The sequence below is a fragment of the Curcuma longa genome, chromosome 21 (genome assembly GCF_044706935.1).
Source record: "Curcuma longa cultivar G26 ecotype Majalengka, Jawa Barat chromosome 21, ITB_CL_G26_1.1, whole genome shotgun sequence".
Classification (NCBI taxonomy): Eukaryota; Viridiplantae; Streptophyta; class Magnoliopsida; order Zingiberales; family Zingiberaceae; genus Curcuma; species Curcuma longa.
This window is the reverse complement of record NC_133881.1, coordinates 4,359,906-4,492,783: the sequence shown is the minus strand read 5'-3', so window position 1 is coordinate 4,492,783 and position 132,878 is coordinate 4,359,906. Positions and strand designations below refer to the sequence as shown.

Below are 132,878 nucleotides of genomic sequence, written 5' to 3'. Positions count from 1 at the left end.
CATGAACAAAAAGAATCAAAGACATCCAAGGATCAACAAAAGCAAAGGAACCATAAAGGTAAATAGTGCCTTGATTAAGTTAGTGTTTAACCAAAGCATGCACTATCAATTAAGCTAAGCTTAAGGTTAAGCTTGAACCTATGTCGTAATGGCATTTAGGACACAAGAGAGTAATCATACAGCTCACCATATCCACAAACTCTTGCCTCTAGATTTGGACAGAAAACTTTCCTTCTTATTTCCAAAGTGGAATAACTACTCATCTTTTTTTCTCACTGCACAATAGTAGTACAATGTACACTCTACAAAAGATATACATACTTGTCCTCAAAAAAACATAACAATGCACAAGACAAACAACAATGTTAGGGATTTTCAAGGTAACTCATTGCTACCCTTTAATTTTCAAAGTTGTCCAAGTTGTCAATTTTATATGTTGTTATATTTTAGAAATAATTGGATATTTTAAAAAGATTGTAGAAAATCCAAATAGGTTTTTATTGAATCATTATTTCATTGAGAATAAGTCTAATTATCAATCTAAAAGGGTAGGATCCCATATATTAAATATTTTTTAGATTAATATAATCCCTTTTATTCTCTTAGTGAGAATTTGTTCCTTTGGGTGAGTTCTTTGTATTCAACCACTACACTATGTCATGCTAGCATTGGACAACCATACCATGAAGATCGGCTCCCATTGTAAGCCATCAACAACCAATGCCACTCTTTCGCCTCAAATTGAGCCAAACCCTCTTTAGATGCCTTTTGTGCGCAACCCTACCTCAACTACCAATTTACACCAGCACCTATACAACAACCACCATTCTACACGCCGGCGCCAATGCTCGCACAACCTCCCTTTTGTGCTAGAGCCAATGCCAGTGAACCCACTCTTTTGTGCCTACGTTGATGTAGGACAACTGCCCTTCTACTCCAGCGTCTACGCCAGCACAACCTTCCTTCTGTGTTAGCATCAATGCTAGTAAAACCAATGTGTCGAAGCTAACAACACCATCAAGAACCCCACTAGCACTGAACACCAACTTCAAGCACCTCATGATACTCCTATATAAACGCCAACATCATCACTTGACATGACCTACTCTAAACTCCAAGTCCGTCCACTTGACCACCAACTACCCTACCCACTACCTTGATCAACTGATAGTGCTCATACACTTTGTTGCTTCATCCAACCAACGTCTCTTGCCCTTCTATGCTAAGATAGGTTTTGAGTTTCATTAAAACCTAATTTTAGATATTTTTCATTTTAGTCTAGAATTTGTACATTTTAGCTTCTTAAAAAAAATAAGACTGCTGTTATTGTAGCAACAATAGAAAAAAAAAATATTTTCATTAGATTTCGTTAGGGATCCAATTTGACACGATAGAGACTTGGATGTACAAGAATTTATTAGCACAAATTTTATAGAAGAGGGGCATTACCCCATTAATATTATTGAATTTCACTCCGTTGGCACACCACGAGACTTGGACTATGCAGTGCAAATTCCACCATAAAGGCTCACATAAAGGTAATATTGTCCTCTCTTGAAAATGATTGTTGCTTATTAATAGGTTAATTTATTATGTTACCTATTTTCTCTATTCTTGCTTGTTTTATCACTATTATTTATTAATCTTTGACTGTTTATTGCTTATTTTATCATTATTCTATGATTTTTATTTGTTTTCTTAAATTTACTATGTTACTTTATAATTCTTATTACTTATGGAACCTCCAAATTGGTCATTAAAACAACCCACTATCTCTTACTATCATATGACTAGTTCATGGTAATACCAATCAACTAATATACACTGGAAGTCACAAAAGTTAGCCAGATCCATAGTAGAAGAACATCAAGTTTATAATTGAATCAGTGGAAATCCAGTCGACCGAAGGAGTTTCCAAGCAATCAGAAAAATATCGATCAAGCTCTATAAAAGGGAGTCAAGATAGTTGCTTCCATCAATCAATTGCAATCAACATCTCTTGTTCTCGTGCTCAAAACTGCTCAAAATCTGCTCGTGTGATCGAGAAATATCGCAAGGAGTGTCACTGCACTCAGGGCTTCAAATCATATCAACACGATTGGTTTGCTTGCTTTTGTTTTAAGTTCTTATTATTGTGATTTTGCATTGCTGAACCTTATAAGAGGCTTTTCCGCCTCCAGAAAGTGCCCGAAAAGGAGAAAGAAATAATAGACTCACGCTAAGTCAGAGCCTTGGAGTAGCATCCTAGGAGGTGTGAACCAAGTAAATCCTTTATGTGTTTTATTATTCTTATAGTTGTTTTTATTAATCCGCTACGCAAACTAACTCTGATAGATAGAGATAAAAAATGAAAAGAAGCTTGCGTTATTCACTCCCCCCCCCCCCCCCCCCTCTAGCGTAGAGATGGTCCTATAAATTGGTATTAGAGCAAGGCTGCTTTTCAATGGACTAATCGCCTAGTACATTTTTTGCATTTTTGTATTTTTTTATTATTTCAAGTGTAGAAAAAATATAGAGTACAAAGAAAAACCCGATCAATGCATCTACAACCCACCATTGTACGAGATGGAGAATTTCAAATTTTAAAGGCCGACAATAGAGAACTTCGTGCTAATGGGACACTTCGACAGCTGGGTTGCCCTAAAAGAACCTTTTGCTCAAAATACAAAACCAAACCAAGAGGTAACACAATTAATTTTACACATTTTGCTTAATGAAATTGTGTAGGTTAGGCAGAGTTGAAAATGCTAACGACCTTTGGACCCAATTGATCAAGCTTCACAAGGACATCTCAAAGCTAGAAGATCAAGATGAGCTAGAGTTCGAGTTGTCAAGGGTCAAGAGGAAGAATCCTAATGAGCATTCAAAAAGTAAGTGTTCTAATTTAAATTTTAAGTTTTATATAGCATGTTTTAAGTGCAAAGAAATAGGGTACTATAAAAATAAATGTCATACTAATAAGCTCAATCTGCACAACCGACAACGAAGAAGAAACTGATGTCAACAATCCAAAAAAGGAAGGAGCATGTAGTCTACTTCAAGTGCAAGCAGATTGAACATTACAAGAATATTTAAAGGAGTCTTTTAAGATTAGCAATTTTAATTTTTATTGAAATCTGCTTTTCAAATTTGATGATAATATGCATGATTTAAATTATTCTAGTTCAAACTTTGATAGAAAATTAAATATGCATGATAACCTTAGTTTAATTAATTCAAACATACTTAACAAAAATATTTTAATTAATCAAAATTCAATTAATTCAAATTTAATTAATAATAATATGTTTAATAAAAACCTTAATCAAATTCATATATTTAATCTAGACTTTGATCAAGTCTATAAGACTTTGATCATGTCAATACTTCAGCAAAGTGGAATCCGCCATCCCAGCGGCCTATGACCATCTGTGAGGAGGTAAATCGAGAAGCTGCAGTTGGTCGTGACAGAGAACATTGTCTCGACTTCGTCGAGATTTTGATCATGTCAATACAAACTTTGATCATATGTTCAATTAAAATCTTGATTAGAACAATCAAAATAATAATTTATTCAATCAAAACCTTCAATCAATTACAGTAATGATCTATCTATCAAGATATTAATTAGATCAATCAAAACATTGAACAAATTAATTCAATTAACTCGAATGTAATTAATAATTCAATTATCAAGATAATTCAAAATTAATTAATTCAAATATGATTAATAAATTTAAATTTAAATAATTTGAAATTAATTAATAATAATTTAATTTAATTAAAAATAAACAAATTAATCAGAATTTTTCAAAGTTAGAAAAATAGTTTCCAAAATCCAAAATTTTGATAAATCAAAACGTAATTTTGTAAAATTCAGAAAATAAGTTTTCAAATTTTAAAAATCTTAATTTGAATTTTAAAATAAGAAAAATCTTAATTTGAATTTTAAAAATCAGAAAAATTCGATTTTGAAGTTTAAAAATTATAAAAATCAGTTTTCAAAAAGCATAAATTCAAAAAATCAATTTTTAAATTTTAAAAATGTGAAAGATAAGTTTTTAAAATTTTTAAAGTTTAAAAATTCAAAATTCAAAATTAAGAAGTTTGAAAAATAAAGATAACATTTTGAAAAATAAAATTTACAAATTAAAAAATTATTAATAATCTATCTAAAACTAAAAATATTGGATTACAAGTCTACGTCTAATACAAGTCAAGAACTTAAAATTCATAAATCAATGAATAATCAATAAAACTTTAATTATGAGACTAATTAATTAATCATACTCGAAAAAAACATCAAATTTAATAAAAATTAAAATGTGTCAAAATGGATTGGCACATTTTTGGATTAACACCAAATGTATCAAATTGTGTATTTGATACATTATTAGAAATCAATATTTTAATTATGATTTGTTTTACTTGATATAATTTGCTTGACTTATTGTATGTCATACACGTTTAATTTGCCATACTCATGCATACTTTCAATTAATTGTTACATGTCATGTTCCACATGTCATGCATTCTATCCATGTATTAAATATTTAATTTAGAATGGATGGACAAAACAAAAGTGATTTAATTTTGACTCACGATATTGGATAGGATTGAGATGATAGTAGATTAAGAAAGTTCGTCAATGTATGTCTAGACTAAATGATGAATATTACATCTAGTGCAATTAACTCTGCCTATCTAGCTAAAGTTATCTCAATCCAATCTGGGCTAATTAGATCAAGACTTGGTATTAAATCCCTTGGGTGGGTTGTTTTAGAAAAACTTTGTCTAAGGCACATGACTACTTGATATCCCCTGTGACTCATCACAACCTGAAAGTTTGTTCTATAAATACTTGCTTAGCGAACCCAAAACTAAGTTGGAATCTAACATAAGATCAAACTTTCTCAAACAAATCAATTTCAAATTAATTAAAATTGGCAAAACTCGTCTCACAAAACTTATAAACTTACCATGTATTGTGTATACTAAGACACGTTGAACAGATTAGATGTTAGATGGGGAAAAAATTTGAAAAGGTTTTTAAAAAAATACATAGAGTTATTTTCATAAAAAATATTTTCAAAATAGTCATTCGCTTCAGTAAAAGGTGGCATCCGCTACCCCAGCAGCCCCACACGATCGGTCTCACGACCATCTGTGAGGAGGTAAATCGAGAAGCTGCAATTGGCCATAACAAGGAAAGGCATTATCTCGGCTTCGCCAAAATTCTACCCTTGTCCACTTCAACAAGTCTACCCCGTCGCAACTAATTCAACTATGCCCGAGGGCTCAAAATAGTCATCACATAATAATGTTGAATGAATTTCATATTTGATTGGTGTAATTATATATTTTTTTTTAATTTATACACCTTTGAAAATGAAAATTGCTGACTAACACCTAGCTTATAGCATCTTTAGGTCAACCATAATTTCATAAACCCTTAAGACACATAGATATGTCTTCCTTATGATTAATAAGGATCTCCTAAGGGTGTCAAGTTAAAGAGGAGGCCCTATTGAAAGATCAAGTTTTAAAAATAAAAGTTTTTCACAATTTTAGAAAATTTGGTTGAAAAATCTTATTTTCAAAAGATTTTGAAAAGATATTTTCAACATAATTTTTCTTTCTTTTCAAAATTTTTACAAGATATTTTCATGTTCCAAAACTGCTTTCTTTTTGAAAATATTCTTCCAAATCATGCCTTAGAAAATATTTTGAAAATATATTTTGAGAAAACTAACTTTGAAAATGAACTTGAAAATAGTTTTGGAAGTTATGTTTCCAAAGGGTTTTTCAAAATGACTTTTAAAAGGATTTTAAAAAAGCTTAACACATTTTATTTTGAAAATGCTTTCAAGGAAGCAAAAGTGATTTCGCTCACCCCAAACGGTCCAGTATCGCCAGCCCCACAGCAAGATACAAACAGGTAAATCAGATACCTAACAGGCCCCTAGGAGAGAGGACATTCAACCCCGCAAATCAAACCCGTGCCCAAGGAAGCAAATTTGCATCCTAGGAACTAACTGTGTTACGCCTTAGGGGCTTTAAAAAACCTTAAATATGTGGCCTTTCAAGAAGGAAAAGGGAATAATTTTTTATTAAGAATTATCCAATACCTAAGGAAAACCTTAGTAGTCAAATCTTTTTTGATGTGTGCCAAAAGAGAAGAAAAAGAGTTTAAATTAGAAACCCCAATTCTCTAACTTAAATATATTGTCAAATATTAAAAAGGAAGATATTATTAGTGCAATCGACCTCAGGATTTTAATGATTTGTTTAAGCAATATATTAAGGGAGTTTGATCACAAGTGCCCAAGAAACTTAATCAAGGTTTATTAAGTTAATTGTAGAATTCAAGTAAGTCAAAATTAACTAAATGCTTGGAAGTGAATGAGAAGTTCAAGTGAGATCAGATATTTGGCAATTGGTTAGAAGTCCTAGTGGGACTAGGCAATGTAAATCCTAGTGAGACTCAGCAATATAAGTCTTAGTGAAACTAGACAACGGAAAAACCTAGTTGGGAACGAGACAATGGAAGACCTAGTTGACAACTAAATAAATCTAGTTGGGAATTAGGTAGAAATCCAAGAGGATCAGTTGAGAATTAAGGTCTTAACAATGGTAGACCTAATTGGGAACTAGATGGTGAAAGTCCAAGGTGGCCAGCTGAGATCTGAATACTTGATAGTGAAAATCCCGGTGGATCAGCTAGGAATTAAAACATTTGACAAAGTGAACCTAGTAGGTTAAATAGACCAAGTACTAGGTTTTTCATATTATTTGCGTGTTTGTATTGCAAGAAGCCCCAACAAGAAGAAGGTTTGGAAGATCGGATTAGTGTGTCTGAAGGTGGAATCAGTTAGGAACTAGTCTGAGCAACCGAACCCATGGTCTGATCGACTAGAACAAGTTTGGTCAATCGTAAAACCCAAATCTAATCGGATTCTAGTGATTCGGTCTTCGAATGAGAGTTGATTGATATTCAAATGACCAGAAGAATTCCAAGCGATCGAAAATCGCAAAAGTTAGCCATCTGTAGCCGAAGAAGATTGAGTTTCTTCCAAGTCAACAGAGATCCAATCGACCGGATAAGCTTCTAGGCGACCGAAAGAATGTCTATCGAGCTCTATAAAAGGGAGTCGAGACTGTTGCTTCCATTAATCAATCGCAATCAACATTTCTTGTTCTCATGCTCAAAAGTACTCAAATTCTACACGTGTGGTCCGGCAAGCACCAGCAGGAGTTTTTGATGTGCGACTACCACAAGTGCACGATCGTCGTCAAATACTAAAAATATCGTATTCTAGGACTGTGTTATTGAGATGTAGAAAGAAAGTTATTTAGACATATCAAAATTGAAAGAATTGTTATGAAAGAAAGAAAATTAAGAAAAAGCATAATGAAAGAGTTGTGAGAAAATCAGCTTAAAAGGCAATTCTAGGATTTTAATTTCACCACGATGTATCGTTGGCAATCTAAATGCAAATCTCTCTGTTATCTCAATGTTAGATCACTCTTGAAGACAGTCTATCCTAAGATAACCGATGTTCTCTCTCGAAACGCACCGATATATCTATCCTAACACGGTTCCAACTTTCATAGTAACTGAGTCAGAATAGACCCTTTATGCTCTGTGATAGTCAATGGTATCTTCAAAAAGATTTGAATTACTTTCATAGACAAATCGTTCTATAGGTCCAAAAATATAGTTCACCTCTGAGTCCGTCTCCTAATCCCTAATAATTACACGTAAGTTTATGCGCTAGATCCTAGGTTAAGATTTACCTCCGATCTATCCCAAAGAAATTCATCCCTTAAACCCTAATCATGCAAATGCAAGACAAACCCTAATTGGAGGTTAGATAAGAAGTCCTGGTCAGTAAGACTAGGAAGAAGTATTGACAGATCAAGGACACCAAGTGGGAAATCTAAGCGGGTCAGTGGACTGGACGTTTATTAGATCGATAGGTCAGCAAGGATCAGACATCAAAAGGAAGTCTTAGGGATCAAATGATCTGATACAGAGCAAAAAGTTCAAACAGATCTAAAGGACCAGATGTTTGGCAAAAGGCAACTCTCTCTCTTGAGAGGAGTAGGTGAGAACACATTCCCTTGAAGGAAACAGCAGACGTCAATCTGACTTAAGGTTTCATTGGAAATCCAAAAGTCAATATCAGACAGTTGTAAAATTGTCAAAACTTAATTTCCTATAGTATTTTTGTATTGTGCTAACTTTGTGATGTAGGAAAATAAAAATCTAGAACTTCATATTCCAGACGCTTCTATTGGATCCGGGGCCCGGACAGTCCAGACGCCCCTATCAAATCCGAGTGCCCGGATGTCGATTCTTCAGACCAACGAGGTGGATGAGATAACAAGTTCCGATTAGTTGGAATACCTCGACTTCTAAGCACTCGAAAGGGATCTAGACGCCCGGAGAAGGATAAAACGTAACAGAGTCAAAGCTGATCCGGCAATCGCCACATCAGCATTCCAAACACCCGGAAGGGATCCAAGCGTCCAGAGATGCTAGGTCAGCAGTTACAACAGATCAGAAAGCCCACGTGGGAGCACCTGGATTACTCAATATAAGCAGTCGCAAACAAAGCATTTAGTACAACAATTACGACCATTCTATAACCACTGTTCACGTGCTCTACGCTCTCGAGACGCTGCTGTAACGCCAATACGCTACACCGACATCACGCTTAACTTCTCCTTTATAGTTGGTAACAAGTAGCGTATTTTTGATTCTGTCTTTTGTAGTTCATTTTCTAGGAATGGTAAACTTATTACCGTTCCTCTTATTATAAAAGACGAGACTCTTTCTCGCTATGAGAAAGAGTCTTTTAGTGCATTATCCATTGGAAGGAGTCAATGACTACAGGCCTTAGAGTAACAGTCAAAGGCTGTGAACCAAGTAAAAACAAACATATGTTACTTTCTGTTTTAATTGTTATTTTCTGTTGCGTACTCTAAAATCTTTAAAACGAATTTTCGAAAACAAATGAAAAAGTGAATCGTGTTATTCACTCTCCCCCTCTAGCGTTCTTTTCGATCATACAATTAGTATCAGAGCGGAGGCGCTATAAATTAGTGAAACTACTATTCGAGCAATTTTTCTTTGTTTTCTTTGCTAAGTGATCAAGTAGTCTAAATTGATACAATCACCTTTTCGGACAACTTGGTCAATTTTTTTCAGAATTGCTCGAATTTGGAGCAAACATCACTCAAGTTGTGTTTGTTAATTGTGCTTCTTTATTCCCGTACTATTAATCCAAGACCAAGTCTTGATACATCTCTTTTAATTTTTCTGTGCAAGAGATACGTTTTAATGGTCCATCAAAAAGGCTACAGCACAACCCATCCAGGCCTCTTCTCCGAAGAAGATTTCGGCTACTGAAAGAGTCGGATGGAATACCACCTAAAGACACAGGTGGAGATGTGGATAATCATCCATACTGGTTACACTGACCCTACCAACGAAGGAATCCCCCTAGCTTGCGATAAGTGAGACCAACAAACCAAAAGGAAAATTAAAGCCGACGCAAAAGCTACATAGACCCTCCAGTACGACCTAACAAAGGAGGAACTCAACCGGATAGAACCCTTCAGCAGCACGAGGACTTGTGGGATAAATTAATCGAGTTGCACGAAGAAACCTCCAATACAAAAGTAAACAGGACCTGATTTTAAATAAATTGTACAATATCAAAATGTAAGGAGAATTCGCAAGCCAACTCCACGCCTGAATCCAAGACCTCAATAGCCTCCACACGATTGGACAACCAATTGAAATCGAAATGTGATAAGGTATGCACTGAACACGTTTCCGAGAACTACCTTATGGGCATCAATGATCGATGATTACAAGGTCTCCTCAGACATTTCAAAAATCAAATTAAACAAACTTTTTACTAGATTTGAGTTACATGAACAAACTAATACTACTCCGATCAAGAGAGGTATTACCCTAATTGCAGGACAACACAAGGAGAAAAGGTCTAAATCTCGAGTGGAGCTCGAATCTGAAGACGAGTCGAATTCAAAAGACGACAGAGAACTCAATACCGAACTAGTCAACCTAGTTCAGAAACTATTCAAGAGGAAGAAAGGACTCATAAAGCACAAGATTAAGAAAATGACCTAAACAATGAACAAGCCGAAGACCGAAATAACTTGCTACGGCTACAGCAAAAAGAGTCACTACAAATCAGAATGTCCAAACAATGACAAAAATCAATAAAGAAGAAAAGTACTAAAAGTCACGTGGGACAAGTCATCTTCAGAAGATTTCTTCAAGATTCCAATGAAGAAGAGTAAGCTCAAGCAAACTTTCTAGCACTACTGGTGCAAGATCAAGTGGCCAAAATCGGGTTCGAGCCTAAAACCGAGACCGAGCTAGAGTCCGGATTCAAATCCGAAGTCGAGTCCAAGAAAAACTATGAATCTGTATCCATTTCAGATGGTTCCAATGACGAGGTAAAATCTCCCCTTGTTAAGAAATTGCATTCCTTAATTTATGATTTGACTCGTGAGCTAGCCAAATCAAATATCCAAGTCAAGTCTCTTCAAAAGAAGATCAAAGCCCTTAAGGAGAAGACTGACCTAAGGATTTCAACTGAGCAAGTTCAAATTAGAACTTCAACTCAAGTCCAACAACTTGAGGAAGAAAATTATAATTTGAAAACTCAAGTTGAAAACCTTAAAGAATTATTGGAATGATTCACCTCAATTTCTAAGTACCTCAATATGATACTTGGACTCAAAAGGTTGTATACAATCGATCCGGACTCAGATATAAGGCTAAAATACAATTCAAATCGTATTTATCCTTGGTAAATCGAACCAATAGACAACGAATCCAAACATGAGTTCTCAAGTCCAGCTTAACTAATCAAGTCGGACTAAACCAACATTGGATCCCCAAGGATTAGATTCACTATCTGATTAGATCTTATAAGGGTCATAATCTAGGGAGAATCAATAGAAAAAACATCCTAGCTAGATAGACTGAGTGTTATATTTTTTTTATTTTATTTTTCTTTATTTTTTGAACTTAAACTGAACCTAAGCTAGATAAGGACAAAGGCTTGACTGACACTTGGCTAACCTAGTACCAGAGTGGGCAAGATATAATACGTTGGAAAAACTTAATCTAGGAGTAACCCACTTGGTCTGCTTAGCTAAGTAAAACTAATTGAAGCTAACTCGCCAAACCCTAAACTAGTTAGACCAAAGTTTTTCATTAGATTAACTAAGTATATAATTTCAAGAATTAATTTTGTCTTAGAAAGTGATCGTTGCTCCGATATCCAAGAAGGTCTTTGTGTCTCGCCACGGCTTGAAATCTAAAACTTGAAATGTATACTTAATTGATCAACGATTAAACTTGAATCTAACTCAAGGTCAATCAAGTCTTAGAATTCCAAATTAAAATAATCAAGAATAAAATTGAACAATCATCTCACACAATCTATAAAATTAACTGATTGAAAATCTAAAAATGAGAGATGGATTTAACACGCAATTAACTAAACTCAAACCTACAAAAATTCATCTAAGTTATTCAATTAATTCAACTTAATTAATTAACATTAAAACAAATTAATTTGCCTTATTCCCATCAATATCCTGAACCAAGTACACAATTTCATAAGCAATAAGAAGAAGAGGGATTGCATATCAGCTAATTTTTCAGAATCTCCTGATAAACCATTGAATATTTCAATTTGGAAGTAGTCAATTCAAAACTTGCGTCGAAACCTCGTAAAAATTGCAAATGGAGCATCCAAAGAAAAGAAAACTCGGATCGAGAATACACAGGATCCTACTTTCAGGAAACTAATCAGTTCAAAACTCATATGAAAACCTTGTATAATAGAAACTGAAGCACCATAAAAAAACAAAGAAAACGTATGTATATATATATATATAGAGAGAGAGAGAGAGAGAGAGAGAACAGTACACACAAAATCCTACCTTTACAAAAGCAAACACTTCAGGAACACATAAGATTTTACCTTCACGGTGAAGTCGTGGACGCTCTTCTCCGTGACAGCGGCGGCATAAGCGACGCCAGGAGTCCTCCTCAGTTTCGTCAAAAAACCGGGGGTTCTGGGAGCGGAATTTAGGATTCCCACAGAGGGCATGTTCAATCCCGACACGAAACCGGCAGAGAGATGGCGGAACGCCGCCGCCGACGGCGCCGGCGTCCTCCTTCCCTGCGAGGCGCCGTGGAGGGACGGGTTGGCATAGCAGAAAGTGGAGGCAGCGGCTCGGAAGGCCATAGGAATCGAAGTCGATCGCCCTCCCAAAATCGATAAGATTCGCGGAGTCCGAATTTGGGGTTTCGATCCAAAATAAAGGGATACGGTTCGGCAGTAACGACTGGAGACACGAATTAGGCAGCTTCGTCCGTGTCGCCCAGTCCCAGACTCCCAACGATCCCCACCCAGGGACCACCAGCTTCTCGTTCCAGAAGGCGTGACTTGTTCGGTGTTCCAGTGGGTGGAAGCTCGCGAGTCCACGTCACTCACGTTGCCCTTCGCCCTCCGCCAGGAGTTCGGCGCGAATATCAACCGAATGCACAGGTGGCAGTTCAGGATTGACGGAGTACGAAACTGCGTTGGGACCCACCACGTGCCTCATCCGATAACGACCCACAATCACCACCGGGTCATTTTTTACACCCACGCAAACCGGTCCGGTCCAACCATAAGAACCGCCTCAAATGAGCAAAATTAAATCGAATTTTTAGTCATAATTAAACAAATAAATTCATTTCTATAATCCTTTTTTTTCCTATGAGAGAGATGAATCGACGGACGAATAGGATCCACGCAATTGGGAGGATCGGATCCTAATCCAATTCCGAGCCAGTTTCATTTGTTCATCGACACGTGTCCGCTCAGTCGTATATTTGTTTGTCAAGAAATTTAAATAGATAATCCATTTATCATCGCAATTATTTTTTTCCAATTAATTGCGGCTATGAAATGTATTAACAAATTCCGACGACATTATCCATAAAATTTTAAATCCTCAGTTTTATGGGCCTAGATTCTCGCACAAAATAATTTATTGATTTTAAAATTAAATATACAAAATCTGATTTCCTACTTCATTTGGATATTAGTGGTCTTCACCATATTATTTTAATTTATCATTCTCTTTGACAAAAGATAAAATCTATCGTCTATATATATGATTTCATACGATTAGTCTTACAATCATAAATGATGAAGTAAATTGAGAAGTTATAGTTGACTACTACAAGGGACCTCATTACTTCGGCTTCATGAGATTCAACCCTTGTCCACTTCAATAAGTCTGGTCCTGTACTAATCAACTCTCCGAAGGTCATGTCCGGGGGCTAATTTATCATTCTCGCATGAATGGAAGGAGATGCCGATTCAATTGTCCAATCTTTCATTTGCTTGGAATGAAAATAAAAAGAGGAAATTGTATATTTATGGATAAAGTACTTAGACAAACATACGTAATAAAGGATCTGAATTTTAATTTTAGTAAAAATAAATATTCTGAAGGTAATCTATATAAATTGTATTTTAAATTTATATGATAAATGAATCATAAAAAAATATTTACTTTCAAGATTAATCAAGTGAAATTTAAATATCTAACTTATCAAAAAAGAAAATTACATAAATTATCAAAAACTTGAAAGGTCAATATACAATAAAATTTTAAAAGCTAAATGAGCCAAGTCAATCATACAACACAATATTAAATTGTTGCTCATGTTATATATGTTCACCACTAACACGATAATTTAGGCCCAAGAGAGCCTTTACACAAACTAAAAAGGAAAATTATATTATTCTCTTTACTTTGTTATATTCCTTCTTTAGTCGTTAAAGGAATTGTTCACTGTTTTGACAAGTCTTTAAAATTTAGAGACCGGTAAAATGATAATTTTAAAAGTGGCGGAGGTTTGTTTAAAAAATAATGAATTAAAAAACAAAATAATTGTGCGGTAAAAATTTAAAAGGAACTCTTTTTTTTATTATGTCAAAAGGATTATCCTATTTATAAAAAGAGTTATCATATTTTTTATTATTTAAAAATGATATCTTTATTTCATTATTGTTGTTATAGTGTAAATTACTCTAATTTACTCCCATAGGTGTGATGTAACTAAAGGAGTAATAAGAAGATGAATATTTTAAAGATTGACTTATCTTATTGGATAGACAAATTAGGAGAGAAGAATGTCTAAAAGTCTTACACTTAGAGAATCAAAAATAAATAAAGAATTTATTCTAATATGATCAAAATTATTATAATAAAATATTATTATATTAAAAATGTCTTTGTCAACTTTAATAAAATTATTCAAATTTAACTAAAATTATTTTTACTTAGTGAAAGCTATTTTCAATATTATCATAATAATTATAATCTATACCATAGTTGTCATATGAATAAAGGCATTTTTTTATGATGTGCAACTTTTTTATAATTATATAATATTCTTTTAATTTTTATCCAAATTAAATATTTTTAAAATTATTTAGACGAACATTTTCAATAATTCTAAACTTACCGGGGTTTTAGTGCATAAGTTTCAAAACTGCTGGCTTTTCAGTTCCTAATTATCGTGGATTATTCTAGAGAAACCCAGAAAGGGTAATCATGGCGCGGCGCCTTCTGTTACCGTAGACGGCGACGTACCTTCCCGCCGCAGTAACAGCTGCAAAGCGAGAGGAGAAATACCGAGTCGAGATCCAAATCTCTCCGAGGGTTTCCTCCTTTGTTCGATTGATTTTTTGTGATTTGAGAGTTCTGGTGGTCGTCAGGTCGTGGTTCGAATTGGTGTGGTGATTTGTAGCGGATGGAGATGGAGATGGCTGGGTTCTCTTCGAGGAAGGCGAAGAGGAAAGAGCTGGAAGAGTTTTACTACGAAGAGATGGGCCTCCCGCTGTCATGTCCTGCTACGAAGATTAGGAGACTGGTAAAACGGTCTTCTGATTCGGCTCTTTAGTTGGAAGTTTGTCTTGCTTGTTTTTTTTTTTCTAGGTTCTGATTATGTTATTCAGTTAATTTTTGCATAAACAATTTTGAGGGAGAAACAAACTATCTTATTTCTTTAAAAAGAAATATCTTATTTCTTTCACCATCAGGCGAATGCATGCTTTTGATGTCTAGTTGAATAGCTTTATGGATTATCTGAGAAGTATCTTACTATGTAATGTGGATAAAATACCTAGTGCTTCGACTATTAGATCCAAGACGGTAGAGACAAGCATGTGTAATAGAGATTGATATGAGGGATCACAACAGAGCCAGTTTAGAAGTGACACAGGTTAAGAGGAAAAGAGATAGTGTAGCAGAAAATCGTTGAATTTACTAATGGCTGAACAAATTATGGCAAGAAGGCATTAGAAGGGCATGCACTTTTAGACTCTAAAAGGGAAGAGACTCTGGGGAATTAATTCAATTTGTGTTGAATGTGCTTTGATTGTTCTTATCATAATAAAGTTATCAAATACAAATTTTTAAGTGCAACTTCATAGCACAAGTATTAGTAGGGTTCAAAAATATGTTGGTTAAGAAACATTTGAATTCACTTTGATATTCAAGGTTATCAAGTATCAACATCCTATAGGTTTAGTTTCTTGTCTGCGGTATGTTTCGATGACCTTAAATAACCAAAGTAGATGTTCTCTTTCTTCCATAAAACATACATAGGTGAGCATTCATTTTGCTTGAGATGAGTTGGCCTTTAGTCATTAGGTGCCAAAGGGATTTTAGAAAATAATTTGTAAGGGACACTGCTTGGTACATTCTCTTGATCCTTATTTGAAGATCTTCTCTGACATGTTGAGGACAATTGAAAACCATGGCCTCATCATATTCTTCCCTTCTTTTATCCAATTACTTCAGGTCCATTTCAACCTGAATGAATAAATTTATAGGACAATCAGTTTGCATATTTTTATTATTATCATTGTGAGGCTTTTTCCTTTCAAACTTTTGAGGTTGGGTTCATGAATCTTATCTCTCCATTCATCATTACACTTGATGCTAGGCCATATATCACTAGTGATATCCAGGCCTCTTAAATCATGTTTTATAAATTAAATCTTCTTTGGTCTTTTCTACATCTTAAATCTTCAACTCTGGTTGATTTAACTAGCGTAACTTTATAACTATAGTATTTTATTTTAATCTTTATTAAAGTATTAGTTGCAGAACTGCTACTGGCAATTCAGTCAGGTATAAGTGAAATATGCCTGCATCATACAATCATGCATGTTCCTGCACTATAACCCTGTGATTCTCTGAGATTTGCCAATCTGTGTGTCCTGATCCTAATGAAGTGCATATTGATCTAAATATTATTATTAGTTGAACTATTGTTTAGAAATGATACACATTCCTTTGATAGCTTTTCTCTTTGTTTAGTGTAGTACTTCATCAACTATTACTGTGTTTCTTATGTTTTCTCCCTTCCAATATTGTAATGTTTACAATTTGTTTTTCTAGGATGCCGACATGCTCTCTGCGATGGAAAAGAATGATACAATCACTGTGCCCACACTTAGCAATCTGCTGCCAAAGGAACAATTGCAAGACATGGAAATTGTTCCGACAACATATCATCCTAACGAGGAGAGATCTTTAGTTATATATAACACTCCTGAAACCTCACCAGTATTACCTGCTGATAAGCCAATGGTTTCTTTTAGAATGAGCTCAAATCTGATTCATGAAATCAAAAGTAAGTTCTCACGGTCCAAATTATGAATAGACAGTAATGAATTCCCTAATCCTTTATCAGGTACAATAATTGGAATATTTTTTCCATTGATCCAATATTCTTCAGCTGATTTATTTTGATGTCAATGTGCATCATCTCACGGAAACTTGTTTCTTGGTGTTAAGTGAGTATTCGATCATAGGGTTATCAGATTAGTTTCACAAAAAGATTGGATATCAGACAGTAGGTTCAACTATCTAGTATCATTGGATGTTATATGGGTCCAAGTGCTATCTCTCAGTTAGCATGGCCAAAACATATTGTTTTGGACAGTGGGCATGGATAAATTGCTTAATTTCAATGGTATCAGTTGGCATAGGTCTTGTCTCAACTCATATTGGTTGAGACATGAAGATTTTTTTCCTAACTCAATTGGCGTAGGTCTTGTATCAATTGGCATGTGCTTCATTTTCCAGTCACATGGTGTGGATGAAACAAGAGGGAAGGGGAAACATCAATTAGAACACCATCAACTAAGTGACCATGAAGTAGGAGAGATTGAAATGCATCTATTTTCTATGATGATCTATAAAAAAAAAATAGCAGTCTGGTGTATCAAGCTCCCACCAATGCATGGTTCCGGTGGAGGGTTGGACCATATTAGGTCTATTGTATGCAACCTTGCGCTACATTACAAGAGGATGCTTTCGCGATTCGAACTCATGACCATTGGGTCACATGACAACAATTGTTGCGCCAAGGCTCCCCTTCATCTATTTTCTATGATTATATCTTTTCAAATTTCAATTGTTCCCGGTTCAAGCCCAACTCCTATTAGTTAACTTAGATATACTTATAGACATGTGAAAAAATAATTTCAATACCAAATGTCTTTTTAACTTGGATATTGGAAATTTATTGGATTGTTCTCATTATGAGACTACAAATCTAAGGTATTCATTTGCACAACAGTGATTTTGCTATTATTAAGATATTAATCATTAGTTGAATATTTGTAGTATTTCTATAACTTGTTACTCTAAGGTGTAATCTGATTAACTTTCTAATTATTATTGAATATATTATATGATTAAAAGTATTTGAATTGTGTTTTCACCTCATTTTGAAGTGTGCCAAAACTTGCAAAGTATTAGCACGACATGATACTTCTTAGTATGAAAATCCAGCATCGAAAGATACTTGCACCTTGTTTTTTTTATAAGTCTATTCACTAATGATACGAATAAACTCTTATTAAGTAGATTCAAAACTAAATATGCAGTTGTAATCGAACAAATTCTCTGCATCTATCATTAGCATCATCTTTGACCATGCTTCACTTTGCTGCAGACAAATTGTTCAAGATTCAGGATCAAACTATCTTCAACATGGACGACAAGGTAGCTGCATCCAATGACTCCCTAGCATTGGTTCCTTGGGTTCCACAGCAGGAATCTCTCAATTCTTACGAGTTCACTGCCACTCAATTCAGTGATCCACAACATGACCCAATGGAATCTGAACAAGCTGAGGCAGTTCTCATGGAAGTCGAAGAAAACAAAGAGCAATCAGGGACTAATGAATTGGAAGCAAATGCGCTCCAGCAATGGCAGCAACATTGTATGACTTCTAAGCACTTGCCTAATACACCAAATCCTATAATATGGTAACCTTGAAGAGGAACAGAGGTACTGATCATTTTTTCTTATAGTTGAATTCTGAAGGTGTTCATATCTCTTTATAGTGCTAATAAATTCATTAGTGAATTGCTTGATCAAAATCGATGAAATAGTAATTGTCTCGTGAAATCAGTAATAAATTACCAGTATATTCTTGCTAATCTTTGTTGATGAAACTCATTAGGCGATCATCTTTGTAGCTTCTCATGGAAGTTGAGGAAAGCAAAGAGCAAGCAGGAGTCACTGGATTGGAAGTGGAAGGGCTCCAGCAATGGCAGCAACATGGCATGGCTCCTCAGTACTTAGTTAAAAAAAAACATACCTAACCCGATAAGATGGTAATACACTGATGAATGGAGGTATCCATTAGTTTTCCTTCTGGTTGGATTCTAACATGTTTCAATCCCCTTCTGAGTGCTAGCTATATAGATTTGCTATAGCAAAGGAAGTGAAATAGTAGTCCAGTGAAGTCAGACGTGTCTATTCTTGCTAATCTTCTTTTACTAAACTTTACGAATACTATCATCTTTTGTGGTTTGAGTTTGATGGATTTGCAGGCTTCATCGAGATCTTGTAATCGAACCTGAATTTACAAATATAAATTGATTAGTATCTGACACGTGTATTTTTTATTTTTATTTTTAAAGTGTGTTTCTAGTGGGCAATAAAAAAAAGAAAATAAAGCGAGAGAAAAAATCAACGCATAGCGTTTCTTATCTTTTGTTGTTAAAAATATCAAAAACATGTATTTTCGTTTAAATTTCATTTTATAAATATTTTTGTTCCAACTTTAGCTACAACATGTAGTTGAAATTGTTTTCAGCTGAAGAACTTATCAAAATTATCTGCAAGGAGTCCAAGACATTCAAGTTCGTGATGAATAATGGTATAAATATAATGGTCGGAAGGGATTTGGAGATCACTTTTAATTAATTTAATTTAATTTAAAAGAAAAGAGTATGAAAGGGAGAGGAAAGAGAGAATGCATGCCACCGAGATAAGACAACGACTCCAGCTGCAAATAAATAGAAGACACGTGAATATGATAACACTGAGAGGACACGTGTGCTCTAATCTTATCACAAATAAGTTTGAAACAATTTATAGGGAATAAAATAAATTAAATAGGTTGATCATCATGATTTATCACTTTTTTAAAAAAATACTATAGGATTGATATTGATATTGAAGGGCACAATGTTTTTTTACCTTTTTATCATAAATAGTTGAGTGGAAGAGTGCCATTAGTAAAAGATCTCTTTCATCGCCATTAATGTTGGCAGAGTTTTAGCCGTTTGTTCATCCGCCTCAACTCAGCGGGAGTGATTGGCGATGCAAACTAAGCTAAGCAAAATATCCATAAGTTCTCACTCACACTTTTGTATCATCTAAGCCGGTCTTATTCAGTCAAAATCAATAACATAAATCATGCACCTAGCACCTGTTGGCACCACCTGTTCACATGCAAATTATTATTGGATGTGGGATTAAGAATATGTTTCACACTCTTAGCTTGAGATTCCTTGGGCTAGATACAAACACATTTAGCAAGTTGCATGTTTGTATTATATTGCAAACACATTGGTTTAATGGGTATTGCATTGCGTGGTTTAATAACAACAATATTAATCTTTGTTACATTGTCTATTTTTCTTCCACAAGGGACTAAATAAAATAACAAATAATAAAATAATAAAAGAACTAGAAAGACTTGTGCTTACAAATGTTTCATTACTTAATAGTGCTTCTGGAAACTCAACAGTTATCTTAGGGAAGGGAAGGTATTTTGGTGAGTATTTTTAAGATGCTTTATTCAAAACATGGGGAGTGATTCTAGAATTGTTATACATTTTGGAGGTAAGTGAAATTACCTCTTCTATATGTGTGGACGGATCTGACCTGAGAGTTCTGTTCCGGTCACTCGCTTGCCTTCCCCAGAGACTAGTGCCGCCTCTGGATCCCCCTTCTGCTCCGATCCCCAGCATCGGAGACGCGAGGCGATCTCCGACGGTCTTCTTCCATCGATCTGACAGGTTGAAACGCGAGGTCACGGCAGTGAACGCGGTGGAGGCGGTGGGGGAGAGAACCGCAGTGGCGTCTCGTCCTCTGCTGGACATTGACCACTGCGTGAACTCGTAGCCCTAGATTTTGCTAGGGTGGCCTGATACGATCCATCTTCGGCCCAACAATGTGGAGGCTCAAGATCGCGGAGGGTGGCAGCCCCTGGCTGCGGACCACCAACAATCATGTCGGAAGGCAGGTGTGGGAGTTCGACCCGAGCCTCGGCACGGCCGAGGAAATCGAGGAGGTGGAGAGGGTACGCGAGGCTTTCCGGGAAAGCCGGTTTGAGAAGAAGCACAGCTCCGATCTGCTTATGCGGTTGCAGGTACGAGGTATAGGTCAGAAATATAAAAGGTCCTAAATCAGATGGATTTGTTATTAATCCAAATAGTGGGGCATCAACATTCAGGGATAGGTTTTATAATTTCCACAATATATTTACATCCAATTTTTTGAAATAGGAATTTGGAAACCGTCTACAGTGTACTAGACAATTATAGAAGTTTCGGAACTTATTTTCTCATTCTTGAAATGCGAAGGTGAGATTTTTTTTTCATAGGACGTCATAGTAGGTTTGTGTACGATTGTAGAAGATTAAGAACTGGAAACATTTACATAGAAAGCCAAAGGAACTAAAAAAGGAATAATAGTTTATTTCATTGCATAACAAAAAAGAAATGAAAAGGAAAGACAACCTGGTATCCGTTATGTTTATTATACGCTGCAGCAAAAGGTGGAATTTGCACGGTAGGTTCCACGACTATATGTGAGAAGGTAAATCGAGAAGTTGTAGTTGATCACTACAGGAAAGGCATTGCCTCGGCTTCCCCGAAATTCGACCCTTCCCATTGCAGTAAGTCTGTCCCACAGTAACCAACTCAATCATGTCCCAGGAGCATTATGTTTATTATACGTGATTATATAGCAAAAGGACCTGATTAATGCTTATTTTACTCTATTTGGCTAGAGCCTAGAGGAATTGGTTTATTGGGTATAATCTAATATTTGAACTCAACTTTCAGCAAGTATATATATATATATTTTGGGTGAAAAGCAACTTTTTAAAGATGTTATCCTCTCTGAAAACAAAATAAATGACACCTTAATTTGAGTACTTTATTTGGTATAACCCAAACTTCGACTCCACCATTCAGTTAATCATTTTTACTTTTTTTTTAAATATGTCCATAGGTCTTTCACGGCTTGAAAGTAATGGCGCTGTTATTTTATTAAGCTGCTGAAGTGCTAATTCTCAGACAAACTTATTTTTCTTTTATGGAGACAATTTGTAGTTATCATTTTCTTTGCTTTAGTGCAGTTTGCAAAGGAGAATCCACTTGAAACGGACTATTCTATCATCAGGATTCAAGATGACGAAAATGTCACAGAAGCAACTCTGGAGACTGTCTTAAGAAAGGCCATTAGCCGTATTTCTACTCTCCAAGCACATGATGGACATTGGCCTGGGGATTATGGTGGTCCAATGTTTCTTATGCCAGGATTGGTATTTTTTTGAATCTTTTGATAAGAAAAATTATAAGAGCTTAACCCTTCTTTCTAGTTTATGCTTCTGCAAAAAATTTTCCTTGATTGTTTTTATGTGAATGCTTTACTTTTTTATGAAAACTCAACTTATTAGTCTTTTGGAATGCCAGTGCAAGCTTGAATTTTGGCAATGATGTGAGTTTTATCAGACAAGATACACAATCTGAATATCTCATATCAGGCGATTGCTAACTTTATGTGCTTTGATTTGTTACCTGCAGATAATAGCTTTACATGTTACCGGAGCTCTAAATACTGTTCTGACACTTGAACACCAGAAGGAGATATGTCGTTATCTGTACAATCATCAGGAATCATATTCTTTCCATTTTTTTTGATAAAATTGATCTAGAATTTCTTTGCTTAGTTGTGATTGAGCTGGTTTCTTTTCTTTTCTTTTTTAATGTATTGCAGAACAGAGATGGAGGGTGGGGCTTGCATATTGAGGGTGAGAGTACTATGTTTGGTTCAGTGTTGACTTATGTTATTCTAAGGTTGCTTGGCCAAGAACCTGATGATGGAGATGGGGCAATGGAAAAAGGGAGACAATGGATCTTAGACCATGGCACTGCAACTTGCATAACATCATGGGGAAAGATGTGGCTATCGGTAGGTAATAGTGTCTTTCTTGTATTAATTTTTTATTAATTAAAACTTGACATCCATGTATTCCATAAGTCAAAGACAGTTGTCTCAGTAAACAACTCAGTATTTCTGGGTTGATTCACTAGTCACATGCTTTGCTTCCATCAAGGTTCTTGTCACAGAAACATATGGTAATACTTAACCTGATATCTCCCTTCCATCAAGGTTCTTGCCATAGAAACATATGGTAATGCTTAACCTGATATCTCCATTGGTAGGATGGACAAGGAGTTTTTTTCACTGCTTTTACTCTATTTGTTAGTTATGTCGCATATACATTAGAAGAGCCTTGATTCTTGTGCACTGAATTTCATATAGGTTCTTGGAGTGTTTGACTGGTCTGGTAACAATCCTTTGCCACCAGAAATGTGGTTACTGCCATACTTTCTACCTGTTCATCCAGGTATATATTTTTTATACTACAATATGAGTAGGATATCTAATTTAAATCAAGAAAAGGATTTAAAAGCAAAAAAAAATTGTCTTACAGAAAGCTGAATTGTAATTGGTAGTTTTTTTTTGTATTGTGGAGCATGTTGGGCACTCACCTACTGCCTAGTGCTACAGTAGTAAATAAGAACACATATGATTACTTTTGTCCATGGAAATTGAACTTCAGTTATGACTGATTTCCGAACACAAGCAAAGTGATACTAAGATCATTTCAATTGTTAGAACTGATTTTGTAACTCTTCATACATTCACAAGAATATATAATTTATCACAGGCAATGCACTTCCTATATAGTTTTGTTTGCAGGCCATGACCCTATTAGGTAGAAGTAACTTCTTTGTGACTTGAAATTTGAAGTGCGAATTTTCTACATGGAAATCCTAACTATGTTCAAGTTACATGTAGCTAAATACATGTAACAGTAACTATGTCCCCAACTTATCACATGAAAATTGCATTACTATGTAACAGTAAATTTATGCATAGTTAATTCTTTTAACTATTTTTATCAGAACTCCATTATCTCTGAATTTGGGTTCCTTACCTTTTTATGAATTTCAATAAACTTTCTGTATGCTTTTTATACCTTTGCCTAAACTTTAGCAGTATTACACATCATCACAGATATTTGTTCATGCAACTGGTAGTGATGAAATTGAAATTCTTGCCAAAGAAAACAAACAGAACACAACACCCATTCTATTTTGAGATCGAGCATCCATTTGACTTTTCTGTTTGGAGCACTGGACCTTCTCTACTATGTTTATGCCTTCTGGTATTTTCATCAATGTTTTCTATTCATAGAGACTGATGACATGGAAATAATGATAGAACACAATGCCAATTCAACTTTGAGATTGACCATCCATTTGATTTTTTTCTGCTTGGAGCACTGGATCTTCTCTACTATTTCTATGCCTGCTGGTAATTCATCAAGGTTTTCTATTCATAGCTACTGATGACATGGATATCCATAAACATTTATCATTGTGATCATTAAGTTGTGTAAGTCCCAACTATTTGAGGGCTGACTACAATGATGTTATTCCTCTGTTTGGTTTGGGTAGGGATAACTAGATTCATCAGGTAGTTTGAGTAGGATGCAGCAAATAAATATCTTTCAAACAAGTGAAAACAAGAAATAGCATTAACAGAAGGCATCATCCAAACTCTAGTCATGGCCATTTGTTTTGTCTTTTTTTTTTTTTTTTTTGCATTTATGTATAGGTTTCGTTTATATCAGCAATTTTCATTTCCAAACTAGATTGACTATGTGTTCAAAGGCAAACTTCAACATGTATTCTTGTTTACAGGACGAATGTGGTGCCATTGCCGGATGGTTTACTTGCCCATGTCATATATATATGGGAAGAGGTTTACTGGCCCAATTACACCCATAGTCTTATCATTAAGAAAGGAACTATTCAATTGCCCGTATGACCAGATAGATTGGAATCAGGCTCGTAATGCGTGTGCAAAGGTTTGCAATGCTTCTACTATCATGCTGTCCTAAGTCCTCTCTAATTGGATATACTTTCATTATGCATGTTTTTGCATCATGCTTCTACTGCTGTATTTGCCTGAGTACTGACTAAGCGGACCTGCTGTTATCGTGCATGTCTTTGCATCTTTATCCTTATATTATAGTGGTGATACAATATGTAAATGTGTTATGTGTCACAGAAGAACCTATAATTCAGAGGTTGTGTGATCCTCACAATGGATTACTTCGTTCTGTCCAAATATATGTTGAAGACACAAAGTGAGTCCGATAACTCATTACAAATGAAGTGCAAGAGTGTGTATTAGCAATTGATAGCAAAGGTTAACTTCTCAAATGGTTCCTTGTGGCAATTGGCTATTAGCATAGTGAGTCATACTGATCACAGATCTGGCCTCTTTGATGCATTATTTGGTAGCATAGGGATATGCACACATTTCATACTTTTTTCATGTCCCAAACTACATATCTTTGCTTGATATTAATCAGTGGTAGCATCCTGAATCCCTGTCAGATAATGGGTTTCTTATAATGCTTTCGTATCAAAGAAGTTATTATCTTGGTGTATATTATGGAAGTAGCATATGTATTGTTGTGCACCTTGTAATTGTATTTTGTTGATATGTGCTGAGAATGCTAGTTCATTGATTCTGAATCTCATTGTATCTTGTTCCAAGTTATCTATGGACTTGAAAATTGATTTGACTAGAAGTTGTCTTCTCCACATTTGTCCTTACTCCTCCAATTGTCTTACTTGGCAGACCTTTTTGGATGTAATTTAGGCTCCTCCCAACCAAGTCTCATGGGCTCATGGCTGCTTGTCCAAGCATCCTGAGTTTTCCAGCATAAAATTGGTTCATGGATAACAACTTGGAAAGCCAGACACTTTCCTAATGAAGGACACCTCGTCTATATATATCAACAGTGCTCTCTTAGCTCTTCTAAAATTTCCAAAATGGGCAATTTATCGAATTGGCTCATCCTCTGCCCCTCTGGGTTCATATCAGGAGCACTTATTTTTCTTTTTGTCCATGGTCAATCTGAATGACTTGGATCATTTAATTAAATGCCCGTAGAATTGCCCTCCTCTCATAATGGTGGCAGCATTTATTTCACTATCTCTTCCCTCCTTAGTCTTGCTTCCTCATGTGACATCATCTAGCTCTTGTCAACTCCTTGCTCTCAATGGCTATAACTCCTGAAAGCTGTCACCTCTCTCATTGCCCATCTTTCATCTCTTGGTGCTGGTAATTCTATCACTTTTTAGGCAGCACAATGGCTAGAAAATGACCTTTCTTGCCTTTTACCATCGAACTTCCTAAGCACATAATTCATTTACCAGAAAATCATAATATAAAACAAAATAACTCTGTAATAGTTGGCTATAACTTGCAAGTTTGGATGCTTGACAGTATGCACTACATGTTTATTTTTGTGGCTCTGATGATTTATATTTCAGGAAGATCTATACTATCCACATCCATTTATCCAAGACATCCTTTGGGCGTCCCTTCATAAAATTGTGGAACCTATTTTAATGCATTGGCCTGGTAGCAAGTTGAGAGAGAAGGCTATTAGCACTGCTATTCAGCATATCCATTACGAAGATGAGAATACTAGATATATATGCATTGGTCCAGTTAACAAGGTAAGTCAGAAATTGTTTAGAGAAGTACATTGCTGTTGATTTCTATTGCAAACCACAAAATTCATTATTGCAATTCACCATAAGTGCATAACAAAAAAGAACACGAAACTATTTCCAGAAGAGTAGATCCAGACCCTGCAGCTTATAAATGGAATATTTGATTGTCATAACCACTCCTTTCTGAGTTACTCACATCTGTTTTATGTGCCTTTTGGATACTCTTTAGTTTGACGCTGCAGAGTTTTTTTAGGTTATGATATGGGTAAACTTTAGTGATAAATGCAGTTAGTTACAAGTGCTGATTGCAATTAGACTTATGAGGTTCTTTGCTATGCTTGTATATCCCTGAAGAACTTATGAGGTCATGTCTAAAATTTGTTACCTCAAGGTCCTCGACTTCAGAAATCTGGATCTCTGTGCATACAAAGACCAAATGTATTGTACCTCATGGTGGTCATCCTATTATCTAGCATATGTAGGACCGGTGCGGGATCGAGGGGGGGGGGGGGGGGTGACAAAGACTTTTACTTGGTTCTTAATCCCCCATTGTTAATACATCTAAGGCCTACGTACTTAAGCAGGAGTCCACTATGTGCATCTTCTTTTCAAAATTTTTTCGGAGGTGAGAGAAACCTTCTTACAGATTTTAAGTATAAACACAAATATAAAGTAAGACACATATACTTAAAAAATATAAGCAAGTTTGTTGGACCGATCTGGAAGTCCTGAGTGCTACACACCCTCCTGGGGCTTCCCTGATCATAGAACTTTGAGCGTTGATTCAAGCATGAAGAAGAAGAGTAGTCGAGAGTTGGAAGAGTTAATTCTTAAAGCTCTAATCGTGGGTGTTTAAAAAGACCTTTCCGAGCGCCTGGATTCCTTTTTGAACGCTTCGGCTTGACTTGATCCGATCTGACACTGTCAGACTTTATCTCTGTTGCTACGACTTATCCTAGTTCAAGCGCTTGGAACCATTCGGAGCACTTGGACCTTCCAGGCGCGTGGAAATGATTAGGGTGCTCGGAGTTATTCCAGTCTGGTTCGATTTTCGTTCAGTCCAGTTCCCTTCAGGCTTGATTTGGTCGCATCTGTCTGTTTCCTTAGTCTTGTTTTCAGCTCTAGGTTCCTGCAAGACATACAACAAACAAGCTAGCCTAGCCTACTCCTATAAGTCTTCCTGACCTACTAGGCATACCACCTAAGGGTCACTCCTTTGAGATTTTCTTTTGCCAAGCCTCCGGTCACCCTTTACCTGCTTGGACTTCCTACTCAACTGTGATCTTGACTCTCAAGACTTTTTGCTATACCTCCGACCTTCGACTCTGTCTAGACTTCCGCCTGGTGTCCTCAACCCTCAGGGCTTCTTGCTCGATGTCCTTGATCTGTCGAGACTTTCGCCTAGTCTCTCCGACCAGGACTTCCTTGCCCAATCCCTCGGACCAAAACTTCCTTAACCAATCCTTTCGACCAGGACTTCTTTGCCTAGGCTCAATTAGGACTTTGCCTTGCCTAACTTTTAGTTAGGACTTCCTTTGTTAGTCATCTAGTTCTGATTAGACTCTTCTTGAATTCTTTTTGCTAATTATGACCTAACTAGACTTAGTTCACATCCAAACATCAAGTTCTGTTTGGATCAACCCTTGGTCAATCTAACTAGACATAGGTACATTGTTAAACATCGAAATCCTAGAGATTGATTGCACCAATTATCTTTCCTTTTTAATGTTTGACAATTTTCTTAAGTTAGGTATAGGTCATAGGGTTTAAATCAAACGAAAGGCTCACTAGATTTCACCAACTTATATTTTCCTCTCCCCCTTTGTTATATATCAAATAGATTAGTTCTTGAGGGGTTATATCACAAATGAAGAGGTAAACAGATGTTCAACTTTAGGCATTCTCTCCCCTAATATTCTCCTTAGGTTTACACCAACAATCAATAGGGTCTTCCATTGGTCAAGACTTATATTCTAATCCTTTTTGAAAGATCATTGTAGATTTCAAAAATATTTTGAAAATGTCCTTTTTGAAATTGCCTTTCAAAATATTTTCAAAATTATTTTGGCAAAGAGATTTTCAAATATTTTGCAAAGCATAATTTTTTATTAAAAAATAATTTTTAAAATAATTTTTAACAGGGTTTCAATGATTTGCAAAATTAATTTTGAAAAGTATGGTTGATTTTTCAATAAAGACTTCCTCTTAATCTGACACTTCTTTAGGACTCCTTGTTAACCACAAGGAAAGCTTCCTATGTGTCTTAGGGGTTAATCCAAATCAAAAGAACAATTAAAGTATATTTTTCAAAACGTTTTTCAAAACATGAATTTTCAAAAATCTTTCAAAGGAATTTTGAAAGCTTTTTTGAAAAATTGTGTAAAGTATTGAAGAAAATTTTGAAAAAGATTTTACAGAGAAAAGATGTTTATGATCTTTCAATTAGGACCTCTCCTTAACTGGGCATTCCCTTAGGATATCTTTGTTAACCACAAGGAATCTGTCTATATCTCTTAGGGGTCTAGAATTAGTATTGACCTAGAGGTTTTGTGTCTACATGTGGGTCAACAATCAATATTTTAAAAGATATAAATTTTTGAAAACATCTATATATTACATTCAATCAAGCATGAAATTTCAAATAAATATCAATTTTTCAAAAATAATTTTAGGAAAATAATTTTATAAATTTTGAAAATATTTAAAATTTTTTTAATTTAATGGTTCTTATCATTTCACCCATTTTAAGTGTCTCAGTATATAACATACAAGGTTGCCTTATGAGTTTTGTGAGGTGATTTGTCAATTTTGCTTAATTTAGACTTTAGGTTTGCATTGTAAGATTGTTTGACCTTGTGTTACATTCAAGTTCAATTGTCAGTTAGTTAAGTGTACATTTCAAAAATTGACTTCCAGGTCGTACCAAGGCAAGAACCTTCTTGGTTATTGGAGCAACGACTACTTCTTTAGACAAAGTCTTTTTAAGAAATTATGTACTTAACCTACTTTAAAACTCTAGTCTAATTAGTCTAAAATGTGACGAGGTAGTTTCAATTAGTTTTACTTAATTTTTGTTACACGAAGCATTCTGTGCATATCATGTATAGTAGTACTTTACTGTGAATCACTCATCTAGAGTTTAGTATAGTGATTAAATTGAATAAGAATAAAAAAAATTGAAACCTTTTTTTTTTTGACCAACATTGTAAAGGTATTATAATTTTGTTCAACAATTGTTTGTAAATACTGTTTTTTTCTGCAACTTCATCTATATAGGTACTTAATATGCTTTGTTGCTGGATTGAAGACCCAAATTCGGAGGCATTTAAGTTACATCTTCCGCGAATATATGATTATCTATGGGTAGCTGAAGATGGAATGAAAATGCAGGTTTGTTAGATTACTCAATGCATTAACTCTTATTAGTTTTTACTTCCTAAAATCATATAGTGCCCCATTATTGTATGTCGTACCTTTTGTAAGTACTAATGAAGCTGTTGCCTTATTGTTAACTTCGCAGGGTTATAATGGTAGCCAGTTGTGGGACACAGCTTTTACTGTTCAGGCAATTATGTCAAGTAATCTTTCTGAGGAATTTGGTCCAACACTTAAGAAGGCTCATGAATTCATTAAATTTTCACAGGTTATCATTTTTTTTACTAAAATTTTGTGCGTATTGCTCTATTCATATGTTAGTATATTAAGTTACCACTTCTGATTGGAAGGTCCTTGAAGATTGCCCTGGTGAACTTGATTTTTGGTACCGCCACATTTCCAAAGGTTCATGGCCCTTTTCGACTGCAGATCATGGGTGGCCCATCTCAGATTGCACATCAGAAGCACTTAAGGTAACTCCTATATTCTTTTGTCGAGCAAAATCTCTTGATGTTTTGATGCTAATGTTTCTTCTGCAGGCAGCCCTCTTGTTATCAAAGATTTCTCCACAAGTTGTTGGTGATCCAATTGAAGCAAGGAAGCTTTATGATGCCGTTAATGTCATCCTTTCACTAATGGTAACAATATCAGAAACTGATGCAAAAAGTTAATGGTAACTTTTTTCCTAATTGCAGTTATGTTGCAGAACAAGGATGGTGGTGTTGCTACTTATGAACTTACAAGATCCTATGCATGGTTGGAGGTAAGTTGTCCTAAAACAATCTGTTTCTGTTGTTTTATGGATATGTTTTAATCATGTATCTTGAGTTTGTTTGTAGAAAAAAAATAATTCACTTTGGACAAAGAGAAGTTGGTCCTTGTCGTTGAAGTTGTTAATGTTCTAAGTAAATTGAGGCATAGAGGTTATTTTAGACCAGGATGGATGCAACCTGCATGTGCTGACGAAACACGAGCACTTATGTAATGTTAAAGATGTCAAAAATGAGATTTAATTATTTACTAATATTATTATTATTTACGAATTCTTAGATCATTAGTTCAAGGTATTGTTATATGAATTCAAGAACCATACAAACTTTGGATAGTTGAGGTAAGTGTGAGAGGAACAAGACAGCAAAGAATAAAAGAAGTAAACTCTGGCACACATACAAATTTGAGTGGTCTTATTGTATGTTCTTCATTGTTTTTTAAAAGTGAAATATCTTGATTGACTGGTCTCTTTTCTGTTTTTAGAAGAAAGAATTAAATCCATTAGCATTTTAGAGTTGTGTATAATGTGAAAGCTCGTGGGACACAAATGGGATGTACAATTTAACAAAAGATGCTATCTTTAGTCGTTGCCTTTTGGTTTATCAACTCATATTCCTTGCAAGGACACATGTTTATGGAATCTGGACCATAAACCTCATGTTTGGTTCAAAATCATGGTCTTGATGAACCTAATGCCTTCTATATATCACAGAAAGTATTGCTTTGTCTTTTGGATTGGTTCATAAGCACCTAAGGTTTTATCTATAGAACTAGGATATAACTTTATGTGCCAGTCTTCTACCAAAGTCATGCAATCTTCACTACTAAATCCTTTTTCCTCTTACAGATTATTAATCCTGCTGAAACATTTGGAGACATTGTTATTGATTATCCGTAAGATTTCATCACTTCTATTTCTTAATAAAACAATTTATGTCTATTTATTTAAATCAATTATATGTATTTGAAATGCAAATGTGATTTACAGGTATGTCGAATGCACCTCAGCAGTAATTCAGGCATTGACATCGTTTAAAAAGTTATATCCGGGCCACCGGCGAGAGGAGATAGATAATTGTATTAACAAAGCAGCACGTTTTCTTGAAAAGATTCAGCAAGATGATGGTTCATGGTTTGCACTTAATAGTTGTCTATCTCTCCTAAATCCATTTTCAAAACTCTCTTTTGTCATCTTTAAACAAGCCACAAAAGGAAAATCATATTTGGAAAATCTAGTTATCCTGATTAATTAAAAGATTGGCGCAACGGTAAAATTGTTGCCATGTGATCTTGAGGTCACACGTTCGAATTGCGGAAACAACCTCTTGCAAAATGCATGATAATGATAATGCTGTGTACAATAAACCCAATGTGGTGTGACTCTTTTCCGGGACTCCACACAGGCGGGAGCTTCGTACACCGGTGCCCAACCTTATTAATTAAAAGTTTCATCAAGCTGATGAGTTAATTTACTAATTCATGAAGATCCATCTTCCTAATCTATCATTTCCCCTCTCACCTAATCTCTAAACTTAGTTTGGTATTTCCAAGAGGTATTTAAACTTTTCATACCAGACCGCTTGTTATTTCGAACAGGTATGGATCTTGGGGTGTTTGCTTCACTTATGCCATATGGTTTGGAGTAACGGGATTGATTGCTGCTGGAAGGACATATGAAGGCAACTCTTGCATTCAAAAGGCATGCAAATTTCTATTATCTAAACAGCTAGCTTCTGGTGGTTGGGGAGAGAGTTACCTTTCATGTCAAGATAAGGTTAATTCTTATAACCCATTTGTGTTTTCCAGCTTCTTCCATGAATAAGCACACCACCGTATGGTTATAGTTCATTTTTTTTTAGATATTCTCTCTTGTTAACATACATATCATATGGTCATTTTACACATTAGGTTTGTATCTAATAAGTTCATAGCTTCATGCAAAAGAGCACATGAAGGTATTTGAAATTATTTCCTTATCAATAATAGAGGCACATGATTTTGTATTTGGCTTTTGATGAAGCCATTTTTTTTTCAAACAAGAATAGGTTTATTTGTTATTGTAATTTAGTCAGGGATTTGTTATCATTTACTGGGGTTCCAACAAAAACTGAACATTTTAACAAGGGGAAAATTCAATTATGAAGCTCATATTGTTGAGGGGCGAGAAACAAAATCTAGATGATACTCTTGGATAATTTGAGTGTTTATAATCAAGTAGGGAGTAGCCACTGATATGGCTACTTGTTGCCATTTCTTCCTTTCTTTCACCCTTTTTCCCTTTTAATAATGAGATTTCAAATTTAGCTGGATTTTTTGGCAGATCACAAGCCATTGCCTTTATAGATCGTTTCATTTGGCCATCTCACGTCTTTATATATACCAAGATGTTTGTGCATGATTCTTCGCTTATCTTTATATTTGAGGCTTATAATTTGTTCAGCACAATGTTGGTTTATTAGTCCCTAAATAGTTGGGACACCGTTTGGAAGTTTACTTAGAATTGATCAAAATTCTAATTTTTCAATATAAAAGTTTCAAAACAACCTCATTCCAATTCTAATTTATGTAGTCTACAATTTTGTATCTAGTTTCTACATAGGTTCAGTAATCATTTCATTTTCTCTGGATGGTAAATGATTTAGATATTTCTCATATTCTTGTTGAGCAGGTCTACACAAATCTGGAGGGAAACAGGATTCATGCAGTGAATACTGGCTGGGCAATGCTTGCTCTAATTGTTGCTGGACAGGTCAGTTCTCTTCTATTTTTTTCCCCTCTAGACTCACACTGATGGATCCTCGTTCCTTTTCCTTTGGATAAAAGTAAATTTATTCAGAATATTCATGTTGATAATGCGTGACCTTGACTGAAAATGTTAATAGCATTTCAACTAAATTAAATGTAAGGTTGCAAAAGTCTGGAGGAAAATCTGTTCCTTTCACAATTAACTATAGTACTTCACTGTTAGCCATGCAGCTGAACTCTGATCTACTTGTGGTAGGCTACTAGGACTGTAAACGAGCTTGTGAGTTTTCTTTGATCTTTCCCTTTCCTTTACATTTAACTCTATTTGAGGTCTGTAGAATTCAGTCTTTGAACTTGTTCATGCCATCTTAGTTCTCATTTTATCATCTCTTTATACTATACCTAATAGCTCCTAATTGTAGTATATTTTTTTAGCAATTTTTTCTTTGCTAGTAACTTTCCATATCTTCTTAACATTCTCATCTCCACTATATTATTATTTTTAATTGTCCAACACTCTTATCCATACATGTGATGAGTGATATCTCAATTTGCACAATTTTTCCTTTAGCCTAATGATGTAGAGAAAAGACTTATTTGAATTTTTAAATTCCAGTTTTGGTTGTAACAATCATCACAATTTGGTTCTTATTTTTATTCTTCTTCTTTGAGTAGTTTGTTATTTGAATTGGTAGTGAACTAATATGGGTAATTATTTACATAGTCTTTGGCCTGAACCTATATAAACAATGTTGTCTTATCTAGTAGACACACTTTTGAGATAATAATATTGCCACTTTGTCTCTGTATGAGATTTGTTTTCTTGTATGCGAGGGTTTACACCGAATTCAATGTCACCTAAGAGACACACAACAATTACACAAGACTCGAGAAACCTCTCCCTTCCACTTACTCTTTTTATCGGTGACATTTTCTCAAGTACTGTTTTATTAGTAAATCCAAAATGTTAAAACCTCATAAGAATTTACATCCATCCTTTCCAATTATTCCTCTAATTTTTTCTTTTTGTTGTTGTAACTATAACAACAGTAATTAGGGGGTCAAAAACCTGTTTAACTATTTTGTTGCGACACCTTGATTCTTGTGTAGTAAGAGACAATACTTTTTGATTTTGTGTTGAAACAGGGTGAAAGAGATCCAAAACCATTGCACAGAGCAGCAAAGACATTAATAAATATGCAAATGGAGAATGGCGAGTTTCCCCAACAAGTAAGACATCTGTTTTTAACTTTGCAATCGCCAAGCTTTATTATTTCCAATGGCACCACTCTGGTTCTTGCTCATGCATATCTTCAGTTTCAAAAATGTGCCTATAATATGAATATGTTGGTTGAGCAGTTTATTTAATGGTGTACAATTGATGCAAAACTTGAGTATTTGTGAATTTGAATTGATTATATTTTTCCTCCTGTTATCTTTAGTTGTTGAACTCAATCATAAATATATATTTTCTTCTTTTCAAACAAACTAGCTTGTAATTTCCTAAACTAAAAAAAAGTATTTTGTGATGCGAATACAACTTGCTCCATGTGGGAGGCTAAGTTGAGTGGAGAAGAAATTGGATAAGGAGTTCTTAATACATTTCAGTTTTTTTGTTTTAACAGTTTTTTATTTTTCCTTCTGGGTGTGTATCCTTTTAGTGTTTCTCCTAATGCATTTTTATGTTTATTACTTCTTTAGTTTTAATTTCAACAATTTTTACCTTAGCACGATCATTTTTCTTCCATTTCTACATTTTACTAATACTTTTTTTGTTCTTTTATTATACTTTTTTTTGTCTTTTATACTTAATTTTGTTATACATATGAATAACTATGATATGAAAGAAATAAAGTGTAAATATGTAAAATATAAATGATATCTAATGTTATTCTTGGTTAATCTTTCCTGTTGCCTTATTCAAGACTCAGATTTGTTTTATAACCTCTTTTACAAAATGCCCTATAGAAATTTTGAACTGTCAAATTAATATATAGTCTTTTTAAACTAACGCCGTCTCAGTCCCATATCATTCTATTTTGGTAAAAGATTAAGTCATGTGCTCATGTCATTTAGGTGAATTAATGATGTTAATGATTAGGGTAAACAACAACAGTTTAAAAATGAGGAATATTTTGATGGTTTGGAAACTCTAGGGTAATCTGGTGAAATGAAAAATGTCCCTTGTAATTTTTTTCTCTCGACTGGTATGTTGTAATTCACTTTCAGTTCATGGTCGATAGCAAATTTTCTATTGCATGGTTCAGGGACTTTGGTTTGTTTCAATCTTTCACTTTTCTTTTGTGGTCAAACTATGTTTATCTCAATTATTTAGGATCGTTCATCTAAAAGTTGTAAATCCGCAATATTCAATCTCTTCACACTTTGTATGAGCAGGAGATTATGGGAGTTTTCAACAAAAACTGTATGATCAGCTATTCAGCATATCGAAACATATTTCCTATATGGGCTCTGGGAGAATATTACACTCGTGTCTTGTGCCCTAAGGATCACTGAGGCTTTCCTCCTACAAGATTATGATAGAAATAATTGTGATGATAACTAGCATCATGTTGAGCAACTGCAATGGTACTAAGTTCTCTACTCGTGCTGAAATTATTGGATGCTTTTGCACGTAAACAATCTTTTACCTTGATTTTGCTTGTCGAACAAATCTTTGTTTTTGGCCATGAGATGTTTTGAACTTAATTGCTAACCATTTAATCAAACCACTGTTGGTAATCTTTCCCTGCATTCAGTTCACTGATTTGAATAAAGAGAATGAAATAGAAATTTCAAAAGAATGAAATAGTGAACTGTAAAATGATTAGTTAATTCTTCATGTAATTGTGATTGAAATAAATGCTTACCTATATCAGTGATTTGTACATTATCTGAAAAAGTATGTGATTTATAGAAACAGTGTGAGGAATAGTTTTGATCTTGACAAAAGTTTCTCTAAAAAATTTTGCTCTGCTTGGATCAATAGATTGACTGGTTTATTCAGCTTCTATATTGTTTGCCTATCCATTCCATCCTGTTTGATTAGTTTTCAAAGTTTTTTCAAAGTCTTATTTCAATTCACTTAGCATGTCTTATTTGGCCAACTTGCTTTGCAGAACCCTTCCTCTCTTGCTCTCTACTACTAGACTACGTTGCATGATTGATCGGATTAGTTAGTTCGGTTCACTTATTCAATTTGTTAATTGTCCATCTGTTTTGCTCAATCGATCTAGTCCACATGACATAATCAACTTGATCGATCCTTTAATTCACTCAATCCGTTTGTTCTCAGCTTGCTCGATCGGTCATTCAAATTGATCCACCCAACTGAGCCCATCAGTTCTACTTGAATCGCACAACCCATATGGCGTGCTTGACCTGAATGGCCTCTTAGTTTTTTATTTGTAAAATCCGTTTTGCTTGTCTATGATATAACCACTTTAGTGCATTGAATAGAATAAGAAACAGAATTTCCTAGTAAAATAAAATAGAGTAATTACTTTCCATACGCATTAAGCAATGCCTTTCTCCACACAACCAATGATTATCAACCGATAAGCTTTTATCCTTCAAATGAAATGTAGTTGGTTTTTTGGACTAATAAATAAAACTTCTCTTATCGGCCGAAGAAAGGAAGAAGTGTTCAATGCAATGTAGTTGCCTTTTTGGACTAATAAATAAAACTTTCCGAAATGACACCGCCGTTCCAAACACCCTACTGAATACTCTAATTTAGTAACAATTACTTCATCTATCTATAGTATAGCTTAGCTACTAATGAACCTATGCATGCACACACACAAGCTTATGGTCTACCCCTAGATTTCCTACTGTGGCTTACTACTGTACCATTGAATCGCATGACAAGATTGTCTTTATATTAGTGTAGGGCAATGGCTTATGTGTGCGAGGGATTAGAATGCAAGATATGATGACTAAAGTGATGCACAAACTCATCTATGAAGTTGTTTTGCTAAACTGATCACTTGAATAAAATTGATCACCAACCTACTTGGCAGGGTTTCAAAATGCTGATATTATCAAGCAATTCACATAAACTAGACAACCTGTACATCATCAGCTCTTGTAGGAACAGAGACAGCACTCTCAAGTACAGGAAGCTGCTCGTCTTGCTTATATCTCCATTGGTAGTGTCTTTCTTTGGTTTCACAGTACCACAGAGGCCGCAAAGGGTTCAACAATCTTCTTAAGCAGCGTGAGATATCCCATTTTGTCTTCAAAGTAATTTGTGTTAAGTTGCTAGTAAGAATTGTAACTTGTATAATAAAGAGAATGTGGGCCTTGCCATTATGTACTTGCCTTGCCATTACAAGAATTGATGAAAGCCGACGATCAGATGCTCCACTGATTTCAGCTCCCATCCTCATAACATTTAACAGATATGACAGAGCTTCCTCGGTTATAACTTCACCAGGAACCATGACTGGAATACCAGGTGGGTACGGGCATATCAACTCACCACAGATCTCTCCCAGGCTTTCCCTAATGCTTACTCTCCTTTTTTTGGCAAAAAACGCATCCCTAGGACTGAGTTGCATGGAACCATATGTAGTCGGAGCTCGAATTCGAACTCCATTCTCCACACCAGATTGTAGATTGCCGCCTTTACAGAATTTAATGGAAACCATTTTAAAGCCGGAAATAAGCCTCTCAACATCTTTCCTAGTCGTACCCAAGTTGACTGCGAATGTCAAGGATTTGCTTCCTACGAGTTCAGCTATTATGCGATGTCCTTCCCAGAGTTCCTTCTCAGCCACATAGCCTGACATATGGAGCTGGAATACTCCGAGAGTGATGCGCAAGGGATCAATAGCCGGAAAACCAGAGACAAAACCAGAGGACTCCAGCAAAGATACCCCTGGAATTTTTCTTATTTCTTGTTTTGCGAGCAAGGACAGGGCCAAGGCATTTGAAAAAATTGTATCCGGCTTTTCTTCGATCTGAGCTCTTGCAGCATCTAATGATGCAAGTAACAGATGGCTTGGGCTGGTGCTCTGTAGCATCTGAAGGCATTTGGTTATCCTCTCCCTGTCTATAAGGTTTCCAGACGCATGCAACATAGACGACTGCGTGAGAGAGGATAGAACCTTGTGGGTCGACTGGACAACCAGGTCCGCACCCTGTTCAAGTGCAGTGCTTGGGAAGTTCGGATGAAACCCAAAATGAGCACCATGAGCTTCGTCCACTATAACAGGAATACCTCGTGAGTGACAAAGCTTCGTGATCTCACTCAAATTAGAGCATATTCCATGGTAAGTAGGCGAAGTTACTAAAACTGCAGCTGCAGCTTTTCCACCCTCCTCCAATTCTCTTATGGCTGTCTCAACTTGTGCTGGTGTTACTCCACCAGCAATGTCCCAGTGAGAACTGTACTCTGGTAGAATGTACTTTGGCATCGCACCAGACAATATGAGACCTGAGGTTGCAGAAATATGAGAATTCCGTGGTAGAATTAGTACGTTACCAGGGCAACAAGTAGCCATTATGGAAGCTTGGATGCCACAAGTGGTGCCTCCGACAAGGAACCATGTCTCAGATGCACCAAATAATTCTGCTGCTTTTACCTGAGCATCTAAAATTGTACCTTTTGGGGAGAATAAATCATCCAATTGTTGGAGATACGAGACTGGTTGATCATGTGTAAAAGTTTCGCAACCAATAAGATCAGACAATACATATGGAGCTGCTTTCCCTCTGTTATGTCCCGGGAAGTGAAAGCAAGCGACATCTTCTTCTGCAGTAGCTTTTAGGGCGTCAACTAACGGTGCATCAGTTCTCTTGATCAATACCGATGAATCATCTAAAGTATCAGGATATGATATTCCTTCAACTCCCATTAATGGTACACATTTGTTCCTTCTATGCCTCGACAACCTTTCCTGCCAGAGATTCAGAAGATTGTAAGTAAAATTTTGATTCCTGGCAGTTGCTGACTTTGGCATGAACAAATGAATATCTCCAGTCAAACCATTTAGAGATCAAAGAATCATTGGAAATGCACCATTTAGCTGAACTTGAAAGGGAATGTGATTGTTGCTCATTTCCAGCCCTTACCAGGAGTTTGTGATGCACACGGATCTGAAGATTTTTTTATTACTAATTTTGATAATTTTTATTTTTAATAATTTTTGAAGTTTTTGATATTTAGAGTAGTTTTAGAAATTTCTATTAGTTTTTTAATATTTCTATGGTCAAAAGAAGCGATATAAAGATATTGAATTTCCAGTTGATCTTCTCGAATTTTCTAGGACTAAGGAATTTATTGATTGGCTTAATGAAGTGGAGAGAATTTTTTATTATGAAGAAGTATCCGATCGTGTTAAAGTAAAATTGGTTGCCTTCAAACTCAGAGGTCAAGCATCCACATAGTGAGAGCAATTGCGACACTCACGTGATAGACAAAGCAAAACCAAGATCACAGATTGGGAGAAGATGAAAAAGAAAATGAAAGATCACTTTCTTCATTTTGGATACACTTAATCTCTATCTCAATGACTTCATACATTGAGACAGGATGTAAATTCCCAACATGTCCTAGTTGGTGAAAAGTCAGAGAACCAAAAGTCAATTATTAGGTGCGAACAAAATTATTGGTTAGCTCACCCTCAAGATTCGTATTCTATCGAGCCATTCTCATAGGATAACAATATATTGATTCAAGAAGACATGGAAGGCGAGTTCGAGGCAACTGATTATCCAGTTTATGATGATGCGGATGAAGAAGATATAGACCTAGACGAAGTGTTGATTGAAGATCAAAATTTCACTTTGTCCGACGACAATCAACAGCCTGATTCATCTATCAACGAAGCCCTAGTCTCTATCGTCTCACCTTGCATTGATTCAGCGTCCCAATTTATTCAGTATGATGAAGACGAGACCGAGTCAACTAGCGAACTAATATATGACGAGATACTTTATGATGATGATTATGACGATGATGAAGTGGATGATGTTGTTAATGAAGTTGGTGTGGATCTTCGAATTGAGGAAGAAACAAGACAAACTGAAAATACTGATATGGATGAGCGTCAAGATTTTGATATGGATGATATCGATGAAAAATTCAAGTTTGATCTTATGGCTCTCCCTCCTAGAAAGTTATCACCGAAAAGGGATGACTTTAATATCTTTGACCCTTATCACAATATACATGACCCAGATATTGAGCTGGCGCCAAAAGTGAATAAGGATAAGGCATAGGAAAAGCGTGTAGAGATTGTAGTGATGAAAGATGAGCATCACATCTTGAAGTCTGACAAGAAAGATACTGACTTGAGTAAGCAAGCATTCAAAGTAAACCTTCGATCATCAACTTGAAAAGGATAAGGAACAACTACAAACTTCACATGTAAAAAATGAGAAATCCAAACTTGAAAGTGGAAAAGGATGTTAAGTCCATTGTTGATAATTTTATGCAGGATACGGATGTTAGCATAGATCTTTATAAGTAGAGCTGGCAAACGGGTTAACCCATGGTGGGGCGGGCTAACCCATGACAGGCCCATTATACGGCAGGGCCGGGCAGGCCAACCCACCAACTTGGCAGATTGAGAAATCTCCAATCTAACCCAACTCAAGACGGGCCGCGGGTTAGGCGGGCCAACCCACGGGCATGTTAAAAAATAAAAAACATATTAAAAATATTTAAAAAAAATGTAAGTTTAAATTATAATTTAAATTGATTAAGTTAAAATTTTTAAGTTTGAATTATAATTTTTAAATTTGAATCGTAATTTAAATGGATCAAACTCATTAATTCATGGAGTTTACTATTTTAATTTTAAATTTTAAAATAAACAAATAAATTTTCTCAGCCCGCGAGCCAACTCAAGCTCACCGCAGGCCAATCCACGTGGATCGCGGGCCTAGGCGGGTCAACCCATTTGAACCTATCTTAAAATGGATTGATAAAATTTCAATCCAACCCGCCTAAATTACTTGGCGGGGCGGGCCAACCCGACGGGTCTAACCTAAATTGACGGCTATATTTGTAGGACACTTGATTGGTTCGAAACTATCCCTATAGTTCTAGGAAACAATACAAATTTCATGGATTTCTCTAGCATTTTTTATCATAATCAATTTGGAACTTCTCTTGCAACATATTTAAATTCACGGGAATGTTATTTAAGCATATGTGAAGTTTCTCTAGTATGATCATTTTCTTATGACAACATCAAGATTATCATTATGGGTGAGTTTCTTTGTGATCCACTAGAGTCTCCTTGGACAGTCATGTTTGGTAATATCACGATTCCCATGGAAATTAAAAGGAACTCATCACAGTTAATTGCAATTTGCAAAGAAAAGGAGTGTTTGAAGGACGTGAAGAGGGACAAGAGTAGCATCCACGATGTCATGTTTGTCAACAGATTAATGAGGATTTCTAAAGTCCAACAACTACTAGTAGATTTTATTGATTTGGTGTTAGATGGTCTTTTTCGTGGGCGACTAACTGACACTACTCTAAACTCGAGGATGAGTACTTTCAACCTGGGGCAACTAATACAGAAGGATCCAAAAAATTTTATTATTAATTTTAATAATTTTTATTTTTAATAATGTTTAAAGTTTTTGTATTTAAAGTAGTTTTAAAAAATTTTATTAGTTTTTGAATATTTTTATTTTTTTTATATTTGAGTTCATTTAGATTTTTAAGATTTCGAATCCGTTAAAAAATTTTTTCTATTAGGATTTTTTTCTTTCTTTATAAGCATCTTGTTAGTTGATGTTTAGAAAGAAATTTTTGATTTAATAATATTTTCAACGGAGTTATTTATTTATTTATCTCCTGGTATTCTTTTAAATTAACATATTTTAAAAGATTATTTTTAACGTTCGCAGTTGAACTAACGGATTCAATATTGCCTGCAGGATAATTGTTATCCTGTTCGACGTCAATTGATATTAAAGTATTGTCTGCAGGATAATCGCTATTACGTCTAACGTCAATTTGACACAACAATATCATGAGGTGTAGGACGTAAAATAGAAACCTAATTACCGAATGAATTTCATGGAGCACTTGACCTGGGCTAAAAGTCCTAGCCAAATCAGATAATCCTTTTATTTTTGTGTTTGTTTTTTGCTTTGTTTCTTCGTACTCTTGTTTTTATCACTGTAGTTGATGAATCTAGGATTAGGATTGTTCTTTTTTCGTGATATTTTAACATTTCTACTTTCTCACAAAAAATTTTAATCAGCAATTTCCCTTGTCTACCGCTTAAATTGTAAGATTACAATATTACATAAATGAAAAATAAGATTGTTTAATATTGACAATAGATGAAATAAATTTCTCCCACTAGCTGCTCTCAATATTGACATTTCAGAAATCTCATTTTATTTTCAGTTTTAATTAGAAATAACAAAAAATTTGGATACCGTAATGACTTGTAATGGATGATAAATAAATATATTAGATAGAAAGTCAAGATTATAATCTGAAAGATTAATTAAAAATGGTGATATATATTTAGACAACCGTGAATACTTTAGTTAAAAGATGTGAAATTATAATAAATATAGCACAATAAACAAGAAAGGGAAAGACTTGATTAGTAATAATAAAATAAAATAAAATTTATTTAAATATGAATGATAATATAGTAGAAGATAACGCGACTAAACTTAATAAAATTGGATTGTTATTGTTGTATGCAAACATAACTAAACTTAATTTTGAATACGAACAAATAGCTTGATGCATTCAACAAGGGCAGAAGTGCCATGTTAAAGCAATCCATAAGTTTTGCAAAAAAAAAAAACATTATTCTTTAAAAATCTAGTAATCTAGACTCAAAATGAAAGGAGTAGAATAAATTGGATGGTATAAAGAATGATAACATAGACATCAGTGACAGAATCCTCGCACAAATATTTTATCAAACACATACAATATATGATAAAATTTAAAATAGGAACAAATAGTTACTATGATTCATTCAACAAGAACAGTACTAAAGGGCCAATGTTAACGTAATCCAATAGGTTTTAAGGGGGGAAAAAAGTCTTTTACAAACAATGTGGATTAGAGCAAGAATAGACAAAGTGGAAGAGAGACTGAAAGGGGACGTACAGCAGAGATCGCAGGCTTCCACCCATGAGAGAGCAAACGCCTTTGGTTATTTAAGCACCCACGGAAGATAGATGATACCTACAAAAGCATCAAACTTAAAGGAACAATTAAAGATCTCGATGGCAGAGACAAAAGTCAGTTTTTTTTTTCTTTTTGTGTCATATATTTAGAGGGAGAGAACGCACAGACGGGAGAAGATCTGAGGCTGCAGGATGAGAAATCACAGCAGATGTGTGCGCCCAAACGAACATGGTCGATCGTGGAAGGGCGTCGACGCTGTTGAAGAACAAAAAAGAGTCAAGGAAATTAAACATGCATGGAGAAAGGGCAAGAACTAGCAATGTGGAACACACAAATATCATCGGAAGCTCAAGCATCCTGAGGCTGATACGAACCTTCTGTTCAAATAATTCAAAATATTATCATCTTATCTTATCATATCACAGCAACTATTGGAGGACATTGGATTCCTATCAATTTGGTATTTGAGCCACGTTCAACTTCATTATCATCATCATCGCCCAACAGCATCAAGCATCGTTAGTTATAATAGTACAAGAACTGATGAATTATTTAGACGAGGACTTAGCTCAAGCAAACCAATCAGAAGGAGAACCATTCAATAGTCTCAACAACACGACCGTAGAGATCGAGAACACAACCTTTTGCGTATGAAGGTGTAATTTTGGGAGAACAATGATCCAATTGGATAAATTTCAAAGGTTGAATTTTTTTTTGTTCCATTTCCATGGTGCATCTAATTAGGCAAAGGTAAGATTAGAGATTTTAAAGAAGAGTTCCTCAATCAATTTAGTCACTTTTGGAATGAGAATGTCGATGAAGAGTTGGCCAAAATCTAACTGACTACAATGATATCCTGCACCATAAAGGCTATCCTAACCTTTGCACAACTACAAGAAGAAAAGATCAATCAGGACGGAAGAAGAAATAACAAAATAATTTGTGAAAACACATCTCATTACTCAATACCCTACAAACTAACAAAAGAAGAGATCAAAGAATGAATGACAAAAAGATTATGTTAACATTGTGATGAAAAATGACATCATAGTCATCAATGTAAACAAAAGAGGATATTGATGATTGAACTAATAGAAAAAATAATAATCCTAATTAGTCGCATTGACTCAATCCCTGGGGGTGACCGGTCTGGCCCCACGGAAGTTTCTCACCGGCCACCAGGGTAAATCGGGAAGCGCACGCAGCAGCCAACCCAGATGCCCAGCATCCTTTGATTGTGATCCTCATTTGGAGGAAAATTCCTACAAATACATCGTAGTTGGGGATCGAACCGCAGGTGCCTGGGTGACAACCTGGATGTCCTACCGCGATAAAACTGTAGTGTGTAAACTTTTTATAGTGATCGGTCCCACCGTTGGAACAACCCTATATCAAAAAAACTCCTAAGAAATTTTTTGGAGGCACGGTACCACTAGGTTGATAAGAGCATACTTCCTTACATGTTGCTAAGACTTGATTCGCACAACACCTCAGTCAACAAATACATGTTGCTAATAGGATTCGAATCCAAAACCTCAAGCAACACATGTCTCCATGCTTACCACTTGGGATAAGACACTTCAACCAAAACTGTAGTGAGCATACTGCCGAAACAGCTCCTCAGCCAACAAATACATATTGTTAAAACTTGATTCGCACAACACCTCAGTCAACAAATACATGTTGCTAATAGGATTCGAACCCGAAATATCAAGCAACATATGTCTCCATGCTTACCACTTGAGATAAGACACTTCAACAAAAACTGTAGTGAATAAACTTTTTATAGTGACCGACCCCATCGTCGAAACTGCCCCATATCAGAAAACCCCTTAAGGAATTTTTTGGAGGCACAGTACCACTAGGTTGATAAGAGCATACTACCGAAACAGCTCCTCAGCCAACAAATACATGTTGCTAATATTTGATTCGCACAGCACCTCAGTCAACAAATAGATGTTGCTAATAGGATTCAAATCCGAAACCTCAAGCAACACATGTCTTCATGCTTATCACTTGGGATAAGACACTTCAACCAAAACTGTAATGGGTAAACTTTTTATAGTGACTGGCCCCACCGTCGAAACGACCCCATATCAGAAAACTCCCTAAGGAATTTTTTGGAGGCACGGTACCACTAGGTTGATAAGAGCATACTGCCGAAACAACTCCTCAGCCAATAAATACATGTTGCTAAGACTTGATTCGCACAACACCTCAGTCAACAAATACATATTGCTAATTGATTCGCACAATACCTCAGTCAATAAATACATGTTGCTAATAGGATTCGAACCCGAAACCTCAAGCAACACATGTCTTCATGCTTACCACTTGGGATAAGACACTTCAACAAAAAACTAATAGAGAACTCTAAGGTAGAAGATATTGATTTCAACGAAGATGAAACATAAGGAAATATCAACGAAATACAAGATGACTCTATGACAATATCAGTTTATGCCTTAGAAGGACTACAAACTCTGCAAACGATGTACATAAAAGGATTCATATAAAAACAACCAGTGATGATACTTATAGACTTAGGAAATACTAGTAATTTTCTAGACCCAACTTTGACAATAAAGCTTAAACAAAAAGTAGAACAAACATTTATATTTGACATTAAGGTGGTAGATGGAAGATCACTTACAAGTTCACGAAAGTGTGATAGTGTTAAAATTTTCTTACCAAAATATGAATTAACCAAGAGCTATTTCTTTTACCCGCCTAGATGGATGTGATATTGTACTTAGAGCACAATGATTGAGAACATTAGGAAATATAATATGAAATTTCTCTCAATTAACAATGCACTTCCAAGATTAAGAAAAAGAAGTTTGCATTAAAAACAAGAAACAATATACTATCACATTAATTAGTAGTAATCAAATAGAGTGATTATTAAGGAAAGTTTGCTCCATTTTTCTCATGCAACTCTCCATCAAGAAGGAATCTAGAAGTACAACACATACTTTTCAAGGATTAGAAACACTTCTTTCAAAATTTCTAAGTTATTTGCTGAGCCAAAGGGGCTTCTTCCACCACGTTCACATGATCATTATATACCTCTAATATTGGAGAGTGTACAACAAATGTTAAACCTTATCACTAGCCTCACATTCAGAAAAAGGAAATTAAGAAAATTATATAGGAGATGCATCAACCTAGTATAGTTCATCCAAGTATAAGTCCATATTCCTCTTTAGTGTTACTTATATGAAGGAAGACGGAAGTTGGTGAATGTATGTGGATTATTGTGCGCTCAATAAAATTTTAATGAAAGATAAGTATTACATCCTCATCATTGATGAATTACTTGATCAATTAGGAGATGCCACATTCTTCTCAAAGTTGATCTTCACTCAAATTTTCATCAAATAAGAATCCATTAGTTAGATATTCCAAAAATAACTTTTTACACCTTATGATGGTCATTATGAATTTTTAATTATGCCATTTGGCTTAACTAATGTTGTTGGAAATCAGTATGCACAATGTGTAGATGTGATAACCGCCTACATCTACACGTGTAGATATGATTTTTCATTTGTATGCCTTTAAAAGGAGGGCGTCCAAGTGAGGAAGGTTGGGGTTTTTTGACATCAACGAAGAATATTAATTCAAGAGGATATGGTTTGTGAATAGTAATAGTTGTTCATCTGTATTCGTAATCGTTCTTTCGATGGCAGACAAAAAACTCAATTTAAAGGATCTAAAGACTCCACTGTAAGTGTATACAAATTTAATTTATTCGATTATAAATTTATTTTGTTCGATAAATCATGTATTCGAATCAACAATGATATCATAGCAATATTTTAAATGCATAATGTTTAGGGCCAAATAGATTTAATATGCATGTTTGAATTATGTGTTACTCAATGGTATGCATGAATTTTATTCTTATGAAATAAATAAAAACATAACGTTCGTGCATGCAGTTCATGATCACGAAGTGAAAGTATATTTTTTTTTCTTTGTTGAATTCTGTATTCATGAAAATAAAAATTACTTTGACTGTATTTTTTTTGATAAAATATCGATTCTGTGATTTTATACCGCTGGAAAATCAATATAATTTTTTAAAAAAAAATAAATTATGAACAATAATGATACTGCTCACACGAAAAGAAAAAAATAAACATCAAGTTACTGTTCTCATGAACAGTAATCATAGTATTCATAAAAAAAAATTGAGTTGAAATTGCCTCTAAAAAAATAAACAGTAATCATGGAAAAAATAAAAATGCATTAAAAAAATATTTTTTTGAAATGCATGGGATGATGGCGGTGTGGCATAAACGATGTTGACGCTTTAATTACATTTAGCATTTTTTTGGAATGGCTTTATTTTTTTATGCATGTTATATAAACAAACTGTTGCATTAAAAAAATTAAAATGTTCTTTACTGTTTCAATTGAATTGAAACAGATGTGATTTTTTTTTACTGTTTTAATTAGATCGAAAAAGAATTGAACTTGAAAAAAAACATTTAAATTTAGGTAAAAATCTAATTAGATTAGTTTTAATGAAGAGTATTATGCGTACACTCCAAATTCGACAATCTTACTCAGACTCGAGTCAGTTGAGTACTGCTAAGTGTTTTGGCATCCTAAGAGCACAACTGCCAAGTAATTTGGTGCGACTATCAAGTTGTGCCAAGTGGTTTTGGTATGAGGATGCCGAATGAGATTCGAGATGATGAATCTGACTCGGACTTGAATCACAGAACTCAAGTTTCGACTTCAGAGTTGGCTAAATTCCACTTGGAATCGACACACATAACTCAGACTCAGAATCTCAAGAAGGATATTCAACGAGCCAAGTGCATACCTAACGTATCGAGTGGTTGTTTGGAAGAACAACTCAAATTCAAATTTAAACAACTTGGACTCGACTGACTTACAGAGTCGGCATTGTTTGCAAATTGAGTAACTCGGATATGCCAAGTAAGTACTCGGACTCGGTTAACAATGTGACTCGGGTTTGCCGAGTAGGGACATTAGCTGATTCACCCAAGATGTATATACTCGGATTCGACTTCAAAGTGATGAGTCTATTTTTGATTGGACTCGGGCAAACAAAGCGCAGTAGTGCTCAGGGTGCTCAGGAGGTGTTGATCACACTTGGACCATATATAATCTGAATTCCGTAGTTGATCGGACAGTTGACTAGAACTTTTAAAATCAAGAAAATTTATTTTTCTTGCTTGTTTATAGGTGTTCTTAGTGCGTTAGCTATGTGTTCTTAATGTGTTAGATCGAATGATTTTATTGCAGAATATTTTCCTCTAATGAGATGAAAAACTTGAGACATTGGTTACTAGATGAGGAGACACGCGTGCTTAATGTTTTCAGATTTATCCTAATGGTCGTTAGAGTTTTCCATGGGATCTAGGACTTAGTCGGTACTAGTCTATGTCATGTGTTGCATGATTGATTGGATTAGTTCCTTCGGTTCACTTATCTTTTTCAATTTATTAAGTGTAGATCTATTTTGCTCAATCGATCTAGTCCACATCGACTTGCATTGATCAATTCACTGTTTGTTCACTCAGCTTGCTCGATCCGTCATTCCGATTGATCCACCCAACTGAGCCCATCAATCTACTTGAATCGCACAACCCATATGGCGTGCTTCACCTGAATCGTCTCTTTTGATCATCTATGATATTAACACTTCAGAGCTTGGACATTAAGCAATGATTATTTCTTAGAATCGTAGTTCCCTGAAAATTAATATTTCATAGAATATTTTTAGGTATAGAAAGTTGATGGAAGACTAACATGCATCTAAATCAATTTTAAAAATATATCTAAGTGTTTTCTTGAGACTTCAGATTTTGTTCTTCTTAGATAAATTTTCATTTCAAAATTTTCCAAGTAGAGTTGGAATGCTACTTCTTCTGCAATGCTACTTCTAAACAATACCCAGTCACCCTATCAAGTATCAACCACCCTATATTAACATAATATCATTAATGCAAAATCTTTTTTCTGTTCATACTCATCTATAATCTACAAATATAGATATCATACACAATTGACTTCACTCCTCTCAGTTTCCATGTCCTTGTTCTTTTTCTCTCTAAAAGCATCAAATTTTATTGATCATAGCTCACTGCTATGATGCTACCCAGAATCCGTGCGCGACCTCCCGTCAAGATTGCAAGCACAAGAGTTTGTGAATAATGTCTGTAAATTATGCCTCTGTCCACACAACCAATGATTATCAACCGATAAACTTTTATCGGCCGAAGAAAGTAAGTAGTGTTCAATGCAATGTAGTTGCCTTTTTGGACTAATAAATAAAATGAGACCGCCGTTCCAAACATCCTACTGAATACTCTAATTTAGTAACAATTACTTCATCTATCTATAGTATAGCTTAGCTACTAATGAACCTATGCATGAACACATAAGCTTATAGTCTACCCCTAAATTTCTTACTGTGACTTACTACTGCCATTGAATCCCATGACAAGATTGTCTTTATATTTGTGTAGGACAATGGCTTGTGTGTGCGAGGGATTGATATGATGGCTAAAATGATGCACAAACTCATCTGTGAAGTTGATTTTCTAAACTTATCACTTGAATAAAATTGATCACCAACCTACTCGGTCTGGCTTCAAAATACTGATATTATCAAGCAATTAACATAAACTAGAGAACCTGTACACCAAATGCTCTTGTAGGAACAGAGGCAGCGCTCTTGAGTACAGGAAGCTACTCTTCATCCCTATATCTCCATCAGCAGTCTTTGGTTTCACAGTAGCACAGAGGCCACTAACTCACTAAGGGTTCAAAAATCTTCTTGAAGCACAGTGAGATATCCAACATTTCGTCTATCAATCAACTATGGCTGTTAAGTTGCTGGAGTTCTTGTGACCTAACAATTTGGCAGCAAATGAAACAGTGGATCCTTACAATATTTAAGCTTCTTGGACAACCTGTGTATAATAAAGAGAATGTGGGCTGGTTATGCATTCTAAAATCTGATTTAGTTCCCTCTTCAAAGTAATTTCTGGTAAGAATTGTAACTTGCCTTGCCATTATGTACATACAAGAATTGATGAAAGCCGATGATCAGATGCTCCACTGATTTCAGCTCCCATCCTCATAACATTTAACAGATATGACAGAGCTTCGTCGGTTATAACTTCACCAGGAACCATGACTGGAATACCAGGTGGGTACGGGCATATCAACTCACCACAGATCTCTCCGAGGCTTTCCCTAATGCTTACTCTCCTTTTTTTGGCAAAAAACGCATCCCTAGGACTGAGTTGCATGGAACCATATGTAGTCGGAGCTCGAATTCGAACTCCATTCTCCACACCAGATTGTAGATTGCTGCCTTTAAAGAATTTAATGGAAACCATTTTAAAGCCGGAAATAAGCCTCTCAACATCTTTCCTAGTTGTACCCAAGTTGACTGCGAATGTTAAGGATTTGCTTCCTACGAGTTCAGGTATTATGTGATGTCCTTCCCAGAGTTCCTCATCAGTCACATAGCCTGACATATGGAGCTGAGATACTCCCAAAGTGATGCGCAAGGGATCAATAGCTGGAAAACCAGAGACAAAACCAGAGGACTCCAGCAAAGATACCCCTGGAATTTTTCTTATTTCTTGTTTTGCGAGCAAGGACAAGGCCAAGGCATTTGAAAAAATTGTATCCGGCTTTTCTTCGATCTGAGCTCTTGCAGCATCTAATGATGCAAGTAACAGATAGCTTGGGCTGGAGCTCTGTAGCATCTGAAGGCATTTGGTTATCCTCTCCCTGTCTATCAGGTTTCCAGACGCATGCAACATAGACGACTGCGTGAGAGAGGATAGAACCTTGTGGGTCGACTGGACAGCCAGGTCTGCACCCTGTTCAAGTGCAGTGCTTGGGAAGTTTGGATGAAACCGAAAATGAGCACCATGAGCTTCATCCACTATAACAGGAATACCTCGTGAGTGACAAAGCTTCGTGATCTCACTCAAATTAGAGCATATTCCATGGTAAGTAGGCGAAGTTACTAAAACTGCAGCTGCAGCTTTTCCACCCTCCTCCAATTCTTTTATGGCTGTCTCAACTTGTGCTGGTGTTACTCCACCAGCAATGTCCCAGTGAGAACTATACTCTGGTAGAATGTACTTTGGCATCGCACCGGACAATATGAGACCTGAGGTTGCAGAAATATGAGAATTCCGTGGTAGAATTAGTACGTTACCAGGGCAACAAGTAGCCATTATGGAAGCTTGTATGCCACAAGTGGTGCCTCCAACAAGAAACCATGTCTCAGATGCACCAAACAATTTTGCTGCTTTTACCTGAGCATCTAAAATTGCACCTTTTGGAGAGAATAAATCATCCAACTCTGGGAGTTCTGGTAGATCATGAGTAAAAGTTCCAGGACCAATAAGATCAGACAATACATATGGAGCTGCTTTCCCCCTGTTATGTCCTGGGAAGTGAAAGCAAGCGACATCTTCTTCTGCAGTAGCTTTTAGGGCATCAACCAAAGGTGCATCAGTTCTCTTGATCAATACCGATGAATCATCTAAAGTATCAGGATCTGATATTCCTTCCACACCCATTAATGTTACACATTTCTTCCTTCTATGCCTCGACAACCTTTCCTGCCAGAGATTCAGAAGATTGTAAGTAAAATTTTGATTCCTGGCAGTTGCTGACTTTGGCATGAACAAATGAACATCTCCAGTCAAACCATTTAGAGATCAAAGAATCATTGGAAATGCACCATTTAGCTGAACTTGAAAGGGAGTGCAATTGTTGCTCATTTCCATCCCTTACCAGGAGTTTAACACAACAATATCGTTAGGTGTAGGATGTAAAATAGAAAACTAGGAACTGAAGAAACTTCATGGAGCACTTTCCCTGGGCTAAAAGTCCTAGCCAAATCACATAACCCTCTGTCTTTGTGCTTGTTTTTGCTTTGTTTCTTCATACTCTTGTTTTTATCACTAGTTGATGAATCTAGGATTGTTCTCTTTTTTGTGATATTTAACATTTTCTGTTTTCTCACAAAAATTTTAATCAGCAATTTCCCTTTTCTACTGCTTAAATTGTAAGATTACAATATTACATAAATGAAATACAAGATTGCCTAAGATTTACAGCAAATGAAATAAAGTTCTCTGACTAGATGCTCTCAATATTAGCATTTCAGAAATCTCATTTTAGTTCCAGTTTTAACTCGAAATGAGCAGAAAAATTGGATACTATAATGATGATAACCTGGACTTCAGCTAAAAAATTCCCACACGCATTTTATCAAACATACTAATAGCTTGATTCATTCAACAAGAGCAGAAGGGCCATGTTAAAGCAATCCATAAATTTTGCAAAAAAAAAAAAAACATTATTATTTTAAAATCTACTGATCTAGACGCTAAGAAGAAGAGAATTTTTCTAACTCAAAATGAAACGAGTAGAAAAATTGGATGGTATGAAGAATGATAACATAGACGTCAGCAGAAAAATCCTCACACAAGCATTTTATCAAACACATACAATATATGACAAAATTTAAAATAGGAGCAAATAGTTGATTCATTCATCAAGAACAGAAGGGCCAATGTTAACGTAACCCAATAGGTTTTAGGGGAAAAAAATTCTTTTACAATGTGGATTAGAGGAAGAATAGACAAAGCGGAACAGAGACTGAAAGGGGACGTACAACAGAGATCGCAGGCTTCCACCGATGAGAGATCAAACGCCTTTGGTTATTTAAGCACTCACGGAAGGTAGCTACCTACAAAAGCATTAAAAGGAACAATTAAACATCTCGATTGCATAAACAAAAGTCAATTTTTTGTGGCATTTAGAGGGAGAGAACGCACGGACGGGAGAAGATCTGAGATTGGATGTGAAATCACAGAAGATGTGTGCGCCGAGATGAACATGGCCGTTGAAGGGCGTCGACGCTGTTGAAGTAGCAAAGAAGAGTCAAGGAAACATGGAGAAAGAGAAAGAAACAGCAATGTGAAAACACAAAGAACCATTGCGCGTTTAGATCCCCGACACTCACCGGAAGCAACCGGAGGCCGACCTTTGATGCCGTCGGCAAGCACGAAGAAGAGGTAGGTAGTAAGGGAGAGAAGAGGAAGGTCGCCGGCGACGGCGAGGCAGCGACCAGCGAGGAAATAGATGTAAAAAACTGAACCGGAGCGGACCCTCCGGGCCGAATCGGGCCGGCCCTTTAAAAGATATTCCCCGTTAATTTTCAGATAGTGGACTGGACGACGAAGACAACATCGCCCACCTGGCGAGTGATGATTGGCTTTCCCACTGGGACCGCCGTGGATATTCCACTGTGGGCGGGAGACTCAGAATGCCTCAGCCGCACACGTGTTAGTTTCTCATTTGTTGAGTCTTCACATAAAAACAATTAACTGATAATGATTATTTCGTTGACTAAAATTGACTTCATGCGGTAGGAAAATAGTTAGATTGTTTTAAAAAAAAAATTAAAAGGATTATTCTCATTTTGACGTTAACATTAAAATGATATTGCTACTAATTTTTAAAAAATAAAAATTGAGATGTTTAAGATTCATCAACCGAAATGGAAATGAAAGAGAGGAGAAATAAGGGAAAGGAAATAGAAATAAAGTATTTATATTCTTTTTATTTGAAAAAGATACAAGGTTTATTTTATTTGAGAAAAAAAGAAAAAAAATAAAAATTAAATATATAAAATTAAAAAAATATTTTTCATTTCTTAAAAAAGACAATGCGTGTAAAGAAGAAGAAAATAAGATTAAAGATTATCTATCTTGATTCTCTTGAATCCTTTCCTCGAAGAGATTTACGACTAGGATTAACATCGATATCATAGAGTACAAGTGATTGGACATTAGATAGTAATGACACGTATTGTATAAGGGAGCGATGATGTAAAAATAAAATATCTAAACAGATGAATTAATTTGAGAATTAATATTTTAAAATAAAGATAAAATTAAAATAAATTATTTTTAAAATTTTTTCTCTCTCTTTATACCTCAAATCAAAATGTAAAATATTATAATGGTTCATGAGCATATAACAGTAAAATTTACTCTTCTTTTTTCTTCTCTTCCTTAATTCAATCCATCCCAAATAAAAATAAAAATTCTTCTTTCTCTTATATATCTTTCCCTCTTCTTCCTTCACCTCCTTTAGAGTCCTCAAGGAGAATTATCTGGCTTCAATTTGAGTGTAAGTCAACTTTTGATTAAAAGTAAAATAACTTTATTGGGATGCTAATATTGAAATTTGAGCATTAATAAAAAAATAATCAATATTTTTTTAATTATTATTGAGGTTTTCAGGTGTTTTCATTATTATTATTACTTCATTCCTACAATTTGTTCGCGTCCCTACTTAAAATTCTACAGCTCCATCACTATCTTCCTTCACTGTCTTCCTTCAGTCTTCAACCTCAATATTTCTTCTTTCATTCATCCCAAAAACACAAAAAACCAAACTTAATAATGCGACGTGACGTGACGTGAGGTGACATGTCGACAAAATAGATAGACAATGACAACAACAGATGCATTGTATCAAAACCCTAGTTGATTACTGGTGGCTTAGGAATTTGTAGTGGAGTTGAATATCTCCACTTTCATTCGGGAATCTTGATAATTCTATTTGGATGATCTATAACCTAAAAGAATGATTGTTTTCATCAAGAGCATTTTGCCAAAGATGCACACATATTTTAAAAATTATCAAAGAGCTCACTATCAAATGATGAGTTTTTAGATGGCTGGTCCGTCATTATGGGTTAATCCATTTGACAGCTCTAAATATGATAGATTTTTTAATAAAAAAGGGATTTTAATAAAGAAGTTTAGCCTTTGATAAAATCAAAATATAAAACCCCTTAGATAATTTTAGAAGCTTACATGGGCCTTTTGGTAAAATGCCTTTTAAATAGATATAATCAATATCTTTAATATTATATTAATAATATGCCTTATTAATTTTTAGGTATTTTTTACTTGGATTTAAAAATTTATCAGTTAGATGCTATATAAAATTTATATTATTTTAAAAACAAAAATTTGAGTATGATTTTAAATTGTCTTTTAATTTGTATTATGTTTCGTTTTAAAATTTCCGATTCCAAAGTAAAACCAATTCATTTCCAGCAACTTAAATTTAAAATTTTTTTAGACGAAAATATTCCGAAGCCGCCGCGGATGAGCATGACGTCACTGCTGCTCGCCGTGGCGTCCCGAATGCGACGACAAATTACGATGCCACGAATCGTAAATTTCATTAATTCCATAAATTTGGTTGCCAAAAATGGAAACGAGTGGCATTTTGGGGAATCGTGTTTCGCCCTCTTACTTCAGGCTCCAATCATTCGCTCGCCAAAGGGGAGGAGGATGACGCCTCTGCGGTGGCGGCAGCATCAGCATCAGCAACCGGAGTCGGAGAGGAAATAGAGGGCAAAACGAGCAAAAAGACGCCGCATTTGGGAGGATTGATTGCATCGCCGGTTTCTTCTTCTGTAAGTCCTTCGGTTTCGGCATCAGATAGATCTTGCAATTTGTACCCTTCTTTTGAAATTTCTTATAGATAAATCCATCTCTGAAGGTAGGATTGAGGAAAAATTTTGATTTTTCATCTATTTTGTGGGTTTTATTTTTGATTTTTTCGTATAGGTAAATCCCATAGTTACTTCATATGAAATCCGGATTTCAATTTGGGAATTGTGGGTGGTTTGTTGTCGAGTCTTGCTAGTTGGTAATCGCGGTAACCTCCATGGTTCCCGGCTTTGAATTTCTAGTTGTGTTTGGGAAACATCAGAACTCTAAGAGTTTAGATAAACTGTTGGTTGAATCTCCCATCTTTCGGTGAATTAACATAGGAATAATTGATGGTAAAACTGGATGCCTTATTTTTGGATGATAAGTGATGCAGTCCGGCTGAATCCTTTTGGTCTAGCGGACTCTATTTGATCTCAACCTCCTAAAATTCTTGATGCAAAATCGACTCCAACGAGATTGTCCACTTGGAAAGCGATATCGAACTAACAGCGCCAGACAAAATCAATAGTACTGACCAACGATTGTTGCCCCTAGTGCAATGGCCTGCTTGTATAGTTGATCGGTTAATGACACCTAGCTCATGTGGCCATCCACGCCTGCTCATGGCTTGCGTGGTGGTCTATGTGGATCTTCCACCTTTACGATTATATAAAATTTCACGAAAGTAAGTGAAGATATGATTTCTTCTTGCATGCGAAGGTTAATCTTCTCTAATTTTTCTCTTGTGAGCTCTCACTCTCACGCATGCACGCGAGCATTCCCTATTCAATTCGTCACTGACTTGACCGTCGAAGAGGTCATGCTAGCAACGTCAATCCTCGACTAACGAGCTTCGATTTGTAGGGCATGAACAACATACACGTCGGAGGACCCACCTCGACCTTGGCCCTCGAGGAAGAAGGAGAGGAGGAACCCGAGTAGGTAAAGGAGGATAAGAATGGCCACAGAAAAGATTTAGAATCAGAGTTATGTTCAAAAAGTCGGATTGTTTAGAGAATACAATGTGTTACTACAAGTTTTATCTTATTGTTTTCACAAGGCCATGGTTTAAAATTTCAACTAGTTTTGACCGGTACTGGTGAATGTTACTATTCCACTGATGGACATATGAATCTCGTCGATACAAATTGATTGCAGAGATTGGTCAGCTGACGAGGCTACTTTGAGCAACACTATTAATTATTTGAGGTTTCTGCGAGCTTGGGCTTTGTCGAAGGACCCCATGAGGCTTTCTCGAGGCTTCCAGGAGTTGGAGACCATTAGCAGGACCTTTTGCAAGGTCTTTTGTAAATTAGGGTCCACCGTTGGCTTCCTCGAGTATCCCATGAAACTTCTGCAAGCTGGAAGTTAGTGAAATCTTCAATGAGGTTCCTCCCCTTCTTCCCTCATCAATTCCTCCTACTGATTGGTGCAATTGGCTCCACTGTGATATGCCATTAGCACTAGTGGCACATCTCATTCCGATTGAGGATCAATACCTCAACATGGAATGTGATTTCAAACTTTGCATGAGACATCGGGATTATGTCAACAAATTCAATCAGGAGAAAAGTTTGTCTGTAAACTATATTAGGTAATGATAAGACAAAGCAATCCTAGAACGGTGGAGGATTTGAAGCAAGTAGGTTACTAGTGGCATGAGAGATGATGAATCAATTTTTTGTCTGTATGCATGATCAAGGAAAAGGTGGTGGACTCTAATTATAATGGATTAGCTTTTTAGGATCAGAAAGTTAAATAGGATCGACGATACTAATCCAATTATTGCCATTCTTCTAATTCAAAATCCAATTTAACTGGAGTTTCAAATTAAAGGCGAAGAATTTTACTTTGGCTGGCAATAGTAAACATGAAATTAGACAATTATGACCTGGAGCAAAGTTATAGCAAAAAAGATATAAAATTGACACAAGATGTATGAGGACACCAAATTGAGAAGAATAGACATGTTTATGAAACAAGCTCTTTACATCTTATAAATTGAAGGTTTAACGAATCGTATCATATAAATAAGTACTTTGAAGAGTTTTGATTATGTTAGATCATATATCCTCACTTGATATCAACAAAAATATGCAAAGTTGCAGTACTCATATTCTAACACAAACTATGACTGTGAATTCAGTTTATCCTGCATTTCTCATATATGTATAAACAGTAGTGCTATCAAATATGTGTTAAGGAGTAAACAACCAATATTAGGAATACCAACCATCAATACTAGGAATACCAACGACAAACTTCTTATAGGTAATGCCTTCCTGGCACTACCTTGATAAAACAATCAATCAGGGTCCTCAAGACAGATGGGGAAATTGTGCATTTCCATCTTGAATGCTTTTATCTAGAAATCATACGACTGTGCAATAAGGGTAATGATATACTGGTTTCCAAATCATTCTCGTTGCATAAATAAGTTCATTAGGCACTCAAAAGTCATACTTATCTTGGAGACGTAATTTACCTAATGACGCATCAAGGAAAAATGTGAATTTGAATGACTGGAATACCAGATGGACATTCAGATTCTTCTATTATTTCTTAAATGAATGCTTAGGCATTAATCATATTCAGCATCCACGTGCTCTTCAAGTCTTGGCTTGTGGAAGATCAGATGCACAGGTAATTGGCTTGGAAATAACGTAGACACATTGCACTCATTTCCCAAAAAAAAAAAGCCTTTCAATGTTTAGTTACCAATCTACCTCTTTTTGTTTACCTCCTAAATGAATACTGTCATCTTGCCGTCTATTTTATGTTTATTTTTTGCAATTGTTATCTCATTGTTGTGCCTTTCCATCTGGTCCATACATGCAGATCATTTTCTTCATTGTAATTGGATGTTGAAGGAGATTATCTGTTGGTTCAAAAGCTCATGTGATATTCTATTATTTTGTCAGCAACGGATTCCAATATCTGTTACTCAAAGATAATGAGTAGCCGCAGTTTAATCACAATTAAACAAATTAATCCTCCCAAAGGAAGAAAGCATGCTCATCATGCCTCACCGATATCAGTGCAACTTAATAGCCAACATGATTGTGAAGAACCAATAGGTGGCAATTTATCCTCCATGAGCCCCTCCTGCATTCCGACAGAACCTCTCAAATCATCCAGCTTCCTGAAGGACCTTTCTTTGTCACTCAAAAGATCAAGCCCAGTACCTGAACCAGAAAGTCCTCTTTCTCATGTATCAGTCCCTGAATTCTCTGAACCTATATTTTCTCGTTGTTCTACATTGTGTGCCAGTATGCACTCTTCATCTGTGAACAGCTCAGAGTCCTGTTCCAAGCAGAATAATCCCTTCCTTCCTCATCATATGAAATGTGAACAACAGAATTCATCTGTTCAATCCTCAAATTCTCCTCTTCTGTTCTGTGAAGATATTATTGTGGCAAATAACGAGGATGAACACACAGATGACTTGGTGGAGGATTTTCTTAATCTCTCTGGTGATGCTTCAGAGGGAATCATCTGCGGAGACAACTATGGGAACAGTGCCTTAGCATTCAGTGAGCAAATGGAATTTCAAATTTTATCTGAACAACTCGGTATAGCTATCACAGATAATGGGGAAAGCCCTGCCTTGGATGTAAGTGTTTTTGAATTTCTATTCTTTTCAAAGATTTTTGTAAATGATTGCACCCTAACAAATGTATTATTGCCTCTGCTTAGAAAAGTTAAGTTTCTAGGTGTTACACTCCAGTACTCAATTTCCATTTGGAACCTAATCCCATATAAATTAAGTTTTCTCTAAGCTTTCACTAGCTAATCACTACTAACTTGTAGCTCATTGATAATAATTGATTTGACTATTTCTAGTGATATAGTGTTGCATAGAGCATAATGGATTGATAAGGTCTAAGTAGCCATCCACAAATAGTTGGGCCTTGGGACAAAACATGGCAGGATGTTGTACATATGACTATGCCAGTATTATGGAGAAACTTATGTGGCAATGAAAATGTCAATTAGTATGCCTAATTGGCTAAGAATGGTTCCAACCTGATTCTGTGTTTCTTCATTTAGGACGTATACAACAAGCCAGAAATGCCATCTCTTCCACTGTGTTCTAACCACAACCAAAGTGTTCAGTCATTGAAGCCTCCTGATAAAATCCAATTGCATTCATCACCTACCACAGCTGCGACTTCATCTGCAAACAAACCTAGATTAAGATGGACCGTGGAGCTCCATGGGCGATTTGTAGAAGCTGTGGACAAGCTTGATGGGCCTGAGAGTGAGTAGACTCTTTTATGATAGCTATTTGATAATTTTTTGTGTGATTAATTGTATGCAATTTCTCATGCAGAGGCAACTCCGAAGGGGATACTAAAGCTTATGAATGTTGAAGGCCTGACTATTTATCATGTAAAGAGTCATTTGCAGGTATTGCATCTATGTTGTTTCACGAATGAAGTTGGATCCCGCACCGTAAGTATTTTATCTGTTATATTTTTCACATGTTTCTCTAACATGCAGAAATATCGGTTTGCTAAGTATCTCCCTGGGACCAAAGAAGGTAAATTCCAGCACTAATGATAACATAGTTATTTTTATGTTGTAAGTATGTTTCATTTTGTATAACAAAAAATATATTCTTAATTTTTTCAAACTTTAATGAAATTGTTAGTTATACATTCCATACAGCTAAATCAAGGAATAAGATTCATGCAATCAATCCCAAATAGTTAATCAAGGGATGAGATTCACATAGACAATCCCAAATACTTTGGACTGACATTGCTTGATGATGACAATAATGATGATTAATGGAATCTATGTAACCCTTATAATTAAAACAATCTCCGCTAATTTTTCTTAGCTTAAAGTGACTTAAAGCTTCAACTTGGGATTAAAACTCACCCTAAATATGAACTCTAAATTCATCTACTGCATTGTTCTCATACTTAATCATATAATGAATTATTCAGTTGGTCGTGAAGACAAAAAGGCCTCCTCCTCCGGAGATACAAAAGCACCCTCAATCAGTGATGATGGTGACTTGGACAAAAAGAGGTATGCCCAGAAAAGAAACTGTGATGCCTTGTCCCTCTTCCAAACATGCACTTGAACTCATTTCTTATGGTATCTATGCTTTGAAATGAATGATAGGAGTATTCAAGTCACTGAAGCTCTTCGGATACAGATAGAGGTTCAAAAACAGCTCCATGAACAACTTGAGGTAAGCATAAGGTAGTTTATAACATTGGTGTTGGAATTTAAATGCTCTGGAACTTGATTACTCCATTGACAATATCTTGAAAAACGTTGATGTTTTCAAAAAGGAATTCAAGTGAAGTCGAATTGTCTCTTTAACTAAGTATATAGCCATGGACTAAGCATGTTAAAACAAGACATTGTTGTAACTTGTAATCACGACATGCCTTGAGAATGTAATCACAACATGTGCATGCTTATTTCCTCACTTCATGGATACATGGTGGCGTACATCCATCCAATAGTCTAGTGCCAACATATCCTTAGTCCAATTTATTAACTTCCTGGTATCTACAATCTCTCTTGCCAAACAACTGTTGTATCTTTGTATGATGCTAATCTGTGTCTATAGATGTTTGTATTATACTGGCAAGTTTCAACAAAATTTCAGATTATTTTCTATATTCTTGTGGCAAAAAACAAAATGGTGTTATGATTTGTTCATTTTTCTTTGTACAACTTATCCAATACGTCATAATCTTAATCTTGCTGAGACAAGGATGTTAAGATGGTTCTGGGATTTCACAATGTTAGAATAAGAAGTCACTCCTAAAGAAAGATCAAAAATCAGTTTTTTCAAAGGAGAGGTATATAGTTTCTCAACTAGATTTTAGGTTGATTAATCAATCATTGAAGACCTAAAAATTTAGGGGGAAATAATAGACGAATGAATAACAGGATTGCCCGAAACTAAGCTCCATGGAACTCTTGTTCTACAAAGGACAACATACAGTTCATGATGCCTGCCTGACTTGATCAGAAGTTTACCAACTTCGTTGATATGAGAGGAAAGACTTGTATTTTTAGTTCCTTGTTTAAAAATATTGCCTTTGGTAGACTACTTATTAGTGACACTAATATACTTATACCTCAATCTGAACATGGTCTTTCTTTAGGTCCAAAGAGCACTTCAGTTAAAAATAGAGGAGAACGCAAGGTACTTGCAGAAAATTCTCGAAGAGCAGGCAAAAGCAAACTCTTCCTCTGAGCAAAGGCCAAGCTCAGATTCGCAGTTAGAGACAATTCATCTCTCAACAGAGCAAGCCAATGCAAGAACCGAATCCACACCATTTAACCATCTGAAGCAAAAGGCAAATGACTTTGATGATGACTCTAAATCCGTCAAGGAATCTAAAAGGATCAGGCTGGATTTGGAGCAGGAAAGAAGAAAGTAAATCTCTGCAGTGAAAGTTCCTTGTTGGGACAGCTTTGATGATCCACATTCTCTACTTGTTTATCAGGATTTGCCCATCAGTAAATTTTATTTACATTGATTTCCTAGAATCATCGGTGGGAGTGGGTTTGAATTGGATTTCTAAGTGATTGTAATGTGTAAATTCTTGTGGAGAACGGAACAAAAAATTAGGATTTGTATTTGCGCTAGCATTCTGGCACTTATGTATCAGAATTTGAAAGAAACTTGTGCAATTTTTATTATCCCTAGTGAAATTTATGAGAGTGGTAATCTATGTTGTTCATCAAATGAACTTTGATAATGAAAATGAATTTCTTATGAGATATATATATATATATAGCCGCCGCAAGCGCTATTTTTCCGGCCACCGCCGGTTGCCAAGAGCTTTCGACGCGCCACTCGCCAGTGCGCCGGCGCCGGATTTCCGGATTGTTCGGAAAGGAAATAAAAATTGCCAAACCAGCACGTGGACCACTGTGGGCCAAATCGCGGCCGGAGACCGGCCGAGGAAGGACCGCCGGCCGCCGGCCGTCGGCCGGTCTCCGGCCGCGATTTGGCCCACAGTGGCCGCTTGTTGAATGCGGCGGTTTCCGGCTGAATTCGGCCGGATTCCGGCCACAATCCGGCCGGAATCCGGCGCCGGTCGGCGCGCCGCGTCGGTCCGGCGGCCGGCGGTGGCCAGACGGCGAAGCGGCAGCGGCGGGAAATATACGAAAATGCTATGCTGCGCGCCGGTTTCATACGCGCCCGTGCGCGACAACGAGATCACCGTCCATCACGCATGATCGCAAAGATCGGATCATTCAAAAGTGGCTGCACAGTGCCGCGCCGTCCGATCCGTCGCTGTTCCCGCAAGCGCCCGACCCGTCGCTGTTCCCATCTCGTCGCCGCCGTCCCCATCTCAGATTAAGAATAGATCGATCAACTCCATTTCCAGATCGATCCCCATCTTTAGGGATTACAATCTCTAAAGCACCGAAACAACTCGTTACGGGTGAGCGTTGTTGAATCTTGTTCCATTTTTTACTCTTTCAAGCGACAGTCGTAGCTTCACGAACTTGATCTTTACCGGTATGTCTGTTTTCATATGTAATACATTCAATTTCTGCATGTTCTTCAAATCTGAAGGAAATTTCAAACAAACTCGACTTGCACAGGTGTGTTGAGGTCACTGATGATGGTTTAGCTGCCACAGCAACTGGCTGCAAGTTGATACGAAAGTTAAACCTCTGCTACTGCACGAAGATCACTGACCGAGGTCTGAAGCACATCGGTCATTTGGAAGACCTTCATTATCTGGAACTGAGAGGTTTGTGTCACGTTACAAGTTCAGGCATTGCAAAAATCGATAATGAAGGTTAATGTTGAATTTTGTTTGGATAGGATCCTTGTGATCTCTTTCCTTACAAGTTGATATATCCTTGTGAATATTGAACGTTAATCATGTTTCTAGAAATTTAGCCATTAATAAGCATGCAATCATCTTCCTTAATTAGGGTTAATTGTTGAATTACATAGTTACTTTACTGTTATTATTGACTAATTGTTGCAAACAATTAGTGACTAATGAGATTCTTCAAGGTGAACAAATAATTTCAATTTGAATTAATATAATATATATATATATTTTTATATTTAAGATAACTTTATCATGTGTAATATTAATTTATATGATATTAAAATTATTTATTTTTTAAATAATTTAATTCGTGTTAAATTATTAGGCCGAAATTGATTTCGGTGCGCTTAGGGTTCGAACTTTAAAATGGGCTCAGTTGAATATCAGTTGAACCGAAGTTGAACCATTGTGAATCGATTTGGGTTTGGCTGGATAACCTAACGCTCTTTCGTTCCTCTAACCTCTCTATCGCACGCCGGTGGATCGCCATCGAAGGAGTGTCGTCGCCACTCGCCGTCGCAGCAGTGGCGCCCTCCGACGCTAGTGCCCTCCTGTAGCTATCATCGCGCGTTTCTCCCTCTCCGATTATCACCATCGTGTTTTCGCCTTCCCCTCATTTTTTCTTCTTCTTTCCAGCTGCCAGCAGCTACCATCCACGCTACCTCCGGCCCCCTATCCGTTTATTGTTTACGGAAGCAGCACATCTTGGGTTCTTATTCCCTCCTATAGCGGGCGATTTGGCAACCGACTGACTACTCTCTCTGGAAAGCTGCTACTTTTTAGTAAGGTATTTTCACTATCTTTTAGCCATCAGAACCCACGAATTCTGGTTGTAGATTTTATTCATTGGAACTTTTTGTAGTGGTAAACCTGTGACGATTTGTTATTGGTGAATGTATATCCATGTGCTGGTTGATTTAGGATTGTGCAACATAACTAGTACATGCACTGACATGATTGATCTTATGATCGGTAGGTACCAGTGCCACATCAATAAATTTACGAGGTTGTTTTGATGCTGATCTGATGTATGATTAGTGCTCAGGTAGTTTTGGGGGATTCATTAGTATTTTCAGTAACTGATCTGATACAGGTCTATATGATCGTGCCATTACTGCCGAAATTGATCTTTAGGGTTGTTAGTTATGAGTTTTTCATTTTTATTCATATTTATATGTTTCTGTCTACTTTAGTTCTTTAATCCTTGGTGATCTTGTCTACAGTTTTGTTATCCCCATCCACTGCTCGTGTTTGCATCAAACCTTGGTGGTTAAAATGGATTATGATTTCAGAAAGTTTAGTAACCTTGTTTCTAGGTGATTATAGTAGCTATACCTAGTTTAGAATTGTAATCTTTTTTTGGTAATATAGCGGTTTATAGTATGTAATGTTTGGCCACATGGGTAGAAAATTTATTAGTCATACAACCTTTCCATTTGTGATGAATTCTGGGCATACATTAGTTTTTTTATATGTCTAATATGTGGCATTTCAGAATTTTTATTTAGATTACTACATTTATGATTATCACAAAGTATTATTCCACTAAATGCATTTTTTATAAAATCTAGGATGACTAGTGAACCAATGACTCAAGATTTGGCCAGTGATGGAGTTTTAATACCGATGCGTTTATTTTGTTTGGCTATTCTCATGACTTAAGGATTTTTTATTCTGAGCAGCCTGATCTGTAAGTTAAAGTAGGAGCTCAAATGCCGGCTGCTTCTCTTGTGTGTTTCCATTCCTTGATCAGTGGTGCAGTTGAACACCGTCTCACGAGTCGGGTGAAGCACTGGAACCAAAATTGTTCATTAAAAATCTCTGCTTCTTTATCTGATCAGTCGTTCCAACCTGTAGCTAAAAGTCTTCCTATCACTTCTAAGGTAATCACTTACAACATTGGCCTCCAAACCTTTACTCAATGTTTGTCCCACTTGACATTAGGTTTTAGGCTGACATCATTTATAATACTTGTCCTTTTGCTGTAATCAAAATTTATTTTCTTTCTCAAGGTAATTAATAAAAAATGACTTTGTTAGCATTAGATTTATGTGCCTTCAATACAAGAACTAATATGAACAAATTGTTTAATCTGTTTTCCCATGAATTGCTCAGATAGAAACACTATTAGATAGTGTCAAATGGGACAGCAAAGGGTTGGCAGTTGCTATTGCACAAAACGTGGACACTGGAGCTATTTTGATGCAGGGGTTTGCTAACAAAGAAGCACTTGCAGTTACCATTGCGTCTCGCAAGGCAACTTTCTACAGTAGATCAAGGTCAACCTTGTGGACAAAGGGAGAGACCTCTATGAACTTCATAAATGTCCAAGACATTTTTCTTGATTGTGATCATGATTCAGTAAGCTTCCAGAAGATAATATAGTGTTGTGTTTGATCAAAGATTTTGATGCATTACTTTTACTACCTTTGTTTAGATCATATACCTTGGGAAGCCTGTTGGACCAACCTGCCATACTGGAGCAGAGACCTGTTACTATTCATCAGTATATGATCTTTTGGGTGATCAAGAGGTTTGTAATCTGGACATTTTTCAAAACTTCTTAATATATTCTTTCTGCCATGCTTCTTGGTTATTTTGGAATCTTGTGGTAGTTTATCTACATCATTGCTCACAGCCCATCCAAGATCATCTAGCATCTACAACCTTATACTCACTGGAGGCTACAATTTCGCAACGCAAGGATGAAATCGACTCATTGAAAAATGGAAAACCATCATGGACGAAGAAGTTGCTTCTTGACAATGAGTTACTTTGCTCCAAAGTCAGGTGTGTTGTCTTCATTACTGTCACATACAACTCATGCAGAACTGGGAATTATTTTTTTGTGTATCGCGATTGATATAATTTTCCAGTTCATTTTGGGTTAGTTTATATTTTTCTTTGCCAACCATTTTTTTTTGGACCTCAGAGATATATTGTTCTGACAATCTTGTTAAAAGGCAAGGGTCCTGATATAGTGAAGCTTGATATCAATTGGTATTTAGCCAATGAATTAAATATGCCATGAGATTTAATTCAAATTTCTGCTTGTGTATGGTTGACTCTGATGAGATTTAGCAAATTGATGAGTTTTTAATAACTTTGATATCCATATAATAGCAGTTTAACAATGGAGAATTTTGAGTAGGTACAAACTATACTCTTGTTTTGGGTTGGTACAAGGACTTATCTTGTTATTTGTGTCTTTCAAAACTATTGTCTACTACACGGAAGATGGTACTTGTTCAACTCAAGATTGGTAAATCCAGAGTTAGTGAGTATTCAATATGGCTGTAAGTGAGCCAAACTTCACAAACAGACTTGATACTCCACTCAATAAGAGCTCGACCATGTTTGTTCAATAAACATAAAAAAGCCTTGATAGAATCATTAAGCTCGGGCAATAAGCCGAATGTTTATGAAGAATGTTCATAAATTGTTCATTAATAGAACTTGCGAACATTTCATGAACAATGCTAGTCCATATCTTGTTTGTATACATGTTTAAGATTTAATATAGTATCTCCTATATGCTTGAGGTAGTATATGTATATTAATTTTATTTTTTTACATGTTTACTGATACATAATATCTTTGTCTAAATTTTTCAATATGTATTGTAAACACCGTTGTTTAATTAATGGCATTCTGCCTATTCTATACTGATACACTGTATTACATATGCCCACATATCCATATGCAACCTTATACTAATTTAATCTTCAATTATCTCTACAGATAAACTATCTAAAAAAAGAATCATGCATAATGTCATGCGAACATAATGAATCAACAAAATAAGAAGGTAAAACATACCTTAGTCAAACGTGATATGATATATAGAAGAATGATGTATAATGATTTAGGATAATAAGACTGCACTTTGATCAATCTTGATGTAGATCTAATTACAAAATTTTTAAATTCCAATTAAGTTTCTTTAACTAATGATGGATTCCAAATTATTTTATTTATGATAGAAACCAATCAATCACAACTTGGTTTAGGCAAGAAGAGTGAGGAACATTAAAAAAAATAATAAAAAAATGAGATTATTATGATTGAAGATAGTCTGTGAATTTGATAGTTGGTAAATTGAATCAATTAGAGTTGAAGCCGTGAATGATAAATTAACCATAGAAAAGTTTATTCAGTATCATTAAGATGTATATTGTTTCTTTTAATTATGGCTTCCTTAAGAGTTAGAGCTTGATGAAGATGAGATCTTGTTTGAGTTGTTAAAACTAACGCTTAATTCACTTTGTTCTTAGCTAATACTTTACATGTTAAATAGTCCATTATGGTGTTTTGGATCCTATGCTTTCAGAGAAGAGGCCTCAGAACTTGCCGAAACATTGCTCCAAAATGAAGACAAGACTCGAACTGCATCCGAGATGGCAGATCTGCTATTCCATGCAATGGTATTGCTCAAGGTTAAGGATGTGAAAATGGAAGAGGTCCTTGAAGTCCTTAGAAAAAGATTCTCTCAGTCGGGCATAGAGGAAAAGAGCAGCCGAAAGAGGTCTACCAACCAAAGCTGAATCAATGGCTTAGCCAGGTACAACAATCCAAGCTTGAACATGACAATCTTTATCCTTAATTATATTCCTTAAAGTAATAATTGTTATGTATGGACATTCAAGTTTCCTAGTTTTATGATCACCTGAATAAGTTTAATGTATCGTAGTTATAGCTTGTAATCCATTTTGATAGTGTTATTTTTGATAGATCCCATCTTTATGTTAGTAATGAGTTGTGATTCCTCAATTGCAATCCTTTAGTTTTATAATTTTCATTTTACATGTTTGTGATTCAATTATAATTTTTGCATATATAAATGAAATTTTGCAAAACCCATCTTTATGCTATAATGAGTTGTGATCCCGCTAGTTAGAACTCTCAAATTTTGTGATTTTCTCTCCTCGTTCCTTCATTGAGAGTAAACACAACATTATTTCAAAGCATAGGATCATTCATATTCCCAAAGAGTTGATACCGAACAACGCCCGTCTCAAAACATAATATTAAATGAAAACCCTGTCAAGATACAGGTAAAAGGATCACTGCAGAAGTTGGTCTATAACCTTTAACAAATAGCAGCCACACTTAACATTTAAAATTTAAAGCTACAAAAGGATTTTGGATGCTACAGAGTTAGGATAACCTGTCCAAAAAGCATTAAGAAGTCCAAAGTGATCGGACTTCCCATCATCTCCTATGTGGCTTAGCTTTAGTTTCTTGAGGTAGCCACTCAGAACTTCTTTTGTCCTCGACCACTCCTTGGAGTTGGCACTGCACATGAAGGTGCAGATTTTCACCAATGTTGATTGTCTGATGGTCTCCAACATTGTCATTACCGAGTGCTGTTTCTCCCTTTGCATTCCTTGATGAGACTTGTTGATGCAGTTTTTGCAAGTAAGGCATTTGTTTCAACCATAACATTCACTGAACTCTCTCCATCGGATCGCATTTTCTTCTTCTCTGGCATAGCAGTCATCTTGGTGGCTGAATCATTTGCTTTAAGTGACTTTGACGCTGGCAATATATTGGAAATGCTAAATCTACTGTCACTAGACTGTCTGACATCTCTCCATGAGAATTTCTGTATCCATGTGTTGGGTTTTGCCGATACAACAGTATCTGTGCCACGTTCACTTTGTGTTTCAATGAATGAATCTTCGGTTAAAATCTCCTGCTGTTTGTCAACCTTAACAATTTTAGTTGTGGGCAATGCAAACTCGTCTTCGGTCTCTACTGCAATTGAAGAGGTTGCCTGGTTCAGTGCATCATCAGAAGTAACAGTGGATATGATGTGGTTCTTTGCCTCTTTCTAGAATGCATTTTATTTCGCAACACTAATCAGATAATAATTATAATATTTCATAAATTAAATATATTAAATACTTTTTTTATTATAAATTCTAACAAGACAATCAAAGACTTATGTTTCATAGCAATGACAACAACTGCACTGCAGCACACAGAACGTACACATTTTGTTGACTGGGTTACGTTTCATTTGTTTTTATTATAAATATAATTTTTGTAAGGTATCTAACCATGTTCCACTTTAAAAGCGCGTCATAAAATAAAAGGTATCTAATCTAAGCATATTCCACTTTATATGAACCGACAAATATATCACTCCAAACAATTGACGACTTCACGACTATCTGTGCATCCCTTAATTCTGCATCCCGCTGCATGCTTCAGATTATACATGAAAGTATTTTGAAGGGATTATGGGATAGAATGAGCATGATTCATAATAACTGAGAAAAAAAAAGATAAAACATATTAAAAATAAAGTTATCTGAAATTAAAAAAAGGCTGATTAACTAGAAAAAAATATTTACAGATGGTTATCAGTAATAAATAGTTCATTCGATTTCAATTTCGTTTAGTTTGAAATCATTAATTAAAAAATTAAATATAAATAAATCAAAAAATAATTTCCAAATTATCATTTTTATATATTCAGATAATAATTATAATAATTCATTAATTGAATAATATTAAATATAATTTTATTTTTATCATAAATACTGACAAAATAAACAAAGACTCTTCTGTCTTTTAGTTTGGAAATTAACGATATCATAATTTTATTTTTCTCCTCATTTTCTATATATTTTTTATATATGCATCATAAATTTATGCTTAAATTTTCATCTTATATGAAAGACTCAAATTGCTTTTAGGAAAATGATTTAAATTGCATGCCATAATATTATTGAATTAATATTGTTGCTTTACGGTATAACAAACTTAATTAGAATAAAAATTATATATTTACTATGATCAATATCGTGCCTGATAAATTCATTGGAACATTAACTAATAAGCTAAGCAAAAAAACTTAATTAATGTTAGATTTAAACTCTGTCAACCCATTAACATTAGATTTAAGCTCCGTTAGATTGAAGTTCTCTGACGAAGCAATTTTTTAAATTCACATAAAATAATTACTTTTATATTTGATGGTAAAAATAGCTTTATTCTCATTAAAAAGTTATTTAAAATTTTTAAGAAATAATTATTCATAAAAAAGAGTTTGCAGAGTTGGCAATGAAACTACTCTAAATAAAAAAAATAAAAATAAAAATAAAACAGAGGTGCGTATTGAACATGCATAGATGTCAATTAGTCCAAAGAGTTGTTGAGCAGTCTACATCATGGGAGACTTTGCATAGATGCATTGACTATGTCCCTTATCCCTTACCATAAGTCCGCTAGTTCCTAGTTTGCCTACCTAACATTTCCAACAAGAAACAGAGAAGAACAATGGCCGGAGGAGGGTTCCTGTCTTCCATGTTCACCACGATGGTAGCCAAGCTGCATAGCTTGGCTTCACCGTCAACAACATCTTCTTCTTCATCGCCACGCAGAAATATTGAACAAGAGATGAGTAAGCTGACAGAGACGATGAGGAGAATCCAAGCCAAACTTGATGACTCAGAGGAGGAGAATCATGTAAAAAGTCACTCGGAGAAGCTTTGGCTTAGCGAGCTCAAAGATGTTGCCTATGATGCCGAAGACGTAGTAGAAGAGTACGAGTACGAGGTGCTGCGTTCCAAACAACTACATGAGAGCAACAGTGGAACACATGATCAGGTACGCGATTCTTCAGTGATTAATGTTGTGAATACCTCAATTACTTTTTTGATTACTTTTTTTATTTTGCCGTTGTTTCCAGTTTAATTTTATATGTTGTAAACTAGATGATAACAAGATCCTGTGCATGAATCTTTTGGAATTCATACTGTAATCTATAATTTCGATGTTTAGATTCATGATTATAAACCCAACAGGATGAACTTGCAAATAAAGCTGCGGAGATAAGGAAAAGGTTTGATGAGATTACCAAAGAGTGGAAACTCCTAACGTTGCCTAAGAATGCTGGAAAGAGAAAGAGAAGCCCCTCGCCACCCCTAGTTGGGAACCGAGAAACAAGCTCTTTAGTAGTTGAATCAGATGTTCTTGGAAGAGAAAAGGAAAAGGATATGCTGGTTGAATGGCTGCTGTCAGAGGATGATACAACAGAGAATGGAGTTTCTGTCATTGCTGTAATTGGGATGGGGGGACTGGGAAAGACAACACTAGCTCAGCTTGTCTATAATGATTCAAGAGTGAAAAGCTATTTCAATTTAAGAGGATGGGTCTGTGTATCTGAAAATTTTCATGTTGCTAGTTTGACAGAAAAGATCCTACAATCATTTACAAAAGTGAAAGTTCATGAAGAACTAGATGGGCTCCAACATGCACTACAAGAGAATTTGCAGGGGAAAAAGTTTTTGCTGATATTGGATGATGTTTGGAATGATGAATTCACTCTCTGGGATGAATTAAGAAAGCCCTTATTATCAGCTCAAGTGGGTAAAGTTATAGTGACCACTAGGAATCAACCAGTTGCTAGAATTATGGAGACAAGAAGTCCTCTCGACTTGAATTGCTTACCATTTGATGTATGCTGGCCATTGTTCAAGAGAGTCGCTTTGGGAGGAGCAGATAAGAGCCTACAACCACATCTTGAAGACGTTGGTAGGAAGATAGTAGACAAGTGCAAAGGCTTACCTTTGGCTGTGAAGGTGCTTGGAGGTGCTCTCAGAAACAAAGAAGATATAGATTCATGGGAGGAGATACTAGAGAATGAGATGTGGGAATCAGAAGAAACAAATAATGGAGTTTTACCAGCACTTCGAATATCATATGATTGCATGCCGATCCAACTTAAAAGATGCTTCCAATACCTGTCCTTATTTCCCAAAGACACGAGTTTAGATTCAGAAGAAATAGTCCGATTATGGATGTCACAAGGTCTTCTTCCTCTTGATGAAGATGATGGAGATAAGAGAGCAGAGGACACGGGCAGAAATTATATAAAGAGATTGGCTGAGAGGTCAATGTTAAATCTTGACAGGGAATTTTTTTCAATGCATGATCTTGTTCACGATCTTGCACAATATATAGCTCGGGATGAATGCCTCTGTGTGATGGATAACAAATTTGACACAAAGAAATTACAAAAGATTCGACATTTGTACGTGAGCATAGAAGATCCTCATCTACTAAAACATCTGGAGACAATAAAAGATCTTCAACAACCAAAACTGATGCGGACACTTTTTATTAGAGCACGAGACAAATCATGGGGGAAACGACCTTTAATTTCAAGACAAGACAAAATTTTTGGAGTCCTTGACGATCTTTTCCAAAAATTAAAATATATACGAGCACTCCATTTAAGCCAGATGAACATCACAGAGCTACCAGATTCATTGGGCAACCTCAAACTACTTCGTTACCTTTCTATAAGAGATTATGCAATACAGAGTCTTCCGGAGTTCATATACAACCTTTACAACTTACAAACTCTGGATCTGACATATACAAATATTTCTGTACTCCCAAGACAGATTGGAAGTTTGATAAACCTACGTCATCTTTTGCTTCCTTTTCTAGGTCCCTTTCTTCCATCTGGAATTGGAAAGTTGACCAACTTGCAAACACTCACCGACTTCAACGTCAGTTGTGGAAAAGAGCATTGCGACATAGGAGAATTGAATAGTTTGATGAAACTTGGAGGGCATATCTCCATTAGTATTTCAACATTGGTGAACACATTTTCAAACTCCAAATTGCCTCTGAAGACAAAAAAGTATCTTGATTCTTTGACGTTATATTGGTCTGATGCTTTTAAGTGTTCCAAAAAAGATGGAAAGAATGCAGAGTGGCAGCTTGAGTACTTGGAACCGCATGTCAATCTCAAGACCCTTGAAATATATTACTATCCGGGTGTCAGATTTGCTGGATGGGTGAGTGATTCATCCTTCACTAAGTTGACCTCTTTGAGTCTATCTGATTGTAACAATTGCAATAAACTTCCACCGTTGGGTCAACTTCCTTCTCTGGAAATGCTTCGGATACAGGTGGATGGATGGCGTTCAACATGTGGGACGTGAATTTTGCTCCATGCTAATGGCATCTCCATCTTCTTCCCAAAACAAAATTGCATTTCCCTCTCTAAAACACTTGGAATTTATCTATTTGCCAAATTGGAAAGGGTGGGATGGAGTGGAGATTGGTGACTTCCCCAGTCTCCATGTTATTAAAATTAGAGAATGTTCAGAGCTGATCAAGATTCCTCAGTGGCCCCTTTTGTCTTCTGTTAAAGAAATGACATTAGGTAATTGTGGTGCACTTGATGTTCCAAATTTGCATTTGACAGTTGTTGTAGGATTAAAAAATCTCACCTCCTTGAATTCTTTAATTATAGAATGTTGCCCTAATCTTGAGTTCAAGCAGTTACCAGCCACCCTCCAACAACTGAACATCAAGTGGTGTCCTTTGTTTAAGAAGGGGCTCAAAGAACAACAGCATATACCAAATGTCTTGGTAAATGACTTGGTATGGAAAGCATACGCCCTCTCTTTTCAATATACAAATACTCTTTTGATAAATCATAAGGTTATTCATATGCATCATTGCCTTTCATTTTGTGTGTCGATGATGTCAAGGGAGAGGAACAGGAGATGGAGCTACAACAAATGCTTATGGAGTTAAGGTTCGTCATTAATACCGTCGAAGATTGGAATGATGGAGAGGATGACAACGATGATGATAACATGGATGAATGATCACAAGAATGACAAAGAGCACAATGGTAGCAGCGCCAACATAGAAGGATGATTCTTTCCATTGAGAAGGGATTCCTATAGTTGAGGATCCCTTTTTCTTAATCACTTTTATTTTAATTGGAATATATGTTTAGGATGTACACGTAAAATAAATTATGATATAACTTATTACATTATAAATTCCTCTTACTTTTTCTCTTAGTTTTGAAAAGTTTTCATTAGAAACAGAATGATTGTTGAAGCATCAGTTTTTTTTTAAATGAAAAGATATATTTGTTGGTATATATATAACTAAATTAGTAATATCTTAAAATGTCTATTAACAATATTTAAATTTAATTGGTTTTTATTAATTTTTATTTAAATTATTTTCTCATTAAATATCATTTAAAATATTAAATAATTATAAATACAAATCTGAATAAAGAGATTGTAAATGTGAATTTTGCTCAAGTTATTGTAAGCAAATCCAATAATCTCTAAATAATTATAGATGTGTATTATACCAAACTAAAACCTTAAATATTTGATAAGAAAATGTAGTAAGTATACTTTGACAGAGAGATTCAATGCTTGACGTAAAAGTATATCATGGTTGTTTATCCATGTCTTTCTGTACAATATCTAATAGAATCAATGGTGATAGGGTAACCTTATAATTGAGAATCTTCTCTGTTAATGTTTATGCCTAGGGTCCTAATTTTATTAAAGCTTGTGATTTTTAATTTTTTATATTATTTTTATTTCATTTCTTAAAAGAAAATATCCATTTTTATTTAAATTATTTTAATTTTATTTGTTGTAGATTTTTTATTACATATATTATTTTTTAAAACTTAATCAATTCTTTCCTTTTCTACATTAATCTCTCTAAAATATATGTTCTCTTAGCTGTTGATGATTTCATATCCTTCCCTCTCTGTTGGGATTACAATTAAAGTCTCATATTAAAAATAAATGAAGAAGATCGTGAATTTATAAAATGTAAAATATTTTTATTGATGTGAGACTTTTTAGATAAAATTTAAAAATAAAATCATGAGAATTTAATTAAGCTCAAAATTGATAATATTGTACTACTGTGGAAATATATTGATTCTATTCATTTTAATATTTTACTTGATTTTTCATATTTTTTAAATGAAAATTTTAGATTTTGCACATGAATCAGTTTTCATATATTTTTTTTAATCAATAATATTTAATACGATACTTAGAGATTATTTTTTAATGTCCGACAATAATCTCTTACATAATTTTTGTTAAAACAATTTGGATAGATTATTTATCTAAGTGCTCATTTGAATTAATCAAAATAAAAATTAATATTTTTTATTATATCCATGTAGATGATAGTCCGAATTTAAAAAATAAATAAATTATTTTTCATGAATAATTTATAGAATATTATTGACAATAATGGTTAGCTTATTAGGTTCGATAGAATTTTTTTAAAAAAATAAAATTAATAAAATTTTATTTGCATTCAATAATATTTCAAGAAAGATTTAATAATTTAATAATGTTATCAATTGAAAAAAATTATTATGAAAGCTTAAATATAAAAATTTAATTAGAAATTTACATCTTAAAAAACTAAATTTTATATATAGAAATCTATTTTTAAAAATTAATTTTTAATTTTTAATTTTTTAAATTTTAAAAAATATAAATTCGTTGATGCCGATCAAGTTAGGTACTCATGAGATCGATCAAAGTTGTATGAGTACCTAAAAATTAAAGGTTGACTAATTAAATCTATCAAAATGACTTCCATATTTTAACTTCAAGATTAAAACTTATTCCTTACCGGATAATGAATAACATCACTTGCATCCATAGAATAATTAACGTGTTGTGTTTCTATGCTTAAAAACAATGTAAATGAGACAAACTTTTGTAGTTTCATTATCACAACTCACAACTAGGGGTGCCTTCGGGATATGATTGAGTTGATTACTATAGGATATATTTGTTAAAATGAGCAAGGGTCGAATCTTGACGAAGCCGAGGTAATATCCTCCCCGTATTGGTCAATTGTAGTTTCTCGATTTACCTCCTCACAGATGATAGTGGAGTTGACCGTGTGAGGCCGTTGGGATGGTAGATTCCATCTTTTGTTGAAATATCATAACTAGGGATGATAATTTAAATAGACAATTATAAATTGTATCTTATTGACTCAAAACTCATTTAATCTAAACTTGATCCTAATCTATTTATAGTAAGCAATTTAAAATCTTTTAAAATCACACACAAACGGTTTATAAGTGAGTTTGTAAATGCATTTACGTCTGATTTAATTAAACGGATTAGATGAGTTATAAATGACTCATGTGACGTGATCAAACAAAATTCCATTGTTTAGTTCCATTAAAAAATAAATATTTTTTAAATAAAATTATTTTAATTATATAAAAATATAATAAAATCTATATTATTTTATATTATAATAGATATATTATTACATGATATATTTATAACTTATATATTAGATTATATATTTTTAATTTGACTAGATTAATTATTATCATAATTAAATATTATTATAAATATTTATAAATAAGATAGGTAGAAATTGACTTGTGTATGATTAAACTTGTTTAGTTCAAACTAAAACCTTAAAAATATAGGTCAAATTGAGTTGTGTAAACATGTACTCGAAAGTTATACTTCGAAGGTTTAATTGCTATGGTTTTGATGGACTAATAAAGTTAATAAATTGAGTGGGACTAAAGGATTAGGAAGGAGTAAGGCCTCCATCGCCTCTAGGATCGGGCTGTCGTAAAAAACACAAATCATCATTGATGTGATATGGGTCTCAGACGATGATGTAGATAACTTCTTCTACAAGTTAGGATTTTGGGTCTATATAAATATCTTATGAGTTAATATTTAAGGAGAAGAAGTTTTTGATTTAATAATATTTTTGGCAGTCATTTATTTCCCTATCTCCTGATATTCTTTCGAATGAATAGGTTTTAGAAGATTATTTTCGACGTTCGCAGTTGAACCAACGAATTCAATATTTTCCATAGGATAATCGCTATCTTGTCCAGCGTCAGTTGATATCAGAGCTCTTAGATTCGATGGATCATCGTCGTGGTCGTGATCATGGTCGTGATAGGCAAGTTTCAACTGAGGAACTCTCATACCGTGATCATAGCACTCGAGATGATATACTTTAAGATCTACGTACAAAGATAAGTTACAAAGTTATTCCAGCATCTAGCGGCACAAGATCGTAATAGTCAACTCTTAGATTCGATGGATCGTCGTCGTGGTCGTGATCATGGTCGTGACAGGCAGATTCCAGCTGAGGAAGGCAGATTCCGACTGAGGAAGCCTCGCACCGTGATCGTAGCACTCGAGACGAGATACTTCAAGATCTACAAAGATAAGCCACAAAGTTATTCCAGCGTTTAGCGGCGTAAAATCATAAAGGTCGTAAGTTCCTTTATTTCACTTTTGTAAAATCATTAATTTCTAATGAAGGAGAGATGTCGAAGCGCAAGTTTGGTTTTGAGGATTACGAGATCAATCACCCCACCACCTACAACTTCAAGAAAATGTTGGCTCCACAACCCCTCTACGTTCCCCCTTTCTCCTACGGCAGCGAAAACAATCATGAAGATGCGGACCTCGACAACATCGAGTACGATCAGTCCCACTCTCTCAATCGTTCGATCACAGGAAGCAGCAAAGATGATGACAAGATTGAAATATTTGGTGATCTAGTTTATGATGATGTTGACGAAAAGGAGATAGACCTAGATCAAGCGTTGATCGCCCACTTTATCCAACAACAATCAACAGCTTGGTTCATCTATCGACGAAGTCCCAATCTTCATCGTCTCACCTTGCATTGATTCGGCATCCCAATTTATTCATCATGATAAAGACGAGACCGAATCAACTGGTGAGCCAATATACGACGAGGATGAAGTTGTCGATGAAATAGTCGGTGATCCAATTTTTTGTCTCGGCGTCGATGTTGACGGGTTGCTCAATCAAATCCTTGTCAATGTTTCCGGATGCGCCGACGCTTCCACTGCACAGGAGGCTTCTCCTTCAAAGAAAGCACCAAACCTTGTCCAGAACTTTATTGACCACTCAAATGATTTAGCTTCAACAGACATTATGCAGCAACAAACAGATTTATCCAAGGACATAGAAATACAGATACTTCGGTTGTATTAGAAGGACATGAGCAGATGCAAACAAAGGTTTCAACTAATGAAACCAAAGAGCTAGCAGATGATTGTGATTTAAATGAAGGCATTCTCGTGGACGAAGGAAAACAAGGGAAGCCAACTAGCTCTTCAATAATATCCTCCTCTTCAGTACATATGTCTTGTCAATCTTTTTTTCAAACTCCATGTCAACTAATTTGTCAACTTCAATTACTATAGTTGCTCTAATTTCTTTTTTGACATCCTACGGAAGGATCTTGGAAGGCGGAGTTTCGAGCCTCGATCGTTGTGTTACTTGGGAGGTGGGTAACGACTCGTCAGATTCGCTAAGCCTAGCTCTAGTAATCATGGGGAAGGTGGCGATGACAAAGACGGTGGTGAGCGCTATGACTACATGCACGGTGGCGGTGCTCATTGTGCATCACCATATGCAGAGTTCGAGTTTGTGGTCGCGGGTCATTGCAGTGATCAAGGAGTTAGAGGAGCAGGCTGCTTCACCATTATTATGACCTGATGACTGAACACATACCCCACTATTCATTATAGTCTTCCCCATTTCATATTCTTGAGTATGAAAATTATATTCGTTTATGAAAATTGCTTTTGGACCCAAGAAAGATGAAATAAAAATTTTTGCTCAAGGTGAGCTTGATTATCATGAACCTAAAGTCAAATAAATATATTTAAAAGTTTACATATGTATAAATCATAGTACAATTTAGATTAACTACTTACATATAATTTGAACCATGGTGTTGACATTTCAGAATATAGGTTTTGAAAAATCCTTCAAAAAAATAATTATAACACAAAGAATTTACGACATAAGAAATTAAAAAATATAAAATATATACTAACTCGAAATATGGCATGAGTTCTAGATAATTCAGTAAAATATATGTCTGGGTTGCACGTCATTCTTGACGAATTAAATATGCTTACGTTAAAAATTGAGAATGAGTTCAAATTGGAATCAATAGGGCCTTCATCATTTCTTCCCAATCTCCATCTTTTGCTCTTAACATGAGACTCAAAATAATATGATGCAAAAGTTATTACTTTCTCTACAATGTATGCATTAACAATAGAAGCTTCAACATGTGCTTTATTTTTCACTTTTTTCTTCAAATGATATAACAATCTGATTATAATATAAGAAATTATATTAGATATCAAAAAATATATATATATAATATATACTAACTCAAAATATGGCATGAGTTCTAGATAATTCAGTAAAATATATGTCTGATTGCACGTCATTCTTGACCAATTAAATATGCTTACATTATCCATTTGGTCGACCAAGTAGTTAAAAATTGAGAATGAGTTCAAATTGGAACTACTAGAAAAAAATAAATAGACAACGCTAGAACGACAACGCTTTTTGTCAAAAGTGTTGTCTTTTTTTATTTAACAATGTTTTTAGCCAAAAACGTTGTCTTATAAAAATCAAAGACAACATTTTTCAGAAAGCGTTGTCTATTAGCAGTTTTTTTGGGTCAAAGACAATGCCTTTTAAGAAAGCGTTGTCTATTAGTATTTTTTTGGTTGGTCAAAGACAACGGTTTTTAAAACGTATTGTAGGATATCTTATATATCCAGGATCTTCTTATGTCCGGGTCTGCTTCGAAGATTTCGCCCGTCATAAACCTTTCAACTTCTTATCTCCACGGTATGCTTCGAAGTTATGCCTCGATCCTCTTCCCCCTCTCGCACCTCTCCTTGCCTCTCTTCCGCTCTCGCCGCTCCGCCCAACTTATCCTCTCCGAATCCCGATCCCGACGCAGTATAACACTCTCGTGCTAGTTTCATCCTCGACGGGAGCGACGACGCGGTCCGACATTTTCTCCCATCTCGTTCCTTCCGCAGCCAGCAAGCACAGCGGTGCCGACTTCCCACGCTGTCGCAACGAGGAGCCTTCTGATTCGTGCCACATCATCTCCCCGGGCTAGACTAGCTCGACCATCAAGCAAACCCCTTAGTCGCCTTCTTCGTCGCCCTCCCTCAACTTGCCCTAGGGTTTCAAAGTCGAGTAGCCCTGACGTGGAAGGGAGCCCTAACGTGGAGAAACTTTGGACACCCAACTCTCGTGGACGTGATCCTGCACCTTCGCGTGAGAGGTTCATCCTCCTAAAACCTTGCCTCTTGTCTTCCTCCGAAAATTATTTCTGTCACTGCAATACACCTTTTTTCCCCTTCTAGTATGGATCTCGAGGCTAATAAGAGGAGGAAGATCAACAATGAGGATTGCAACAAAGAGGAGGAAAGGATGGATGGAGGCAAGTATGGGAGCGTAACTAAAGAACTTGAAGCCATTCATGTAATATCTCTGACAGATATCCCCAGTTGTTTTCAGTTTGTTAATACGATCTTATATAATATTAATGTGTTATATAAATTGCTGCTTGTGAAGTTAAATTATCCACTTGATATTGGTGTTTCAATTCCAAAATTATGATATCTGATTGCATGTTGATGCTTGATTCTAGGATTCTGCTGTGACTCTGCAAGAGAAGGCACACGACAGGAGCTTCAATGAAGATGAAAAAGTATTGCCAGAAAGTGATGGATTGGAAGATCTTTGGAAAGATATGTCATTAGCAATGGAATTTATGAAGGTTAGCTTTGTTGCATCTGTATTTTTTTTTGTGATACATTATTTCTTTTCTTTTCCTGATTCATCATCATAGAGAATGCTAGCTAGTTGTGGAAAGTAGTCTTACACTTCTATACTTGCAATTTAGAAGCCTAATTTATGAACAAGAAATTAATCTGCATAACTTACTGATCTTGTGTAAAATCTTAATATCAGTGATGATTGAAATGAACACATTTCTAGCAGTCTAAATCTTGGTAAAGTAGAACCTTATTTATAATTGTTGTTTTATGATCAGCATATTCGTCTTTATTCCTTGTAGATTCAAGAACTGATGATCTTTAAGTACTTGCATGTTAGATTTTTCAGTAGTTGCCTTCAGTTTCTATTACAGAATTCCTGTTTCCAGCTACAACCATAGTCTTTTACAGAGAAGTTGGCACTCTGTCCTTTCAAATTATGCAGATTCTAAATGTCACTTTCTGCAGATTCTAAATGTCATTGACACGAATGACACATTCCTTAATATGCAGTTTCCATATTCATTAATATGATGTTTTGTTTACTTTGCATAAGCATTGTTGATTTTCTAGATTATTATCTGCAGTTGAAGCACCATCCCCCTTAACTGAACGGTTGACATCAACCATTCTTGCATAATTTTTATTGCACTGGAGGAAATAAAGGTTCAAATTTCATGCAATGGCATGACATGACATTTCATAGCTACAGGCCATGGACCATCCCCCTTATCCTTAATCCAAGTTCAACCATTCATCATTCATGCTTTTAATTAGCATGAAACTGACCAGTATGCATGAAACTGACCAGTGTGCATAATTAGCATGTTTAATATTTCTATTTTTATAATTTATTTGTTAACCTTTTTCTTGTAGGATGATGCTTCTGACAATCAAGTTGTGCAAGAAGAAGAAGTAGTAGAAGAAGAAGAATGTGGTCATTCCTACTTGCTCCATGATGAGTTTGTTCTTGTTTGCCTTATTTGTGGAGTAATACAGAAAAGCATAGATACTATATTTGATTACCAATGGACAAAGGTACTATAACATGCAGCTAAAACCTTTACAGTTATATATATCTTAGCTTAGTTCTTATTGGTTTAAATATAGATGTTACTTATATATTCCATATTTCAAATTGAAGGGACAAAAGAGGATGTGATTACAAAAGCACTTGAGCCGGGCGTGTGAGGGGTAGAAGCCGAGGTCATATCACTTCAACAGCATATATAATGTGATAGTTGGTAGAAGCATATATTATGTAATTAAGTCTATGTAATGCTTTTGTAATAGACAATATTTTTGTAATAGACAATGATTTTGTATATGGAAGTCATTTGGTAAATATAATAGACTTTGTTTTTGTACATGAAAAATACAATAGTTTTTATTTATTGATAATAATATTTGTATAATAGACAACGCTATTAAATATAATAGACAACGCATGTTAACTATAATAGACAACGCTGTTAACTATAATAGACAACGCTATTAACTTTTTAAAGGTTGCAAAAAGTATTGTCGATGTTAACAAAGACAACGCTTTTTCTACGTTGTCTTTAAGACCCCTCTTTTACAACAGGGGTTTTTACAACGCTTTTTCTGTCAAATAGACAACGCATAAAAAGCGTTGTGTATTAGCTTTTTTGTAATAGTGATGATGATTTGCATGTCAAGTCATGTGTTCAGCAGCGGCTTCTGATGCATAGAATCTTTGTAACATAGGAGTTAAAGGTAAATAAAATAACTGAATGTATGTTTTACGTCGCTATTGACTCCTATTGGTTCTCTTGTACCTAGCTTGATTACAAAATTTACACACATCTGCATCTTAATCTTCTCCCTAATATATCATACAACAATCTCTGCAAACATCAATCTTTTCCACCGGAAGACCTAATTTTTTTATAAGTTTTTTCATACTGTAAAAATTATTAGGCATTATGTGATCACACAGTAATACCTCTCCAATAACATGAACAAAATCATTAAAATAATCTTCAAACACATTATGTTCTGCCTTAACATTCAATAATTTTGTGGTGAGAGATAATTTAGTATGACTATCACAACCAGCCCACACAGATTCATCTACAACATTCAACATTTTCTAAAATTTGAAATATGTCTCATTATTCACATGTTCATGAACACTTTGTTCTTCTATTCCCTCCAACGGTGATGTATATAAGTAGTAAACAGTTATTTCTCTGTTGGAGGACAACTAAAACTTGCAAAATTTGATTCAGCAAAGAAATTAAGACCCCCTGCATCAATTACTATCTTTTGATATGTATTTAATTGATTATAATAACTCTGATCACCACTAATTGAGACTTGTATGTTTTATCCATAATCCTAGTTAGATATAAACGGTTCACCATGACATGCCCAATTATAATAATTTGGGATAAAATTAAATCTATAAAGATGTTCCCAAATTTTATCAGACTGTAAAAATTTACTATTGTGATATTTTTTGCACAACATCTTATCTTATTCCCATCCATAAACTCAACATCTGTAGAAGCAAAATCCAAAATTTATTCCAACTCAACAATAAACTCATAAGTTAAACTTCTACGTTCAGGTTTATTTTTTTATACATCTAACTTCTTCTTTCTGTATTTTTTTGTTTCAATTTTTTAACATATTAAACAAAACTACTACATATAAATGCTACTACTACCTCATTAACAACCATAACATAATTCAATCATGCTAAATTTTTATAACAATAAGTAAAATTATACCTAAACCAGGTGAACCAAAATTAAGTGCATCTAAATACTTTAAGCTCACGTCAAAATGAGACCTACACAAACAATACTACAAAGTCAACAATATAAAATATGTAAATTATATGTGTAATTGTATATATTGACTGATAAATAATAAATGATTGCTAGTTTAGGTGGGGTTGAATGGTTGCAAGGCTCGGCTCGGCATTCACCTCAATGCTCGTGGCCAAATCGCCTCAGCGATCATTCGATCCACCGGCCAGCCACCCTCACCGGCCGGCTAGCGGCCTTAGCGGTCAGGTAACCTCAGTAAACACCCGGCCAGCGGCTTCAACGGCCAGCCAGCGGCCTCACCGGCCTTCGCTAGCCTCAACGGGTCGCCGGCAGGCCGACCAGTGGCCTCAGTAGCCGACTAGGCTGATCGGCTAGCCTTTACCCCAACCTCACCGTCAGCCCGCGCCCAACCCAACTAGCCGACTCGCCTCAACTAGTGCCAAGGCCGCCTTAGGAGTAGGCCAACCTTGGTGGTCGGTCGGTCAACCAAAACGGCATGTCGACATGCTTAAGCGATGGTCGGCCAGCCAAATTAGACGCCCACAGGGAGAGGGGAGAAGAGGGGAGTGGAAAAGAGAGAGGGGAGAAGAGCTTATCGAGTCGCACTGTCGCCTAGCTCATCGTTGTCGTCGTCACAGTCACCGGAACTGGGATCGGGATCGCCGGATCGGGGAAAGAGGAGAGAAGATCGAAAAATTAGGGATCGGGGGAAAGAAAAGATCGTGGGTGACTAGTCAAAAATTAGGGGTTTAGCAACGAATTCATATTCGTTGCTAATTTGGTGACGAATCACGAATTCATCGTCAAAATCGACGACGAATCTGTGATTGGCTATGAATCTGTGATTTGTCGAATTGTGACGATTTTTGCGACAAACAAAAATTTAGTGATGATTTTCACGATGAAAATCATTACATTGCTAATTCCGCAACTAAATTATTTTTATCATCAAATTCGTCATCAATTTATGACGAAATAAGAGTTTGTCACAAATTTCATCGTCAATTAGCGACGAAAATATTTCGTCGCTAAAATTCATTGCTAATAATCTATATTTTTGTAGTGGCTTCTCAGATATTTTTTTGGATGGCCGATTTGTATAATTAGACCGTTCACTTCCAAAATTGATCGGATCATAAGAATTGGATATTTGAATTAACAAAAAAAATGAAAAAAAAACTGTAAATATACCTATCAAAAAAGCATAAGATGTAAATATATATGGCTGACGTGTATTGTGTCTATATGCTTGCCTACGTTAGGTTTAGGATTACGTATTGTGCCAATAGTTACTAAATTGAAAGGGTTTATACATATTTATATTTTAATTTTTTAATATAAAAATGGAATATGTTATCTCAATGATTTCACACACGATCAATTCTACGTCAGGAGATAAATCGAAAAACTATAATTGACCACTACGAGAAGAACATTGTTTTGGTTTTGCCGAGATTAGTATATTTTAATTCTTAAACCTTGACTTATTGGGCTAATCGGGTAACTGAAAGATTATCCCAATCATTCAACCGTGTGATGCATGTTTGTGAAAAAATTCAGAATATTAATTATGAGATGCTACAAATATAGAAGAAAAAAAAACTTGATGGGAAGTTGATAATAATTATATCACTTTCAAAAACAAGCTATATGCATATATAGTCCATTCCATCGAAACAAAGAGCCATGCTAAATAAAACACAAGTGCATAGTGAACGTCGCATCAATGTAAATTACCCATCGGCCGGCCAAAGAATATAATGGTTGAGCATTTGACGTCATGGAAGACTTGATCGGTAGATCTATGCATCATATGCCTAGCTACCCAAAATTTCCAACAAGAAACAGGGAAGAACAATGGCCGGAGGATGGTTCCTGTCTTCCATGTTCACCACGATGGTAGCCAAATTGCATGGCTTTGGCTTGGCTTCATCGTCAACGTCATCTTCTTCTTCATCGCCACACAACAATATCGAACAAGAGATGAGGAAGCTCACAGAGACGATGAGGAGAATCCAAGCCAAACTTGTTGACTCAGAAGCGGGGAATCATGTAAAAAGTCACTCGGAGAAGCTTTGGCTTAGCGAGCTCAAAGATGTTGCCTATGACGCCGAAGACGTAGTAGAAGAGTATGAGTACGAGGTGCTGCATTCCAAACAACTGCATGAGAGCAACAGTGGAACACATGATCAGGTACGCGATTCTTCAGTGATTACTTTTGTGAATACCTCAATTACTGTGAATCATTTGGAATTCATATATACTGTAATCTATAATTTCGACGTTTAGATTCATGATTATAAACTCAACAGGATGAACTAGCAAATAAAGCTGTGGAGATAAGGAAAAGGTTTGATGAGATCACCAAAGAGTGGAAGCTCCTAATGTTGCCTGAGAATGCTGGGAAGAGGAAGAGAAGCCCCTTGCTCTTAGATATGAACCGAGAAACAGGCTCTTTAGTAGTTGAATCAGATGTTCTTGGAAGAGAAAAGGAAAAGGATATGCTGGTTGAATGGCTACTGTCAGAGGATGATACGATAGAGAATGGAGTTTCTGTCATTGCTGTAATTGGGATGGGGGGACTGGGCAAAACAACACTAGCTCAGATTGTCTACAATGATCCAAGAGTGAAAAGCTATTTCGATTTAAGAGGATGGGTCTGTGTATCTCAAAATTTTTATGTTGTTAGTTTGACAGAAAAGATCCTACAATCATTTACAAAAGTGAAAGTTCATGAAGAATTATATGGGCTCCAACATGCATTACAAGAGAAATTGCAGGGGGAAAAGTTTTTGCTGATATTAGATGATGTTTGGAATGAAGAATTCACTCTCTGGGATGAATTAAGAAAGCCCTTAGTATCAGCTCAAGTGGGTAAAGTTATAGTGACCACTAGGAATCGACAAGTTGCTAGAATTATGCAGACAAGAAGTCCTCTCAACTTGAATTGCTTACCATTTGATGTATGTTGGTCATTGTTCAAGAGAGTCACTTTGGGAGGAGTAGATAAGAGCCTACAACCACATCTTGAAGACATTGGTAGGAAAATAGTTGACAAGTGCAAAGGCTTACCTTTAGCTGTGAAGGTACTTGGTAGTGCTCTCAAACACAGAGAAGATACAGATTCATGGGAGGACATGCTAAAGAATGAGATGTGGGAATCAGAAGAAACAAATAATGGAGTTTTACCAGCACTTCAAATATCATATGATTGCATGCCAATACAACTTAAAAGATGCTTCCAATACCTGTCCCTATTTCCCAAAGACACGAGTTTAGATTCAGAAGAAATAGTTCGATTATGGATGTCACAAGGTCTTCTTCCTCTTGATGGAGATAAGAGATCAGTAGAGGACACGGGGAGAAATTATGTAAAGAGATTGGCTGAGAGGTCAATGTTAAATCTTGACAGGCAATCTTTTTCAATGCATGATCTTGTTCACGATCTTGCACAATATATAGCTCAGGACGAATGCCTCTGTGTGATGGATAATGAATTCGACACAAAGAAATTACAAAAGATTCGACATTTATCGTTGAAAGTGGAACACCATGAGGTGAACATAGAAGCACTTCGAGAACTAAAACTTTTGCGGACACTTTTTATGAGAGAATAAGACTTTCCGCAGTTATTTTTTAATAGAGGGCAAGACAAAATTTGTAGAGTCCCTGACCATCTTTTCCAAGAATTGAAATACATACGAACACTTGTTTTAGGCGACAGCAGCATCGTAGAGCTACCAGATTCATTGGGCAATCTCAAACTGCTTCGTTACCTTTCTATACAGGGAACTAAAATAAAGAGTCTTCCCAAGTCCATATACAATCTTTACAACTTACAAACTCTGGATATGGGATTTACATATATTTCTGAAATCCCAAGGCAAATTGGAAATTTGATAAACCTGCGTCATCTTTTGCTTCCTTTACGAGGTGTCTTTCTTCCATCTGGAATTGGAAACTTGACCGACTTGCAGACACTCAACCACATCAACATCAGTTGTGAAAAAGAGCATTGCCACATAGAAGAATTGAGTAGTTTGATGAAACTCAGAGGGCACATCTCCATTAATTATGTAACATCTGTGAACAAATTGTCAAACTCAAAACCTCCTCTGAAGACAAACAAGTACCTTGATTCTTTGAAGTTAAATTGGCTTTACCCAGATAGCATAGTTCCACAAGTCAGACCTACGTTTGATAATTTTGACCGTTCCAAACAAGATGAAAACAAGGCAGAGTGGCTGCTCGAGTACCTCGAACCGCACGTCAATCTCCAGTCCCTTTGGATATCTGATTATCCAGGTGTCAGATTTGTTGGATGGGTGGGCGCTTCTTCCTTCACTAAGTTGACCTGGTTGAGCCTAAGTAATTGTCAGAATTGCACTAAACTTCCACTGTTGGGTCAACTTCCTTCTCTGGAATATCTTATTATAGATGGCATGGATGGCGTTCAGCATGTGGGACGTGAATTTTGCTCCATGTTAATGGCATCTCCATCTTCTTCCCAACACAAAATTGCATTTCCCTCTCTACTACACTTGGTATTTCTAAAAATGGAAACTTGGGAAGTGTGGGATGGAGTGGAGATTGGTGATTTCCCCAGTCTCCAGCATATTAGAATTTCTGAATGTTGTAAGCTGATCAAGATTCCTCAATGGCCCTTTATGTCTTCCGTGAAAGAAATGAGATTAGATAGATGTGATGCACTTGATGTTCCAATTTTGCATTCACTGGCAAAGTTAAACATTGAGTTCATCACTCAGAAACACAGTAAGTGGATGTCCAAGTGTTACTTTCCAACGCTCCACACTTGAGATTATTATATATCTTTGTGGAATCTGTTCATCTATCGCAGAAACGACTACCTTCACTGAAGACTTTAGAGATTCATTATTCTGGAGAATTGAGGGTTGTTACAGGGTTAAAAAATCTCACCTCCTTGAATTCTTTAATTATAAAAGGATGCTCTATACTTGAGTTCAAGAAATTACCAGCCACCCTCGAACAAGTGAGGCTCTTCGACTGTCCTCTGTTCGAGAAGGGGTTCGAAAAACAACAGCATATGCACAATGTCTTGGTAAGAAAAACACACGCTCTCTCTCTCTCTCTTCAATACACAAATACTTATTTTGGTAAATCATAAACTTATTCACATGCATCGTTGTCTTTCATTGTATGTGTCGATGATGTCAAGGGAGAGGGAGAGGAGATGGAGATAGAAGAGCTTATAGAGTTAAGCTATGCTACTAAAACCGTCGAAGATTGGAATGATGGAGAGGATGACAACGATGATGATAACATGGATGAATGATCACAAGAATGACAAAGAACACAATGGTAGCAACGCCAACATAGAAGGATGATTCTTACCATTGAGAAGGGATTCTTATAGTTGAGGATATCCATTTTTTTAATCACTTTTATTTTAATTGGAATATATGTTTAGGATGTACATGTAAAATAAATTATGATATAACTTATTATATTATAGATTCCTCTTTGTGGTTAATTTTGAAGAGTTTCTATATAAATGAATCAGAGTCATTGTTGATGCATTTATAAAAAATGAAAAAAGTATATTTGTTAACATATATATCTATATCTCTATAAAATGTCCATTAAGAATATTTAAATTTAATTGCCTTTTATTCATTTTCTATTTAAACTATTTTCTCATTAAACATCATTCAAAATATTAAATAATTATAAATACAAACATGAATAAAAAGATGTATTATAAGCAAACCCAATAATCCCTAAATGACTATAGATGTATTATACCAAACTAAAATCTTAAATATTTGATAAGAAAATATAGTTTGTATGCTCATTATATTATGTTGATTGAGTATGATTCAATGTCTCAAAATATCTCCACAATGGTATGATATTGTCCACTTTGGGCCTAAACCCTCATGACTTTGTTCTTAGGCTCTTCCCAAAAGGTCTTTTAACCCCATGATCTTTTACATGTACTTTAGATGTGGGACTATGTTTGCACCCTTGCAACCCAACAATCCCCCCTCAATCTTGGGCTCTTCCCAAAAGGTCTCATACAAATGGAGATACTTTCCATCCTTTTAACCCCATGATCTTTTCCATGTACTTTAGATGTGGGACTATATTTGCACCCTTGCAACCCAACAATCTCCCCTCAAACAAAGGATCACAGGCCCTTTTAATGTCGTTTTTGATGTCTGAATCCTTGGGCTCTCTCCAAAAAGGTCTCATACCAATGGAGATACTTTCCATCCTTTTAACCCCATGATCTTTTCCATGTACTTTAGATATGGGACTATGTTTGCACCCTTGCATCCCAACAATCCCCCCCTCAAACAAAGGACCACAGGCCCCCTCAACGTCATTTTTGATGTCTGAATCCTTGACCCACCAGGACTTTTTGCCTCGATCCACCCGACCTACTAGGACTTCCCACCTAGCCGTAGCTAGGACTTTTTGTCCCTCAGTCCATCCGACTTACTAGGACTTCCCACCTAGTCGCAGGACTTTTTGCCCCTCGGTCCATCCAACTTACTAGGACTTCCCACCTAGTCGCAGGACTTTTTGCCCCTCGGTCCATCCGACATACTAGGACTTCCCACCTAGCCGTAGCTAGAACTTTTTGTCCCTCGGTCCATCCGACTTACTAGGACTTCCCACCTAGTCGCAGGACTTTTTGCCCCTCGGTCCACCCGACGTACTAGGACTTCCCACCTAGCCGCAGCTAGGACTTTTTGTCCCTCGGTCCATCCGACCTACTAGGACTTCCCACCTAGTCGCAACTAGGACTTTTTACCTCTCGGTCCACCCGACCTACTAGGACTTCTTACCTGGTGTCTGGTCCTCTTGATTTAGACACGGGAGGTAAATCGAGAAACTATAATTGACCACGATGAAAAATGGCATTGTCTCGGCTTTGTCGAGATTTAAACTTATACACAACTCATTTATATGAGTTAGCTCATTTATGTCTAATTTAATTAAACAGATTAGATGAGTTATAAATGGAGCATGTTACATGTGATCTAATCAAACAAAATTTTATTATTTAGTTCCATTAATAAATAAATAACTTTTTAATAAAAATATTTTAATTATATAAAAATATAATATAATTTATTAGATTATATATTTTTAATTTGACTAGATTAATTAACTATTATTGTATTTATAAATAAGATATGTACAAATTGACTTTTCTATGAATCAAACTTATTTAGTTGGACGGGATGAAACGATTTGGAAGGAGTAAGGCCTCCATCACCCTTGAGATCGGCTGTCTTGAATAAGATAAATCGTCATCATTCTACCTTTAGTATTTCCTTGATATGCACCAATCGAATAATATGAGGAAGTCTCTAGGAAACTCTATCACAATTAGAACAACAGATAAAAAAAAACTCTTTATTTCTATAATGTCCCATTATTTAATTGAGAATTTTATTTTGCAAGAGTAAAAATAGCAACTGAGTCGTAACTATATGCTATATACAGCATGGAAAATTAATTATTTTTTAAATTAAAATTATTATTAAAAAAAATTACTATATTAAAATATTCTTTATCAATTTATCAAAATTATTTAAATTTTATCAAAATCATTTTAAATTGTAGTAATTACTTTAATAAATATTATATATATAGTTGTAACATTGCTAACCATTATAGTTAAATCCTAAATTTTAAAATCTTAAATTTTAAAATTTGAATCCTAAATCATAAACTCAAATACTATTATATCAAAATATTTTTTACCAACTTAATTAAAATTATTTAAATTTTATAAAAATCACTTTAAAATAATTATAACAACTACTTGAATATCATTTTAAATTGATGATATGTTAATAATGTGGTGAACCAACAAATTTGTCCACCTCTAATGTTGATTGGGCACACTTTAATAAAAGATGAAATTCACTGTTGGACAACGGTCCTATATGATCCTCACAGATCATATGTGAGGATTGATTAGGCACATACATCACCAACTTATGTGAAAAAGAGAAGCTATTTACAAACTAATGCCCTCATCGTCTGTAACATTTTTTGACTAAAGTAGATGATGTACAAAGATGGATTTTGGTAGGAGTTGTCCTGGGCTAGGCTGTAGCCCAACCCAAATTCTTTTTTGTTGTGCTAGTAGTTTGGCTTCGGACACACGAACACCCGCTTCTTCCTCGTCGCTGACGAGCCTCCTCGGCCTCCTCTTCCTCCTTCCGATCGACGCACTAGCTCCCAAGGCACCTTGTGTCGGCACCGGTGCATTTGCAGGTGATGGCTTGCCGTAGGCAAATCTGCTTAGTGGAGGTGGCTTGCGGAGAAGAAGGGCAAGCTGTTGATGAAGGTGGCAATGGCTTGCAGATAGAAGAAGATGCGTGAGGAAGATAGAGAGAGAGGACTCCCTGTGAGAGGGCTAGTGAACCGGATGAAGCTCACAAGTTGAACCGACTTCAAGTGAACCAACCTCTGATTGAACCAATCCACGATGAACCAACTCTCAAATTGAACTGAACTGGCTACTAAATTGAACCAGCCTTTAAGTTGTGAACCTTTCTTCAAATTGAACTAAGTTGTTGTGAATCGTTGATTGCTTGAAGTGGTGAACTATTGATGGCTTGAGGAGGTGTACTGGCCTCCACCACCTAGGTTACTGGCCTCTACCTCTCCTCAATGCTAACATTGGGTTCCATTGGTTGGGTTAATGTTCTAATCAATGACTCATATTTGATTTTCTATAAGACAAGACCACATTTACATTTCAAATATAATGTAGGAAAAATTGTAATGAACTCAAAATAAACTCTTGCTGTTAAAATTAAATATGAAGGAATTAAGCATACGAGAGAATTAAAACATCAATCACGAGAGTAAAGTAAGATATAAAAATATTAATTATTAATATTTTATATTGAACGAGATTTAACTAAGAATATAGATATAGATTCGATTATAAATATATTTTATATTTTAAAATCTCATATAACATAATTTTATTGAATAATATAATATAATAATTTTTTATTATATATAGATTTAGATAATAATAATATATAATTTATTATATTAAATTTAAATAAATCCTAATTCTAATTCTTGAATCCCTGATGATGTGACATTTCTAAATTGACTGATTCACCTTCCATGTCATCACATCACCAATTTAACGCGCATGTGGAATGCAGATGGATAATACATTTAAAACTAGAACCTAAATGTTGAGATAAAAGTGAATATTTGTAAATGTTATTATTGATGTGAGATTTTGTACAAAAGTTATGATCCATTTATTAGTTAATCCAAACCAAATAAAACAGAATGAATGAATTGGTCTAAATTTAGTGTAGGAGATTCATGTAGTAGATAACTCACTACCTGTTCATCCTCATAGTTGTGAATTTTTTCTTTTAGGACAAAAAGAGAGCATACCTTTTGTAACTTTGGAAAATATATTTGGAGCTTAGCATTCTCTTGGTTTAGGCTTTCGGACTTGTGTGATAGGCTTTCGGACTTATTTGGATGATCTAAACTTTTCTCAACATTGAGATCATCTGGCACATTAAAATTTGCATCTTCAGCCCACTCTCACTTCAAGTGAGAAAGATAATGTTCTACTCTCAGGGCATAATTGAATTGGTTACGATAAAGCAGAGTTGCTAAAGTGGACAAAGGACCGAATTTTGACGAAATCAAAGCAACGTTCTGTTCCGTCGTGGTCAACTGCAGTTTCTCAATTTACCTTCTCACAAATGGTCATAAGGCCGATCATGTGGAACTGCTAGGGTAATGGATTCCACCTTATATGATGAAGAAAAAGAAGAGAAAGATGATGTTCTTTATCCCTTTCAAGTCGCAGCTTCCCTCCCTTCCAAAGGAGATCCATTGTATTGCAGATGATCAAAGTTAAAAAATCTTTGAATAGTTAAAAATTATGACTAGGGGTTCATCGTCTATATAAGCAAAAGTGATGAAGAAATAGTCACTGCGAACATAGTCGAATTGATACTTAAGTGATAGATTGACACAAAAAAACATAGATTTAATTTCCGAAGAACAATTCCTTAGAGAATAAAATTCCTCTCACTTGAAAAGATCGCTTGGTCATCATGATTTACTCCTTTTAAATTGTTATGGAGTCGACATTAAGGGATGCCCGGGGTGAGCGTCTTCACCTTTTGCCATAAGAAGTGATGAAGAAATCGATCCCGGGGCAACAATACAGCCGTTAAGGCCCTCCGACAAATTCCAAGAATCTCGAATTCGAGATTCAATTTTGACGCACTACAGCGGTGATTTCCCTCCAATGAGTAGCGAGTCAAAGAAAGCGGGTTATCTAGATGGACCACCATGAAAGCTTTCTAATTTACCTTGGTGATCAATAAGAAATTTCCATGGGATAGGGCTGGTCACCCCAGGATTAATCGGCGTAAGCTAAATACCTAGTAACAACTAAAAAAATATAGAGAAATGCCCCTAGGATATAGTGTGGTGGTAAGTGGCAACATACTTTTCCCCATACAATCAGGGTTTAAAATCCATGCAGTGCATGCATGAGACATTTGAACAATTGGTGACATTGAAGTGTCACGTCAGAAGTCATCTCGCTTCCTGTATTTACTTGATGTAAGGAATGTGAGGCTAGATCGTACATCCAAACATTAATTAGTTGGCTCTTAAAATTCAGATAACTTATAAACCAAAAAAAAGTGATGAAGAAATAGCCTCCTTGGGGCACGATGTGATAGTAAGCGGTCAGATGGATAACCTATGTAATCAGGCTTTGATTCTCACATTGAGCACTTTTGGACGTACACAGTGCTTGAACTACTAGTGTAGTTGGGCCATGAACATCTGCACTTCCTGAATTTATCATTCCAAAATTAATTGGATTACAAAAGTTGAATACCCGGATTACCAAAATAATAATTTTAGAAATAGAATAACATATCTTTGATTTTCTCAAACATACAAACAAAACAATGATTTTATCATTTGATAAACAAAAATTCCTATCACAATGAAGACATTCTGATTCCTCCCTGCTATCTTTTGTCTACAATTGACTAAGACAATTGGTTTGGGTGATGATAAAAAAAAGATATTGCATTTTATTGCGTTGAAGAGAAGTAAACTTACCTAACCATAGATGCATTTTCACTTCAACGAAATATGAATCAGACAATGTCAGATAGGGGTGAAAATTCATATCATGTCATGTCAATCACGTCATAAAGGGTTTACATTATGAGGTCAATGTAAAACTATATGCTTTAAAAAGTTAATTTACTTTGCCGATAGAACGTACAATTCATGTCATTCATGTGGTTTGTTGTATCACCATTCTATCCAAGCCCACAAATTCATTCTTTTAATTTATCATCAATTAAATAATATAAATATTCTTTAAACATCGATTACTCATCTCTATTTGTCCATCGTGGTAAGATGTACTTAAATTAAATTTAGTGGCCTGCAATCAAAATAATTCTTTTCAAAATTTACTCGTAAATATCGGATCTTTATCATTGATAATAGATCTCGATAGTCTATTTCCTGCAAAAGGTAAAATTCGCCATCCTAACAGCCCCACATGGTCAGTCCCACGACCATCTGTGAAGAGATAAATTAAGAAATTATAGTTGATCACGACAGAGGAGGATTAGATCTCGATATTTCATGTAGCTTGATTATATAGTCAATAAATGCTTAAGCAACATAGGTAGCTGTATAAGAATGTGATAATGAACAAAAATATTTTATGAGGTGATCAACGCCTACGATAATAGTAATTTGTCTTTGTGATGTTGGCAACCCATCTATGAAATCCATATATGTTCGAGTGTGGGAAGGGGTTGAAGAAGGTCTAATTTTCTCTTTTATTTTTTGACATACATTACATTCTACAATAAAGTTTTTTTGACATACATCACATTCCAGCAAGGATAATCAGCAATTATGTGGAGGACAGGTAAAAGGGGATATAAGGGAAAAAAGAGTGAAGATAAACATTCTATAATTCAGAATACCTTGACCTCTCTCTCTCCGGGCCTCGATATGCTTCATTAAGCATGCGCCGAGCTCTCTCCGATAATCGACCGGTCTCCTTAAGAATACGCCGAGTTTTTGCCCCAATCCTTGCACGCCTCCCACCTAGCTTGCCGACCTCATGACTTGGTCTCAGCGACACTTGCCAACCTCATGACTTGGTCCCGACAACACTTGCCGACCTCACGCCTTGGTCCTAGTGTCACATACCAACCTCGCGCCATGGTCCCGTCAACACTTGTCGACCTCATGTCTTGGTCCTAGCAACACTTGCCGACCTCATGTCTTAGTCCTAGCAACACTTGCCAACCTCATGTCTTAGTCCCAACATTACACGCCAACCTCATAACCTGATCCCAGTATCACGCGCCGACCTCATGACTCAGTTCCTGCATCTAGAATCCACTTCCAGCATGCGATATTTATTGAAGACTTGGTCGTTCCGCCTAATCCGGAGAAGATAGAACCGATTCCTCCGCAAAAGCAGAAATAATATGGATAAACAAACAGAATCTCTCCAAAAGCGGAACAGGTATGATAAAATACTTTCCCAATGGTTATGAATATTTCGGAAAGCAACTGCTATAAAAAGGTAACTCATGCCCATGGGTACAGATATGCACACACATAAGCCCTACTTTCCTGAAGCCTTTAATTCCTTCCTCTTTTGCACTGAACCCTAACTTGAGCATCGGAGTGGTGTACCGGGATCCAATCCCGGCGCCGTTCTAACTCTCTCTGTTGAGTGCTTTTCAGGACTTCTCATCTTCACAGGCGATTCTCTTCGAGAAGCGTGCACGTCGGCAAGGCCTTGAATCGGTGTTTGTACCATCCATGGTGTATCAGCCGGAATAAATTGGTGTCATTTGTGGGAAATCTGAGCTAAGACGCTACGATGGTTAACACTGGAGGAATAGCTGGCGAGCATGATTCGGCAGAGAAGAGTTGCGGCGACAAGATGATGGTCACCCCAGAGAAGATCAATGAATTGGTCTCATAAACCATGATAAAGGTATTACAACAACACTCGTTAATACCTCCTACAAGAATTCCAGCACCTTTGCCGGAAGATCATTCTCCTCACCGAAGATGACCAATATCAAGGGAGGAGAACGCACCCTCATTGCACCCTCTTCGCAAGGAGGATACTTTCCTGGAAAAAGACTCGCATGAATCCAGAGCCGACCTGTGTCGGCTCTTACTACAAAAATAAGACAATTATAGAAGACGAGGTAAACATATCACTTACGTCTTTCTCTAAGAAAATTCTGGAGCAGGAACTACCTTGACACTTTCGACCACCCCAGCTAGGAGAATATACAAAATCCATAGATCCAAAGATCATCTATGTCGTTTCGAGAATGCCGCTTTGCTGTACCAATATCTTGATAGAGTTAAGTGTCGGGTCTTCTTGACAACTTTATCAGGCTCTGCGCAAAGATGGTTTAGTCGTCTTCCTCCCTCTTCTATACATTCTTTTGTCGATTTCAAGACTACCTTCCTGCATCAATTCGCCAGTAGCAAAAGATACCCAAAAACGCACCTGAACCTGTTCACCATGAAGCAAAAGCCACGAGAAACTCTCAGAGAATACATCTAGAGATTTGACAGAGTTGTTTGGGATGTTCCTTCTACGCCTACAGAGGTATTGACTAGTGCTTTCTCTCAAGGATTGATGGATGAAGAATTTTTTCGATCGTTGGTAAAGAAACCACCTGCCAATTATGTCAAGTTACTAAAAAGAGCTAAAAAGTACATACATCTGGAAGAAACTCAACTTGCTCGGCGTGGAGACAGCTCGGCCAGCTATAAATCAGAAAGGAAGACTTCTCCGCCTGTACACCGTAAGGGATTGCCACGCGGACTTTATACACCCTCTCAAAAAGAGAAGCGTACTATACACACCGTCTCTTCTTTTCCTACCCCTGAAGGGGCATCTCATCCAAGCCTCTTGAAAGAACCGGTTCGGTTTTGCACCTACCACCAATCTTTCAGTCATCACACTAATAAATGCAGGCAATTGGCATGAGACATGGAAAGAGTGATAAAGAAAAAATAGCAGGGAAAGAGAGCTTCGTCTCCCTTATCGGTACCTGCCTCCTACAAATATCCTAAGCAAGAAATGTAGAAAAGTTGTTCAGAAGAAGTGCAAGTAAGTCTTGAATGAACCTAAGACGTTAGAAGCCCAAGAAGGCATTCTCCCGAGCCACCACAAAGATATCAAGCAAGACAGAGGAGACAACCGGCACGTGCTCAAGCCCAGCCCGAGAATCCTTCTCATCGAGGCATCATCAACATGATCTTCGGAGGGTCTAAAGATGGAGACTCTAATCGTGCACGAAAAGCTCATGAGAGAAGATTGGAGAATTACGACATCAGTACTGGGAGAGGCAAAGCAAAGGGACCTACCATTAGTTTCGGACCGCAAGATCTGGAGGGAGTCTCCACACCTCACGACGATGCTTTAGTCATACGAGCCATAATTTCCAACTATGAGGTAGCTCAGATTTTCATTAATACAGGTAGCTTTGTCAACATATTATATTAAGAGGCTTTCAGTCAGATGCAAATAGAGAGATCCAATCTGAAATCCATGACTACTACTTTATTTGGATTTACGGGACACAAAGTACAGGCGTTGGGACAAGTCTATCTACCTCTCTCCTAGCGGGAGGAGCCTTTGATCCGAACTTGAAACGTGTTTTTCACAATAGTAGATTCCTCTTCTTCATACAATGTCATTCTCGGAAGATTCACACTCAGTGCTTTCCATGCAGTAGTCTCCACTTTCCACTAAATGATAAAATTCTTAGTGGGCAATCAAGTTGGCTCAGTCAGAGGGGATCAAGCAATTTCGGGAAGATGTTATACTACTATGGTTCGGACGGATGCTAAAAAAGTAAGGAGGACTCCCCGAAAAGAAGTACCTTCCCTACAAGAAGGCCCTATTATTCCACCGTCGCAGGCACAGGAAAAGGAGAAAGTACCGATTGTACCTGAGCTGCCTGAAAGAGTGACCCAGATATCTGCTGACTTAATGCCTGAGCTAAAAACTGAGCTGATAACCTATCTCATTCAGAATAATGATGTGTTTTCCTGGGCACCTCAAGAGCTCACAGGGATAGCTCCAAAGATCATGGAACACCGTCTTAATGTCCTTTCGGATACCCGACCTATTATGCAAAAGAAGAGGCACTTTGGACTTGAGCAAAATAAAGTGATACAGGAGGAAGTTGCCAAACTGCTAGAAGCTGGACATATCAAAGAAGTTCAGTTCCCCACCTAGTTAGCTAATATTGTGTTGGTCTCGAAAGCAGGAGGAAAATGACTTCCAAGATCTCAATAAAGTCTGTCCAAAATATTGTTATCCTCTACCGCACATAGACCAACTGGTGGATTTCACTTCGAGACATGAGTATATATGCATATTGGACGCTTATCAGGGGTATCATCAGATTCGATTAGCTCGAGAGGATCAGGAAAATGTTAGTTTCATCACCTCGGCAGGAAATTTCTGTTATACAATTATGCCTTTCGGACTAAAGAATGCAGGAGCAACATATCAGAGGCTTATGGATAAGGTATTCAAACATCAGATAGGTCAAAATGTGGAGGTGTATGTGGATGATATCTTAATCAAATCAGTCTGAGCTGACACTCTGATCGAGGACATCAATGAAACGTGTGGTACTCTCTGCAGGTATAACCTCAAACTGAATCCCCATAATTGCTTGTTTGGTGTTAAGAGTGGTCGGTTCCTGTGATACATCGTAACTGAAAGAGGTATAAAAGCTAATCTTGAAAAAGTACAAACCTTATAGCATATGGTTTCACCTCGGAATACCAAAGAAGTGCAGAAGTTGGTAAGTCGGATCACTGCATTATCACGATTCATATCACAGTCTGTCGCCAAAAGTCTGCCTTTCTTTAAGGTATTACGGAAGGCATCCAAGTTCTCTTGGGATGAGAAGTGTGAGCGGGCCTTCAATGACCTAAAGTCCTACCTGGCCATCCTACCTATCCTGGCAAAGGCAATCTCTGGAGAAGCTCTTTGGTTATATCTATCCTCCTTAGGAATACGTTGTGAGTTCGGTTCTAGTTAAGCAGGAGGAGAACAATCAAAAACCTATTTACTTCTTTAGTCACCTTTTGAAAGATGCTGAGACAAGGTATACCATATTGGAGAAGTTGGCTATGACTTTGGTTCTGACAGTGCGAAGGTTGCGCCCATATTTTCTTTCTCATCTGGTGATAGTATTGACTAATAGCACTCTGGGTCGAATATTGACTAACCCTGAAGCCTCAGAGCAATTGATCACGTGGACTACTAAGTTAGGAGAGTACGACATACAATATCAACCAAGGACAACAATCAAAGCTCATGATAAATTTAAATAATTATATTTATATATATGTATATATATTTTATTAATTCAAATTGAAATTATTTGTTCACCTTGAAGAATCTCATTAATCATTAATTGTTTGCAACAACTAGAAAATAATAACCGTAAATAACTATGTAGCTCAACAATTAGCCCTAATTAAGGAAGATGACTGCATGCTTATTAATGGCTAAATTTCTAGAAACATGATTAACGTTCAATATTCACAAGGATATATCAACTTGTAAGGAAAGAGATCACAAGGATCCTATCCAAACAAAATACAACATTAACTTGTTTGTATATATATATACACACAGAAATCTTGCTTGATGAAGATGAGATCTTGTTTGAGTTGTTAAAACTAATGCTTAATCCACTTTGTTCTTAGCAAATACTTTACATGTTAAATAGTCCATTACGGTGTTTTGGATCCTATGCTTTCAGAGAAGAGGCCTCAGAACTTGCCGAAACATTGCTCCAAAATGAAGACAAGACTCGAACTGCATCCGAGATGGCAGATCTACTATTCCATGCAATGGTATTGCTCAAGCTTAAGGATGTAAAAATGGAAGAGGTCCTTGAAGTCCTTAGAAAAAGATTCTCTCAGTCGGGCATAGAGGAAAAGAGCAGCCGAAAGAGGTCTACCAACCAAAGCTGAATCAATGGCTTAGCCAGGTACAACAATCCAAGCTTGAACATGACAATCTTTATCCTTAATTATATTCCTTAAAGTAATAATTGTTATGTATGGACATTCAAGTTTCCTAGTTTTATGATCACCTGAATAAGTTTAATGTATCGTAGTTATAGCTTGTAATCCATTTTGATAGTGTTATTTTTGATAGATCCCATCTTTATGTTAGTAATGAGTTGTGATTCCTCAATTGCAATCCTTTAGTTTTATAATTTTCATTTTACATGTTTGTGATTCAATTATAATTTTTGCACATATAAATGAAATTTTGCAAAACCCATCTTTAATGAGTTGTGATCCCGCTAGTAGTTAGAACTCTCAAATTTTGTGATTTTCTCTCCTCGTTCCTTCATTGAGAGTAAACACAACATTATTTCAAAGCATAGGATCATTCATATTCCCAAAGAGTTGATACCGAACAACGCCCGTCTCAAAACATAATATTAAATGAAAACCCTGTCAAGATACAGGTAAAAGGATCACTGCAGAAGTTGGTCTATAACCTTTAACAAATAGCAGCCAGACTTAACATTTAAATTTTAAAGCTACAAAAGGATTTTGGATGCTACAGAGTTAGGATAACCTGTCCAAAAAGCATTAAGAAGTCCAAAGTGATCGGACTTCCCATCATCTCCTATGTGGCTTAGCTTTAGTTTCATCAGGGGCACAGCATCACCTTTTTTCTTGAGGTAGCCACTCAGAACTTCTTTTGTCCTCGACCACTCCTTGGAGTCGGCACTGCACATGAAGGTGCAGATTTTCACCAATGTTGATTGTCTGATGGTCTCCAACATTGTCATTACCGAGTGCTGTTTCTCCCTTTGCATTCCTTGATGAGACTTGTTGATGCAGTTTTTGCAAGTAAGGCATTTGTTTCAACCATAACATTCACTGAACTCTCTCCATCGGATCGCATTTTCTTCTTCTCTGGCATAGCAGTCATCTTGGTGGCTGAATCATTTGCTTTAAGTGACTTTGACGCTGGCAATATATTGGAAATGCTAAATCTACTTTCACTAGACTGTCTGACGAAATCTATACGTGTTGGGTTTTGCCGATACAACAGTATCTGTGCCACGTTCACTTTGTGTTTCAATGAATGAATCTACGGTTAAAATCTCCTGCCTGCTGTTTATCAACCTTAACAATTTTAGTTGTGGGTAATGCAAACTCGTCTTCGGTCTCTACTGCAATTGAAGAGGTTGTCTGGTTCAGTGCATCATCAGAAGTAACAGTGGATGTGGTTCTTTGCCTCTTGCTAGAATGCATTTTATTTCGAAGATGGACATCTCTAGACTGTTGAGGCTTACCAGTTCCTGATTCATAAACCTGCAAGACAACCTCACGGGCTGGTACAGTTAGTACCTACATATGGTGTTGCTATAATAAATCATGGGGTCGACCCTCAACGTGTGCGGAATGCCTTGTTGGTTCATTGATCCCATGCAAAGGGCCGCTGTGTTGGACGAAGCCTTTCGTGATTTATCTTCCTTGCAGATTGGGTGGAGCAATTTAACTAAGTTAATGAAAATTAGTCATATATAACTCAGATACCTGATCCATAAAATTGGTTCTTTCCTAGTAACTGCAAAGAATATTGTCACTTTGTCCCATCCCGATGTTTGTGACAAGGTTGCCTGCATCCACTTCTTTCAACAAAATGTGGAATCTGTCAATATAGGTTTTACACGATCGATTCCACGATTATTTATAAGAAGATAAATTGAGTAGTTACAGTTGATTACGACGAAAATTGAGTAGTTGCAGTTGACCACGACTATCTGCAAATGGCCCCATGATCGGCGTGGGCTTGACCCATTTAATTCACAATGCAAATTTAAAAATTTTAATCTTTTCTATATATATTTTTTATTTTTTTAATGAGTTTATGGGCTAATCTGTCTAACTCTAAGTTGAGAATATCTCAATTCATTAGTAGGGTGGATTGGCCTCTCTTATTCTATCTCCATCCGTTGTAGATGGATGATTTGCCCCCACGGGCGGGAGCAGCTGGTCAGGGCCTAGATGCTTGCAGTTGAAGGTATGCGGTTCGAGGCTCATGGCGCACATGAGATAACATCAAAATGTGTCATGTTTCCAATTCCTCGAGCCACTATGCCCTGGCCAGTCCCGCATTCACCGTGATTTACTCCCCCTCATACTTGTGGGGCCGAGGTGGGGGGGCCGCTAGGTTGGCGGTTCCAACCTTTTGCAGATGATTTGACAATCCTAATCAGATAATAATTATAATATTTCATAAATTAAATATATTAAATACGTTTTTATTATAAATTGTAACAAGACAATCAAAGACTTATGTTCATAGCAATGACAACAATTGCAATGCAGCACACAGACGTACACATTTTGTTGACTGAGTTACGTTTCATTTGTTTTTATTATAAATATAATTTTTGTAAGATATCTATCGCGAAGACGAACCAAACGAAACTTGTTTGGACCAAATCGGAGATCGTTTGACCCCTGAACCAAGCGAACCAAACTTGAGTTGGTTTGCTACAGTACCGGTTCAGGCCAGATTGGTTCGGGTTTGGGTTCGGCTGATTTGGGCTGGTTCGACCAGATCAGTTTGGATTAATGGTTTAAGGATTAATGGGTTATTGGATCCTACCCTACCCGTTAACCAAAAACCCACCCTATAAGAATGCTACAGTAGCACTCCTCGCGTCTTCCGCCTCTCCCGATCGCGACTTCGGTTCTCTTCGATCGCGCGCGACGCAGCTCCGATCCGCGTCTCCCGCCGAAGCTAAGTGAGGAAGCCCTAGCGCCGGTGCTGGGAACCGGCAAGGGAAGCCGGCGATCGAAGGTGAGCTCGTGTTCTCGCCGGAGGAGCTTTGTTCGTCGTTGCGGCGATAGAGCGCGGAAGGGAAGCTGATAGGTAAGAATCGAAGCTGGATTCGGTTGGGTTTTTGGTTTCTGGGCTTCGGAGCTTAAATCTATAGTTTAGTAGGTTTTCCGGGCTTGGATTGTGGATCGGAGCTTGAATCGGCGGTGGCAGTGGATTTCGGCGGCAGAATCAAAGTGGAAGAGGATGCCGAGAGGTAAGGGAGCAGCAAGCTAGGGTTCTGTTGTTCAGTTTCTTGAGTTGGATTCCATTGGGATTTTGAGCTCTGGATCTTGATGGGTTCCTTCCCACAGTTGTTGGTTGCCGATCGGAAGGTTATTCTGGTATTTATGGGCAGTGATTTTAACTGCAGGACTTTGATTTGATTTTGATTGGTTGCGGTTATTTGGGATTCTTTGCGATTACACGCAACCAATCTTGGCAGGCGGGTACCTTGACTTATCTTTTATAGATATGTCTTTATTGATATGTGTATTGCATGCTATCAGTAATTCATGATCCTGTTCGTATCTATCCCACTTGATACCATGATCTGCTTTCTATACCAGTTATTAGTGCTATTTGATAGTATTGGATACTTACTCATATTGTGGATATCAGTAGTCATTTATCTTGCTATCATCTGATACCTTTGCCATGTTTAGCTATCTGATACTTATGGATTTTTGACACCACCTGATACCTGTTCATATGCTTTAGTCTGGTTTATCTTACTCTGTATCGGTGTTTATACTAGACATGAGACTTTATATCATTCCTGATTATGGGAGCATATGACATGGACTGGTAGATGGATAGGTGGTGCATGGATCATACTGATGGATATGCATTTGGATATATGCTGCATGGACTAGTGTCATACATCATGCTTGCATATATTGCATAACTGACGTGCGGGATTCCATTGTTGTTGAGTCCGGCGTCAGTTACATGCGGGCTACCAACCAAAGGGTGTGTGTAATTGCATGTCTTGTGATCATCTGCTCCTGCTCCTATTTTAGTCGAGTCGCTCCTATTATAGTTGTAGCACAGTTCGAGCCCGTCACTCGTATATGATTTACACACACACTCCACTCATGGGTTAGTGGAAACCTTTAGGTTGGTGCATACTTGCCCTGACAGGAGCTCCGCTAGGCCACCCAGGATAGTGGTTTCGTAGCGTGGTAGCATACAGGGATCCCTCCTCTGTCATTGTGACCAGGAGATGAGAGCTTGCTCGCCCACTTATGATTTGGGTACCAGGATAGGTGTACACCTCGAGGACATCCTGTCCACTCGGTCACGCAGGAGCAGTGACGGCAGAGTGCACAGAGGTCACAGCCCTACCCACTCGACGACTTCACCACTGTGGATGAGTACTCTGACGGGTTTTGGCTCCCACGCGACCTCACCACTAGAGGGGTGACTGATCCGACTGGCGTCAGGGGTGACCAGGACATGCATTGCACCATGTGCATACTGCACTATTGCATTTGTTTGTGATTGCTGCACTTGTTTGATGCACTTGGATGACATGCATGCACAGGATACCTATGTGTTGGTTTGGGGATTTCCTTTCACCTTACTATTGTTTATCGGACTCTGGTATGTACAGATCTACTGTTATTCAGTTTTCTACCTTATTTACCTTCCAGTAGACTGTACAGCATGTTATTACTGTTGATAGCTTTTATACACATATCTGCTAGATACCCGCTGAGTTTCTTTTGGAACTCACCCCGTTTACCTGTATCCGTTTTCAGGTTGATGCCGTCTGGAGAGCTGCACTGCTAGTCCCGAACCTTGGTGTTTTGGTTTATTTACTTTACTGCATTCGTGTATTCAGACTTATTAGACTTCTTGTCATGTTTTCCCTTTTGGTATCTGTTTTCCGCTGAGTCGACATTTGTTTCCATAATCGAGTTGTTTATCGGATTCTGACGGATTTGATATACATGCGTGGTTGTGATACTATAGTAGGATGTGTTGAGTGACCGTGTGGGTCACATTTATTTCTATTTTACTTGTATAAATCCATAGCCTGTTATGGATTGGCCGTGTGGGCCTTATATATGTGTATGTATTCAGGGAAAGTCCATTGTTACAGGGGAGATGCTGCCGAAATTTCTCGGAAAGCCGTCTCCCGGGGCGTAACAATTTATTTGGTATCAGAGCGTAGTTTTACGTTCTTTCCGGCGTGTTGGATTTGTGGTTTTGCGTTACGGTGTTTACGAATTTTTCGGAGTCATAGGTGATCAGATTATGGGACTAAGCAGTGGCAGAACATCTCCAGACAGCAATAGGTAAAGCATTATTGGTTTCGGAATTTTGATACGGATTGTAATATGTGGGGTAATATTTTTAACAGATATGCCTCGCGTGGGACGTACTACTTCGCGCGGACGTGGGCGGGGACCACGTGGACGACCTCGTAAATAGGGGACACGATGCTGTGACGGCTGATCTACCGGAGGGACCTTCACATGCGGCTGCTTCTTCTTCTTCAGATCCCTCAGTGGGCGCTGATATACCTCCTGCAGCCACTACACGTACCTCCAGTGATCCCTACTCCGGTAGCACCTACTCCAGCAGTACATGTGGCTTTCCAGGCAGTTCCTCCACCTGCAGCGCCTACCCCTGGGTACGCAGCAGTACCGACTCCAGGGTTTCCGAGCGCGCCATCGGTAGCACCTACCACTGCGATTCCTCCAGTTCCGGTGGTGGACTCGACCTGTCCGACGGATCTTGTGGCAGCTCGGGCTCGGATTCCAGCGCTAGCAGCTGCGCTGAAGAGCAGATTCACTTTATTCCATGGAGGGACGGACCCCAGAGTTGCACAGTCATGGATTGAGACAGTGGAGCGTACCTTCTACTATACCGCGTGTACTGAGTGGGAGAAGGTGGAGTTAGCCGCCTATCATTTGCGAGATGAGGCGGAGATCTGGTGGGACACTCAGCGTATTATGCTGGGGGAGCAGCATACTACTTGGGCGAGATTCAGAGAGATGTTTGATAGTCAGTATTTCCCCTTATCATACCAGATGACTCTTCGTCAGGAGTTCCAGAGCCTCAGACAGAGAGGTCGCTCAGTGATGGAATACAATGCCGAATTTAACCGGTTAGCCAGATGCTGTCCTGAGTTGGTTGCAGAGGACAGATCGCGTATGTTACAGTTTATTCAGGGATTGGATGGACACTTACAGGTGAGACTGGCCGGGTTGGGTATTTCTTCTTATCGAGAGGTATTGGATAGAGCTCTCCTGATTGAGTCTGCTCAGCAGAGAGCCTTTGGGGATAGGAAGAAACAAAAGAAGTCAGTACAGGATTCCGCACCGACTCAGCAGACTCAGACTGGGGGCCAGCAGCAGCGTGGTCGTAGAGAGTCGAGGCAGGGTGGTTCTGGGTCTTCGGGCAAGGCTCAGAAATCAGGACAGTCATCGACGGGACGTTCGGGATCCTCTCGTCAGGACCAGAGACCGCAGGGAGGTGACAGTTATTGTTATCGATGTGGGTCCAAGGATCATGTGATATCAGCTTGCTCTCTGGAGCAGTCAGTTTGCTATACTTGCAAACTGCCAGGACATGTGAGCCGAGATTGTTCGTTGAGGGCTCAGCGTGGTGCTCCAGTTACTTCCACACAGGGAGGACAGGCGAGTCATACAGGAGCACCGAGAGGGGCCAGAAGGCTCATTCTACGCATCGTCAGCAGCGGACTGCTCCACCTGCAGTTGCTGCGTATGGTATTCGCGGACAGGAGTACCCACAGATTATACAGTATCCCAGACTTCCATTTCGGGACCGCAGTATCAGGCGTATGTGCAGTACCCACCTCAGCCACCGGTGCAGTATCAGACACAGCCACAGCCACCGGTGCATTATCAGACTCAGCCTCAGCCATCAGTGATTTATCAGGGCTCAGACATCTTATCAGCCTCCTATTCAGTATGCGGCACCTCCTACTTATCCGGCTCAGTATCCGACTCAGACTCAGCCGCAGCAGCCTTTGGCAGCGCCACCACCCCCACCACTGCCAGAGACTGGACGGATTCATGCAGTTACCAGGGAGGAGGCACAGCGAGCCGACGGATCGGTTTTCCGCGGTACGATTTTATTATATGCATTTACTGCTGATATGTTAGTAGATACTGGTAGTTCCCATTCGTTTTATATCTCGTACTTTCATGAGGGAGATTGGTAGACTACCTACACTTAGACAGCAGCATTTGACTGTATCTTTACCTTCTGGAGATAGATTAGATGTCACACAGGAGGTTAGAGGATGCCCACTAGATTTTGGTGACATGATATTGACAGTCGACTTGTTAGTATTCGATCTGATCGAGTTTGATATCATACTGGGCATGGATTGGCTGACAGTTTATCATGCCACAGTTGATTGCCAGGCGAGGGTGGTTACTTTTCGACCTCCTAACCAACCCTCGTGGGATTTCACTGGCATCAGAGGCGACGGTATATCTACTATTTCTGCGATGCAAGCGCAGAAGCTTCTGTCACATGGCTGTCAGGGTTTTCTGTTATCTATGATCAGCAGTGACAGCAGCAGTAGCTCTCAGCTCTCCGACGTTCCAGTAGTCCGAGAGTATCCAGATGTATTTCCAGATGAGCTACCTGGCTTGCCTCCCAGAAGGCAAGTGGATTTTACTATTGAGCTGATTCCGGGGACAGCACCGGTATCGAAAGCTCCGTATCGTATGGCACCGAGGGAGTTGGACGAGCTAAAGGTCCAGCTCCAAGAGTTACTGGATCGGGGTTTCATCAGACCGAGTGTTTCACCATGGGGTGCTCCAGTGCTGTTTGTCAGAAAGAAAGATGGTACTCTGAGGTTATGCATAGATTACAGACAGCTGAATGCAGTGACCGTCAGAAACAAGTACCCTTTACCACGGATTGAGGATTTATTTGATCAGCTTAGAGGCACATCAGTGTATTCTAAGATTGATCTGCGCTCTGGATATCATCAGATGAGAGTCAGAGATTCAGATATTCAGAAGACGGCATTTCGTACCAGATACGGTCATTACGAGTTTTTGGTAATGCCATTTGGGCTTACCAATGCTCCAGCGGTGTTTATGGATCTGATGAACCGCATTTTTCTGGAGTATTTAGACCAGTTTGTTATCGTCTTCATCGATGACATTTTGATCTACTCTCGTTCCGAGGAGGAACATGCACAGCATCTTCGCATAGTTTTGGAGATTCTCAGACGACACAGCTTATATGCGAAGTTTAGCAAGTGTGCATTCTGGCTATCATCAGTCGGTTTTCTGGGACATGTGGTTTCTAGTGGCGGTATATCAGTAGACCCCCAGAAGATCGAGGCTGTTACCAGTTGGGAGCAGCCGAAGACAGTTCAGGAGATCCGCAGTTTCCTGGGCTTAGCGGGATATTACAGACGGTTTGTTGAGGATTTCTCCCGCATTGCGATGCCATTGACACGTCTTACTCGGAAAGGCGTGAAGTTTGTATGGACCGAGGATTGTGAGACCAGCTTCCAGGAGCTGAAGCGGAGGTTAGTGACAGCACCCATACTGGTATTACCCTCCGGAGAGGATGGTTTTGTATTATACACCGACGCATCTCTTCAGGGTTTGGGCGCGGTGTTGATGCAGCACGGGCGGGTAGTCTCTTATGCTTCTCGTCAGCTGAAGGAGCATGAGAAGAACTACCCAGTACACGATTTAGAGCTGGCCGCCATCATCTTTGCTTTGAAGATCTGGCGACACCATCTGTATGGCATTACATTTGAGATTCTTACCGATCATAAGAGTCTCAAATATCTGTTTACCCAGAAGGAACTCAACCTTCGACAGAGGAGGTGGATGGAGTTCCTGAAGGATTACGATTGCACTATTGGCTACCATCCAGGGAAAGCCAATGTGGTCGCGGATGCACTTAGCAGGAAGTCCAGAGGGACTTTGGCTTGTCACAGAGCATTGGTCACAGAGTTGGTTCAGGGATTTTCTGAGTTGGGCCTTGAGGAGCAGAGACAGACAGAGCAGGGGATTCTAGTTACTATGGTTGCTCAGTCTTCTATCAGGACGAGGATCAGAGAGGCTCAGGCTGGTGATCAGCATCTGCGGTTTATTGACAGTCAGATATCCTCTGGACAGCAGACTGAGTTTACCCGAGATGATGAGGGTGTGATATATTTCCGAGGTAGATTATGTGTTCCTGAGTCTCACCCAGTCAGAGAGGAGTTACTTCAGGAGGCTCATCGCTCTCGTTTTGCTATCCACCCAGGCGGGACCCGTATGTACCGAGACTTGAGACGGGCCTATTGGTGGAATGGCATGAAGAAAGACATCGCGGATTTTGTAGCGAGATGTCTTGTGTGTCAGCAAGTGAAGGCTGAACATCAGAGACCGGCTGGATTATTACAGAGGATACCCATTCCTGAGTGGAAATGGGATCATATTACCATGGATTTTGTGGTGGGATTGCCGAGGACACGACGAGGCCATGATGCGATTTGGGTGATCGTTGACCGATTAACCAAATCCGCACATTTCTTAGCGATCCGGAAGACTGATTCTCTGGATCGACTGGCAGAGCTATATAGCCGTGAGATTATCAGACTGCATGGTATTCCGTTGAGTATCATATCAGATAGAGATCCCCGGTTTACGTCCCGGTTCTGGCAGAGTCTGCAGCAGGCCATGGGCACGCAGCTCCGATTTAGTACAGCGTTCCATCCACAGACAGATGGACAGTCTGAGCGGACCATACAGACTTTGGAGGATTTGCTGAGATCATGTGTTATGGATTTCGGGGGCGGCTGGGAGGATCATTTACCGTTAGTGGAGTTCGCCTACAACAACAGCTATCATTCGGCTATTCAGATGGCACCGTTTGAGGCGTTGTATGGTAGGCCTTGTCGGACACCGACACTTTGGGAGGAGGTTGGTGAGACCCAGCTGCTCGGACCCCAGAGAGCTCAGCACGAGGCAGAGTTGGTCCGTATTATCAGACGTAGGATGTCAGAGGCACAGGATCGCCAGAAGAGTTATGCTGACCGGCGACGACGACCCTTGGAGTTCTCTACTGGTGACCATGTTTTCTTGAGAGTTTCACCCACGAAAGGGGTGAAGAGATTTGGCCTCCGAGGTAAGCTAGCTCCGCGTTATATTGGACCTTTCCAGATTCTGGAGAGAGTTGGAGCAGTGGCTTACCGTTTGGCACTACCACCATCATTGGCCGGAGTTCATGATGTATTCCATGTATCCATGTTGCGTAGGTATGTATCTTACCGTCTAGCTCTACTACCATCATTGACTGGAGTTATGATATAGTTATGTATCCACTGTGCGTAGGTATGTACCGGATCCGGCACACATTCTGTCTGATGTATCGGTAGTTATTCAGCCAGATGCTACATACGAGGAGGTTCCGGTACGGATATTGGATCACCAGGAGCGTCGGTTGCGGAACAAGACGGTCCGACTTGTCAAAGTCGGATGGCAGCATCACACCGACGAGGAGGCTACCTGGGAGCTTGAGGATACGATGCGAGCTAGATATCCCCACTTGTTTACCTGAGGTATGGGAGTTGGTTCCGTTTCGTTTCATGTTCAGCATATATATACTACTTAGTTGTTGTTAGTATAGGCTGTTCGAAATAACGAAAATTTGGGGACCAAATTTTTATTAGTGGGGGAGGATGTAAGATACCGAAAAATTTTTCCATGGATACGAAAAGATTCGTCTCGCGAAGACGAACCAAACGAAACTTGTTTGGACCAAATCGGAGATCGTTTGACCCCTGAACCAAGCGAACCAAACTTGAACCCGGTTTGCTACAGTACCGGTTCAGGTCCGATTGAGTTCGGTTTGGGTTCGGCTGATTTAGGCTGGCTCGACCAGATCAGTTGGGTTAATGGTTTAAGGGGTTATTGGATTATTGGATATTGGACCCGTTAACTAAACCCGTTAAGCTAAAAATGCTACAGTAGCAGAACCTATAAGATCGCGATTTCCGTTCTTCAGTAGCGCGTCCCCATCGCGTCGCCGCCGAAGCTGAGTGAGGAAGCCGCCGTGGTTTCTGTTCGATTTGAGCTTAAATCTATAGTTTAGTAGGTTTTTTCGAGGCTTGGATTGTGGATCGGAGCTTGAATCGGCGGGGCAGCTGGTGGCGGCAGACTGGCGGCGGAAGAGGATGCCGAGAGAGGAAGGGAAGCTAAGGCAAGCTAGGTTCTTGGTTCTGTTTAGATTCAGTTCTTGAGTTGGATGGTTTTTCATTTGCTTGGATCTTGATGGGTTCTGGAGATTCTTTGGGTTGGCCGATTTGATCGAGGGAGTAATTGGGATTGAAGAAGAACTGAGGTGAGGTTTCCTATAGGTAAGTTCTTGTGAATGGTTAACAGTTTTGGATTTGTAGAATGTTGGGGTTATCTGATTTTGATGGGATTCACAGCTTGTTACCGATTGGATTGATTGGTTTCTTTGGTTGCATTGATTTCGGAAAGGAAGAAGAAGGATTGAAGAGGGATTGAGCACCAAGGAGGAGAAGGTATTCGATCAGAGGTAAGATGGTGGATTTATGTTAGTTTATTCTTTTTCATTGCTGATTAAGTATTATTCCTGTTAAGGATTTAAGATTCGTTTGGATTATGTTATTGATTTAATTGTTGGTTAAATGGCTACTAATTTTTGGATTAGTCAAACCTTAACGAGTTAGGTTAATGAGATAGGATTAAGCTAACTTAGTTTGATTAAGTTTTTGGGATACATAGTATATATTGATATTTATGGGCATTGTGATTTGACTGCAGGATTTGATTGATTTGAGTTGATTGGTTGCGGACGTTATCAGATTTCTTTGCGTTACACGCAACCTATCTTGGCAGGCGGGTACCTTGACTTATCTTTTATAGATATGTCTTTATTGATATGTGTAAATTGCTAGCTATCAGTAATTCATGTTCCTGTTCATATTTATTTCACTTGATACCTTGATCTGCTTTCTATACCAGTTATTAGTGCTATTTGATAGTATTGGATACTTACTCATATTGTGGATATCAGTAGATCATTTATCTTGCTAGATCATCTGATACCTTTGCCATGTTTAGCTATCTGATACTTATGGATTTTTGATACCACCTGATACCTGTTCATATGCTTTAGTCTGGTTTATCTTATTCTGTATCGGTGTTTATACTAGACATGAGACTTTATATCATTCTGATTATGGGAGCATATGACATGGACTGGTAGATGGATAGGTGGTGCATGGATCATACTGATGGATATGCATTTGGATATATGCTGCATGGACTAGTGTCATACATCATGCTTGCATATATTGCATAACTGACGTGCGGGATTCCATTGTTGTTGAGTCCGGCGTCAGTTACATGCGGGCTACCAACCAAAGGGTGTGTGTAATTGCATGTCTTGTGATCATCTGGCTCCTGCTCCTATTTTAGTCGAGTCGCTCCTATTATAGTTGTAGCACAGTTCGAGCCCGTCACTCGTATATGATTTACACACACACTCCACTCATGGGTTAGTGGAAACCTTTAGGTTGGTGCATACTTGCCCTGACAGGAGCTCCGCTAGGCCACCCAGGATAGTGGTTTCGTAGCGTGGTAGCATACAGGGATCCCTCCTCTGTCATTGTGACCAGGAGATGAGAGCTTGCTCGCCCACTTATGATTTGGGTACCAGGATAGGTGTACACCTTGAGGACATCCTGTCCACTCGGTCACGCAGGAGCAGTGACGGCAGAGTGCACAGAGGTCACAGCCCTACCCACTCGACGACTTCACCACTGTGGATGAGTACTCTGACGGGTTTTGGCTCCCACGCGACCTCACCACTAGAGGGGTGACTGATCCGACTGGCGTCAGGGGTGACCAGGACATGCATTGCACCATGTGCATACTGCACTATTGCATTTGTTTGTGATTGCTGCACTTGTTTGATGCACTTGGATGACATGCATGCACAGGATACCTATGTGTTGGTTTGGGGATTACCTTTCACCTTACTATTGTTTATCGGACTCTGGTATGTACAGATCTACTGTTATTCAGTTTTCTACCTTATTTACCTTCCAGTAGACTGTACAGCATGTTATTACTGTTGATAGCTTTATACACATATCTGCTAGATACCCGCTGAGTTTCTTTTGGAACTCACCCCGTTTACCTGTATCTGTTTCAGGTTGATGCCGTCTGGAGAGCTGCACTGCTAGTCCCGAACCTTGGTGTTTTGGTTTATTTACTTTACGCATACGTGTATTTGGACTTATTAGACTTCTTGATGAGTTTTCCCTTTTGAGTATCTGTTTTCCGCTGAGTCGATATTTGTTTTTCCATAATCGAGTTGTTTATCGGATTCTTGACGGATTTGATATACATGCGTGGTTGTGATACTATAGTAGGATGTGTTGAGTGACCGTGTGGGTCACATTTATTTCTATTTTACTTGTATAAATCCATAGCCTGTTATGGATTGGCCGTGTGGGCCTTATATATGTGTATGTATTCAGGGAAAGTCAATTGTTACAGGGGAGATGCTGCCGAAATTTCTCGGAAAGCCGTCTCCCGGGGCGTACCCTTCGTCGTTTATCTTCTCTGGGTCGACTCTGATCTCGTTCTGGGTCGACTCCAGTAGCGGTGGCGGCAGCGGTGATCAGATTTTGACCCTGAGTCGACTCAAAAGCTTACCTGAGTCGACTCCAGGCTGATTTGGCAGAAAACTCGACGCGCTGACTCCGGACTTCGGCTGACTCGGCTGGAGTCGACTCCAGAACCCATCTGGGTCGACTCCAGACCCAAAAAATTAATTTTTCGGCCGGAGTTAAGCATTCGTCGGATTTTTCTTCCTGCACAAAAGTTAGCTCACATATAACATGTAAAGTATTGAGTCGGTTCACCGAACCAACTCCGAGTCTTAACTTCGGATCTCCGGTGAGATCCTGGGTTAGACCGACGCCTACTGTTCCTCGTAGGAATACGTCCTCACCCACTCCCCTCGGAAGAATTTACCTGATGCCAACCGAGTCCTCCTGACCCGTTGGACTTGTGCTCGGCTCTATCGTTGCCCCCCAGGACTTGTAATGCAACTGATCCTCCTGATCAGTCCATTCTTCTGCTGCAACTTGGTCCTCCTGACCAAGTCTAGATTTCTGCAACTTGGTCCTCCTGACCAAGTCCAGACTTCTGCCTGGTGCACTTTGACTCTGCCAAGACTTCATACCTAGCAGCACTAGGACTTAACCTATTTTCTGCAAGCTCAATTCACCCTGGTTAGCTAAATCATATACTTAACTTGATCCTAGTTTCATAATCAAAACTCTGGTTTGATCTGCTAGTGCTTCCTGCACTAACACAACCTCGTCTCAAGATCAGCACACACCTCAATATACCATATGAGCTCCTCGCAGCTTAGGCTAACATTCCACGTAAGACCAGAACACATACTCTTCGAACCGACCTCGTTATCAGGTCATACACCTTGCTTACCACGGCCTACAAGGCTTGATCTTTTACAACGATCTGTGAGTCACCCCACTAAGAGATCGATACACAACTTGAACCATCAACCGGTGCCTAGCTAATCTATGCGTTCAGTGCCCCTCTTTTCAGGATCCTCTCCTTCACTGTAGAAGAATCGGATGACGCGGCATCCCTCTGTCTGGTGGAACGGCTATCGTCAGCAAGGAGCCGGAAGAGGCATTGCTAGAACCTAATTCTAGTTTCACTTGGTCATTTGGGAGAAAATTCAATAGAGGCGGTACTTACCTTGTCGAAGTCCCACCTCTATTGATGATCCATGCCAAGCTCCCATTTGAACGGCTTCGGAAGCCACGAGTCGCATCATCGTCTTCGATACTGGCCGATGATCGATGACGATCGAATCGAGAGAAAAGTCTTATTCCGAAAATCACACAATAATATTTATCGCGATTATTTCAGGACTTTCTAACTATCAACGAGAATCATATTCTCGATGTAGTTTCGGTGGACTGTTGACCGTCGATTTAAGACAAATTGGTCAGAACCTTTCCGATATTGATGGAAGAATTTCCGGAGGCTTCACAAGCTCTCGATGGCTAATCCTAATTTTCGACAGCAACTTAGGGTGACTGGAAACAATTTTCGATCACCGAAGATGCTCCGATAATAGCTTCAAAGGGGCTTCTCTCCGACCACAAGAAACAGAGCACACTTCTCTCCGGAAACAAAAACATAGCACACTTCTCTTCTTCTAAAAACAGAGCACACTTCTCTCCGGAAACAAAAACAGAGCACACTTCTCTTCTCTCCGGAAACAAAAACAAAGAACACAACACGCTTCTCTCCGACAACAAGAAACAGAGAGGTTCTCTGTTCGGCAACAACAAGCAGGGACACCAGCAATACAAAGGAGGCGCCCGCGCTTGGGAAGAAGAAGGAGCTCGGGAAGAGACGCTCTGGTTGTCTGTGCTCGCGCGGAGGCTAGGCTCGGGTCGGCAGCGTTCACGCAGATGGGAAGCAGCGGTCGGCGTCAACCCCTTTTAGAAGAGGAAGAAGAACCGCGGCAGAAGAATCGCGATGGAAGAATCGCGGCCACCTCAAGGGAAACAAGGGTTTACCTGACTTCTTCTCCTAGCTTTGAGCGCTCGAAGACTTGGCCAGCGCGAGTAACCACTAGGCCTAAAGCGACCTCCGACTCCCCTTGATAGCCCACTCGAAGACGGCGACGGTTCGGGAAGAAGAGAACTGACAGCTCCAGCCAGGGCTTCTTCCTCCTCGCCCACGTGACGCTTGCGGTCCCAGCGGTTGGCGAGCAACGAAGGTCAACCGCCGCGGGGAAGAAGAAGAGGGGCTCATTGCGGCGGGGAAGGGGAAGAAGGCTCAAGGGAAAATCGCGCGATTCATTTATTTGAGAAGCAAGGTTTTTTTTTCCCTTATTTGCTTTCTCACGGCAGGGAAACCAAACCAAGAAAAACAAGGCTGCAAAAAAAACCCTAACCCGGTTCAACACTGTAGCGAACCGAACCAGACCAGGTTCAAAATTTGGTTCGCTTGATTCACTAACCAAACGAACTTCGATTTGATCAAAACTAATTTTGTTCGATTCGTCTTCACAAGACAAAGCTTCTCATCACATATGTTCTGCCAAAATCTCTTCCATCGTGAACCAAACCAAGTTGGTTTAATTTGGTTCAAAATTGAATCATTTGGTTCACTAACCAAATGACCTCTAATTTGAACGAAATCAATTTCGTTCATTTCATTTTCGTAAGATGAGTTCCATCATTTTGTCCATTATCTGGTCCAACCAGATTTTATTTCTCTCATTCTGAGAATCTAATTCTCAAACTCGTTTTAAGTCCTTCGGAGAACTTATAGTGCGTGTGACCCAATAGGTTCTCGGTTATGTTGGCCGTCTGTAATTAATCATTAATTACGGAACGATCATGAGTGACACCTAGTAGTATATCATGATCTCCAATTGATCGAAAAATCAATGATTGATTCCAGAATAATTCTAAACCTTTCAGCATTTACACTGAATCGTGTCTCGTTCCTTTCACCGTCTTATACCCGCTTGCTTCAGGACATAGTCTATGTGTCGGTCCCCACTAGGCTGACTACGTCACACCTAGCCCAAGCTGCTTTCTTGTCCTGTGGATTCAAGTTACTTGTACATGTGTCCAAGAGTCTCATACTCTTAACATGTAATACTTTGGCCAAAGACTTTTAGTAACAATCCTGACAAGCGGTCGCAAGGTATACGTCTCCTTTTCCAAGGAGCAGTGAATTCTCTGTGGGCTATTCAAACACCTTCGGGCACTTCGTCTTATACCCAATCATCTCGGGTCCACACCTCCTTGGAGATGCTTGCTTAAAATGTCAAACAATAAGCCTCCATGACCAAGGTGACTTGAATACCGCAAGTCAAAGGAAACTCGCACTTAAGCTGCATTGAGATCTTCATTGACATATGAATCGAACCATATGAAGTCTCATGGCAGGTCACTCCAATAAACTGATTACCTTTAACCAGCATCCACGTTTAACTCTCAACATCTAATGTCGACAGTGTTAGTGCAAGAAGTACTAGATCTTGCCTGGAGTTTCGATGTTTGACAATACACCTAGGTCTGGTCAGTTTGACCAAGGGTTGATCCAAATAGGACCTGATGTTTGGATGTGTGGATGTGAGTGAAGTCTAGTCAGATGACTAGCGAGAAGTCCTAGTCGGTTAGACTAGGCAGTAGAAGTCCTAATCTGGACAATTGGGCAAGGGAAGTCCTAGTGAGTGAAGCTAGGCAAGGGAAAGTCCTGGTTTGAAGGATCAGGCGGAAGTCTTGGCAGAGTCGAAGCACCAGGTGAAGTCTGGGTTAGTCTAGAGGACCGAATCACAGTAGAAGTCTGTACTGGTCTGGAAAACTGAGTCACAGCAGAAGTCTGGGCTGATCTGGAGGATCGAGTCGCAACAGAAGTCTGGGATGGTTAGAGAGGACCGAGCCGCAGCACAAATCCTGGGGACTGAGGACAGAGCCAGCAAAAGTCCAACAAGTCAGGAGGACTTGGTTGGCACAAAGACTCCCGAGTGGAGTGGGTAAGGGCGTGTTCCTGGAGTGGAACAGTAGACGTCAGACTAACCCAGGATTTTGGTAGAAATCTAAAGTTAGACCCACAAGGCGAAGTTAGACCCACAAGGTAAGGTTTAGGTTCTTTGTTTATTTGTATGTTTGTCTTGCAGGAACCAGGAACTGGAAGCTAGATGAAAGAAATAGAGGAAAAGCAAACAAAGACAGTTGAACCAAGCCCAGGTCAACTCAGGTCAAACCTGAGTCAAAGTGACTCGAGTCGACTTGAGGGAGTCGAGTCGACTTGAGTGGATGGAGTCGACTTGAGATGGAAGTTGAGTCGACTTGAGCATGAGATAAGAGCCGCGGAAGCCAAGTCTATCAAGAGATGCCACGTCAGCTTCGAGTCGACTTGAATAGGGACTCGAGTAGACTCGAAGGCCAAGTCAGCCGCGGAGAAAGTGGATCGGGCTTACGTGGAGTCGACTCGAGATTGGCCTGAGTTGACTCAAGTAGGCTATAAAAGGAGGGGCGGACTACACAACAAATAATCAATTCTTCTCTCCAACAAGCGGTGACTCTGAACGCGAACGGGGCCAGACACGTGCAACTGAGAAAAGATCCAGGAGGAGTGCTTGGCGCTCAGGATTTCCAGATCGGCAATGTGTTTGGTTTAAGTTTTCTTACTTGTCCTTTGTTTTATATTATTTGTATTGTTTATTTTGGACTGTAAGACGAGTTTCTCCGCCTCCGAACAAGGTTCAGAAAGGAGACCACTAGTGGACGGGTGCCTCCCGTGCATAGGCCTTGGACGTACTAACCCTGGGGGGTTAGGAACCAAGTAAAATCCGCGTGTCCTTGCATCTCTATTTAATTCCGCTACAAGTGTTTTTGTTAGAAAATGAACGAACGAAAAAAAGTGACAACACGCTATTCACCCCCCCCTCTAGCGTGTTCCAGCGATCCTACAGACAGCAGTGAGATCAGCTTGATGTCCTCCTCTGATATAGTTTGAGGCTTCACTGTTGAGCATACCACATGAAATTTCTACAAATGTCTGTTTGGATCCTCACCAACTAAGCCATGAAACTTCGGCAATAGATGAATTATTCCAGACCTAAGCTCGAAATCCACTTTAAGTTCAGGATACTGGATGCAAGAAGGTTGATAAGCAACATCTGGTACTGCCAGTTCTTTGAGAGTTCTGTTGTTGTCATTGTTGTTGTTAAGTGTTATGTTACTCACTGAATTCCTCTGAGCTCTCTGTAAGGTATGGAATGTTCTTTCAATTTCTGGATTGTATTCAAATAATTGCTCCTCAAATGTTCTTGTCATGCACTCTTAGTCTCACCTGAAACCAAGCAAACAAGACAACTAGGTATAGAAAAAGTGCATGACAAACTCAAGTATAATAAAGAATTGAAGTACTAAATAATTTTTTAAATTTTTGCGACCACCACAACAATAAAAGTAACTAAAAATGGAATTGAAAAATGAAAAGAAAAATTTTTGCAAATTAAAAAAGTGATCTAAATGAAGGAATTTGGCCAAAAAATGCTCTATTTCATAGCTAAAGGCTATGAGAATTATTCTCTAGGCCATTTTCTATCAATGTACCAAGTTTGGGGTCAATCGGTGACAAAAAGATTCTTACCGATTGGACAATTTTACACCTGATAAGCAAAATTCAAAACAAAGAACAAGAACAATCTAGAACTACCTAACACCGGTATCAATCCCCGACAATGGCACCAAAAATTAATTTAACTCATTTTTATCATCTAAAATGAGCATGTCAACTTAGTTTAATACTGAATCCCCTAAACTAAAGTAGTATAAAGTAACTCAAGTCGTCTGCCAACGACTTAGTCGGTGTAAGGTAATCCTAGGGGTTATTAGGTAATTGGGATTTATTTTTTTGATTGGATAATGAGGGTTTGTATTGAATTCTAAACCTGATAATGAAAAGAGCAATAAGTGTTGTAAACAAGAATTAATTGCATCAACAAAATAACCAAGTGCATCAACAACTAATGAAAAGAAAGCTAATGACAATCAACATCGTAAAATACTATAAGAACTATAATCTGTATGAGGAAATTAAACAAACAGTTAATAGACAATATCAAAACTATGCTAAAAAATGGAAGATAGAGTGGAGTCTCTCTCTGTCTCTGGCCGGTAGATGGATGTGAAGCGAAGTGAAACAAAGGATGTGTCGAAGGAAGGAAACCTCAGCTTCGATGCAATCCCTCGTAGATGATGTGTGTGGAGAAGGAAATCCCTCTTCTCCTCCAAGTGAAGCTCCAATCGTCGAAGGAAGACAATCTTTCCAACTCCGGCGGCTGAAAATGGTGGAAAATAGAGGTGGATAAAGGTGGTGGCGGCCTAGGTTAGATCTGAAGGAAGAATCCCGAGCCCCCTTGACTGAACCAGCTAAAACCCTTTTCAACCTATGCTGAACCAGTGCTTGAACTTAGCTTGAAGCGGACTCAGGTGGTTTGAACCAATCTCCACTGAACTGGCTGAGTTGAATTCGAGTTGAATGATCCAACTTCATGGCTCTTTAAGTATCCTTAAAAAACACATTAAAAACATTAGATTCAACCCCATATCTTTAGGAATAAGCAATATAATTCAAAATGAGTTCCTACTCATCAAATGTGTTAATACTCAATAGTTAAATAACGAGAGGATAAAAACATCAAGTATTAGAGCCAAAATGAACTGTAAAAATGAATGTTATCACTCGGGTTTGTTGGAATTGACCCGGTGCAATGTGCGTGTTTACACGTTTGTGAAACGTATAAATACGCGCATTGCACCGAGTCGATCCCAACTATAGCCGTCAAGTTGGGTTAGGCCCGCCGGGTTGGCTCGCCCCGCCAAGAAATTTAGGCGGGTTGGGTTGAAATTTTATCAACCCATTTTAAGATGGATTGAGGTGGGTTGGCCCGCCAAGGCCCGCGATCCGCGTGGGTTGGCCCGCGGCGGGCTTGAGGGTTGAAAAATTTATTTATTTATTTTAAATTTTAAAATTAAAGTATAAAACTTAATAAATTAGTGGGTTTCATCTATTTAAAATAGAATTTAAGCTTAAAAATTATAATTCAAACTTAAAACTTTCAACTTAATCAATTTAAATTATACTTCAAACTTAAAATTTTTAATATTTTTAATATTTTTTTATTTTTTAACAGGCCCGCGGGTTGGCCCGCCTAACCCGCGGCCCGCCTTGAGTTGGGTTGGGTTGGAGATTTCCTAACCCGCCAAATTGGTGGGTTAGCCCGCCCCGGCCCGCCATATGATGGGCCCGCCATGGGTTAGCCCGCCCCGCCATGGGTTGGCCCGTTTGACAGCTCTAATCCCAACATACCCAAGTTACATTATAGTTGGCGATAGTGGCTTGGATCACTAGGGCATCGTCATGTGGAGTGGATACTCCTTCCAAGTCTTGAGGCCTAAAGTGAATGAGAGGGTCTTCCTCCTGGCTTTTGTCGGCTTCAATGCCATATGTTTCAAGTCTCCTCCCATGAGCCTTTCGGGAGCGGTTAGAGTTGTAGGATCGGATAAGCGCTAGAGGGGGGTGAATAGCGCTTATAGCGGTTTTTCTCTGATTTTGAAAACTTGTTCAATCGATCATGCTTGTTCGTAGATCAGATATTATGCAGCAGAAATAAAAAATAAAATCAAGCACACAAAGGAACACTTTGTTTTTACTTGGTTCACAGCCAAAGACTGCTACTCCAAGGGTCACGATCTTTGATCGTTTACATACGGACAATCCACTAATAAACTCGTTTCCTTACAGGAACGAGTTGTAATGATTTATAAGAAAGCCAATGATAAAAAACTTTATCGTATTAGAACATACAACAAAATGAAATCGTTACCCAGAGCCGGAGTTTGAAGATCGTTCTTTCGGCACAATTCTGGCATTACAACGGCTGGTCGGATGTTGCTGCTTGCTCAGGGTGCCGTCGGCTCGACTTGGATTGATGTGAAGTGATTTACAGAAGCCTCTGTTCGAAGTCTTTTAATAAGACCTTCCTGTCGCCTGGAACCTCCCTTCGGGCGACTCCACGTAGACCGTCGATCCACTATCTTCGCAATTGACTCAACTTTTCGGTCGACTGGATTCTCCATTCTGGTCGACTCCATGCTGACGTGGAAGGTCTTGATAAACTTTGACTTTCGTTGCGTTTATCCGATCCCAAGTCGTCTGGATTCCACAGTCTGGTCGCTTGGACCGTCCCGATCGACTGAAACCTTGGATAAGGTCGCCCAGAGTCAAAGACTTCCCCTCTCTAACCTGCATTACAAGTTAGTTCCAAAATATAGATAAACAGATTGTAGAACAGTTCTTTGAACTATTTCTTGGTCTTAATTTCAAGTTTCCAGTGAAACCTTGGGTTAGACCGACGCCTATAGTTCCACTTCGGGAACGTGTCCTGACCCACTCCTCTTGGAAGAATTTACCTGAGTTGTCAACCAAGTCCACCAGACTTGTTGGACTTTCTGCTCAGCTGTGGTCCTCGGCCCCAGAAATTTACTGCTAGGTCACAATCCTCTGTTAGGATGTATACTGAAAAGACTAGCTCTTTTGTATAAGAATATTTTATGAAATAAAGAATCATGTTTTGGTCAAATGATTGCAATAGTGTATTTTGTAATACGTCCCTTTAGTTTACATTGTAGATAACATGGTGTCTGTGAGACACAGAAGATCATGTTGTCAGCTCTTTGTAAATTATAGATTAAGGCTCACAACCAAGATGACTTTGGACAAACCATCGGGAACGGTTGTAGTGTAATTTGGTGTCAGTCTATCTTGACTATAGAATTACACTAGTACACTTTGTATGTATTGAGTAGGACCACATGAGGTTGTTCAATTTACACTGACTCATAATTGAACAAGACCTCTGTTATTATTGACTTATGCACTCTTAATCCTGATGTTGGTGCAAGATGCACTAAGATCTTGCCTAGTGTTTCGATGTTTGACAATACACCTAGGTCTGGTCAGTTTGACCAAGGGTTGATCCAAACAGGACTTGATGTTTGGATGTGTGGAAGTGAGTGAGAAAGATCTAGTCGGTTAGACTAGACAATGGAAGTCCTGGTGAGTGAAGCTGGGCAAGGGAAAGTCCTAGTTGTAGGCTAGGCAAAGGGAAGTCCTGATTTGGAGGATCAGGCAGAAGTCTTGGCAGAGTCAACGTGCACCAGGCAAAGACCTGGACTTGGTCAGGAGGACCAAGTTGCGGAAGGCTGGACTTGGTCAGGAGGATCAAGTTGCAGCACTGATCAGGAGGATCAGTTGCAGTCAAGTAAAGAATGGACTGATCAGGAGGATCAGTTGCATTCCAAGTCCTGGGGGGCAACGACAGAGCCGAGCACAAGTCCAACAAGTCTGGGTGACTTGGTTGGCACAAATTCTCCAGAATGGAGTGGGTTAGACTAACCCAGGATTTCGGGAGAAATCCGAAGTTAGACTCACAAGGTAAAACTAGTTTGGCTTGGTTGTATTCATGCTTGTTTTGCAGGAATCATAATGCAGGGTCAACTTCAAACAGCCATAACTTTTGACTCGGGACTCAGAACGAGGCAAACTCAGATGCGTTGGAAAGCCCTTTCAGAGATCTACAAAAATGGTGTTTTGAGTTTTTTCGGATTCCGGCTGGAGTCGACTCAGAATGGCACTTGAGTCGACCCAGGCAGCTGATAACGACAAGAAGGAAGGTTTTCTGCCAAATCAGCCTGGAGTCGACCCAGATTGGCTTGTGAGTCGACCCAGAGTTTGATCGTCGCTGCCGCCAACGAGACTGGAGTCGACCCAGAATCAAGTTGAGTCGACTCAGAGGAGATAAGCGAAGAGGAGATAAAGTTTATCTGCCACGTCGGCTGGAGTCGACCCAGATGGGCATCTGAGTCGACTCAGGCGGCCTATAAAAGGCCGTGAACGTGCAGAAGCAGCAAGCCAGAAACCTCCCAACTCATTCTGTGGTGCTTCCGAACGCAAAAGAGGCCAGACGCTTGCAACCGGGGAAGATCCAGGAGGAGTGCGTGGTGCGCTCGGACTTCCAGATCGGCACAAGTGTTTGGTTTTTCTTTTCTTTGTTATTAATTTCTTATTTAATTGTATTGTATTTTTGGACTGTAAGACGGGTTTCTCCGCCTCCGAACGCCGTTCGGAAAGGAGACCACTAGTGGACGGGCGCCTCCCGAATTAGGCCTTGGACGTACTAACCCTGGGGGGTTAGGAACCAAGTAAATCCGCGAGTCCCCCTGCTTTTGTTTCTAATATTCCGCTGCTTAGTTTTGATAGTTAACGAACGAATTTGAAAAAGCGATACGCGCTATTCACCCCCCCTCTAGCGCGTACACGATCCTACAATTGGTATCAGAGCCGGTGCGCTCTTGATTGGACTAACCGCCAAGGGAGCAAGACGGCAAAGATGGAGGGGGAAAAAGGTATGATTTTAAAAGTTAAATTTAAATATCATATTATTTGTTTTAAGTGCAGGGAGAGAGGGCACTACAAAAATAAGTGCCCTACTCGTAAGATTCGGACGGCACCACCGGCGGCAAAGGAGCAACCGATGCCAGGAGCCCGGAAGAACAAAGATCACATCCGATGCTTCAAGTGCCAAAAATGCGGCCACTACAAGAACCGGTGCCCGGAGAGGAAGACGGAGAAAAAGTCAGAATTGGGGGAAGCGATTCCGGTAAGTCAGTTAAATTACGAAAATGCCCCTAGGTTGCATGCCCATGCTAGATCTATTTTTTCTGCAAACTTAGATAATTTTTCTGTAAATTTAGAAAAAGTAGAAAAAGTTTTGAACAATTTAAAAATTTAGATAAAAATAAAAATTTAGATAATCTAGAAAATTTAAATTTAAATAAGATAAATTCAAACTTGAGTAAATCAAATTTGAAATAAATTAGAAAATTTAAAATTTAGATTTAAATAATTTGACTAAATCAAATTTGAATAATTCAAATTTGAAAAAGTCAAATTTAAAAATATTAGATAATAATTTAAATAAATTAAATTTGAACAATTCTAAAATAACTAAATTAGATAAATTGAAAAATTCAAATGTAGATCCTAAAAATAAGGAAAATTCATCTAATCTTAATAAATTAATTAAAAATTCTGAATTAAATAATAATTTAACTAATTCAAATCTAATTAATTTAATTAATAATAATACAAATTTAATTAGTTAGAAATTTCTCAAGTAAATAAGAAATTAAAGATAATTAGTAAAATTATATCAAATAAAAATTCAACTTTAACCAATTCAACTATTAATGATACAAATTCAATTGCTCTAGAATTATTACAAATAAATAAAAAATTAGAGATAATTAATAAATTAAATAAAAGTTCAACTAATTCAAATTTAACCAATTCAATCATTAATAATACAAATTTAATTAAGTTAGATTTATCTCGAATAAATAAAAAATTAAACCAACTCTTTAATTTATAAACCTTAAATAATTTAATTACGAAAATTAATAATAATTCAACTAAACAAAAATTAATAAACATCAAGATAAATTAAACAATTCAATTTTACTTAAAAATTCGAAATTAAAAATTCAAAATAATCCTAATAATAAGAAAAATTCAAATTTCAACAAGATAAATCCTAAAATTAATAAATAAATAATAAAAATTCAAAATTAAATAATAAAATTAATTATAATTCAGTACCATTTAATTATGAAATATTAAATAATTCTAATAAATTAAATATTAAAAATTCAAATTAAATAAAAAATTAATTATAATTCTGTACTTTTTAATTATGAAACATTAAATAACTCGAAGAATTAAATTCAATAATTCGAAATTAAAATCCTAAAATATAGGAAAATATTTTTATAAATTTTAACAAGTCAAATTAAACCTTAAAACTCAAATTTATTAATCATTCAAACTTAATTATTATTCAATTATTGCAAGGATTGAGCCCCGGGGAGCCGTCCTTTGCGAATAATTCAAACTATAAATAATATAAGTTGATATAATGCAAACATAAATTAAATTAAATTAAAAAAATTAAATTAAATTAAATTAAAATTAAATTAAATTAAATTAAATTAAATTAAATTAAATTAAAAAATTAAATTAAATTAAATTAAATTAAATTAAATTAAAATTAATTAAATTAAATTAAAATTAATAATACAAACTTAAAAGCTATGAACCTAATTAAAAGAAATTACGTTTAATTATGAAACTAAATTAAAATATTACCAAATGAAATAATAAAAATAAAATTCAAAGTGTGTCAAAGTGGGTTGACACGCTCGCGGGTCCACACGACATGTATCAAATCGAGAATTTGATACATCCTTAGAAACAAAAAAAATTATTATTGTGTGAATTGTTTGACTCATGCATACTTGCCATGACATGCATCTGCTTTACTTTAAGTGCATATAACATGACATGTCATCATGTTTATTTTTCTGTATTAGAAATTAGGATAGTTTAAGGACCAACTACTTGATCAATTATTGCCAACATAGTACCAGGGTGGGGCGAGATGATAGTACGTCAGAGAGGCTAGACAAAGTGGTCAAGAAGGGTAAGGAGTACCTGACTTGGTTCACGGAGTCGAACTGAACTGGCCGAAGCTACCTCGCCACATCCTAGACTAGTTAGACCAAGGTTTTTCAATAAATTGATTAAGTCCATAATTTCTTGGATTGATTCTGTCTAGGAAGTGGTCGTTGCTCCGATAACCAAGAAGGCCCCTTGCCTCGCCACCCACCTGGGAATCAATTTTTGAAATATGTACTTAATTGGTTGAAGGCTAAACCTGAATCTAACTCAAAATTGATCAAGTATAGATACCTCTTCACAATAAACAAAGATAAAACTGAACTCATCTCACACAACCCATAAGGTTACCCGTGTATGCTATGTATTGCAACACTTAGTACGGGTGAGATGATAAGGACAATTAAAGTACAATATTTTGAAAAAGATTTTCAAAAATTACTATAAATATTTTTATAAAAACTATTTTTGAAAATTGATATTTCCTTGAGTTTCATGCTTGCTGGGTGTATCTATACTATAACTTTTCAAAACATTATATATTTGAAAACTTGGTTGACCAACACATTAGACACAAAACCTCTAGGTCAACACTAAGTCTAAGAACCCTAAGACACATAGGCAGAAAATCCTTGTGGTCAACAAGGATGTCCTAAGAGAGTGTCTAGTTCAGGGGGAGGTCATTCTTGAAAGATCATATTTTTTAAAAAAAAAGACCTCTTAAAAACAAACCTTAAAAATTCAAAAATTATATTTAAAAAAAAAAATCTTAAGTTAGTTACTCTGGCTGATTTAGATTAACCTCTAAGACACTTAGGGAGATTGCCTTGTGGCTAACAAGGGGCCCTGTGGAAGTGTCAGATTTAGGGGGAGGTCTAAATCGAAAGAGTATAATTAACTTAAAATTATTTTTCCTAAAATTAAATTTCAAAATTATTTTATACATTACCTTTTTATTCTGGGTCAAACCCTAGCTAGACACATAGGGAAGCTGCTTTGTGGTTAACAAAGAATCCTAATGACGTGTCTGGTTCAGGGGGAGACTCTGAATTAAAAGGATAATTATTAGTTTTTCAAAAACCTACCTATTTTAAAACACTCTTGCAAAACTATTTTGAAAAACAAGATTTCAAAATTATTATATATTATTCTTCTTGCCACTTCGGTCTCGTATCTCCAAATCAAATTCTTGAAGTAGCAGCATCCATCGGATCAATCTGGGCTTTGCATCAGGTTTCTTCAGGAGGTATTTCAACGCTGCATGATCAGAAAATACAACCACGTGAGAACACAATAAATAAGATCTAAATCTATCCAAAGCAAAGACAATAGAAAGAAGCTCCTTCTCTGTCGTGGTGTAGTTAGCCTGCGCAGCATCCAAGGTTTTCGAAGCATAGCAAATCACATGTGAGGCTCCATCTACTCTCTGTCCCAGCACAGCTCCTACAGCAAAATTCGAAGCATCACACATTAGTTCAAAAGGTAAATTCCAATCAGGTGGTATAATGATAGGAGCTGAGATAAGGGCCTCCCTTAATTTCTGAAAAGCTTCTTTGCATTTTTCGTCGAAGCAAAAATCCACATCTTTTTGCAAGAGCCTCGAGAGTGGAAGAGCAATCTTACTGAAGTCTCTAATAAATCTCCTGTAGAATCCTGCATGGCCAAGAAAAGCTCGAACATCCCGTACGCATACGGGGTAAGATAAAGAAGAAATAACACTTATTTTTGCAGGATCTACCTCAATACCTTTCCTAGAGACGATGTGGCCCAAGACAATTCCATGCTCAACCATAAAATGACATTTTTCAAAATTAAGAACAAGATCAGTCTCGATGCATCGATGTAAAACTCTCGACAAATTTTCTAAGCATGAATCAAACGAAGTGCCAAATACAGAAAAGTCATCCATGAATACCTCCATGCAGTGCTCTAGCAACTCACCAAATATACTTACCATGCACCTCTGGAAGGTCCCTGGAGCGTTACACAACCCAAATGGCATCCGTCTGTAGGCAAATGTGCCGAAAGGACAAGTGAAGGTGGTCTTCTCCTGGTCCTCCGGATCTATGCAAATCTGAAAATAGCCTGTAAAACCATCTAAAAAACAATAGTGAGACTTCCCTGCCAATCTTTCCAACATCTGATCAATAAAGGGCAGTGGATAGTGATCTTTCCTAGTGGCTTGGTTTAGCTTCCTATAATCAATACAAACTCTCCATGAATTTTTCACTCTCATAGGAAGCAACTCATTCTTTTCATTTGCCACTACAGTCACTCCTGATTTTTTTGGAACCACATGAATAGGACTAACCCACTTAGAATCAGAGATAGGATAGATGATACCTGCCCGTAGTAGTTTAGTTACCTCTTCCTTCACCACTTCTAGCATCAATGGGTTGAGTCTCCTCTGTGGTTGTCTCACTGGCTTCATGTTCTCTTCTAAATGAATTCGATGCATGCAAATAGCTGGACTAATCCCAGGTATGTCATCAAGTGTCCATCCAATAGCTCTCCTGTGCTGCTTCAAGACTTGTAGCAATTTTTCCTCCTGCTCTGGCTTAAATTATTTGCAATGATGACTGGTAGCTGATGATCATCTCCCAAGTAAACATACTTCAAGTGATCTGGCAGAGGCTTCAACTCAGGCTGTGACTGTACTGTAGATATTGGTGATTCTTGGGGCTCGGTGCAATCCCCTACACTCAAATATCTCTCCTCTGAATCCTCCATCAAGAGTGGTGATTCTTGGGGTTCAGTGGAATCCCCTACACTCACTCGATCATCACCTGCAAAAAATAGGTCAGAAATAGGCTCCGGGGCAGCTGTCTCGATAGTCAAAGTCTCCTCTGAATCCCTGAAACCATCAAATAAAACATGATCAGCCAACACATCAATATCCAACAAATCATCTAAAATACTCATGCTCATGATAGAGTGATCCTCCCTAGGGTGTTTCATAGCATCGAAAAGGCTGAACTGGACCACCGTATCTCCAATCTCCATGGATAGTGTGCCTGCATGTACATCAATCTTCGTCCTAGCAGTCTTCAAAAATGGCCTCCCAAGTATAAGTGGCGATCCGTGTGCCAAGTAATCACCCTCCATGTCCATGATATAAAAATCTGCAGGAAAAATCAATTCTTTCACTTTCACAAGTACATCTTCAATCATACCTGCGGGGTGAGTTTGGCTCCTATCTGCTAGCTGAATAACCACTCCTGTAGGCTGCATAGGACCTATCCCAAGCATCTGAAAAACTGATCTAGGCATCACATTAATTGAGGCTCCCAAATCAAGCATGGCATCGTGAAAAGTGTTGCTCCCTATCTCACAAGAGACTGTAAAAACTCCTGGGTCTTCACATTTCTGAGGAATAGACTGAAAAAGAGCTGAAACATTCTTCCCCAGGTTAATCAATTCATTTCCCTTGAGTTTCTTTTTGTGCACACACAAGTCCTTAAGAAACTTGGCATATTTTGGGATTTGCTTGATCATGGTCAACAATGGCACATTAATTTCCACCTTGCTAAACAAGTTGACAAGCTCTTGATATTCCTTGGCTTTCTCCTCCTCTACATTCCTTTTTGCTTGAGTTTTACGCTGTGGAAAAGGCAAAGGCACCCTAGAAACCTCCTCTTGAGCTGAATTTTGTTGTGTCGAACTAGGGGCTGCATCTTGGGTTGGTATAGCTGCTGTCCCATCCTCAAAAATTCTGTTTTCTTCATGTTCTTCCACCAAAATTGGATGATTGATTGAGGAGGAGCTTGGTTGTGAATTTTGACCACCCGTAGATGCTGAAAAACCATTTTCGGGGCTGTTTTGAGCTGAAATTGAGGGTGCTGGAATTTTCTGATTAATTTCAGAATTTGGGATGTTTGGATTTGCAATTGACTTCCCACTCCTCAACGTGATGGCACTAACATTCCCCTTAGGGTTGGGAGTTGTTTGTGATGGTAGTTGACTTGAACCTTGAGCTTGCAATTGATTCATCCCACTTGCCAATTGTCCCATTTGCCTTTCAAGATTTTGTTGTTGCATTACCACTTGTTGCAAAATCTCCTCCATCCTTTGTTGTTGCATATTGGTAGAATTAGGATTTCCATAGCTCATATATGGCTTTTGTTGAGCTTGAAACATAGGAGGTTGTTGTCCTTGTTGTGTGTTTGACAAAGGAGGTTGGAATTGTTGAATTTGGCTCGGGAAAGGCTGAAAAACTTGCTGGGAATTCGGTATAGGTTGCTGCCCTTGCTGGAAATTCTGAAAAGGAGGTTGAAATGGTTGATTTAATTGCTGAAATTGGTGTTGTGGCTGCTGAAATTGATGTGTAGGTTGCTGAAATTGTTGGAATTGATTTGGAAATTGTTGGAATTGATGAGGGGGCTGTTGGAAACCTTGTTGAATCTGTCCACTTTGATATTGTTGTTGTTGGGGTTGAAATGAAGGCTGAAATTGTTGAATTTGGGGCTGATTTTGTTGTTGGGAAGCTTGGGAAGGTTGTTGTTGATAAAAAGCATTCCCATACTTCAAATTTGGATGATTCTTCCACCCCGGGTTGTATGTTGATGAAAATGGATCATTCCTTTGTGGAAATTGTGCTCTAGCCAAGGCCGCAACCGATTCATCTTGTTGAAGATTAGGGCAAAGGTTAGAATCATGCTCTTGACTTGAACATATGCTACACACCCTCATGGCTTGATTTGTTGAGGAAGCTATAGGAAAATTTTGCTCCTTGCCCATGTTGCTTAAAGCCATTTGCTTCACCAATGAAGTCAATTCCAACAAGTGAGTTCTTTATCTCTTTTTGTTCATTTGAAACCATTGAACTTCACTAACCCCTCTAGTAGTAAGTGCTCTACTCCCAAATTGTTGTGAATTCTCCGCCATGTTGGAAATCAACTCTCTTGCTTGTTCAGGGGTTTTGTTCACCAATGCTCCACCAGCTGCAGCATCAATCATGCTTCTATCCATGGGAAGTAAACCTTCATAAAAATATTGAACAAGAAGTTGCTCACTAATTTGGTGTTGAGGACAGCTAGAGCATAACTTCTTGAACCTCTCCCAATAATCATAAAGGGTCTCCCCCACTACTTGCTGAATGCCACATATGTTCTTCCTTATGATTGCCGTTCTGGAAGCTGGGAAAAATTTTTCTAAGAATGCCTTCTTCATTTCAATCCAGCTAGAGACATGTCCAGTAGGCAAATAATAGAGCCAATCCTTTGCTACTCCAGTCAGTGAAAAAGGAAAGGCTCTCAACTTGATATCTTCTTCAGAAATTCCTTGTGGCTTCATGGTGGAGCAAACAATATGAAACTCGTGCAGGTGTCTGTTGGGATCTTCTCCAGATAGTCCCTGAAACTTGGGCAAAAGGTGAATGAGGCCTGATCTGAGCTCAAAATCTCCAGCTAACTCTGGATAAGCAATGCATGAATACTGGTAACCAGCATCAGGAGCTGCAAGCTCCTTCATAGTCTTGCTACTCTCTGCCATGGGACTGGGACTGGTCAAATCAGAACTGCTGCTCTCTGTCAAGTTAGAAGCTCTCTCTCGAATTTTCAAGGCCCTCAGTGCTCTCAAAGTTCGTTCTAGCTCTGGATCAAACTCAGCTAATTCATCACCTGCACTCCTGGTCATAAACAACAAAAACAAAGGAAAAAGATCAGATATGCAATTAATTCAAGAAAAATAAAAACAAAAATGCAAAACTGTACTAAAGCTCAAAATAAACAATTTCTACTAAATTCCCCGGCAACGGCGCCAAAATTTGACAACCCTAGATTATGTGTCACGAGTAGGGTTGCAAATTGATTTTAAATTTTATCGAAAACCCACGATAAATACAAACAAATGAAGTATAGGGGCCTCGAGTCGTGTTTTTCCAAGGATT

The 132,878-nt window shown here is 37.5% G+C and overlaps 5 protein-coding genes and 4 pseudogenes across 7 annotated transcripts; 6 read left to right on the top strand and 3 right to left on the bottom strand.

Moving 5' to 3' along the window:
• The first annotated feature begins 14,654 nt into the window (after positions 1 to 14,654).
• LOC141815470 (uncharacterized) lies at positions 14,655 to 19,008 on the top strand (annotated as a pseudogene).
• Positions 19,009 to 20,322: 1,314 nt separating this feature from the next.
• Positions 20,323 to 35,907, top strand: LOC141814365 (cycloartenol synthase-like). Its single transcript, XM_074702309.1, has 18 exons — positions 20,323 to 20,782; positions 21,776 to 21,961; positions 22,224 to 22,313; positions 22,417 to 22,611; positions 22,966 to 23,050; positions 24,414 to 24,580; positions 26,061 to 26,249; positions 29,523 to 29,636; positions 29,767 to 29,889; positions 29,972 to 30,094; positions 30,161 to 30,259; positions 30,328 to 30,384; positions 31,240 to 31,286; positions 31,381 to 31,524; positions 31,989 to 32,166; positions 33,061 to 33,141; positions 34,284 to 34,367; positions 35,535 to 35,907. Exons 1-18 carry the CDS (start codon positions 20,585 to 20,587, stop codon positions 35,652 to 35,654), a joined length of 2,280 nt encoding a protein of 759 aa, XP_074558410.1. The 5' UTR covers positions 20,323 to 20,584; the 3' UTR covers positions 35,655 to 35,907.
• Positions 35,908 to 37,198: 1,291 nt separating this feature from the next.
• Positions 37,199 to 43,553, bottom strand: LOC141814543 (uncharacterized). The gene is made up of 4 exons (XM_074702494.1): positions 43,428 to 43,553; positions 43,243 to 43,320; positions 38,746 to 39,040; positions 37,199 to 38,577 (listed from the first exon to the last, which is right to left on the bottom strand). The coding sequence occupies exons 1-4, from the start codon at positions 43,491 to 43,493 to the stop codon at positions 37,199 to 37,201; spliced, it is 1,818 nt and encodes a 605-aa protein (XP_074558595.1). The 5' UTR covers positions 43,494 to 43,553.
• Positions 43,554 to 49,895: 6,342 nt separating this feature from the next.
• Positions 49,896 to 53,199, bottom strand: LOC141815372 (uncharacterized). The gene is made up of 4 exons (XM_074703322.1): positions 53,121 to 53,199; positions 52,958 to 53,032; positions 50,315 to 51,896; positions 49,896 to 50,219 (listed from the first exon to the last, which is right to left on the bottom strand). Exons 1-3 carry the CDS (start codon positions 53,181 to 53,183, stop codon positions 50,322 to 50,324), a joined length of 1,713 nt encoding a protein of 570 aa, XP_074559423.1. The 5' UTR covers positions 53,184 to 53,199; the 3' UTR covers positions 49,896 to 50,219; positions 50,315 to 50,321.
• Positions 53,200 to 55,601: 2,402 nt separating this feature from the next.
• On the top strand, positions 55,602 to 62,496 carry LOC141815510 (protein PHOSPHATE STARVATION RESPONSE 3-like). Of its 2 annotated transcripts, XM_074703456.1 has the most exons (9): positions 55,602 to 55,783; positions 58,641 to 59,415; positions 59,853 to 59,881; positions 59,957 to 60,063; positions 60,136 to 60,212; positions 60,306 to 60,345; positions 60,758 to 60,842; positions 60,939 to 61,008; positions 61,940 to 62,496. In XM_074703456.1, the coding sequence occupies exons 2-9, from the start codon at positions 58,756 to 58,758 to the stop codon at positions 62,216 to 62,218; spliced, it is 1,347 nt and encodes a 448-aa protein (XP_074559557.1). In that variant the 5' UTR covers positions 55,602 to 55,783; positions 58,641 to 58,755; the 3' UTR covers positions 62,219 to 62,496. The 2 variants fall into 2 exon arrangements, with proteins under 2 accessions (XP_074559557.1, XP_074559556.1); XM_074703455.1 differs by having other exon boundaries at positions 59,853 to 60,063.
• Positions 62,497 to 64,054: 1,558 nt separating this feature from the next.
• On the top strand, positions 64,055 to 68,407 carry LOC141815060 (histidine biosynthesis bifunctional protein hisIE, chloroplastic). Of its 2 annotated transcripts, XM_074703023.1 has the most exons (7): positions 64,055 to 64,190; positions 64,274 to 64,424; positions 65,320 to 65,520; positions 65,753 to 65,998; positions 66,075 to 66,170; positions 66,276 to 66,427; positions 67,968 to 68,407. In XM_074703023.1, the coding sequence occupies exons 3-7, from the start codon at positions 65,350 to 65,352 to the stop codon at positions 68,179 to 68,181; spliced, it is 879 nt and encodes a 292-aa protein (XP_074559124.1). In that variant the 5' UTR covers positions 64,055 to 64,190; positions 64,274 to 64,424; positions 65,320 to 65,349; the 3' UTR covers positions 68,182 to 68,407. The 2 variants fall into 2 exon arrangements, with proteins under 2 accessions (XP_074559124.1, XP_074559125.1); XM_074703024.1 differs by lacking the exons at positions 64,055 to 64,190; positions 64,274 to 64,424 and having other exon boundaries at positions 65,403 to 65,421; positions 65,495 to 65,520.
• A 2,515-nt stretch (positions 68,408 to 70,922) lies between these two features.
• Positions 70,923 to 74,422, top strand: LOC141815670 (putative disease resistance protein RGA3; annotated as a pseudogene).
• Positions 74,423 to 85,744: 11,322 nt separating this feature from the next.
• LOC141814542 (putative disease resistance protein RGA3) lies at positions 85,745 to 89,253 on the top strand (annotated as a pseudogene).
• A 38,876-nt stretch (positions 89,254 to 128,129) lies between these two features.
• Positions 128,130 to 132,625, bottom strand: LOC141814541 (uncharacterized; annotated as a pseudogene).
• Between the last annotated feature and the right edge of the window lie 253 nt (positions 132,626 to 132,878).

Bases quoted from the DNA above. Each gene is read 5' to 3' on its own strand.
- LOC141815510 (XM_074703455.1), top strand. From the start codon at position 58,756: ATGAGTAGCCGCAGTTTAATCACAATTAAACAAATTAATCCTCCCAAA. The intron at 59,416-59,852 runs GTAAGTGTTTTT...TTCTTCATTTAG, and splicing joins GGGAAAGCCCTGCCTTGGAT to GACGTATACAACAAGCCAGA. The intron at 61,009-61,939 runs GTAAGCATAAGG...GTCTTTCTTTAG, and splicing joins AGCTCCATGAACAACTTGAG to GTCCAAAGAGCACTTCAGTT.
- LOC141814543 (XM_074702494.1), bottom strand. From the start codon at position 43,493: ATGTTCGTTTGGGCGCACACATCTGCTGTGATTTCTCATCCTGCAGCC. The intron at 43,321-43,427 runs GTGCGTTCTCTC...ATGCTTTTGTAG, and splicing joins CCTCAGATCTTCTCCCGTCT to GTATCATCTATCTTCCGTGG. The intron at 38,578-38,745 runs GTACAATTTTAG...CTGCAACCTCAG, and splicing joins TGATTTATTCTCCCCAAAAG to GTCTCATATTGTCTGGTGCG.
- LOC141815060 (XM_074703023.1), top strand. From the start codon at position 65,350: ATGCCGGCTGCTTCTCTTGTGTGTTTCCATTCCTTGATCAGTGGTGCA. The intron at 66,171-66,275 runs GTTTGTAATCTG...CATTGCTCACAG, and splicing joins ATCTTTTGGGTGATCAAGAG to CCCATCCAAGATCATCTAGC. The intron at 66,428-67,967 runs GTGTGTTGTCTT...CTATGCTTTCAG, and splicing joins TTACTTTGCTCCAAAGTCAG to AGAAGAGGCCTCAGAACTTG.
- LOC141814365 (XM_074702309.1), top strand. From the start codon at position 20,585: ATGTGGAGGCTCAAGATCGCGGAGGGTGGCAGCCCCTGGCTGCGGACC. The intron at 24,581-26,060 runs GTTTGCAATGCT...TTTATATTTCAG, and splicing joins CTCGTAATGCGTGTGCAAAG to GAAGATCTATACTATCCACA. The intron at 32,167-33,060 runs GTTAATTCTTAT...CTTGTTGAGCAG, and splicing joins ACCTTTCATGTCAAGATAAG to GTCTACACAAATCTGGAGGG.
- LOC141815372 (XM_074703322.1), bottom strand. From the start codon at position 53,183: ATGTTCATCTCGGCGCACACATCTTCTGTGATTTCACATCCAATCTCA. The intron at 53,033-53,120 runs GTGCGTTCTCTC...ATGCTTTTGTAG, and splicing joins TCTCAGATCTTCTCCCGTCC to GTAGCTACCTTCCGTGAGTG. The intron at 51,897-52,957 runs GTACGTCCCCTT...AATCTCTGGCAG, and splicing joins GGAAGCCTGCGATCTCTGTT to GAAAGGTTGTCGAGGCATAG.